Source organism: Archocentrus centrarchus, chromosome 16, assembly GCF_007364275.1.
Source record: "Archocentrus centrarchus isolate MPI-CPG fArcCen1 chromosome 16, fArcCen1, whole genome shotgun sequence".
Lineage (NCBI taxonomy): Eukaryota > Metazoa > Chordata > Actinopteri > Cichliformes > Cichlidae > Archocentrus > Archocentrus centrarchus.
In genome coordinates this window covers 34,355,731-34,461,683 of record NC_044361.1, presented here as the reverse complement: position 1 = coordinate 34,461,683, position 105,953 = coordinate 34,355,731, and the positions used below count along the sequence as shown (strand labels likewise).

The following is a 105,953-nucleotide window of genomic DNA, read 5'->3' as shown; positions in this document are numbered from 1 at the left end:
CAGCTCTGGGCCCAAACCCTGAATCTGACCCCTAAAGCCAGACTCTGTCTCTCTGTGTAGTGGAGGATTCTCCATCGCCTCTTCCAGCCTCGGAGACTCCACCCCCCAGGACTCCCCCAGCTACCACACCTGCTCCAACAGGTATCTGTGTGTGTGTGTGTGTGTGTGCGTGTGTGCATGCGTGTGTGTGTGTGTGTCAGAGCCTCTGCCCTGTTTGAAGTGACTGATGTTTCTTTCTGAAGTCTGGGGCTCCTGTTGGGGTCATCGGGTCCTTGAAGGCCTGAATTCAGTTTGGATGGTCTGAATTGTTTCCCGCTCACAGAGGCTGTCAGAGCGTCAACATTCAGCAGCTTTGGAGGATTTATCGATGGGTTTGATACTGAAGAACCAAACGTGTCAAAATCTGAGGCTCGTGTTAAACCCAGAGCTGATTTCAGACATCCGACAAACCCTAAAACAGGTCAGATCCAGGAGAAGGCCTCATGACGCAGCCTGCTCGTTAGTCTGCGTGAAGCTCAAATGACTTGAGGATAACGATTCCTGCTGTGCAGGTGTGAAGGTGTTTCCAACTTGGGATGCTGGGATATTGAGGAAAAAGCACAAATTGGAAATAAATGTTTCCCTTCTGACCCGACGTCTGTGTTTCCCACCAGAAATTGTTTGCATTTCTTTAAAGTGGTTTAACTGTTAACAGTTTGTTTCTTCATCTTCAGCTTCATCACCTGTCCAGGTCGTCTCCTCCTCCGTGATGCCTCCGCCTCTTCCCTCTATCATCACCACCTCCTCCTCAGCCCCGCGTCTTCCCGTCGTCTCCTCGGCCAAGCCCCTGATGGCTCAGGCTCCGCCCCTCATCCTCACTCAGACAGCAGGTGGAACGTTTCTCCTTCCGGCGGCCACCGGCACTGGCAACACCCAGCCCATTCTTCTCACCACTACACAGGTATGTAAATCAAATGCACCCTCTGCTGCAGCAGATCAGTGCAAATGCACCCCACGAACTAAACAACTCGTATCTCTAAAATCACGCAATGTCGTGTAACATAACCAAGGGTAATGTAGTGTTTTCAGTGTTCTCAGGTGAGCACTAAAAATTCATAAGCCTAACTTTTCACAAACTTTAAGAAGCCTGAATTAATATTATTTATAAAGATTTTTTTGGCCATAATAACTGACACAGTGATAGCTTCCTGGGATGAAGTCAAACTCGTGGCCTGAATTTGGTTTCAGTCCAGCCCACAGCTGATGAACATCTGAAAAATGAGCCCCCCCCCCGTCTCAGGAGGGTAAATGGCCGGCCCCCGCTGGCCCACCTCCACCACAGATTGTCCAGTAGCGTGGGACTCACTCACCTGGGGAGGCCGGCGTGGTAGCCACAGGATGATCAACAGAAAGCCAAAGCTGACAACCAGCCGACACACGCTCACTATGAGAAAATGAGTGTAATGCTCAGCTGATCTCTGAGCTCAGGAAACTGTCCTGATGAGCTGATGGTCTGACTGAATATTTTAGGGATTTTAGTCGTCTCAGAGGAGCAGGAAGCAGGGGAGGATTTAGGGCGGGGCTTCCTCTCATTGATGGATTGCTACTTGATTAGCATTTCTCAGTGGCTTCCACGTGATGTCATGTGTTTGCATGTACAGGGTTTCCCGGTGCAGACGGTGATGAACCCCGGCGCTCCTCTGGTTTTGAACCTGCAGCCGGGTCAGACGGTCCATCCGCTCACACTCATCCAGTGTAGGTCGACTCGATCGATCACAAATGTCCAATTATTGATCCCAGCTGATCACTAATCAGCTGTATCCTGTTCACAGCCCCGTCACTGGGTCAGCTGGTTCGGCCCAGTGTGGGGGTGTCTCCAGTCCTCCCCCAGGGTCAGGCCAGACCAGGCCCCGTTGCCTCAGGACGCCCCGTCCAGCCCGGCTCCACCTTCACCGCCATGCAGCTTCCTGCCACACTGACCATCCGCACCAGCACGCCAGGACCCGGTGAGTGCGGCAGCCACAATGGGAGGAGCTTCTGCTCAGAGCGGACCAGACTGACCATTTTGATGTTTTTCAGTTAACCTCCAAGTGACGCAAGTGGGTGGAGCCAATGCTCTGAAGCTGGCTGGTTCGCCTGCCCTCCCCTTGGGTTCAGCCAATGGCGTCACTAGACCAATTCCAGTCAGCAGCGGTACGAGCGGGACAGTCACCAATAATCTATCAAAACTCTGTGCGGGATGTGTGCTCAGATTTATTTCCTCTTACCTGTTTATGTTTCACCTGCTCCACAGCTCCTCCTTCCACCACCTCTGCTGTCAGCACGACCTCAGCGCCGACCTCTGACTCCACCCGCGTGGTGATGAGTGTGGAGGAGTTTTATTACGGCACATTCGAAGGTGACCTGAGTCTGAGGAAGCCCCTCCCTCTGGGAATCAAAACCTCCACCTTCACCTGTCAGATCTGTGCTCACCTGGCAGAGAATAACCTGAGGTGAGACAGCTAAGCACCTGAGCACATCTGGACCATCTGTATACAGTGCAGTGCTTTGGGTTTTTCACCCCTGTGTGTGTGTGTGTGTGTGTGTGTGTGTGTGTGTGTGTGTACGTACACGCAGGTTGATGCAGCACATGCTCCAGCACTCGGAGCTGATTAACGGCGGCGGCGATGACGACAGGAAGTGCTGCAGGTTCTGTTACCGACAGTTCTCCTCTGCTGCTCAGTTGCAGACTCACCAGGACCAAGTGCACGGCGCCACCCTGTCCTCCTGTGAGACCAACACCTCCTTTGAACTTTATTGTACCTGTCTTATTTGGACTGCTTACGTGTGTGTGTGTGTGTGTGTGTGTGTTGGGTTTTGTTTTTTTTTTTTGACTTGGACTAGCCTGTCTGTATTTGAAACTAGCTGCGCTGATTTAGATGCTACCTGTCTTGATTTGGTAAAACCTGTCTCTCTTTCTCTCACAGCTATGTGTCGTATCTGTGAGTGGGCATTTGAGAACGAGCCGGTCTTCTTAAATCACATGAAGTCCAACCACAAACCGGGTGAGATGCCTTACATTTGCCAGGTGAGTCTGACCCCACACACACACACACACACACACACACACGTACAGCCTATCCTCAGTCAGGTCTCAGTCTTACCTCAGATGTTACGACCTTACAGGTGTGTTCGTATCGCTCGTCCTTCTACTCGGACGTCCTGCAGCACTTCGCCAGCTTCCACAGAGACTCTCGCTTCCTGCTCTGCGTCTTCTGTCTGAAAGTGACCAGAAATCCTGTCAGCTACCAGCAGCACCTGCTCAGACACCAGGTAAACACACACACACACACACACACACACACACACACACACACACCAGGTGAAGACAAACAAACACCAGCTAAATACTTCCTGTAGATGTGTCTGGCTGAGTTGTTGGGTCTTTTAATTTGAAATTCCTCCTTTTGTGTCTTCCTGTGCCAGATAAACCAGGCCTTCCACTGTAACAGGTGTCGCCTGCAGTTTGTCTTCCTCAAAGACAAAATGCAGCACAAACTGGAAAACCACCGCAGCTTCCGGCGCCCGCCTCAGCTGGAAGGACTGCCACCGGGGTCAAAGGTCAGCTTTAACCGAATCGCCAGGAGCCAGTGACAGATTTAAATGTGTTAATGTACATAGGTAGCATTAGTGGTCCATGTGTCTCCAGGTGACCATCAGGACCTATGGGAAGATGAGGCCCTCGATAATATCAGCAGCAAGCCGCCTTCTCCAGAACCCCGCCTCCCTCATCCAACCAATCATCATCAAGACAGAGCCGCAGAAGTCTCTGATTCAGAAGAGCCCGATGGCGTCAAAATCACCACGATCCCCAACCAAGAAGCTGGGCGGCCGCCGAGTTCATGGCAACAGGTGAGGCTGGCAGTGATTTAACAGGTGAAGCTGGTAAAACTGATGTTTGTGCTGATGTTGGTGCCTTCTGATTTGTTGCTGATGTCACATGATTCAGGTGTGTTTGTTTGTGTGCGTGTGTGTGTGTGCGTGCATGCGCTCCTTCTGCAGAAGGTCATGTGATGACGACAGGTTGGTGTGTTTGGAGTGCGGTACCGACGCCTCTGACTTTGCCGCTCACTACCCGACTCACGTCCAGTGCCTGCTGTGTCCCTACAGCAGCTGCTGCTCCAGGGCTTATGCTGCCCACATGATCCAGTAAGTAATCTGAGTATTGCAGGAGTACTCTTTAGTAGTACTTCCTGCAGTATTTTGGATTCATGAATGATTATCTGAACATTATGACTGACTGGTATTGAAAATCACCGATCGTATTATATCTGCAGCCACCACGTGCCGCGCTCCAAAGACAAAGTAGTCCCTCTGCACAGGCTGCCTCCTCCGTGGTGAGAATCTTATTAATCACTCACTGATTCTGTCATTGATCTGATAAGGTTTGTCTTCGCTCTGCTGATTAAGCTCCTCCTCATTTTCTTCTTCTCTTCTTCCACTAGTCCGTTCCTCTTGCAGTGCTTCAAGTGCAACTTCAGACCTCAGATAGCTGATCAGATGGCCGATCACCTGCTGATGAATCCAGAGCACCGCAGCGTTATCTGCAGGATCAGGAGTAAGACTGCACCTGCTGCACCACCAACACTACAGCCACAACCACAATAACAACTAAATCTACCGCAATAATCAGTGCTACACCTAAAAACAAGCTGTTGTGAGCTGCTCACTTGCCATAAGGGGGCGCCACAGCAGGCAGCTCTGTTTGATTTGGCAGTTTTATGCTGGATGCTCCTCCTGATGCAGCCCCATAGGGGATTAGTGTCTCCAGCTGGAGACACTACACCCAAAAACAACAACCATAAATATGTCAACATTAAATTATGGCAGCAAAAACAATAGCCAGACACTTTATTTACTAAAGTTGTTGATACCAGAGTTGAATTATTTCAGCGCTTGTGATAGTGGGATGCCTTTTGTTTGTAACATGCTGAGGATAAAATACATGAAACAACTGCAGGCCACCTGATTAACCTGAAATGATCATCAGAGGGGGACATTAGCTGATCACAGCCACAGACGGGACATCTCTGATCCTAAAAGCTGGACGGCTTCCTGACGTTCACTCCTGTCTCTCCACAAACAGTCAGTGTGTTTTCCTCTTAAATAAAACTTTTCCTGGTGGGGAGTCTGGACCTGCTCCACAGCTCTGACGGCATCCGGCTGTGCAGCTAATAAATAAAACTGACCCGAGTGAATGTTTAGCGTGTCTGCTGCTGTGAGTGACCAAAGGAGGCGGAGAAGTTTCCTCAACCCGATGCTTTCTGAAGTTTGGAGATTCTTCTCTGTAACATATTCCAGCCTTAAGCACTCGTCCGGTCTTACAGGACTGTTGGGTAAAAAAAATGCCCTCTGTGTTTCTAAAACCCTTCTCAGACTGTTTGAAGAAGCACTCTGCTCACTTTTCTGTAAAAATCAAGACGGTCATGTTACTCATTCAGATTCAGGAACGTGTAGTTATAACATGAGCTGAACACATGCAGTCCCATTTTAAACTGCAGTCACAGGAGGAGAGAAGTTTTTTGGTATGGTGCCTGCTTTCTGTCCCGATCTCCCTCTGAACAAACGAAGCTCACTGAAGCCTCAGAGCTTCTCCTGCATGATAAACATTGTTACATAAGATTTTATGCTGCATTTTGCAGAAAGCCAGAAGATCTTATTTTTCTGTCTTTCAGGGATTCATGAGTGGATTCAGCTGGAAAATATGGCTAAATATTTTAAAGACTTTGGGCTTATTCCTGTCAATGTTTCTCCTCCAGTAAATGCTTAAATGTTATTCCCACCCTGTTCCTGGGCAGCTTTCATTAAATCCCGATGCATTAATTAATGCATGCTTCCTTGATCCAAATTTATTGTTTCATTTAAAAAAAAAAATTTTTATTCCAATAAAATTTCATTTAATTTATTCTGAACTGATTGAGAAAGGATCTATATTTATCCAGGAAAAAGTCTCTTTCAATAGTGACCAGCCAAGAGCGCAGCAGAACAGCAGAGATTAGATTATACTGACATCAGGACGGAGATCGAGATAGACACTGAATTTGTTACTGATGGCAGCGTTTCAGCCAACCTGCTAACACAAACAGTACGACAGTATAAAGACGTAACTTTAATATGATGAAAACATAATTTGTGTTTTGTTCAGCCTGTAATCGACTTCACTTTTCATCTACAACAGAGGAAATCTCTGAACTTATATCAGGTCAGCTGTGACTGACTTACAGTTGGGATTAGGCAGTGTTTAAGCCACATGCAAAATTAAATCAAATCTGGTACTCACTTTTTTGGAGTTACATTTCATATGTAATAATATTGCATTTGACCTAAACCTGACCGCGTTGTTGGGGACCTGGTAGATGTTTAGAGGTTTATTCCAATGAGTCAGATTGACCCAAATTGACCAACATTGACCAAAGTTGATCCAGCCTTTTTTTTTTTTTTTCTTTCTTTTCCTTCCAGGCTATGTTGAACATGACATCCCATTCTGCCACAGTGAAGAGCAGCAATCTTCAGAGGAAAGGGTACCAGAGCAGAACAAGGACTTTCCTGACCCCTCCTGGAGGTCAGCAGATTGTTGGAAACAGGCAGCAGAGGTTGTTGACGCCAAGTCTTCCGTCCTTCCCTTTATGCAGAGCAGCGGCCCTCACCACTTCCTGTCCAAGAACAGTGATGCCATTGACTACTTCAACCTGCTCTTCCCAGCTGCACTCATCGAGCTGATTACAACCGAGACCAACGCCCCCGCCAAAACTTGCTGTTTCCTCAGCTCCACCCACACAGACTGGATCCCCGTCACCACCCATGAGATCAAAGGTTTCATCGGCTTGGTGATTCTGATGGGGATTCAGAATCTGCCCGATCAGTCGCACTACTGGTCCTGGAGTCACTATGACAACAGCTACACTTTCTATCGAGCAATGAGCTTCAAACGCTTCAAGCAGATCGCTGCTAACATCCGCATGGGCAGCTTCGCCACAGACGAGTACCGTGGCACTAGCAACCCCAACGACTCACTGCACATCTTTAGGCCAATGCTGGAAATCCTGAGCAAAGCCATGTGGAACGCCTACCAGCCAAACTGCTGCCTGACGATTGACAGGACACTGCTGCCCAGTCTGGAAGAGGGTAGCAGCCACACCAAAGGGAACCCGAAGACCCAGCCTCAGGTGTGGCTGCTCTGTGACTCCAAGTCTGGTTACTGCCACCGCTTCTTCATCCAAGTGGGGGAGAAGGCGGGTCAGGATCCAGGTTTCACCGTAGTGCCGGAGCTGGTGAAGGGTCTGGAGGGTAAACACCACCAGCTCTACCTGGCCAATTCACTTACATCTGTCCCACTTATGCAGAAACTTCTGGATCAGGGCATTTATGCCTCCAGCTCCTTCCCTCCACCCAACCCCATCTTACCCAGAGAGCTGTGGGAGGAGGGCGAGCTCATAAAACCAGGGGACTTCCTACAGAGACAGTTTGGCCCCCTGCTGGCCACTCGTTGGAAGGACACCAAAGAAATGGGCTGTCTATCAACAAATGCAGCTCCAGGTGAACCAGATACTGTTTGGAGGAGGTCTCAGACCAAAGTAGGTGGGCTGGATCCCATCAACCGGCCCTTGGCCTTCTGTCTGCTGCAGGAGAACATGCGAGGCGTTGACATCTGCAAGCAGCTACTGGCTTGCAACCCCCTGGGAGGTATCCCTCAGGACCGACACTGGCGCAACCTCTTCTGGTTTCTGATCAACTTGAGCATCGTCAACGCCTTCATAGTACTGCGTGAGAGCCGCAAAGAGAACCCTCCCGCCTGGGTGCAAGATGGTCTTTTTTCTCAGGTCAACTTCCGCAAGCGTTTGGGCAATCAGCTCGCCAAGTGTGCTCAGAAATACTTTGAGACCATGGAGATTGCCACTTCACGCATGACGAGGACCACGGTTCCAGATGAGCCAGTCAAACAAAGACACAGGATGACAAAGATCAGCAATATCTCCAAGAGGTGCAAGAACTGCAACTTGAAGAACATCCGTCACGAGAGTGTATATGGCTGCATCATCTGCAAAGCTAACCTGTGCAAACAGCCTACCTGCTTCTGGGAGTATCACGGACTGTCGCCTCTAAACAAAGGTCAGTATTTTATTCAATAATGCCAAAAGAAGTTTCCTAATTGCTGTGAACTTTAATTAAAAAAGGTGTTTCTAATGTTTTTAACAGGATCAATAAAAGTTGGGTTTCTCAAGGACAGAATAAGGTAAGTTTGATACACATGGTTCAATATCTGATTATTTGATGTGAATTGTTAACAAAGGTTTGTCTTTACTGCAGCGGAGCAATCGAGGTGGATGAGGTTGTGGACAATGTGGACGAGACGATGGGCCCTGTGGAGGACCTGGAGTTTTCTGATGATGATAGACTGGATGAGCTGGATGACACTGAAGAAACTGAAGATGTTAAGGAAGAATTTATCAAAGAAGTTAAAGATCCAGAGTCTCATGTACCATCAACAACAAATGGCCACACCCAACCACCAACCATTTCATCAGCTTCTAAAGAGCGTGAAGATTTCCTGACTGCTCGTCAGCTGAGGATTGCCCTGTTTGCTTTGTGCGATGGATTTCGCCAGGCCTCTCGTGTCTTTTCAACTGAGCCACAGCTCATCCGGTCCTGGCTAAAGGAGGCCAGGAAGTGGCTGAAGGAAACTGAGCAAGAACAGAAGGTTCAAACCGATGGTGGGGACCGCATGGTGGCCTGGGTGCTGTCCATGCGTGAACAGCAGCTTCCAATCACAGAGAGCAACCTCTTCCACAAAGCCTCCACACTCAAGAAGAAGGGAGGTTTTAGTGACTCCTTCCGCATCTCTTACGACTGGGCAGTGAACTTCATGCTGCAGCACCGGCTTGGCGTGCGGAGTGCGGGCAGGGCTGCAACACTGGATCGCGTCCTGCCACCTTTTCTGGAAGCCAAGGTGAAGTCCTTCAGGGAGTTTACCCAGAAGGTCATCCAAACCCACAAGCTTACAGGGAACACTGTTGCTGCGATAGACGAGTTGTGCATCTTTGTGGATTTGAGATTGGTTCAGGATAAGTCTCGCCGCTTAGAGGCCTTGGAATTCACAGGGTGTTTGCCTCTGCTCACTGTGTACTTGACGGTGCTGGCTGATGGCACCATGCTTCCCGCTCTGGTGCTAGCAAACAGACAGCTTGATGAAAGAAACCTGCCAGGGTTCATCCAGCTGGAGGCCAGTCCAGACGGTCTGTCAGTCGAGGAAGCTTTGGACATCTGGACTAAAAAGGTTTGGCTGCAGCACGTACCCATCACACCACAGCCCAGTAAGTCGATGCTGGTCTTGGACCGGCACCGGGAACACATGGGAGATCAGTTCCTCACTTCCATCAGTGGCTCGGGGACTCTGCCAGCGGTGATCCCTGGGGGGTGCTCCTTCTGTCTTCAGCCGCTGGAGATTTGCGTGAAGCCGGTACTGCAGCGCTTCCTGCTGTCACGCTGGTCAAAGTTTATTGCCAGAAATCCAAAGGAGATGGAGGACCCATTACCCCAGTCACTACAAGCAAAAGTGGGCCAGGTGTTATTTGACTGGGTGGTCGAGGCCCTAACACACCTGAATAAAATCCCACATCTTTGGAAGAAGTCATTTGACTTGACTGGTCTCCTGGTGGCGCCCAAAGAGGAGAACATGGAGGTGGACAATGAGGAGGACAAAACAACATCTGAAAAACCAGAAGGTATTCAGTCAGATCTGCTGAAGACCCTGACTGAGATCCTGCTTGGTGCTGAAGCTTCAGAGGGAGATTCTCCAGATCTGCTGGAACTGGAGGATGAAGAGGACACAGAGGAGGAACAACTAAGAATGGAAGAACAGGAGATATCTGAGAAAAATCAGGAGAAAAAAGATGAAGACACAGAGAAGGAGTCAGAAGAAAGAGAGGAGATGGAAGAGGAAGGAATCAAAGCTAGGGAGCAAGGTGGGCCAGAGGATACAGAAAAGGAGGTAAAGGAGACGGTGAAAGAAAAGGAAGAAGACGGGAAGAACAGCGAGGAGAATGAGGAGAACAGGAAAGAGGTTAAAACAATAGAGGATGATAGTGAGGAGGAGGGTAAGGAGACAGAGGAAGACAAGAAGGAGGTGAGCAAGGAAAGACGAGAGACCAGGATAGTGATTGGAGAGGAAGTCGGGGATGAGTGGAAGATAACGGTAAAGAGCCGGACTGACGGTGTCGAGGCTGATGGAGAGGAAGGCAACAGGATGGAGGAAAGCTGAATGTGGATCACGACATGGTGGAGGTCCAAAGACTGTTGTGGTTTCCCGTTAAGACGTGCCATCATCTCTAACACTACAGGAGGACAGTTTCGGGTGGAGATCCCTGTCTGTTAGGGTGGGCACACCTGTCCAGGTGTGGACTGGAAGCTGGTGCGGCTGTATTGCAAGCTTCCAGTGCAGGTTTAAAGGGGGGGGAGTGAATCCTGAGTAAAGCAGTCGAACAGTGACAGCTGAAAAGCTCATTGATCATTTTGTATTTTTAAAGGGTTTTCTGTTTGTTTGGTCTCATGGACAGCGGTGGAGTTGCAGCTCATTAGTTTGGATCAGGAGTCACATTGCAGAAACCAGCAGGGCTGAGTTGTTGCTGTACAGACAGAGACAAGAGGATTTTTATGTTTGGGTTATTTTTGGGAATCAAGTCAGTGAGAATGAACTTTGAAGGTGCTTTTCTGACAGATATGTTTGCTTTTTACACAGGAAGTGATCATGGAGTGTTTACTGAAAGCAAAACACCCACGTAACACTTCAGATTATTTTGTATTTTAGGTTAGAAGTTTTGTCTCCAGATCAGCCAATCAGGATCCAGCTACATCTGCGCTCTGAGTCTCGTGTGTTTGTGAAGCTGTCCGCCTCAGAAATGGTTAAGAAATCTTATCCGCCAGTAGCATCTACACGGAATTCTGTCCTGAGCTTTTGGAATAACTGCTAACAAACTGAAACAGTCCAGTTTAACATCATGTGGAGGTCCAGATTTATCAGTGGGTGAGGACAGTCGTGAGAGTGTGTGCTAACACTTATTTTAATGGTTTACTCGTTAAAATGTCCAAAAGTACAAGCTCACTCAGAGTGCAGACCTCCTCCATCTCGATGGTTCGCTCTTCTGTGAGCATAACCAAAGTGCTCCACCTCCCCATTAAAATTCATGGAATTTGGCCTGTTTTTTTACAGTCCTGTAGCTCAAATGTTTGATTGTAGTAATCCCACTGAGATGGATTAATACGCCAGAGGAGGAGAGGAGGCCACTTTAAACCTTAAAGCAGGAAAACGAGGTGAACATGTGAGATAAAAACAAACCATTACCGACCGCTGGTTCTCTGCATGATGGAGTCCTGGAGGCTGATTGGCTGGTCTGGATCACAGGAAGAAGATTTTGTTGTAGCAGACCAGACGCAGGAAGTGTCCGTCTGATTGGATCATGACTCCTTGTGAAGAGCTGATGATGTTTCGGTGCTGCTGTATAGACTTTAGATGATGTTCCTCATTAATAAAATGGGAATATTCACTTTTGGATCCTTTTGTTTAATTTACCTGAAAACATCCGATATGAAAACCTTTTACGTTTTGTTTGTCGTGAACTTTGATTCAACAGAAATCAGTGCAGCTTCATGGTCGCATGCATCAGGTTAGGCACTCTGTTCAGGCTGTTTTCAGTACAGATTCAGCAGCAGTCGTGAAGACTTGGTTCTGCCCGACCTTCATCAGAACAAAGCAGCCTCATACTGCCACACGCTGGCAAATCTGAAAACATCACCTTAAGGCCCTGTTTACACAAGAGCGTTTTCAGTGGCTCTTTTCATTTCAGTGTTCACATGGAAATGTTTCAGAAATGATCTCTGTTTACATGGAAATACAAGACGCTCAAAATGCTGCAGTTCCTGCTGCCAGGCCACAAGTTGGCGGTGTGGATGTAAGAGCTGCAAATATAGTGATCATGTGTGAGTTCCCCTGTTTTCAGACAGCAGCGTTTTCGTCTGTTGACACGGAGACCAGAGCGTTTAGAAAACGCTCCGCTCTGGAGCCCGTTTTCAAAAAGTATTGTTTTCACTCCTAAACTGGAGGTCGAGTTGCATCAATCAGATAAAAAAAAAGTCTTTTTCAGGGAATACTGTTAAGTCTTCAGTTTCTATGCTATATGTCAGGACAAGATCCATAGTGTGATTAAAGTGGTGGGTGGGCTTCTTTCGAGGCTGTCGTTTTCAGCATCTACATGGACGTTAAAATCACCCACTATAATTATTTTATCTGAACTGAGCATGAAATCAGATAAAAAGTCTGAGAAATCAGACAGAAACTCTGAGTAATAACAAATAGTCGGGCAGACTCTGACAATAACTACCCAAAAACAATACAAACTAAACTGAGAAGAACAAATAAAAAATAACTAATGATAAATTAGAACCTGTAATAAGTGAGTGTGGTGTGCAGCTGTGGGCCATACAGCTCTGGATTTATTAACGTCTGAATAACAGCTGCAAAATGATTCCACGCGTCCAATCAGAGCCCAAAAAAAAGCCGTGATGTTTCAAAATCAGACAGTGGTACTGTGTCATGTGAGAACACAGGAAATGAGTGCAAATGTTTTTTTTGCTTGTGCACGGTTACCTCCAAAAGTTTATTTGCAGCTGGACTTTAGTCAAAACGAAACCCAAACTCTTTTTTTAAAGCTGTTTGCTGCTCTGTGGTTTTTGAACTAAGAGTCATTTTAATCTGAGTGATCTGCACAAACACAGCAGGACTCCGAGTGGCTGCAGAGCTTTCTGTTCGCTCTGCTTCACACTGTTCTGTATGCTGCAAATACAAATAATAAAAGACAATTTATTTTAACAAAAATCTGTTATCATTGTAATATGAATGCAAATGTCCATGTGGTCAAAGGCTTGACTCATTCACACCGCTGTGTGTCCATCATCAGTCTCAGGTATCCTTTTGGGTTCCCGACAGGTTTTTGGGGGGGGTAAAATGACCTTAAAATGTTTTTTGGCAGTAAAAAGGTTGTGAGCCCAGGTTAATCTGAGCTTCCTGTTGGATTAGTGCAGCGGTGGGTGGGTTTCTGCATCAGTGGTGTCATCAGAGCCTCACTAAAAGCATCATCTGGACCCTGGACAGCTTTGACAGCATGTTGCAGGCCCAACACAAACACAAAGGCAACCACTCGCACTCACATTCACACCTATGCACAATTTAGAATTACAATTAACTTAATTTTTCTGCTATTCCTTTGAACCCATCGCAGGCGAAGTTTACAAATCCTCGTTGATTGTGAAATATGTGTTGAGCATGTCACAAATATATTTCGAAAGGTGCTACTGACATGAAACTCTCACCAGATGTTGATAACATCAAGTCCACACAGGAAAAGAAATCAAACCATAGATGTCCATAAAGTAAGTTATGGTGACGTGAAAATTTGTGACATGTTCAATGCTTATTTTACTTGCTGTATCTTTAATTTATCTAATCTTCATTTTTGTTAATTGTAGCCCACCGAAAAGAATAAAGATTCAAATCCAGCAGGTATCTGATTATGGGCTGTGTAGGGACACCTGCGGCATCAATGTGTACATGTGAGTGGAGTGAAACTTAGCTGTGCCATCTTGCCCTTCACTAAATTCTAGAGCTGTGGATATGTGATCTTCTCCTTGTTGACCTTTTACCTATTTTAACTTTTCCCACTGCAGAATTGTTGTCTGTGGTTGGATTGTTGCTGCTGTGTTGTTGGTGGCATGCTGTTTGCTTTCATGTATTTCATGGCATATTACAGGGAAGATAATAAATCTTAATAGAAACAAGAAACTGATTGTACGCCTGAGACTACTAAATCCTGGCCACATGAGCGGGTGCTATTGTTGTGGCCAACCCATAATAAATTCACATACATTATGAGTCTGACTACTGAAATGACTAACGCTAGAATAGATACTATTATAACCAGTTGGAATTTTTTTTTTGTTCTGTTTCACGCTGTTCAATTAAGGCCTTCTCCTCTGTTTCACAGATTGGGGTGTTATTATCTAACATGAAAGGCTTTATTTCACAAGACTTTATTCAAGTTCTTTTTTTTTCTTTTTTTAAGACAACACCCCCCCCCCCCCCTTCCCTGGTGGCAAGTGCAAGAAGACAGGACAAACTGGTGAGGAAAGGTGGCTCTTTAACTGGAGCCTCTGGACCTGCTGGGAGAGGTGGTGGGCCATCCTGAACACCCACTGTATAACATCTTTATGGAACAGAAGTACTGGACGACACCTCTGTCCCCGCTGTGAAACAGATACAGGAAATGTTGAAAATCATTTGTACTCACAGCCATCAGGTTTTTTTCAATTCTCATCCAGATAGCAGATGAGCTATGACAGATATGTGTCCTGATGGAGGTTTCTTCCTGTTTAAACGGGAGTTTTTCCTTCCCACTGTCACCAAGTGCTGCTCATAGGGGGTCGTTTTGTCTGTTGGGTATTCTCTGTATTATTGTAGGGTCTTAAATTTATAATATAAAGCACCTTGAGGCGACTGTTTGTTGTGATTTGGTGCTGTATAAATAACGTTGAATTGAGCTGAAGTATGTTTCTAATAGCTGGTACAGTGCAACTGTGTTGGTTTCATAAAATCTGCTGCAGGGATCACAAATGAGTGTTTTTTTTTTTAGTCAGAGGATGTGTAACTGAGGATGGTCCTGTATCTACCACATCCAAGCTGTACCAGTAATGTGGTGCATCCACATCCTGTGAGCCACACCACAGGTTTACTCACACTGTGCTATACTCCACCATCACATGATACCACAGCTGTATTTAGGTCTGCCAGTAAATCCCTTCTTAAAAGGTTGACTGGACAGAGCTAGTTTTGCCTGAGTTTGTCTGTTTCTGGATCAATAATTGGTGTAACCTGTGATAGGCTTTCCTTATAAATTTTCTAATTTGCTGATTTTACATTGATGACGTCTGACGTCTGGTACGTCATCGCGGGGTACAGCGGAACATCCGGCTCTGGTTGCGTCCTCTTCCCATCTCTGCCGTCCCGAGCCCAGTGCCCTCGCTTACCGCATACGCAACAGGCGTGCCCGTCACAGTGTAGCCACGCCCCCTGTCCCTCTCTGCTTGGAAATGCACGAAAATGTTTCCTTCTGCTCCTTCTTCCTGTTTTTAAAGTGGTCCTCAGCATGTCTGCTGTGCTCTAACACACTGCTTAAACGTCCGCTTCGATAATCAATCATGTGTTCGATAATGAAGCCACTGATTGGAGAATGCGCTCCCCTGAGGACAGCGTTTTTAGGCTGTTGATTACATGGATAATTATTATTCATGTTTTCGGGTGGAGTAACTGCGTGTGTCAAAGGTTTCTTTTAGCCTGGAGTGTCTTATTTCTACCCTCTGCATTCTCGGTGGAGAGAGTGTGGGTGCAGCCGGGCGTGTCGGCTCTGGAGGAGCCGCAGTTTGTTCAGTGTTTTCCCGTCAGGGTGGAGGACCAACTGCGTGTGTGTCCTGCAGCATTATCGTGTGCTGTGTCAGTCAGTCTTTGTTTCAGCTTCCTTTCTCTCCTCTCATTTTTGCTGCCAGCCTTTTTCTCGCCTGTCTGACCTCCTTTTTCACTTCCTTTTGGCTTCCCTTTAGTTCTCCTCTATTTTCTTCACTCTCCTGCCAGTCCGTAGTCACATTCCCATAAATCCATATTTTGTTTCCCATCTTTTTCAGTGTTTGGTGTTATTTGAATCCCTTTTAATCTTTAACTTTAGCATTTTTGTTCCCATCTGTAGTTTGTATGGAGTTCAGTTTGGTCCTGTGGATGATGGTTTTTAAACTTGTTTTTTAATTCTAATTTTTAAGTAGATTTTTTTGGTTTTGTTTCGTTTTTTGTTTTATTTTGTTGCAGTTTTATTTGTATTACTTATTGTGGTTCCCAGAACTACCTGCTTTCAACGTGCTGCACGCAGTTGTTTATTCCTGTGGCCTCAGGCTGTGATCTACCATCCACCGCACCTCTTTTTCCCTTTCTGCGTGACTCGTCACTTTCTCCTGCAGCTTCTTTCTTACACGATTCCTTTCATGGACAATGAGGTTAAACTCAACAAACGCAAAGTATAAAATCATCACATTTTTCTACCATTCAATAAAAAATAATGGCACATTATTGTTATTGTTCGGCCGTTTGGACCTTTTCAAAATGCTGTGAAAAGGTTTTGAAGCAGGAATAATGTGAGCTGTTTAAAGACTCTGCGCTGCTCTCAGCTCATCACCGCGTTTTACCTGCGAAACAGCCGGAAGTTCAGTGTGTCTCTCTCGGCTTTTCAGCGTTAATGTGTGTTAGAAGCCCCCCCACCCCTGCTCTCTGTTTGGCTGTTTCCTAACATACAAGCATGGAGACTCCGCCCACTTCTGTTTTCACACTCGAGCTGGTCAGAAGGACTTCAGACTAGCTGGATCACATCGGACCAGGAGCTCAGACATGGGTGAGTCCAGTTTTCTTTACTCCGTCCTGCAGCATGAATCAGAAGCTTTCCTCCTGCAGGCTGATCAGACCGAGAGGCTCATACTCCCCCCATGCGTGCAGGAGGCACAAATAAAGGTGCAGTGTGTGGTTTTTTTCAGGCTGAGCTTTATGCTCTGCTGCAGCCGCAGATAAGAATGGGGAGTGAATGGACGACTTGACCTGGATTTATACAGTGCTGTGCTGGAAGCTGCAGGTTGAATCTCTGATAAGTAAATCTGCATAACTTTATTTAAAAGGAACAATGCACAATAATCAGCATGAGCACTACAGCTGATTACAGAAAAAAATCTTTGGCGTGTTTCCTTTAAAATGATGCAGATGGTGCCTGATTATTAGTGTCACTCATTATTGCTAGTATAAAACAAACTGATGGTTTAATAATGATCAGCAGGAAAACAGCAGCCTGCTCCTTTAAACTGCAGGCTGTGTGTGTGTGTGTGTGTGTGTGTGTGTTTGTTTGCACAATGCTGCTGTCTGGGGTCACATTAGTTCACTTGGATCCTTGTTAGGCTGCAGCAGCTCTGCTTTTTATTGCAGCTTTTCTCTTTTTTGTCCTTTCTTGTATCCGTAGATTTAAACATGCAGCTTTTATGAGCTTTTTTAAAGCTGTTACTCAGTTACACCTGTGGCTGTGACTACGGTGGCCCCAGAGGAAAAAAGCAGGAAGGAGGCACAATGCAGAATATCTCAAGTTTATTGATATCACGTTCAAAGTCCATCAGCAGGACATGTTCAGAGACAGGTCATACAAACAAGCAAAACTTTATTTACACAACACAGTGAGAGGCCAAACAGAATGATCCCGATAACCTGACGAGGTGAACTGATCAAATATTACCCGAAGGAACACATACTTCCTGCTTTATTTTGGTAAGTGGCTTTCATTGCTCTGCTTCCTGCCTCTTTGTTTTCCCTGCTGTAAGCTGGTGTGTGGGCTGGGAGCCTGACTCATGTGGGGCTTAATCTGGACCACTTCTGGCACTTCTGGGGCTCAGCTCTGTGGGCCTGAGGTGGTCCAGCATCAGATGTTTGATGAGGCTGCATCGCTCCACTGCTCTGTTTTCTGGCATTGTGGAAAAACACATGGGCAGTTTTTCATCAAACTACACTCTAGAGCAGGGGTCTCAAACTCCAGGCCTCGAGGTCCGGTGTCCTGAAGGTTTTAGATGTGTCCCTGATCCAACACACCTGAATCAAATGGCTGAATTACCTCCTCAGTATGCAGTCAAGTTCTCCAGAGTCCTGCTAATGACTTCTATATTTGACTCGGGTGTGTTGAAGCAGAGACACATCTAAAACCTGCAGGACACCGGACCTCGAGGCCTGGAGTTTGAGACCCCTGCTCTAGAGCCTCTTCTGAAAGTTGTGGCTCTTCTTTCCTCTCAAACAGCTGAACGCCAGTGGTTTCCAGGAAATCTTCTGAATTCACAAACTTTGAGTTTTCCAGGACAAACTTTGTGTGCTTAAAGCAGCGGGGTCAAAGCAGCGGAGGTTTAGGTTTGGTTGATCTGCTGATAGAACATAAGTTACAGGGTCATCTGCACAGTTCAAACAAAGCATAGGAGCTCATGCAGAGCCTTGTGTGATGTATGGAGCAGAGACGAGTGAGTGGTTTTCCTTTTCATGCTCCTGGTCTGAAAGATCTCAGAGCTTCTCTCACTGCTGGTCCCACCTGATAACAGTGGCTGTGTGGAGCCCCGTGAAGCTCCTGCTGCAGCAGACTGAAGGTGACGCGAGGCTGCAGATTTACTGATGTGCCAACAGTAAAATCTTCCATCTGAGATTCTTGGTGTGCAGCTGCCTGGAATAGACCGGACAGGAAACGACGATTTACTGCGTCCACACCATGTCACGCAAACATCCGACAGGGATTTAATGACCTTTGAACTCTGGTATTTTTCAGCAAGCTGCTCTGGATGTGGACCGGGATACCGCAGCCCACTGGACGCCATGAAGGGTGAGCTGATCAGCTGTGTGTGTGTGTGTGTGTGTGTGTGTGTGTGTGTGTGTGTGTGTGTGTGTGTGTGTGTGTGTGTGAGAGAGAGACATGACCACTGCTGCAGGTTAACCTGTGCTGTAGTGCTGTGCTGTGCTGTAGTAGTATTATAGTTTATAGTATTGTAGTTTATGTCTCCCCTGGTGAGCCCCGCTGGGGTCTGCTGCGGCGTAGTGGGCGGGTCTAAGAGGCCTACTGGGTCCTACTATTTCAAAAACGTGCTGATCCTGACGGCTCGAGAGAAGCATTTTCTTAGGTTTCATTTTCAGTTAATTCAAAATACATATTTAAATAAAAGACTGAATGTGTTCTGCTTTCTAAAAAAGTAAAAGGCAGCATTTATTAAGTTATCCCAGGTGAATTCTGACCAATCACAGCAGCCCATTTGCCTCTGAGCAGCAAGTCATAGTTCAGCGGTCGCTCAGAGGAGGAAGAAGAAACTTTCCTGAGCGTATTTTCTGTTGTTTCCTGATGTGACACGAGCGTGATGTTTGACCCAGTCTGAGTCTGAACCTGCTCGACTTCCTCCTGTTTATGACAGAAACATGAACGTCTGTCATTTACAGCCCAGATCGCTCCAACCCGTCCATCAGACTCCCGGCGCTGTGCCTGGGTGGGCTCAGCTCCAAGCTCATAGAGCTCCTTCCATGAACACCTGCTGCTGTTTCTGGGCTGGTTTGGAATCAGTTCAAGCTGTGGAACCTTCTAAGAACCGGTGTGTTCTCCGCAGGTCGGAGATTCGGTTCTTCGGCTGCATTAAGCATTAAGATCTGCTTCCAGGTTAGATGCTGCAGTGACCGCAGGTGGAGTCTGGACTGAGGCTCAACATTTCCTGCTCATGAAGGAGTCACAGTTCCTTCATGGTCTTTGCAGTTTAGTTGAATATAAAGGTCACTTCTATTAGAGTAACATGAAAAGGTAAAGTTAACATTTTGGCCAGTGTTGGTAGAACATCTCAGCAGGTTCTCCTTAAAGCTCTCGTTTTGCTGTTTCCTGCTTGAAGGTCCCCGGGAGGAGATTATCTACCTGCCCTGCATCTACCGCAACACCGATACCCTGAAACCCGACTACCTGGCCACTGTCGATGTCAACCCCAAATCCCCCACCTACTGCCAGGTAGCCTGGAACCACCTGCTGGATGCTGAAGACTTCTTCATCCTTCTTTCTTTAGTTTGAGAACTAATATCAAAGCTTTTGTCTTTTTTTTTTGTTCTCCTGTCAGTTTTCTCCTGCATCACTGCTCCTCTCAGACGTTTTGCCAGCATTTCTTCCTCCTCCTCTTTCAGGTTTTTCTTTCTGTCTTTAACCTCCAGGAATCCTTTTAATATCTGTCTCATTCAAACAGAAGTTACCCAACCTTACTCATTTCCAAAGCCACAAATAAGCCTTGAGAACATGCTAACATATCTACTTTGCTGTGTCACGACCTTTGACCCGTGCCCTCACAGGTGATCCACCGACTGCCGATGCCGAACCTTCGTGACGAACTGCATCACTCCGGCTGGAACGCCTGCAGCAGTTGCTTCGATGACCCAACCAAGAAGAGAAACTACCTGATTCTGCCGTCGCTGATCTCCTCCAGAGTCTACGTGGTCGACGTCGGGACGGATCCCAGAGCACCCAAAATCCACAAGGTACGGATGGCTGGCGGCGCTGCTCCAGCAGCCACTCAACGTTTGGCTGGCTTTGGAGGTGGTTTATGATTGGATCTGAAATGAGCATTTCCTGTGTTCAGTGAGGTAAAATGACTGACAGCAAAGTCTGGTAGCCTCAGATCCTCTTCACAAAGGTTAGCGTCCATACTGATCGTACACTGACTATAGGCACGTAACTCCTGCCAATCGACTTTTAAAAATCCCAAACTAAGCCTGAGACAGCAGCATATTTACTGTGTTGTAGATGTTTAAGGGTGATGTTTTGTTCCACTCACTGACCATTTGACATGCTGGGATATTTTTCTCACACGGCCTTTGCACTGGGAGCTGGCAGCTTTCGGTGTCTGATGAGGCTGGGCTCACAGTCACCGTCGTGTCACGCTTCAGGGCCGCAGGACGTGTTAAAACAGCTTAAAGTAAAGCTGTATCACGGGCTGGGGCACCTTTTGTTTGCATCACTAAAGACCGGTATGTAAGGGTCAGGAGGCCCATCCAGTCCTTTACAGAGAAGGGGCCCACACTGACCAAACCCTGAGACCCCACAGCAGCTCAAAAACACCTCAGATCAGCAATCCAGCAGCAGGGTCCTCCACAGAAGTTTTCAGTGTGCTCTGATGCTTCACGTGTTTAATGGTAGATTTGGGAAAACGTTTTCCTCACTGTTTTTGCAGCAGCTGTTCTCTTTAAATTCAGAGATGACTCCTTTGGGTTTCCTGTCAGAGCGAGGAGGAGGAAGAGTTCATCCTGAGTTTAGACGGGATGATAAACTCTTCCACAGCTGTTCTTTTTAAAAGAAAAACATTTGCAAGACATTTGACCTGCAGCTGCAGTGGGAGATGATCAGCCCATTGCCGTCAGTGAATCCAGTAAATAATCTGAACACACATCTCGTGAGAGACCTGTGGGGTCATCGCCCCGGTTCTCCTCAGAGACTCTGACAGGCCGCTGCAGCTTTAAAACTGCAAAATAATGAAGTTTGGTTCTGCTGGACCCGACCACGTCCGAAGGTGAAATGTGAAACGAAAGCGGCCGAGCTACAGTTATATTGTTGCTGTGTCTTCAGATGGTGGAGCCTATCGAGCTGTACTGGAAGTGTGGGCTGGCGAACCCTCACACCAGCCACTGTCTGGCCAGCGGTCAGATTATGATCAGCTGCATGGGAGACCCGTCAGGTAACGCCAAAGGTAAGACTGCAGCATAAATCCTAACCACCTCCTAACAGCAGAAAGGCCGCAGAGAGAGAGAGAGAGACTCCTAAAGAAAGTGCAACATTTGAGAACAAGAACGAGCAGTTCAAACCCCGTTCATTTTGCTACAGTGGCCTCTAGTGGTTAGTTTTACTGTTACACCCAAGGGTCAGCCGCCAGGGCTGAAATGGGAAACTGCAGTTCCTCTGCTGTCCTGCAGAGGCGCCACAGCGAGTCAGTGCCCATAGACTCCCATGTTAAAACTTTATAGCAGACATAAACGTGTTTACAGCTGATACAGAAACTGCTTTGTTCTCTGGAGCTAATTTCCCCTTTTATAACAGCTGTACAGTTTGCGGGGAGGGGTCCTATATCTTGTTTAAATTGTACTTAAAGTTTGCATTATCAGGGGTGTGGTCTCTTTGACAGGTGGATGGCAACACAGGAGGCTGTAGCTATCTGCTAGGCTTCAAAGCTAAAATCAAGACTTCAAAAAGGACTTCAGGAGCCAGTGGGTGAAGTCATGGAGGTGACATCAGTCTTTTTATATTTTATTTGAGTTTACCTGCTCATGTCCTCTCAGGTGGTTTTGTTCTTCTGGACGGTGAGACGTTTGAGGTGATTGGTAACTGGGAGCACCAAGGTGAGGCGGCGCCTTTCGGCTATGACTTCTGGTACCAGCCTCGGCACAACGTGATGATCAGCACCGAATGGGGAGCGCCCAAAGCTCTGGTTAACGGTTTTAACCCAGCTCATGTCAAAGAAGGTGAGTCAGAGTTTTAAGTGGCTCACAGTTTTATGTCTATAGTCTAACTTTGCACTTCAGTGGGTACCACAAAGTTCTTGATTCCAGTAAAGTAAATTTTATTTATATAGCACATTTCAAGGTAAATATAAGATAAGCGCTAAAGCGAAAGACAAAAGGTGAGTTTTAGAAAGAGACCACTGAGTCCACAGCTCTCGGGCTCAGAGGGAGAGAGCCCCAGAGTCTGGAGGCCACTGCTGTAGAAGCTCTGTCTCCTTTAGTTCTCCGCCTCGTATGATGCACAGCCCGCAGACCCTGATCACATCACCTCACCTCAGGTACCTGACGCATGTATGGTGGTGCTCGCCCATACAGAGCTCTCAAAGTCAAAACCAGAATCTTAAAGTGGTCTCTGAAGTTTATGAGCAGCTGGTGCAGCTGAATTATCAACAGTGTGACGTGAGAATACTTAGACTCAGTCAGAAGCCTCGCAGCAGCATCCTGAGGAACCTGCAGACGTGTCAGGGATGAAACAATGAATTACAACTGGACGGGCACTCGGTAGAGTACATAACTCGCCGACCCCAAATTTTCCATGTGCCGATACTATGCAGCAATAGATACCACCCAGTGCTGTTATACCCAATCATAGTTTTCAGCATTCTGCATCATTAGATCCAGAATCGTCCTTCGATCATGAAAAATCTTTGCTTTGTGTGACAGAACTGATGGTCATGCTGCACCATAATTCTTTTAAGAGGATTCTGACTCATCCTCATGAGGTTAGATGCAAATATGTGAATACTGTCCCTATCTCACAGTGACAGAGAATCCTTTCACAAAATCCTGGATCCAGATCATGATCCGGATCACCTCCTTCCGCCTATCGGTGGGTGAGGCAATAATGCAAATATGATGAAATAAACATGAACAATAATCTTCATTTCAGAGTGAGACACAGTGGAACTCAACTTGGCAATGTTTCTTAAGTGATAAAACCAAGAGCGAACCACAGATTTGCTGTGAACATCGAAAATGTAGGCTGAGTCAAAACGTACTCCAAGGTTCCTCATAGGAGTTAGTAAATGTGGAGACCAAGAGTTTCCATTCCCATAGACACAAACCTGTCAGAGGCACAAACAGGGACTTCTGTTTTCATTAAGCTGGAAAGAAAGAAGAACCACTCCAAAGCAGACCCAGCCAGTATCTCAGCCTGTCGAGCGTAGTGTGATGGTCAGCAGTATGAAAGGTCGGGTAAAGAAACAGGTATAATTCCCAGCAGGACTGACAGGAGTTCCTGATGCCTGCCTTCCAGGGTGGCTTCAGTAGATGCCACAAAGTTTTCCAGCTGGTACCCAGGCTTTTATTTAGTCTTCTGATAAATTAATGAATTCAGGCCAATCGGTTCAGCTGAGCTTTAGAGGAGCTCATTAGTACCGCAGAGTTCTTGGATTCAATCCCAGTAATCCCAGCATCCATCAGCTTAGACGCTTCCTGTTCTCATTCTTGCCACTGTTGATCTGTTGCAGGCCATTATGGCAGCGCCCTGAATATCTGGGACTGGACCACCCACAGGAAGCTGCAGAGGCTGGATCTGGGTGAAGAGGGCGCTATTCCTCTGGAGGTCCGATTCCTCCATGACCCGAGCGCCACTGAGGGCTATGTGGGATGTGCTCTGAATTCAGCCATCTTCAGATTCTACAAAACAGCAGTCAGTACCGCCGGGTTCACGATGGCTCTGCTCAGTTGTGGTTAATCAGTGATCAGCTGGACATCTGCAGGCTAACTGAGATAAAAGAGTTATAAAACAAAACTACTGCGACCTTTAGACCGTTTTCAGCAGGTTTGAAGTTTATAAGTTTATTTATAAAGCACTTCATGGTTCAAGGCAAAGACTAACGTTGGTCAGTAAAGTTCCAGAAGCAGCTGATGAAACCCTCCATCCTCAGATGTTCTCCTAAAGCCTGGCTGAGAACCGGCAGCTGCGTCCTTAGATTAGCTGATGTTAGCATGCTAACTGTGAACACGCTGATGCTGACATGCTCTCTGTGTCTCAGAAGGGGGACTGGGCTGCAGAGAAGGTCATCAGTGTTCCCAGTAAGAAGGTGGAGGGATGGATGCTACCTGAGATGCCAGGTGAGTCTGACGTTCAAACCTTTCACCTCTCTGTCTGTCACCTGTCTGCCCTCTCACCTGTCTGTCTGTGCAGGTCTCATCACAGACATCCTGATCTCACTGGACGACCGTTATCTCTACTTCAGTAACTGGCTGCACGGTGACATCAGACAGTATGACATCACAGACCGGAGAAACCCACGACTGGTCGGCCAGGTCTGGTTTCATGACACCTTTCAAATGATGTCACTGAACAGAGTGAGAAAGTTCACCTGTCGGTCTCTTCCAGGTGTTCTTGGGAGGAAGTATCGTCAGTGACGGGCCTGTCAGGGTCCTGGAGGACCCGGAGAACCAGCAGCAGCCCCGCCCCTGCATCATAAAGGTGCCACAAACAGGAAGCAGTTCACCTGCCTCCAAGATTAGGGAAAATCCGAAGGTGTTAAAAAAAAATATTAGGAATATATGAGTAGCTTCTTAACCCTGATATCAGAGTACCCTGAGTAGAGACAGAAAAGGACTTTAACTCTAGGCCATGTTTTTGAGAGCATAGATCCATCTTACCTGTCTCCCTTTCACCTGCGGCCCCCTCACCTGTGTGTCTCTCAGGGGAAGCATATCCCTGGAAGTCCTCAGATGCTGCAGCTCAGTCTGGACGGGCGGAGGCTTTATGTGACGACTTCTCTGTACAGCGGCTGGGACAAACAGTTTTACCCCGACATGATCAGGTGAGATCCGTGACCCTGCAGGGCTTCCACCTGGGCTCACGACAGTCCAGGTGGGCAGATTTCATTGTTTAGACTCTCAGGATTCATTCATGAGCAGAACTGTTTAATCAAAAGTTTGGACAGTCATACTGCTTATGCGAGGCTCTTGTGTCCACACACTTCTTACTACATCCCTATCTGTGCTCAGAGAGGGGTCAGCGATGATGCAGATCGATGTGGACACTGTGATTGGCGGCCTTACCCTGAACGAGGATTTCCTGGTGGATTTTGGCAAAGAGCCCGACGGTCCGGTTCTGGCTCATGAGCTGAGGTACCCAGGCGGAGACTGCACCTCCGACATCTGGCTGTGAAATCCTGCGTCCGTCAGCTGAACCGTGATCGTCCTCAGCTTTAGAGTCCAAACCCCGTTTCAGGACATATCAGGCAGGACTCCGAGTATTTGAAATGTAGCTTCTGGCGTCAGCATCACACATTAAAAGAATTTTATTGTTCATCACAGACAACAACAGAAAGGGGGGGAAAAAAAACAAAAAAAAGCAAATGGAAAATCTGCTGCAGAGATCACCTTTAGGAGTAAAATTTCCAGCACACACACACAGATAAATGAATTTAATTAATAAATAGCAGTGATGCGATGACAGGCCTATAGTTTGAGTGTTGACTTAAAGTTAAAAGAACTCACGATTAAGAAGAACATCTAAAACTGAGACAATCAGTGAGGAAAGAAAACAGTTTTTCTGAGTCCATTTAGAAAATCAAACATTTAACACTTTAAGGAGGAATTTAACCTTCATCTTCATGTCCTAAGCACTTGTTAAAGTCTTTTCATTCAGAAGCAGATGTGTCCAGATGTTCTGTTCATTATTCCACTCATACATTCATGAGGAACATAAACCCTCAGTGTCTGAATCCTGCCTTTTAAAACAGCTGAAGAAGCAGCTAAAGGGCCGTTCCACTTTATTTCAGCCTGCTGTGAGTCTCTGAGGGTCCGGCCAACTTTCAGCTTCTAAATTCAGGTAAAACAATGCTGATCAGGACGAAGTGTGGCTCCCTGCAGCTTCTAAAAAAAAATTCATGCCTGAATCATTGGATTGTGAAAGAGAAATTAGAAATCTTGACCTGAGATTTAGGAGTCTGTTCAGTGTCGGGCTGCAGAGCTCATAACACCCAGAGCATAAAAACACTTTTTCCCACTGTGCCGCAGCTTTTTCAGACTGCACGGAGGGCTGAGCATTGGACAGATGAAACCCCATCATCAGGACAAGCTGCAGGTTTGTTGGTTTTAGCTCCACAGAGCAGAGATCCTAAACCTCTGTCAGCCTTAAATATAACCCAGTTTTTTTTGTTGTTTTAGAATAAACTGTGTAGCTCAGCTACAGGTACAGAGCAGTTTTTATAGGGAGAGGTTCTGTTCATCCATCAGGTTTTAACAAAGCAGAATGGCCCTTTAAAACTTTCCATCCAGATCAACTCAGTGGAAACGTTCAGAGTGTGAGACTAAAAGAAACTTCAGTGGAACCGGTTTTTAGTGTCAGGAAGCCTTCATCTTCAAAACGTCCTCCTCTCTCCGCTCGCTCTTTTTCTACCTCTCACATCACTTTTTTCTTCTTCCATCCTTCCTCCTGTTTGTTTTTGGGTTTTTTGCTGCAGAAAAACACCAGCATCACCTGTTGAAGAAGATGTGGATAAAAGCAGGAAACTGTTTTGTAATGCTCTACAGGCTCTACTGCCCTCATGCTTAACTCCCTGTTTTACACACGAAAGGAAAAAAAAAAGTACCTGGACAGACTTTCACTTGTTCTTTATCAGGCTGGGAGATCTGTAAGAGCAGCAACAACTCCTGAATGTAATAATCAGAGTGAAAATGCAGAAAATATAAACTCCATCCATTCATTTTCTTCCGCTTACCCAGTTCAGGGTCACAAAATATCTGATAAGTTTTTTTCTTGTTGCTCTTGATTTTAAAAAAAAGTTTGTAAAATGTCCTTTAATGTTCACGCAAAGCTGCAATAAAAACATTATTCATCACAAATAAAGATGCTGCTGATTGTTTCTGTCCTCGCCTCTGCAGATTATTAGTCTGACAGATCGTCTCATCAAACTCCAAGTTTCTCCTTTTTGAGGAGCTGCTGCTAAATGTGAGAGCTGCACAGGAAAAAGTCACAGAGATGGTTTTGTAGACCCACAGAAAACTGTCCCACACACTCCCAGACTCACACACACGTGGACTGTGCTTCTGTATGGACCCGCACCTGAAGATGGTTTCTGTTTTACTTTGCTCTTTTACTTTTCTCATAACGTTTCTTTGGCACACAGGAAAAACAAATGTGACGCTACTGAGCCAATCAGGTCACTTCTTCAGAGCAACTTTGCATGTATGAATGTGTGAGTGGAGCCGAGACTCTGTCTCAAAAACATTTTTCTATTTTGAATGCAATAGAACATTTATTGTTATATTTTATTGATCGAACCCTCCACTTCATACTGAAACTAAATAATTTTGAATTGTGCGTTTTCTTTTAATTCACCACCACCTTCTTTTACTTTACAGCGCCCCCTGTAGACAGTAGGGGGCGCTTCTGCATCGGGAAAAAGCCGAAAGCCACCTGGACCTCAGGAACATCGGGGCTTTGAAAAGGTTCTTCCTGTAGCTGTAGATTAGGCTGAGAGAAGAAGACCGTCCATATGGTCAAACTTCATCTGAGGCTCTGTAGGTGAAACTGATGAGTGAGGACAGGTGAAACAGGAAGTGAGTGGAAGCTGAATTTTCTCAACAGGAGAAGATGATACAGGGATTATGAAACACGAGTCTCACCTTTTACCTGCGGGAATAATTCAAAGCTTCGTGTGAGCTGAGGGGAAACAGATTTCCGTCTGCTGCTTGATCTCTACGAAAACACCTAAAACTCTAATTCCTGTTGCACAGGTGTTTTTAACAGCATGAGAAGGTGGGGCGTGTTTGACGTCAGTCAACCTCTCGAGGGGAAAGCGCTGCAGGGACCGCTGGCCGCCACAGGAGGTGCTGCTCAGACACAGTGAGCTGCAGCGCATCAGGTACCGCAGAAGAAGAATGAGCAGCAGCAGCAGTAGGCAGCAGCAGAAGCAGCAGCGGCGATAGCCGGACACAATCAATGGACTTAAAACCGGATTTCACGCACTGAGCCGTCAGCAGGTAAGAACGGCTCACCTGGGAACACCCAGACACGTCAACACATCGGGTGGGTTTACCTGTGACCGCGCTGCTGCTAATGTTAACTTAGCAAGGAGCTTTAACAGCGGGTGCGCGCAGTCAGCAACAGTTGGCCTGCTAATGCTGAGCTATGCATGAAGCTAACGGGCCGCTGCACGGTCACGTGACTAATGGCTCCGTGAGGGTCAGGTGACTAACGGTTCCGTGACAGCAGATGACTAACGATTAAAGCAGGTGACGGTCAGGTGACTAATAACTCTGTGATGGTTAGAGTAATTGAAGCTGCGAGTGAGGACCCAAAAAAAAAAAGGTGGACAGAAACGTCACAATGCTAGACTAACAGTTGGCTTCTGGTCATGATGACCTCTGATCCCCTGGCGGTCTGACAGTGATAGGTGAAGGTGGCGCTCCAAAATTGTGTTGGTGTGTGTGGGGGAGTGTGATGATTTACCTGCTGGATCACCATGGTAACTGATGCTGATCACCTAACCTGAGACCTTGCCTGCACATCCAGGTATCCTCTCTATCAGGCTCCTCCTACCATGATGTCATCACTCATATCAGGTGGTTATCAAACCGATCAGGCAGAGCTCATCAATCACACACACTCATACACTCTTTGACACACACACACTGTTGTGTGAGTTTAATCTCTTGACATTTTTCTGTTCTTATAGTTTTATCTTCTCTGTAAAATCAGCTGCTCTGCTAACCGTACACCTGTCCATGTTTCTGATTGATCACATGGTGCAGACTCTGGCTCTCATGTGAACGGCTCATTGCTGTATTGACAAATCCTGGTTAGAGGTGATGCAAGGATACAAGAGATGACTAAAAGATGTCCTGGAGTCATAGTTTAGATTCCACATATTTGGAGGAGCCACCAGATCCCCCCCCCCCCCCCCCCCTTTAGTTGGACAGAGTGGAACCCTCCTCAAATTTAATCCAGATTAAAGCTTCACACCTGCTGTGAGGTGTGAGATTGTGGGCAGTCTCTCTGATCAATAACTGATTTATTACTCTGGCTAAACTTAAGAGAGGTTTATAGAAGGAAAAGAGAGACCTGCTCTGGTGGCCTCTACCCTGCCTCTGCTACAGTCAGATTTAATCAGTACGTCTGAGAAAGTGCCAGCTGATTTCATCAATCCACCAGTAAACAGCTGATGAGTAATCAGTGTCTGTGTCTGCAGGAAAATCTCCTTTGTTCCAAGCCACACCCATCAGGATCTCACTGTGACGTCAGCGTGACAGGAAACATGCTGATGGCGTTCTCTCTCCTCAGCTGCCATGTGAACGAGCTGCACGCTTCCTTTGGCAGGCGGATGTAGATGTAGAGAGAAAATAGTTCCTCCAGGATACTGCTCGCAGACAGGTTTGTAGTGTTTTTTGTTTTTTCTTATTGATAAGTAGAGCTGGGGCTGATGGATTAAATTTCTGATCAAAATTCCTTAAGTATAAAAAAGTTGAGAATATTTAATTTATGTACTCACAGACTTTTGGAGAAAAAATTAAAAACAGATCCCCACATGCTGTCTGACAGGTGAAAACATCTAATCTGTGATCTTCTCAGAGGAACTGGAGGTCAGGTCACCTGTCAGAGCTCAGTATCAACCTGACCCCTGACCTCTCTCTCGCTCTCTTTCAGTGGAGGAGGGCGGAGCTTCCCGGCAGCCATGATGGAGGATGCCGAGCCGGATCTTTCCCCCGCCCCCTCGAATCAGAACAGCCCCTCCCCCTCCATCTCCATCTCCTCCTCCCCCTCACTGTCTCTTCCCTCCACACCATCCTCCTGCGGCCCCCCCCAGGCCACCACCCCTCCCCTATGCGTTATCAACGAGGGCGTGGCCGAGCTCAGCCTGGTGATCGACGCAGAGGTGGCCCAGCGGGCGTGTCAGGAGGTGCTGCAGAAGGTGAAGCTGCGACAGGTGGAGGCCGACAGTGGCCCTCCGCAGAACGAGGCGGCGCCAGACGCGCAGCCCTCTGACCCTGAGGGCCCAGCGTCTAGCTCAGTGAAGAGCGCACGGCGGCGGCAGAGACACAATCCCTCCAAACAGTCGTGGCTGCTGCGCCTGTTCGAGTCGAAGCTCTTTGACGTCTCCATGGCGATCTCCTACTTGCACAACTCGAAGGAGCCCGGCGTGCAGGCGTACATCGGAAACCGCCTGTTCAGCTTCCCGCACGAGGAGGTGGACTTCTACCTGCCGCAGTTGCTCAACATGTACATCCACATGGACGAGGACGTCGGCGACGCCATCAAACCCTATGTGGTGAGTGTGGCCCCGAGGGCGCCAGGCGTTACAGGGTCGTCTACTGGTAGATGGTAAAAGTGTCGTCTGGTTTTTGAGGTTCTATCAGAGCATTTCCTGCTGAATCAGATGACCTCTCAGAATAGTCCTCCTTTATAATAAACTGGGCCTCAGATCATCCTCTATCTGAAACAAGCTGTTTAGCTAAATGGACTAGTTCTGCTTGCAAGATCTGCCAGACATGACAGGCTTTAAAAAAATAAAAGGACTAGTTCTTATATAGCGCTTTTCTACTCTGTCTGAGCACTCAAAGCACTTATACAACATGTTTACATTTACCCATTCATACAAGCACTTCCATGTGCAACTAAGCTAAGTGCTTACTGTCTAACATTCACACACATTCACACTCCGCTTGCGTTGGAGAGCAACTTGGGGTTCAGTATCTTGCGCAAGGATACTTTGGCACGCAGCCCGAAGCAGCCAGGAGTCGAACTGCCGACCTTCCAATCAGTAGGTGCTCTACCGCCTGAGCTACAGCCACCCCAATTCAAGCCAACGTTCTTCTAATTGGCTGCCTGTCACAAACAGCAGGTGGGTGGGGCTTCCCGTGAGCCTGGGAAATCCAATTTCATTAAAAATAAATTTAGAAATTAAAATTTCTTAAATTTTTACTTCAGAAAGTTTTTTCCTATTTTTTCAAGTCAGTCTAAGTGACTATACTTTATTACTTTAAGAAAAGTATGTCTGTGGCCTGATAAATTCAGCATTTTAATATTCATATCATATCAGTGAGCCACATTCTAGTAAAATAAATACACATTTACTGTTTACTGTTGTTTAGGAAGTTTGAATTTGCAAGATAAATCAGCCTGGATTTCTCATCTCCTGTCAGCCCAGATTTCCAGCTGCTTTGTAAACATGTCCTGAGCAGCTCTGTGGATCTACCTGCAGACCGATGAAGTGTGCATGCCCACCGATCGATAAACGCAGACAGCTGGGTAGAGGTTACTGACCCTTGGTGAGAATGGGGCTGATGCCACGACGGCACATCCCCTTGTCCCGGCTTGACATTTTTTTCATAGTGAAAATGTTATTTTTAACGTCAGAATAAGTATTCTGCATTTCCGTCCTACATCAAAAAACTTGAGCACAAAGTATTTTTGGGGGAATTTCATAATTCTTACATCTGTATTTTTAGGTTAATGGGAACCCTGAACAAAAAAGGAGAGTCAGTCAGAGAAGCTCTTAAATCTGTTTATATTTGAAATGAGTGGTGGTTTGTGAAATGGTCCATAAAGACTCAGGTGACTGTGATCGTGTGACGAATCTGAGGTGAAACTTTGTGTTTGGTCTGAACACATTGTCACAGCTTCAGAGTCTGAGCAGGAAATGAAGCTGCAGCTGTCTCAGGGTTTAAAGGTCAATTAACTGACTGACTCTCCGGTTTCCTGCCTGTCACCTGCAGGTGCACCGCTGCAGGCAGAGCATCTCCTTCAGCCTGCAGTGTGCCTGGCTGCTCGGCGCCTACTCCTCTGACATGCACATCTCCACCCAGCGCCACTCTCGAGGAACCAAACTGAGGAAACTCATCCTGTCCGATGAACTGAAACCTGCCGGGCCGCGAGTCCGCAGGGATCCCCTCGCTCTGACGCCGTTCTGTCCCGTGGCGTCCTCCACGGCCGGCCCCGGGCCCTTGGGAGGAGATCACGGTCTGTCACCATCAAAGAGGACGCATCAGCGCTCCAAGTCAGATGCTACGGTCAGCATCAGCCTGAGCAGCAACCTGAAGAGGACGGCAAGCAACCCGAAAGTGGAAAGCAGCCAAGACGAGGTAAGAGCCTACCCTTAGAGGGCGCTGTTTAATCGCCGAGGATGTTTAACGGGTATTTTTATCAGGTTTTGAAGTAAAGTGAACACTGGTGGACAGGAGCATCAGGTGATCACGCTCTGCTCAAGAATGAGAGTATCTGCAGGTCAGTGCTGATCCTTAAATCTCTGCAGCTGAAGGTGAGACGAGGTTCGTTCGTCCAAACACAGATTTCTGCCTTTAAAGGCATCGTTTCATCAGCTCGTGACTGCAGCAGCATTACAGTGATCGGAGCCTCCACTGAAACAGGAAGTGCTCACAGAGGGTCATTTTTTATTTTTTTTTGAAAAAGGCCCCTTTGTTTCAGTCATCGTGTACGCAGCGAATCAGTCAGTGAATTAACAACCAGGGTCTGAACGCAGCTGAGGACGAACATCCATCCATCCAAACATATCAGTAAACGATGAGAATGACGTTCTCGTGAACAGTCAGTGGAAATGTGGCGGCTTTTTGACTCAAATTAATCCAGGCTCCAGATGGGCATACACAGAGCAGCAGTCTGTTCTTACAGCCTTCTTATCAGGCCAGTGTTTACTCCTGGTTCAGAAAAAGCTGCAGATGCAAAGAAATCACATTAACATTCAAGGACGAGTCTCTGACCCGGATTTAAACCACAGCAGCTGAGTACAGCTCTGAATAAAACCAGCGAGCAGCAAATGGCTCATTAAAACCACTTAAAATCTGAAATGAAAATCAAACAAGGGCCTAAAATGTCTGAGATTTCACATCAGAATGCTTTGGGTATTAAATCTGCAGATGATGTGTGTTTAAAACTCGAGGGAAATGAAGGCCAACAGACCAACCTGGTAGCGTAAAAGCACGGGTCTGTATAGGTGTTGATTTGAGTCTCCTCCCACTTTGTTTTACCAGAACTTCAGGGCTCATCACACCAGGTTACCCGGTGTGATCCAGGTAGCCCCAGACGTTTAATGTCCATCAGCTGAGGTTAATATGGAACACAGGCTGGTTCTAAAAGCTGGAATTTAATGCATCATCTCCACTCTGAGTCATAATTTGTATTTTTTGAGGAAGTCTTAAAGAGCTTCGATGCTGATGGTTAAAATGGTGCAGGAACCTGCAGGACAGGTGAGGTTAGAGCAAGCACACCTGTAGGTGAGTGAGTGTCTCAGCCTGCCTCTGACTCACCGTCCTCTGACCCTCAGGACTGCAGCTCCAGCTCTGACAGTCTGGAGTTTGATTCTCGTCCCGTAAGTTCGGCCACTTCCTGTTCTGACCTCCGGGGTGCATTGTGGGAAATGAATTGTGTGGTCTCCTGGTTGTGGTTGTGGTTCAGGTTCAGTCTCAGTCCACAGACGTGTGCTCAGAGGGGATGGAACGCACGAGCTTCACGTCTGTGGACCCCTCCTCCTGTAATTCAATCAGGATCTGATCGCCCTCGTGATTCCTCTCAGTCTGTGTGTCAGGTTTGATCCACACACACAATTAATACTCTGATATCTGCTCATTGGAGATTGTATGTAGGTGTATGCTGATGATGAATTTCTGTATTTTCTGGAAAACTTCAGCACCAAACTTCATTCAGATCTCTGTGACTTGCTGCTCAAACAGTTTTAGAATAGATGAAAGCAGCAGAGGAACGTTAAGAAGAACCTCTGATACTAAAGCCTCAAACCTTACACTGCAAAATGGCTGTTAAATATCAGCCATTTTAGCTCCAAAACCTGACACACAAACATCAAACCTTGCCTTGTCTCTCTCTCTCGCTCTGTCTGAACTCACCTGATGTGACCAGCAGGGCCCTAAGCTCCGCCTCCTCCACCGTCTGACTGTGCATCTCTGTCTCGCCTCCAGCCGGTGCGTCTGGCTCCTCAGAGAGAGTTCATCAAGTCTCTGATGGGCATCGGGAAGCGTCTGGCCACGCTGCCTACCAAAGAGCAGAAGACCCAACGTCTCATCTCCGAGCTGTCGCTGCTCAACCACAAGCTGCCGGCCCGCGTGTGGCTGCCTACCGCCGCCTTCGACCACCATGTGGTCCGAGTACCGCACTCTCAGGCCGTGGTGCTTAACTCCAAAGACAAGGTGAGAGTTTACGGCTCGTTGTAAGCCTCGACCTGATGGGAGGCTGAACGCAGTCAGAAAGTTTACTGAGGAGGTTTGTAGCCTCCTGCAGTGAGAAAGAATGTCTGTCCAATAATGTCCTAGTGTTATCGATGACCTCAGCAGTCATGTGACCTGTGTCCACCCCTCAGGCTCCATACCTGATCTACGTGGAGGTTCTGGAGTGTGAGAACTTTGAGACGTCCAGCGTTCCAATCCGGATCCCGGAGAACCGGATCAGGAGCACGCGCTCTGTGGAGAACCTTCCGGACTGCGGCATGACGCCGGAGCAGCGAGCCGGCAGCTTCTCAGTCGTCCCGAACTACGACAATGATGATGAAGCGTGGTCCGTGGACGACATCGGAGAGCTGCAGGTGGAGGTGAGGACACGCATACGGGATGTGATGTCATTAAGCAGTAATAAAGTGGTTAAAAACGTGAAGTCTTTTGAATAAATTAAGATGTTTGAAGAACAGGCTAGAGGCTGGAGAAGCTCCTCTGATGAAGTCACTGTAAGAGTTCACATTTTGGAGGGAAGTGGAGCTGAAAGAACAGGAAGCTGTGAAGGGCTCCTCTTCCGTTTACACCTCATCTGCCGCTGTCTGGTTCAGTAAAACGTTTGAACCCTCCGGCGTGTCTGTAACCGGCGAGGTCTCACACATTGAATATTAAAATGAAAGGTTTATTTATTTTCCATGCGGATATTCTCAGTCCTGAGAGGTTAGAGTCCTGAGAGTTAAAGTGGGTGTGAAACATTACATGTATTCAGTTCAGTTTTATTTACATATAACAACAAGTCGCCTCAAGGTGCTTTACATTATAAGGTAAAGACCGTCCAATAATTACAGAGAAAACCCACCACTCAGACTGCCTCAGCAATCACTTGGGCACAGCGGGAAGGAAAAACTCCCTTTTAACAGGAAGAAACCTCCAGGCTCAGGGAGGGGCAGCCGTCTGCCTTTATCGGTTGGGGGTGAGGAAAGGGAGACGGGACAAAAGACATGCTGTGGAAGAAAGCCGGAGCTTAATAATGCAGAGTTAACAAAGTTAAAAGAGGTGAGTGAAGAAGAAACACCCAGCAGTCCAGGCCTATTGCAGCATAACTGAGGGAGGGTTCAGGGTCAAAAAGCAGCCTGAGGGGTCACTTTGTGCTGCCCATGGCTGCGGCAGTAAGTTAATGTTAAACCAAGGATATACTGTCTACTTTGTTGGCTAGCTACACTGAAACAGGAGAATCCACCTGTTAGCCGTAATGTTTGCAGAGCACTTTATGAATGAGAACTGTAGGGTTTCATGTGTGAGGCTGCAGCAGCTCAGAGTCTCTTTAGATGTCACAAAGCTGCTGATTCACTGAAGAGGCTCAGCAACAGTTTGGGACTGAAAGCTGTGGACAGGTCGAACTGTGGCAGCTGTGTTTGTAAGAGTTTCACTTTCAGGAGGAGGATATTTAAATGAGTCACACAAACGTGAATTACAAAGTCTGCAGCACACTGTTCACTGCAAACTGCCTGAAATCCAACGCTGAAAAATCCTGTCATGTGCCTGTCGTTGCTGTGAGCGCTGCTCCTAGGAAAGTTTACATTTAGGAGGGGGAGGGGTTATCAGGTGTTATAAGAACAAATGTGTAACTGGCTCGAGCACGGAGCTTAAACTCTGTCCTGAATCTCTTCACCCAGGCTGAGTGTTACTTCCTGCTCGTCAGTAATGCTGATTTTATTGAGATGGCAGAAATGAGCTGAGCTGCTTTTCCTCAGCAGTGCACAGAGAGCAGCTTCTCTGCTGAATCTGAGCAAATCACAGTGAAAATGCAGCTGTTCCTGAATCCCTGTTAGCGGCTCATTGCTGTAGTGTGCTGTGAAAAATAAAAAAGCAACCGTGTGCAGTACCACAGGAACTGGGACGGCTCATGATGGTGGTAAATAATGTTCATCGTACTGTCAGCACACAGAGTGCAGTTTGAAATCATGCAGCTTTGGATAAATCCTGAGCTCCACTGTGAGTTTAACCTGCTGCAGGATTCAGGGGGATGGTCCTTCACTATGAATAATGGTACTGCGTTTTTTCCTCTCCTTTCATAAAGGGTGGTCCCAGTGTCTCCTCTGCTAAAGGAGGCAGTAAAGGAAGCACTGAAGCTCCTTTTCTTAGTGTTTGGAGACCTGGAACAGCTGATTATGGAGCCATTCAGATGCTTCCAGGTCTGCTCTGAGTGAGGACCCTTCCTCAGAGAAACAGGACACGGCTGTAGTAAAGGAAGGCAAAGTCCTACTTCATAAAGCAGACAGAATAATAATTTGTCCCTTCAGCGTTGACCTCCACAAAAGCTTCATCATCCACAGCTGGAAACGCTCTGACTGTCCCTCCTCTTCCTCCAGCTTCCAGAGACTCACACCAACAGCTGTGACAACATCAGCCAGTTCTCAGTGGACAGCATCACCAGCCTGGAGAGCAAGGAGCCCGTGTTCATCGCCGCCGGAGACATCAGGTCAGAGTACACGCAGAGTACAGTATCAGTACTGCTAGAGGTACCTGGGCAGAAGCTGTGTGGAAGCTCAGGGGCTCCTGCAGACCCATGGTTCCTCCACGGCTGATTTAAGGCCAGGGTTTAGTAGATCAGGAGTGCCATCACTTATTTCTGCAGGTAGATCTCAGTGTTGTTTGGCAGTGATCTGGCCAAGGTTGTGTCTTGGCTGTCTCCGCCTACACACAGGAACATCACCTCTGCAAGTTTATACAAGAAATATTTGAAGAGTTCAGATGCAAAACCCTCTAGATCTGCCTCACCACTTTTCTTTTAAAAAAGCATTTTTATCAGCCTCCGATGTTAAAGTTCTGTAATTTCATTTTACAGGCAATGATGAGGTTATTATTTACAGAACAAACTGGATTTACACTTTTGGAAAAAAAAGCCAGTCATTTCTCTACTTTTTAACAAATACATTTTTGTTTCTCTAAAGCCGTCTGAATCCACTCCGGAGTTAGAGTCAAAATCACCTTTGATGGAACTGGAAACACTGAAAGTGGTGAAAGGACAGAGAATAAATGAGAAATTCTCTGTTTCTGAGGATCATTCTCTTCAGGCTGTTCTCTGCTCAGTGTGAATAAAGGCCAAAGGCCCAAATATCAGACTATGATAAGAAGATTTCTACATAGGTTCACACAGTACAACCACAGTGGCACAAAATGGCAGCTTATTTACTTCAACAGTAACAGAATAACAGATGGGACGCCGCAGGGGGTCATGATGATGAAGGGATGCTGCGGGGGGGCTGCAACCGATGCAAACAGCCCTCCCGTTTCCCCCCTGTGAGTGGACCGAGCGACAGACCCTCAGCTGCCAGTAACAATCCGTCTGCAGGTTCATCTACAGAAACCTTTAACTTCCTCTCGATGGTGGCGTTTGAGCCGTGAACTCTACACAGAGCTTTTGCTGGCAGAGGGAAGTGGTGCTTAGAGGCTTTTGACAACACACTGATATTTCAGACAGAGACGTATTTAATGCGATGTGTGGAAAGGATTCCATAAATATTGTTATCTAATTTCTGATGGTGGTCGCATTCAACAGCTTTTGCACCTGAACTCTTCATTTGTTCCCCTTGTTTTTACCTGCATCATTAATGCAGGTTAAAAACTGCCAGAAGGGGGCGGTATTGATGAAGCTCCGGGTACCTGTCTCTAGATGAAAAACGCGTTAAGGACCAGACGGTGGATTGATGAAAGGTGTGTGTGTGTGTGTGTGTGTGTGTGTGTGTGTGTGTGTGTGTGTGTGTGTGTGTGTGTGTGTTTTTCAGGCGGCGTCTGTCTGAGCAGCTCGCTCAAGCCCCCACCACCTTCAAACGGGACCCCGAGGACCCGTCTGCCGTGGCCCTGAAGGAGCCGTGGGAGGAGAAAGTCAGGTAGGTGTCTCCTCAGGTTTTACCGAGATCATATGGTGGCATCACTGAGCGTGTGCAGCATGCTCTGATGATGATGATGATGATGACTGTTGCTGTGCGTCTCCTGCAGGAGGATCAGGGAGGGCTCTCCTTATGGCCACCTCCCCAACTGGAGGCTCCTGTCTGTCATTGTGAAGTGTGGAGATGACTTGCGGCAGGAGCTACTCGCCTTTCAGGTGCTGCAGCAGCTCCAGGTAACGCCACAACATCACACGTCACAGCATCCAGGAAAAGCGGCTCTTCCTGTGACCTCACATCTGCTCTGTCTTCTTCTTCTCTGTCGTCCTTTCTTGTCGTCTCCTCTCTTTGCCGCGTTGTGCCGATGATCTAAAATGGCCACCTGGCGTGTGCAGTCGATCTGGGAGCAGGAGCGCGTGCCGCTCTGGATCAAGCCGTACAAGATCCTGGTGCTGTCGGCAGACAGCGGGATGATCGAGCCCGTGGTAAACGCCGTGTCGCTGCACCAGGTGAAGAAGCAGAGTCAGCTGTCTCTGCTTGACTACTTCCTGCAGGAGCACGGCACGCCCACCACCGAGGCCTTCCTGACGGCGCAGAGGAACTTTGTGCAGAGCTGTGCCGGCTACAGCCTCATCTGCTACCTGCTGCAGGTCAAAGACAGGTGAGTGCTATTGTTGCGCCTGCAGATGGCATCTGACCAGCACACTAAATATGCTCCTCCCTCCTCGCAGGCACAACGGGAACATCCTGCTCGACGCCGAGGGCCACATCATCCACATCGACTTCGGCTTCATCCTGTCCAGCTCGCCCAGAAATCTCGGCTTTGAGACATCCGCCTTCAAGCTCACTGCCGAGTTTGTGGATGTGAGTTCAGCTTAGGGCGGGGTCTCCTGTCAGAGGAGGCGCAGCTCTCTTACAGTGTGATGACTCTGTGTGGTCTGTCAGGTGATGTGGCATGCGTTTAACTTAGTCTTGTCTGACAGGTGATGGGCGGGCCAGATGGCGACATGTTTAACTACTACAAGATGCTGATGCTTCAGGGTCTGATCGCAGCCAGGAAGCACATGGACCGCGTGCTGCAGATCGTGGAGATCATGCAGCAAGGTGAGTCACCACAGCTGCTCCTGGTGGTCGTTTCCCATCCTGCAGCACTAACTGCCCCACCTCTGTGCCCCCTCCCAGGCTCCCAGCTGCCCTGCTTCCACGGCTCGAGCACCATGCGCAGCCTAAAGGAACGTTTCCACATGAGCCTGACGGAAGAGCAGCTGCAGCTGCTCATCGATCAGCTGGTGGACGGATCCATGAGGTCGCTCACCACCAAACTATACGACGGCTTCCAGTACCTCACCAACGGCATCATGTGACCCAACCCACAGACTGAGGAGCTTTTATGACTCCACCCACTCCTCCTTTATTTTATTCCAGTTTTTTTTTGTTGTCTCGTCTTTTCTTTAAAAGAGTTCTCAGTTTTCTCTTCATCTCACTAAGTTTCTCCTCTTCCTCTTTAATTTTCTTTTTTGTTCTTCCATATGTGGGCAGAAATCCCTGATTGGCTGCTCCCCCGAACTCTAAGCCAGTGAGAGAGCAGCCCACTTTTAGTTTTGACCTGTGAACTGTGAGCAGAGAGTTTAATGGACCAGACGCCATTTCCTGTTTTACCTGTGAAGCAGTTTCTTTGAGCCAATTAAAACCAGCTGGTGTTCACCTGCAGCTCTGCCTCCTCTAATCTGATCACATGGTTTTCAGCACCTGATTATTTATTTGGTTTCTGGATGACATCATCCCATCATACATTTCCTTATATGGCCATCTGCCTCAGACAGGATGGAGGTTTTAAGATCAAAGCAGGAAGTTCTCCAGATTTTAAAAATAAAAGCTTCAGATTTTATTTGAGAATGTTTTCTTTTCTGACTGAGTAAAAGTAAAAGGTGGTTTGAGAACACATATTTCCAGAGCATCACTCACAGGTTTTTTTTTTTTTTGTTTGTTTTTTTTTTTAAACTTTATTATTTATTTTGATGTAGAAAAATAACATACAACCAAACAAACAAGAGGGCTAGGGCAGGTACCAGGCGATCACATTATTCATCATATTTTACAGGCACATTACTATTCTATATATACACTAGGAACAGGTTACAAATCAACCAGAGGGGCAAAATACTCCCAATTCACACCAGTTAACTATTCCAAGCCTTTGCACGTGTAACAGTGCCATTTTTCCCAGAGTCTCTCTCCTTTCTCCCTTTGAAGACGTATTGAAAAAGTCAGCATCTCCATGTTATGAATCAGGTTTACAATATTCATGAAGAGGTTCAGGGTAGGAGGGCTTAGCTGGAGCCAACATTTAGTAATTGCCTTCTTGCTTGCAATCATAAATATCCTCAGCAAGTATATATCGCTTACACTAAGACCTTCAGGAGATTCTCCAAGGTACATAGTAGTAAAAGAAAAAGCTAAAGTTATACCCAGAGTTTCATAGATTACTTGCTTTATGGCGTTCCAGAACATCTTCAACTTCGGACAGGCCCAAAAGACATGAAAGCAGTCCGCACAGACCTCCCCACACTCCCTCCAGCACGCAGCTTGTGAGCCACCTATTCTTGATTTCTGTTTTGGTGTAATAAAAAATCTGATTAAATTCTTCCAGCAAAAATCACGCCATGTTAAAGAGTTTGTGGTGGATAGTGCATTCTTCCAGATTTGTCCCCAGACTTCCTGTAAAATTGTTATGTTTGCTTCTTTTTCCCACCGTTGCCTAATATAATCTGTTGAGTTCCTATTCATAGATGAGAAATTTCTGTAAAGTTTACCAATGATGCCTTTTGTACTCTTGGCAGCATACTCACAGGTTTGATGGGTAGCTGACTCACTCAAACGTTCCTGTGGGGAGGTGATGGTTAACAGGTTCATGAGCTCAAAGGAAACAGATGGTGACCTGAAGGGTCCGAGGTCCAGGTGTAAAGACACGTCCATTCAAACATTCGCAGACTGAAGCTGGAGTTTAAATTAAGAGTCCCACAGAGTCTGTGCAGCCTATCAGACCTTTCCAGTCTGATTAAGACTGATTCAGACATTTAAAAAAAATCACTTTTTTGTCAGCACCGTGACCCCGTCCTCCCTCAGGGAGGTGGGTCTCCACGCAGACTCCAGATAAAACTGAAGAGTAGACTTTGGGGGAAAAGAAACTAAAGTAAAACTTTAGAGGAAACATCCTGAATTTTGGTGATGAGTGGAGTGGTTGTGAGTTCTGATAAAGGGCTGCCGAACACGTCCGAGTGCAGCCGCCACATTCATTTAAATGTTTGCAGTTTGTGGCCTACAAACTAAATGAGGTGCACTCAGAAAAAAAAGATATCTGTAATAATGTGGTTCAAGAGTAAAACTGAGCGCATAATGATGAATCAGGCCTGCAGGTTTCTAACCGAGCAGTGAGCTGCATGAATGAAGGCTGAGCACCGAAGCCATGTTTGAATAATGCAGCTTTAGACTTTATCAAAGGTAGAAATGAAAAGATTGATTTTTAATAACATTTATGGCACGACTGCAGAGTGAAAATCGGGTCACTACTACTTAACATGGAGGTCGCATCTAATGAGGCTGACCCCCAGAGATGCACGGGCTGAGGCTGCCACTCCCAGAACACCGCCGTAACGACCCTTCACTCGCTGCAGCATCAGGATTGGCCACAATCTGGGAGCAGAATCTCACTTCTGTATCACAGTGAAACGGGAAAAGAGAGCCTGAGTGAGCACACACTAGTCCACGCTGACCTGGAGAGCCGCTCTATCCATCCTTTGGGACAGACTCACTGCAGTTCTTTGGCCCAGTGATGCTGCGAGCCGAGCGCGTCCCCACAGTGAAGATCTGGGATGAGTTTTAGTCCTCCATGAGCAGCCATTCATCATGCTGTTTACAGGTTAAAGCACTGCTGCAACACATACACAGCCTTTAGAGATGCACAAAAGCAAACAGCAGCAGCAGCACAGTTTAAATTCATCCTCGATTGTGAAGGTGGGGTTGGTGGGGCTGCAGCTTCTTACCTGTGTCCACACAGGTAAGAAGCCTTTATCCTCAGCTGCTGTCAGGTTACAGCCTGATCTGAACTGTGACATTTGTAGGGTTTTTTTGTTCTCTCTGAGGAGAACAAGGAAATGACTCCTCTGCTGTTTCTGGGATAAACTTGATGCTCCGCACTGACACACATTCATCTTTCATTTTCACACATATAGGTTTAAGTTAGGCTTAGACTCGTTTGTGCTGTGACTGCATCTCTGCACGCCTCCATTTATGGTAGCTTCACTTCAGCAGCTTCAAGGAGCAAACCTGCACACAGCCTGCACACAGCCAGTTCACAGCCTTCACACAACCAGCACACAGCCAGCACACAGCCTGCACACAGCCTGCACACAGCCAGCACACAACCAGCACACAGCCTGCACACAACCTGCACACAACCTGCTGAATGACATTTGCAGACTCAACAGCTGCATGTTTAGTTTCAAACTCCAGTTTCATCATCGTTTTCAGAGGTGGCAGAAGTACTGACATTCTGTACTTCAGTAGAAGTACACATACTTGTGTTAAAAAATACTCTAGTAAAAGTTGAAGTACTGATTCATCTTCTTTACTCAAGTACAGTGAAAAAGTACATGTTTGAAATGTACTCACAGTAAGAAAGTAAACGTAGCTCCTTGGAGGACGTTTGTGCCAGCTATTTTTGTACAAAGTAAACTGACGCTTGTGCTATAATAATGTAATAATAAACTTAGTACATGGTAATAAAAACTTTATTTCAATCTAAATTCTGATGAATGTGCTCAGCTTGAACACAGGTGTGTGGAACATGAGCAGAGAAAATTAAAAAGCTCTCGTGGCTGTTACCCACAGTGTAGAGGGTGACCTCATCAGCTCAACAGGAAACCAGCGCAGTCAGGGGTCACAGAGGGTTCAGCAGGTGGAGGAACCCTAAGATCGGCTGTAGTAGTAGTAGTAGTAGTAGTAGTAGTAGTATAGTACTGTTGTAGATTCTTTGTGTATAGGCTTTACTGTAACTTCACCACAGTACAGCAAGCTTTTTTGTCCTGCACTAAACTGCCTTTGTGTAACCTTGGAATAACACAAAGTTTCACAATATGAAAAACGTAACTTCACATTGTACAGAGATCTAATGTCTTTATCTTTAAATAGCTTCAGCATTGAATACTGGGAATTTAAATAGCTTTACAAAAAATGACGGTCATTATCTTTAAATCTGTTTCCTCTTTCTCCATCTCTGAGTGAACGTCTCACACACAGTGTGTGACAAACTGCACACAAACACTTTGTGTGTTTGCTGATAATTTGTTGAGCTGATAGAAACTTTGCATTTGAAACTAGCTGCCAAACGTTATTTCCTTTTGCTCGCTCCTCTCCTGTAGCTTCTAGCTAGATGCTGAAGTACCGCAACACACCTGCACCAAACACGTAGCTCCGGATCGTTTCGGCCCACCTTGACCTCTGAGTATAGGACTATAAATGACACGTTTTGGCCTCTTTCATCTCTTTGTATGCGGTGAGACAATTCCTATATAAATCTAAGTTATTGTTATTATTATTAATATTATTAAGACTGTCTTTGATGTGGTAGCTGGGAGAGGCTTGGATAAGCAGAATAGGCTGGATGGATGGAAAAAAATGAATTGACACAATTAAAAAAATACAATAATCACAAAATAATATAAATACACAAATGCCAACTATAGAAATATGAATTAGTTAATAGTATTATGAATATTACAGCAAATTAAAAATATTATAAAATATTAATCACAGTTTTTAAAAAAATCACTGAAAATTACAAAGCAGCAACATGAATAAATAAAAAAGTAAAAATGTGTAAATTATGTTTCCTGCTTGACATCGTCTTCATGTAGTTCTGCTTCTGGCCACTGGGGGCAGCAGAGCCCTGGGGCGCTTTCTTCACACTGCATTACCCAGAGTTCCAGAGGCGGAGCCTACCTGCCCACACCTGCAGAGAGTTGAGACTCTGAAGACTGAAGGAAGAAAAAAACAGACGAAGAGAAAAATGCTGTTTAAAGCAGCAGAACCGAAGTGAAGCGATTTAAGCCGGACTGAGGACGTCTGACCCAGACTCACCTGACCCAGGACCAGTCTGAGCTCAACTGGATCCACCTGAGACTAAAGGTTTCTCAACTTTTCTCTGAAGCAGGAAGTGAAGCAGCAGCAGACATGGTGAGTTCACAGACTTCATTACAAAAAAAACACAAAATCAGCCCAGGTTCTGGACCAGGGCCTGAAACTGGTCCTGGACCTGGTTCTAGTTCTGGTTCTGGTCCTTCAGGTTTGACTGTGATGGACAAACTTCTGATCAAATCTCTGCAGCTCACTGCTGAAAGAACAAAACTTCCTGATCACAAAATGTGATTTTTAAATAAAGTGAAAATAAATAAAAACAGTAATTATTATTATTATAAAACTCAGAAAAAAATTAGAAAAAAGAATACAAATAAAATTTTTTAAATAAAGATTAAAAATAAGAGAATTCAACCACTATAAATGAAATACAGAAAAATCACAAATAATAGCAGGATTGAATACATTTGAATAAAATATAAAATAAATACAGAAATAACAGAAATAAATATGCTTGCATCAAATAACATTTAAAATGTAAAAATAAATAAGAATAAACTGAAAATAATAAAATGATAATGGGGGCTGAACTTCAGTTAAATGATGACCCAAACAAGTTAAAAATTAAAACACGAATAACAAAAAAAACACATTTTTGAAATGAAACTGTTCAATTCTCAGCTGAGCATTTTTGGTCATTTTGTTTACCTTCCTGTTACCACTCAAACAGCTGCTTGCACAGGTGTAGCTGATGAATAAAGTTTATTCAGACTCTCCCAGCATGACCTCCTGACCGGAGAGGAGCCAATCAGGGGGTAGCAGGAAGGCAGGTGATGCTGTGGGGCTGAATTCAAAAACCTCTGAGGCCCCGCCCCCTCGGGGGTCAGGCGGTAGCTCAGGAGCTCAAATGAGTTGATTTATTTTTAATCTGAGCTAATTTTTCTTTCTGCTGTAGTTTTTTTTTTTTTTCTTGTTTTAAATGTTTTTCTGACTTTACTGATCACGACTCTGAATTATAGTCAGACTTAAGCTCAAATTTAAAATCTGTGAATGGAAACGTCTGTCAGTGACTGTGGCTACACACACACACACACACACACACGCCCTGCTGCATGCAGCGTCCTGCAGCTCAGCGTGTCGGGACGCCGCCGCTCACCCCGCCTCAACACGACAAGATCCTGCAGGACTGAGGAATGCTGGGAATTTAGGCGGGCGAGACAGACCTGTTAAAGATCTGCAGCCATGAAGCTTGAGGTCAAAGGGCAAACTGTAAGAAACGATCACCTGGAAACAGACAAACCAGAGAAGAAACCGCTCCAGCAAGACTCTAAGTCAGTTACCGTGGTAACAGACTCTGTGAGTCACCTGCAGTTTCTCCGTGACTCCTCCCCTCCTGCTGCTGCACCTGAACCAGCTGACTGACACTCAGTTTCATTTCCTCATTCATGAAGTCGCTATCAGAGCGGATTCATCTGCATGTCCACAGACATGAAATCCCAGTAAGACGTTAGCACTTTTATAACCAATCAGCGATCAGCGACAGCGCCTGCATCACCGTTTTCTCCTGATCTCAGATGTTATTCTCAGGTCTCCATATTTCTATGAGGACACACTGATCGCTTCTGCAGGTGTCACTGTTTGAATCACACTCACCTAGGTCCCCGGGTCCCTGGGGTCGGGGTCCTGGAGACACTTTTTCCCTGATTTACAGCAACATTTGCAAATCTAAATGCATCAAAGTGATCAATGATTTGCCGTATCTGCATCTGAGTGAAGACGAGTTTGAGATGACTCTTAAAGCTCTAAACGTGCACCCTCACTGATTCATGCTCAGGTAAGTCCAAACGTTCAGGTACAATGCAGCACGGCGGCACCTTTAAAGGTCCAGCAGAGTCTGAAAAGTCTGACCTTCTGTGAATCACCTGAAACTGTCTCAGTGGGTGTGGCCTCAAGGTGGGCCAGTCTGATCTGTTTTGTCTTCTTTCACCTGCACGGATAACAGGTGAACAATCAGATTCACTGATTTAAATGTCTCTGTTTTGTCCCACCCCCAGGGCAGTAAGGAGCGTTACCATTGGCAGGCTCAGAACGTGAAGGTGAGCGGTGTGGACGACATGGTGCTGCTGTCCAAGATCAACGAGGATGCCATCACGGACAACCTGAAGAAGAGATACATGGACGACTACATCTTTGTATCCTTGACACACACACTCTGTTGTGTTTGGTTGATTGACTGATGACCTCACCTGTAGTTGTCTCACCGCTGCTTTGTTATTGCATGTGTTTGACTCCATCGTGTTCTCACTGGGTAAGAAAAAAAGTTTCTATGGTTCCTATTTTCCTTCAGAAAGCTGTGGAGCATCTCACCTGTGACCTGAGGGTGAATTTCTCCTCCAGTTTTGTATGAAACTTTATTAACAGGATCGATAAACCACAGTAGCCTTTTGAAATGATTGCAGAGCTCAGTGATGCCATACCTCAGTATTCACCAGCATCACAGTGTGGACACACGGTAGGAGGTCCAGCACATCCCAGATGTAGAAACGGTCCAGAGGTGCATGTGTAGATGATCCTGAAGGGCAGATCACGCAAACTCAGATCAGGTTTGCTTCCTAGTTTAAGGTACAGTAAAGACCCCAATGATCACACGACCCCCTCTGAGCAGCAGAAAACCGGTGCCAAACGAGGTGAGTCCTGCTGGGTCCTGATCACTGCTGCTCGTGTTCCTTGACCCGATTTTGTTCTCAGACCTACATCGGCCCGGTGCTCATCTCTGTGAACCCGTTCAAACAGCTGCCATATTTCACCGGGAAGGAAGTGGAGCTTTACCAGGGAGCGGTGAGATACACACACACACACACACACAATCACACACACACACACAAACGGATGCACAGACAGCTAACTGATTAATCCCCCCCTCCTCCCATCAGGCTCAGTACGAGAACCCCCCCCACATCTATGCGCTGGCTGACAACGTGTACAGAAACATGATGATTGACAGCGAGAACCAGTGTGTCATCATCAGGTAGGTGTGGCTTTAAGCGCTCTTTTAACAGGCATGCGATTGCATACGTGTAACATGACGCTTGTCTTTGACAGTGGTGAGAGCGGCGCGGGAAAAACTGTAGCTGCCAAGTACATCATGAGCTACGTGTCCAAAGTGTCCGGAGGAGGCGACAAAGTTCAGGTCAGAGTCAAAGGCGACTGATTGGGTGATCGGTTTATTTAGCAGGAAAGAGGCTTTTAAAGTAACATGCAAAGGCGTGTATGGAGGACCTCAGCTGTGGCTGATGTGCAGATCCAGGAACCAGCTTCAACAAACTGAGCTTCCTGTTCCAGAACAGCTGATCACAGTTCAGTCATAGAACCAGCAAACATGTCTCACTGAGCTCCTGTTAGAGGTCAGAGGTCAGAAATGAATGAAAGTTTGATGAGTGAAGCAAATATGTCAGCAGAAACGTGTTACAGAGCCGTCTCCATCCTGCTCACACAAATACGACACATTTCAGGATCATTTTGGTGAGACATTTGAAATCATTAACGCAGACTGAGATGGGACAGGATGAGCTACTCTGAATGGATCCAAGATGGATCTGGACAGGATGAGCTGGAAATGACCGGAGCTGAACTGATTCTTTCTTTCTTTCAAATGTCTCTTTATTGATTACTGGAAATATATTGACAGATACAATACAAAGCCATGTGTAGTAATCAAATTTTTACAGATTTTAACCCACAAACAAAACCCCACACAGCAGACACACCCACACAAAACTAAACTGAGGTACAATATAGATATAACATTTGCTCAGAGACAATAGTAGTAGATTTCTCATAAACTGTCAAGAAGGGGTGCCAAACTTTATAAAATCTATTTTCATGACCTCGGACAGTAAATCTTATCTTTTCTAAGTCCATACACAACATAATATCCCTTATCCAGTGTGAATGAGAAGGAGGAGCTGGATCCTTCCACCTTAATAAGATAGCTCTCCTGGCAATTAAAGATGAAAATGAGAGCATTCTTTGTTTGAAACGTGGTAAATCCAGTTCTGGGGCAACTCCAAAGATGGCAGACACGGGGTTCGGCTCAATCTTACAGAGCAAAACGTCAGATATAGTATGGAAAACTGATTTCCAGAAATTAGCCAGGGAGGGACAAGACCAAAACATGTGGATTAATGTCGCAGGTGCACTCCTACATCTGTCACATGTTGGGTCCACACCTGGGTAGATGCGCGCCAGTTTAGCTTTAGAGAAATGTACCTGATGGACAACTTTAAATTGCAAAAGTGCGTGGCGAGCACACATTGAAGACGAATGCACCTGATCCTGGAGCTGAACTGATTCTGATCTGAATCCGTTTTGGATCCGTCCTGTGGTGCAGGCGGACTTTGACGCGGTTTTCTGATCCGTTACAGAGTCTGAGTTCTTCAGGTGGATCCGGCTCTGGGTCGACCCACTGACACCAGTTCAGGTGATTTTCAGTGAAAATATGTTGAGGCTCAGACTCTGAATTTCATCATTTAATGAATGAATTTCGGTCTGTGAACACGAAATGTAATCAGATTACAGACGGTCTGCAGCTGCTTTAAAACATCTCTTTAAATCTGTTTAGTTCAGTTTGAGAGTTGGAAAGTCATTTCAGCCCCATCTTCACTCAGATACTCAATTCATCTCCAAGATCCAGCTGACACACGTGTAGCCATCAGTGTGCCAGATGATCGATCACTGATCAGTGTGTTATACAGATCAGTGTGATGTAAATAATGATTCTACAGTTGATGTAACTGGATTACAGTCAGCTGCATTACTGTCCAGAGTCTCAGAGTTACAAAGATGGAGACTAGACATCTGATTCTGAGCTGATAATCAATGACTGATTGATTATGAAGCGCTCATGTTAAGTCCAGGACATAGCAAACCCACGTCTAACTGGGACTTCAGTGTTTGTAACAATGCCTCAGGTGCAGCAGGAGGGGAAAAGTCAGACAGAAACTCAGTTTGTTGAAGAAAACCTGCCAGTGAGCAGGATAAGTCTGTTACCATGGTAAGTCAGAAAACTTGGACTTTGATTTCAGGGTCAACGAGCTCAGAGTTTTAGCTCAGCGAGCTTCCTCTAACTGGGTCCTACAGGAACACCCACAATAAAATAAAAACAGAGAAACATCTGAGAACATGGAAAAATAAAGAGAAAATGTTTTCCTTAAAAATATTTTGTGATTAGTCTCTGCAGAGCATTAACCACCAGGGGGCAGTGTTTCACCAGGTGTTTTCTGATGTGTGCTGCTGTTCCTCCAACTTCTAAAATGTATTTCCTCATGAAGCTTTGGCTGCTTCCAGGCAGCTGTTGTAACAAAAGTACATTCTTTGTGACTTCCTGGTTTAAGGATTAGAATGACCCACTGCTCCACTGTGTGGCCCATCAGTGAGTGCGGACCATCGTACCTGAGAGTGCAGAACCGCTGTGTTAATTTACCTACACACACTCATCACAGCTCTGGTGCCCCCCTCACCTGTCCTTATGTAAGTGTTGTGATATTTTATGTTCCTGATCTGTGTCATCACCTGCAGCGTGTCAAAGACATCATCCTGCAGTCCAACCCTCTGCTCGAGGCTTTCGGAAATGCCAAAACCGTCCGCAACAACAATTCCAGCAGATTTGTGAGTATAAACGCGCACACATACCTCACGCCACCGCGCAGATTTAGACACGCACACAGACATGCTTCCATCCTCTCGGCAGGGGAAATACTTTGAGATCCAGTTCAGTCGAGGAGGAGCTCCTGATGGAGGCAAAATCTCCAACTTCCTTCTAGAGAAAAGTCGAGTTGTCTCTCAGAATCAAGGCGAGAGAAACTTCCACATCTACTATCAGGTACTGCAACATGTACTGCAACAAGTACTACCATATGTACTACAGCTGAAAACTACAATTAATGCTGGCCTGTGTGACCTGTGTCCTCAGCTGCTGGCAGGAGCCAGTGCGGAGCAGAGGGAGAACCTTGGGGTCACGACCCCTGACTACTACAACTACCTCAACCAATCAGGAACCTACACGGTGGAGGACGTTAACGACAAGAAGGAGTTCTCAGATACAATGGTCTGCACCTGTCTGCCTGCACCCGTCTGTCTGCACCAGTCTGCATGTTAAAGTGTCTGCACCTGTCTGTCTCTTAGGAGGCCATGTCAGTTGTGGGTCTGTCACTGGAAGATCAGGATTCGGTTCTTCAGCTAGTCGGGGGAATTCTTCATTTGGGAAACATCAGCTTCAGAGAGGAGAACAACTACGCTGTGGTTGAGAGCCAGGACTGTAAGAAAGCACGCAAACTGCACTGCATTATACTACAGTACACTACAGTTTCACCACAGAAAAACGTGTCATCTGGCTTCATGGATAGATAAAGCTGGGTATCATCTGCATAACAATGAAAATTGATGCAATGCTTTCTAATAATACTGCCTAAGGGAAGCATGTATAATGTAAATAGAATTGGTCCAAGCACAGAACCCTGTGGAACTCCATAATTAACCTTAGTGTGTGAAGAAGACTCCCCATTTACATGAACAAACTGGAGTCTGTTAGATAAATATGATTCAAACCACTGCAGTGCAGTACCTTTAATACCTATAGTATGCTCTAATCTCTGTAATAAAATGTTATGGTCAACAGTATCAAAGCTGCACTGAGGTCCAACAGGACAAGTACAGAGAGGAGTCCACTGTCAGAGGCTGTAAGAAGATCATTTGTAACCTTCACTAATGCTGTTTCTGTACTGTGATGAATTCTGAAACCTGACTGAAACTCTTCAAATAAACCGTTCCTCTGCAGAGGATCAGTTAGCTGTTTTACAACTACTCTTTCAAGAATCTTTGAGAGAAAAGGAAGGTTGGAGATTGGCCTATAATTAGCTAAGACAGCTGGGTCAGTGATGGCTTTTTAAGTAGCGGTTTAATTACAGCCACCTTGAAGGCCTGAGGTACATAGCCAACTAATAAAGACAGATTGATCATTTTTAAGATTGAAGCATCAGTTAATGGAAGGAGTTTGTTGAGCGGTTGGACAGAGTCTAACACAAATACCAGCAGTACTGAAAGCAGCTGAACATAACCATCTACTAACTGCATTGATTATTAAGAAAATAAATAGTGCTGAATGTCTGGGCTTAGTTCAGTTTTGGCTGTGCAGACTGTGCATTTCTAGTTAGAGGAGTAACCAATGTGAAACCAGAGAGCTGTCTGTGGATGAAGAACAAGCAACTGTGAAGCTGGATGGAAAATCAATCAGAGCCACTGCACAAACATTGGCCACAGCCAGTATAACCGTTTGGATCATCATGAAGAAGAAAATTGTCACTGATGTCTAAGTAACAGATGTTGAACTAGTAGACCAAGGAAAACAACAGCAGCTGATGTAAAGAAAGATCCTAAAACAACTGTTAGTAACATTGGCAACATCCTCCAGAGGGCAGGAGTGAAGGTATCACAATCTACTGTTCACAGAAGACTTCATGAACAGACGTACAGAGGCTTCACCAGAAGATTCAAACCACTAATTAGCCAGAAGAAGAAGACGAAGGCTGGGCTGGAATTTGCCAAGAAGTGCAGAGACAAGCCTCAGAAATTCTGGGATAAAGTTTTATGGAGTGATGAGACAAAGATGAACCTTTTATCAAGGTGATGGAAAGACAGAATTTTAGAGAAAGAGAGGATCTGCTCATAATCACAAACATACGAGCTGTGAAATGCAGTTGAGGTGATGTCATGGCTTCTTCTGGGACGGGCTCATTAGCCTTCATCAATGATGTGACACATGCTGTCAGCAGTACGATGAACTCAGAGTCTACAGAAACATTTTGATTTTCAATTTAAAGAAAGATGCAACCAAACTGATTAGGAGGATCCTTCATCACGCCACAAGATAATGACCAAATACTTTTAGACTGGCCTAGTCAATCTCCAGACTTAAACCCTAAAGAGCAGACTGAAGGGAGTACACCCCCCCCCCCCCCCCCCCCAACCCCCAAGTATCACACCCAGATGGAAATGCCTGGAAAAAAAAAAGCTGAGATGTTGATCTTTTGTCTCATATTGATATATTTCTTCTTTTGTTAATTTTATTTCAAATTCAAATGTTTTCATCTTTAGCAAAAATAAAGTGACTGGCATCAATGTTCCAGTACTTTTGAAGGGGCGGTGTACTTTTTTAGAATCAACAGCAGTAAAATCTTCTGTCTCCCTTTCAGTTCTGGCCTTTCCAGCCTACCTTCTGGGAATCTCTCAGGATGGTCTCTGTAAGAAGCTGACCAGCAGGGTTATGGACAGTAAGTGGGGCGGGAAGACTGAATCCATCTCGGTCACCCTGAACACCGAGCAGGCCTGTTTCTCCAGAGATGCCCTGTCCAAAGCGCTGTACGCCCGACTCTTCGACTTCCTCGTTGATGTTAGTGCCCTGCACACTTTGCTTTATTTTTATTCTTTATTTCCTGCTTATTGACATTTCTCTGTGCGTCAGTGTATTAATAAAGCCATGCAGAAGGACCGGGAGGAGTTCAACATCGGAGTCCTCGACATTTACGGCTTCGAGATCTTCCAGGTGCAAATTCACTTTACTTCCTGGTTTAAACTGTAGTCCGCCCTGAATGTGGAAACCACATCCTTAACTTCAGACAAAGTGAAGACTTCACACAAACAGTTTCCTCTTCCAAAGAAGTCCCCATTATCAATAAACAGTCCCCGGTGATTAATTATGCTCAGATTATTGATTACCTTCTTCACATTTTTTCTTTTTCTTTTTAAGCAAAATGGTTTCGAGCAGTTCTGCATCAACTTTGTCAACGAGAAGCTGCAGCAGATTTTTATTGAGCTCACTCTGAAAGCCGAACAGGTGACAATCTTTTTTTTTTTTTTTTTTTTTTTTAATTGAAAAATAAACTTTAATGGATAACTGGTTTAAGAAAATGGCTTAAATCTTTTTAAATAACTTTGGGACTAACTGTTGGGTTATTATCATGTTTAAGTGATTCAAACTGATTTCCAGACTCAATAAAAAAATATCACTCAGTGCTTGATTTTGACCTGCACTGATAAAATAAATGGATTAAATGTGAAGCAGGGGTCACATAATAAAGAAATGTTGTCATGTCTTTGCAGGAAGAATATGTTCAGGAGGGAATCAAATGGACCCCCATTGACTATTTTAACAACAAGGTGGTCTGTGACCTCATTGAGTCCAAACTGGTGAGTCAGCCAATCAGTGAACACAACTCAGATTAAATTAAATGGGGCTCATCTTATCTGTGTTTTTATTCTTGGATTTTATTGAGTAGTTGCAAATGAATCCTTCTTTATCTCACACTGGGTCTTCTGAGCACTGCTTTGACATGAATCCTTTTTACATCAGTGAGACCTGCAGCAGACTGGTCCTCCGGCAGTCCTTATTGATATAAAAATGATTTGCATCAAAGCAGTGCTTGGAAAGGCTGTTAGCCCTCTGAAGTCTTTAATATTTCTGCATAAACGGAACCCAAAACATCAGAGAATCTAATGAAACAGACAAAATAAAAATATTACACTCAGTTGTATTTCTGATGAAATGAAAGGCGTTTTTAATCAGGTGTGCATGGGCATCGAGTTTTTATTTAAAGAACAGGGATCTGTACAAGCCTAAAAATCAGTGCGCCTCATTTGGCCTTTTGATCCAGCCATGATATTACCTGAGTACAGGTGAGATTTCTGCTGCTTTGAGTATAGATAAGCGAACATCCTCTGATTTGCAGAATCCTCCTGGGATCATGAGCATCCTGGATGACGTGTGCGCCACGATGCACGCTAAAGGAGAGGGGGCGGATCAGACCCTGCTCCAGAAACTGCAGGGGCAGATTGGATCTCATGAACACTTCAGCAGCTGGAACAAAGGATTCATTGTCCACCATTATGCTGGCAAGGTCCTCACCATACCTGTACACCTGTCTGCTTAATGGCCATGTGTGTCTGTGTTCACTGTTTGTACCTGTGTGTCTGTGATCAGGTGTCATATAATGTCAGCGGGTTCTGTGAGAGGAACAGAGACGTGTTGTTCAGTGACATCATTGAGCTGATGCAGAGCAGTGAATTGTAAGTACTCTGTGTGTGTGTGTGTGTGTGTGTGTGTGTGTGTGTGTGTGTGTGTGTGTGTGTACTGTTTATATATCATTATGAGGGCCATGGTGTACCAAGACGCCTACAATGTGAGGACATTTTGGTCAGAAATACTACTTCAGAGGTCTGTTGGAGGCTGCAGGCTGGCTCAGATTGATCTTGGGTTTCAAAGAGCCAGAGTTATCAATGAGACAGAGATGAGCCCAGCTCAGAAATGGATATATATATATATATATATTAGGGGTGGGACTTTAACGCGTTAATTTCGATTAATTAATTACTTATGGGGAAATTAACGCGTTAAAAATTTTAACGCATTTTAATGGCACTTTGCACCATGGAACGTTTCTCAGTGCGCGAGTTCCCGGCATACAGATTATATCGACGCACAATGTCCAAATTAGGGGCCGCATCCTGCAAAGGACCCGGCCCACGTCTTTCGCAGCCCACGAACACCACAAAGACCGGAAGTGAGCGGCTAGCCTTCATATCAGCTGCCGTCACCTCTGCGTAGCTCATGTCGCCTAGCAACCGTGAGTGCGAAGCACAGCTGTGTAACAGCAGCTGTTAAACGGAGAACGAACTTTTTCTCCTTTTTGTGGTTTAATTTTAAGTCTTTAATTCAAAATAAGCTGTTAAAACAAGCATAACACATTTCAACATCAAGGAATACAGCTGAGAGAATGATTAATTTCCAACTATAACAAGTGAGACATTAATGTTGAATAAAACTATCCAGTTATGATGCTTAACTTTAATTTCAGGTGTTTGCTTATCACAGGAGCACTTCCACCCTTCATTGGTCTGTGTAGCAGACTGGTGGGAAAATAAACAAAATTATGAAGTTTAAGCTTATGTATATTGATTCATTCATCAACTGAACTTAAATTAATATTTCTCATGTCAAATATTGAAATGCGATTAAAATGCAATTGCATTTACTGCAATATCAGTTTTATTCATATAGCAGATTTCATTGCACATAAACTCTGATTACCATGAAAGATTAAAAACACAAGAAGTATGACTTCAGCTCAATTCAGTTTTATTTATATAGCACAAATCACAACAAAGAGTTGCCTCAAGGCGCTTTGTATTGTAAGATAGAAACCCAACAGTCAAAATGACCCCCTATGAGCAACACTTGGTGACAGTGGGACAGAAAAACACCTTTTTAACAGGAAGAAACCTGTAGGTTTTCAAACCAGGCTCAGGGAGGGGCAGTCATCTGCTGTGACCTGCTGGGGGTGAGGGGAGGGAGACAGGACAAAGGGCACACTGTGGAGGGGAGCCAGAGATTAATCATTACAGACATTTCTCTCAGCCCTCCAGCAGAATATTTTTGCTGTATTTACCGTTTCACAGTTTCTCCAGGGTGCTTTAGGTGGAGCACGTACAGTAATAGTTTTGACAGGAGCATTATGATCAATGATTTGAAAAACTGCATCAGAGAAATTGCCCATGATTTCATCACAACAGTACTGATGATGTGTACTTGGAAAAACCGGTTGGTCTCTGTTTTGACAGATAAAATACTTCTGAAAATATGTAACAATGATCAGAGACAGCAACATCCCGAGCATCCGTGACTGTGACATCGAGGCCTCTGAGAAAAGTCCGATCATGCGTGTGACTTTTCACATGGGTCCAGTCATATGCTTTTTAAAATCACTAACAAACTGCTGAACTGGTTGGTGTCGGAGTGCCATTAATGTTTTTTAATAAAACTGCAGGGAGTGATGGAGGTATCAGTGGATGGACACAGGGTGTGTTTAATGTGGATCAGAGCAGAGGGTCTCTGAGGTCTGCTTCCTGTTGGTGGCTGCTCTGCAGTTACTTATTACTTTAATATGAGAAAGTGGTTTGAGAAAGTTATAAAGTGTATTTGCAACTGTAAACTTAGGAGTTCAAAAATAGCTGGTTCCTTTATAATAAAAGGAAGAACTCAGAATGTGTGAATTGATCGTGTTCATAGAGGGTCCTATCTCTACGAGAGGCTGATGGAATCAGTCAAAAGTAGCGGCTGTGATCAGCTTTATGAAATCAAAAACAAAATAAGTGCAATCTGGGATTTCATTCTTTACTTTCCATCATGTGCTAGGAGTCTGTTAACTCTGGTACTCACCACCTCCTGTTATCTTCTCCTTCCTCCTGTCCAACTTATTAAAAGGATGAAGTTACTTTACACAAAATTAATCTAACTAAATCTCATGAAGAAATTATGACTACATAATGTAAGTAAATAATAAACTCAGAAATGAATAGTGGCCTTTTTCAATGCATCTGCCTCAGAATATATCCTACTAAGCTGCGTATAAAGCTGTAAAGCGGAGCACTGGGAATGTGTGTGCATTCCTTACTTTCCTCTGGACCCGTCTGCAACATCCTGTTTTCTTTATCTTCTCTGGTCTCCCTTTCTAAAGAAGAACTGCTGCACGAATGACACAGACCTTTAAATAACAATATCATAATATCAGTGCAGGAATTGGAGACCAGTGTTTTCTGTTTTTCTGGGGCTATTAAAAAAACATTTGGAGCTACAACCCTGAAAGCCCAGAACCAACGTTCCTATGAACTCAGCACAGTAAAGACCTTAAAACCAGCCCAGCACATGTTGCAGCAGTTAAGCTTCAGAAATGTGTTACAGTACTGCTGTCAGTGTAACATTTATAGAATAATTATGAACTTCACCCACAGTTCAGATTGTAAACATAAAATCACAATGAGAATAATATTCATATGCATTTTGTGTTGTTGTTAAATAACAATATATTATGGTCAATTTCTCAGTCTTGTTTTTTTTTTTCTCTTCAGACACAGGTTATCCAATAAAAACAGTTTAACATGCCAAAAATAAATCTATGTTCCTTCCATCCATCCATGGATGGCAGAGAAACCGCTTATCCTGTTCAAAGTCGTGGGGGGCTGGAGCCGGAGCCCGTCCCCGCTGACATGGAGCGAGAAAATCTATGATCCACTGAGAATTATTTGACCAGCTGTGCCACTTAACTTCAGTATTTAATATGGCATGGTAAATGGTAAATGGACTAGTTCTTATATAGCGCTTTTCTACTCAATCAGAGCACTCATAATCTCAAATTTCAACAGCACAAAAAATAAACCAATAAATATTGGTTTCCAGTAGAAATCTGCTTTGATGAACGCAGTACATCGTACCTCTTTTACTCACATCTGCAAATCTCTGTACAGGGGAGGAGAAAACTTACGTTTACTGAGATCAACAGGTGACTTTTGAGTTTGAGGGTTAATAAATATTTCAAAAAGACTCGGCTCTGTAACGTGTTCTGCAGCAGCTTGGACTGCAGGTTCTAACTTTTGAATGATTAACTGCAATTTAATAAGAGGCTGCACAAGTCACCTTTTGTAAGGAATTCTGATGTCAACAATCAGGAAAGTGTTGGACACAGTAGGAATATTTCTAGGATTTTTAGTCTCCTGACACAATAGTTTTTAATTTGAATCAGCGGTGCTTGAAACGACTTTGTCGTCTGTCTCTGCAAGAGAAAATTTCAGATTTTATTGCTGTTTGCGCTGCAGGCCATTTTGAGATGTGACGCTAAACATGTGTGTGTATGTTTGTGTGATGACCTCATGATGACTTCCACCCTGTGGTGTGTTTCTGAGCAGTCCGTTCATCAGAGCTCTGTTCCCTGAGAACCTGGAGGCGGAGAAGAAAGGGCGACCGACCACCGCCAGCAATAAGATCAAGGTGAGAATGTTGGAGGTCTGACCTCCATTAAGAAATACAGAGATTTAAAATGACAGTAAAATAAGCAGTTATTACCAGCTGTGGTTCTCAGGTGTATTTCCTGACACCCCCCCCCCCCTTTTTTTTTATTTATTTTTTTTTATAGAAACAAGCTAACAGTCTGGTGCAGACCCTGATGAAGTGCACTCCCCACTACATACGCTGCATCAAACCCAATGAAACCAAACGCCCCCGAGACTGGGAGGAGAACCGGGTTAGACACCAGGTGGAGTACCTGGGGCTCCGAGAGAACATCAGAGTTCGTCGAGCTGGATATGCTTACAGACGAGTCTTTAACAAGTTTCTGCAGAGGTCAGAGGTCAAAAGTGTTAATAACCTCAACACCATCCCACTTCCTTAAACATGCTAACTTAGACTCCTGTGCTACAGGTACGCCATCCTGACCAAGGAGTCCTGGCCTCGATGGACAGGCGATGAGCGTAAGGGAGTGCTGCACCTCCTTAACTCAGTCAATATGGACCAGGATCAGTTCCAGTTGGGGAAAACCAAAGTCTTCATCAAAGCTCCAGAGTCGGTACGAAAAGTTCAGCAAGTGGATTAACTGCAATCAGGAACACTGAGACTCGGAGTGCCTGAGAGAACCTGTACCAGGGTCTGGGTGCTGTGGTTCCCTGTGACCCACAGTCCAGTCAGCCTGTCAGGGTCTGGCTCTTTAGTCCTTAATCTTTCATAACGGTGGTGTTTCCTCTCTCCAGCTCTTTCTGTTGGAGGAGATGAGGGAGAGGAAATTTAACTGGTATGCTCGCGTCATCCAGAAGGCATGGCGCAAACACATCGCTGTTCGCAAGTATGTCAAGATGAGGGAGGAAGGTAAGACTGCTTTCCATAGGTTGGTCAAATAAGTCTGAATTTGAGTTTGTGCTTTGAGTGACTTTTCATTTCTGCTTCTTCTAGCCTCGGACGTCGTGTTGAACAGAAAGGAGCGCCGCAGAAACAGCATCAACAGGAACTTTGTGGGCGACTACATCGGGACCGATAACCATCCTGAGATCAGACAGTTTGTCGGCCGCAGAGAAAGAATCGACTTTACTGATGTTGTGGTGAAATATGACCGAAGATTCAAGGTATGAAGCCAACCCAAAAGAAAGGCCGAAGAACTACAGCAGATATGATGGCTCTGTTGCCCTGTTTGAATAGTTGTCTTCACATCATGTTTACCATGATGTCCAATACAGAGTACCTGAGACACTCTTTGTGAAATACAGCCTGTAAATCCGCTGCCTCACTAAAATGCCCCTTTTTCTGTTGTTCCACAGTCTGCGAAGCGGGACCTCATCCTGACACCAAATTTCCTTTACATGATTGGTCGAGAGAAGGTGAAGCACGGTCCAGATAAAGGTCAGATCCAGGAAGTTCTTAAGAGGAAGATGGAGATCAACAACATCCAGTCTGTTTCTCTGAGGTACACTGTTAGTGCTGGGAAAAACTACAATTAGAACCAAAGAAAATGGAATCAGGGCCCAGATTAGTACTGCGTATAGGTCTGTTAGGCCAAAAAGTAGAACTGGAAATAGAACTTAAATCAGAACTTGTCACAACTAGCTGTCTGAATTACTAAGTGGACCCAAGAGCAGAGGCGGACGAGGTGGCGTGAGTGCTTTACAAATGATTTATTGGAAACAGCGTCAGAGATATGTTTAGCACTGGGGGCTTGCAGATGAATCCGGCGTGGTGACAGGTGGCTGGCGGCTTTCACAGGACACCAGGGGAAAAGGGAATTCTCTCTAGGCAGAGGAGACAACTGGGTGTGAATTCTTTGAAAACGGGAAGTGAATTGAAAGTTCCGAACAAAAGAGACTGTCTTACTTGATTCCGGGATTTGAGAAACCCTGCCGGGGTGGCACGTAAGGGCAGCAGGGGTTTGGATGGTCCGTGGGGAGGGCAGGCAATTAGGAGTGTGTGTGGAAGGTGGCCGGTATGTGGTGGCTGACGAGCGGATCCAGGAGGGCAGGCAGGCTGACGTAAATCGAAGCTTCCTAGAGACACACAGAGATATGAACACCTGACGGGCAGTAAACACTATGAACCTTGTGATTTGGCTGGAGGTCGTTACCACTGTGGTAGAATGACACTCTGGCGGAGACCGAGGGTAACACCTGGACCTTAAATACAGGGCTAATCACTGCACAACAGGTGTGCAGGATTACCCAGCTCCGACCTCAGGCTCCGCCTCAACATAGCAAAACACAGCCAGACCTGCCCCCTGGAAAGGAAGAGAGAGAGAGAGAACAAACCACCACAACAAAACCCCTGCATCCTGACAGAACTAGAACATGGTGCTATTAGAAGATAACATTGTCATATGAGACAAAGTTCTAAATATTCACTTTGTAATTCAGCAGCACCCGTCTTTCTCTGACCAACCTGTCTGTCTGTCTGTCTGTCTAGCACTCTGCAAGATGATTTCTTCATCATCCATGAGGAGCAGTATGACAGTGTACTTCAGAGTGTCTTTAAAACGGAGTTTCTGAGTCTGCTGGTGAAACGTTATGAGGAGAAAACTCAGAAGAAGCTGCCACTAAAATTCAATAACCTGTGAGTATTAAACAGTCTGTCTACCTGCAGCGTACCTCACTGCAGTACCAACCAACTGTTTAGAAAAAATCGTGGTGTGGTCATAGACTAGATAAAAAATGGACCTGGTGACCATGGTGTCATCCATGATTTGAAGCCTGTAAATGATCATTTTCACTGTTGCCATTTTGGTGTTTTGAAACCAGATGCAAAAAGCAAAGGGTTGACTATGAAACTCCACAATCGGAATATTGACGTATCCCAGACAATCCTCCTTTGTGACACTTAAAATGACCAAAATTTACAAAACTGACTTAAATTTTTATTCCATATGACCCAAAATGAGTTGGTTTGATAAACTTATAAAGACTGTGTTCACAGAGGCCAGAACTGAGGCCTTTTTTCTCAGAGGTCTCTATAGGACTGAAAGTCCCCCTGTTGGCCATTAGCAAAAATGCAGGTTTAAGGCATTTCAGTGTTGGCTTCACTTTCCAGGCCTCGAAGCTACGTCCATCATTTACACTGTGTGACTAGAATGTTTAGCTGTGTTTAAGCTATTGTTGCTAACATGTCAGTGTCAAATACTGCAGGTTAAATCTTTACTGTTTGCTGATGTGTAATATTTAGAGCTATATGCTAACCTGTTTGCTGAGAAGCACCTGGCTGCAGAACTGGAGCAGGCTAAGTATAAAACATTTGATCTAATCCTCCCTGATTTGATTGGTTTAATTGTTGGATACTAGCTGTAAATGCTTGTTATATTCTGGTTGTAATGTCTTGTTAGAATTAAATCCCTAACCCATGTAGAGTTTAGGGTTATGGTTAATATGATTTTAACTGCAACACTGCATCCATCAACATTTTCATCAGATTATAGCAACTTAATTAAGCTTCTGGGATATTGAGCTCATCAGTTAAGTAGCAGAAGGGGTTGTCCTGAGTTGCAGCCACCCCATTTCTCGTACTCTCATTATGCTCTCATAAATTAATGTCACGTATTTCAGAATTATTAGACCTGACAGGTACTAACTGAACCCTCCTTCTCTGCCCTTCTTTCTCCATCCAGTCTGGAGTTTAAGGTGAAGAAGGGTAGCTGGGGTCCGTTCAGCTCTTCGGGATCCAGACAGATCCAGTTCCAGGTGGGTCAGGGTGACGAAGCAGTCCTGAAGCCCGGTGGAAAGGTCCTCCAGGTTTCCATTGGACCGGGTCTGCCTAAAAACTCCCGTAAGTTGTGAAGCAACTTGGTCACCAACACAACTTCCTGTCTACTCTACCTCACTTCCTGTTTATCTGACATGTAGGGCCTACACGGAAGGACAACCGCAAGAGTCGCTACATGGGAAAACAGGCTCCATCCACTAACCAGCACAGCTCAGGTATCAGTTAAAACCACCTTTAGGTGTCAGTACTTCTGACAGGACTTCTGGTTTATAAAGTCTCTTTTTTCCCATCAGCTCCTCGCTCCAGAGGGGACAGAACCCTGAAGGAGGGCAGCGCCTACTCCAGAGGCTCATTACTGAGACATCAGACCAGCATGGAGCAGCCCACCCTGCCCCGCCTCCAGAACCAGCGTAGCCGTAACAGTCGTCCCCCTCAAAACCAGGACATGGGCTTTATGGATGTTCCCGAACAGGGCGCTGCAGGGTGAGATTGCTGAGTGAGATTGCTGAGATTGTAGTGTTACCAACATAACTGTTGTCAACAGTAAGACCAGTAAATGGAACATCCAGTTTGGTTTGCTGTCCCTCGGTCCCTTTGTCTGTTTTCAGTAATCCTTGCTTCTTGCCTGTAGGGTGCATCGGCGCCTTTCAAAGGAGGTGAAACCTCTTCCTGGAACAGGTCGACCCAAACCGAAGCCCCGCACTCCTCAGTGCAGAGCTCTGTACGCCTATGACGCCCAGGACACTGACGAGCTTAGCTTCAATGCTGATGACGTCATCGAGATACTCACTGAAGGTAGCACTGATACCCTAGCTATCTGTCACGCACTGTGAAGTAAGGTTGAATGTAGTTACACTATAATGTTAAAACGAACAGGGATTCTTTATCATTCAGTGGTAGAGCTGTATTTACCTAGAGAACCTGCAGAGCTGTAGTCCCCATGGGCCCCATGCTTACCTGAAGACTCGTGCTCAGTAGTATCTCTGTGTTTCTGCAGATCCGTCTGGTTGGTGGTTCGGTCGCTTGCGGGGCAGAGAGGGGATGTTCCCTGGAAACTATGTGGAGAAGATCTAGACCTCATGTCCAGGGGTCAGAGGTACCAACCTGCTGCCTCAGCTGGGGTCAGAGGTCAAAGGAACTTTCAATACATGAGCTGAGAGCAAACAGAAGGCTTACTGCTGAAGATGGCGTGTTAACAAACACATGTATGATTCAGTCTCAAAGGCAGCAACAGCTGCACTGTCCCTAGAGGTGAAAGGTCAGGGTCTGGTGTGCCTACCTGCTGATTCCTGGACTCTAAATGTCCTATTAACACTGCACACAGGTTGCACATCCTCATAAAGCTTTGTTTTCACTGTCCTTATGTGACGTCAGTCTCTGATCATCTCAGGTGTTTTTTTTTTTTAATTATCCAAACAGTGAAAGAGTTGTAGTGCTGTGTGTTTCACAATTTGTCTCTTCACACACCCAGATTTTCATTTTCCAGTTCAAAGACTTTACAACTTTTTGGCTTACAAGAGATAGAAAGAGGAAGGCTGCAGCTTCAGCTCGTGGCAGGAGGCTGCATTACATTATAGAGCTGATGGTTAACCAGCGTTGTACAAAAATGTGAATAATTAGTTTAGCCAACTAGTATTTCTAGGACTGGAGAAACTTCAGATTTCGTGAGTCCTCACGAAATTTGAAGTTTCTCCTGCACCCCCCTGTGTTTTTCTTTCAGGGCTGCTACAGACGGAGCATAGTGGGAGATTGAAAGCCATCTGCAGTGTTTGACCTTAACAGAGGAGATGAACAGACACTGAACGTCACACAGAAGCTTTGACATAAATAAATGTATTTTATCCTTCTCATCATGTAGAACTGAAAGATTTTTTTTATCTGAAAGATGAAATAAACTGATGTAAACGATTAAAGAGCTTCCGCTCGGGTCACATGCTCGGCTGTGGTTTCTGTTTGGATGAATCAACATGAATATTTCAGCTCCAGCAAACCCTGAATTAGCCAGAAACTCAGATTTCAGTACACACCTGAGATTACCTGAATGAATGCTTCAATCATCACACCTGGAACACCTCTTTTCTTTCATTTTAACTTTTCATGCTTTTAATTAAATTTTTTCATTTTTCTTTGATCCATTTAAAACAATGGTCCAGTTTATATTTTAATACATTTCTACCTCTTTTTTTTTTTTAATGTTTAATAATCAGATCTATCCTAATCACGCTAAAACTTCAAGACACTACATTACCCAGAGTTCTTTTGTCCAGGAATGTTGTGCTGCCAACACGTTTCCATTTTGTGTTTGATAACAAAGCAAAATCCGAATAATCTGAGAGAAATGTCTTGTGTAACTCTGAGACTAGAAAGTCGCACAGTATGATGGGTTGTAATAACTAAATCTAATTGCACGTGCACATCGGTGTTACTGCTTTGCATGCTTATTAAAAAATATATAAAATTTTGATCATCAAAATGTTTTAATTCAATATTTTATGCCTTTTATATGAACTCTCTTTTCTCACAAATATGAGAACTTTGTTTTCCTACATTACACCCTTCTTATTAAGTTCATAAATAAAAGTACTGATTGAGGCGAGACTATGCTGTAGTAACGCGAGACTTCAACGCGAATCCCGGCAGTATCGAGCAAGGCGGCGAGTCAATGATTGTTAGACATTTTAGTGATTAATTTTCTTAGCCAGCTTAGTTATAGACAACTTTAAAGGCTATAAAATTTATATTAGCTAGATAGTGACTAACTGAAGCGCACTGGAGGACGGCGAAGAGGACCTGGACAGTCTGCAGATTTATATTGACGAGTGTTTCGAGCGAGTTGTCATGGGTAAACCAGACAAGACGCCGACTCCCTCCGGCAACAAAGGAGCTCCATCCACCAAGAGGAGTCGCCCTGAAGATTCCCCCGAGGCTACTTCTTCACATTCCAGCGAAGTGGTGGATATTTTGGAGTCCATAGACAAGAAACTGTCCAGCTTCGACGCTCGCCTTTCCATTGTGGAAATTCTCCATAAGGAGTTTCAGGCTCTCTGTGAGTCTGTAGAGTTCAGCCGGCAGCAGGTGGAAACGCTTGCTGCGGAAAACGCCGTCAATGACCTCCGAGGAAAATAAGAAGATAAAAGAAACCGTCATCGAGCTCCACGCCCGCACAACGAGGGACAACCTCGTGTTTTCGGGAATACCGGAGAAGGCTGAAGAAGACCCGGAGACAACAGTGAAGGAATTTATTCAAACCTACCTGAAGCTCCCGGAGGACACAGTGAAGACCATCACCGTCGATCGTGTTCACCGCATAGGAGCAAAGCGACCCGGAGGACACAGACCGAGACCGATCGTGGCCAAATTTGAGCGTTTCAAGCAAAAAGAGCTGGGGAAGAGCCGCGGCCGGGAGCTGAAAGGAACGGACTTTAGCCTTAACGACCAGTTTCCCAAGGAGATCCTGGAGCGACGCAGGGTCCTGTTCCCAATCCGGAAAAAACACATCCAAGGAGGCTCCCGAGCTGTCATCGCGGTGGATAAACTTTCCGTGAACCGACAGCTGTACCGCGACCAGGAAACTACGCCATGGCTGTACTGATCTAACAGGTGATCTGTGTTCACAACAACGCCTTTTTCTGTAACTCTTCATTACTTCTTTTTTTTCAGGTTCATTAGACGTGTCCGTATATGACAATTAATGCCGGTTCAGTCAGCATAGTGCACTGTTTTGTTATCATGTTGAGGTTTTTATGCTTGTTTGTCACTTTGAGCGGCTCTTTGGTATTTGCACCGTTACACTCCTTTTCTCTTCTCTCTCTGCACCCAGCATTCTTACTAGTGGTGGGCGGATCGATATTATCGATACAATGCTGGTATTGGTATCGAACAATATTAGCGTGATAGGATCGATACTTTAGTTTGTTTGTCTCCTGTAAGTTCAGTGTGTTGCTCCTGTTCATCAGAGAGCAAGATATGTCTGTGCAAACACAGCTCCTCTCATGCAGGGACTCTTTGCTCCGCTTCCTCCTCTCTGCACCGCTGTGATTAGTTGTCTGCGGTCACGTGACTCAGCGGCACTGAGCAATTATGGGCTGCAGTGAGTGAGAAAGCCAAGCGTCGTGCAGCTGTACTTTACAGCTGGAAATGAAAACAATGTTAACAGTGATGCGTTTTGGGAGGAAATTTTCTACTGTGGCAACACCATGGACTTATTTAAAGACATGAAAGTGCAGGAAAAAGAAAAGGCTTGGTTCCCAAGGAGCAGAAGGAAGGGTATCCCTCAGACAGACTCAGACCCCGACCCGGAGACAGAGCCCACTGTCACAGTCCTTTCAGAGGCTAAGAATAACCAGGTAGCTCATATAGTGGTGAAAGGGATGTTTCAGTCATCACTCATGTCGGTTCTTCAGCATTAGTTAATGTTAAAAAGTAACTTATCATCTTAGCGGTTACTTCAGCAGACTGATATCCTATAGATAATGTTCAGGCAGTCAAATATATATTCAGCCCATTAAACTATGTTAAATTACTTTATTGAAACTAACCCTTTGTGCGGACTCATCAACTCTGTAACAGACTAAGCCTATGATTTAATTGTTTTAACATTTTATCTTTACTCTCGATCGAGTCTGCATTAAGAGAATAAAAACTCAAACTGTTGGGAGCAGGTTATCTTCAGAGTTTCACTTTCTAATCAGCTGGAAGCACCATGATTTGCATAAAACGCCCTTTCACATTGGTTAGATGCTGCCAACACCACCCTTTCATGTTAACCTGTAGGACAACCCTGCTATTAACTAACTTAACCTAGCCAGTTAACTTAAGTTGATATCCTAACACTGGGGATCAGGATAAACAATGGTTAAGTTAATCCTGATAACCGAAAGATACCCTGAGTATGTTGAACTCCCTTCATAGTGCAGGTCCCTGGTTTCCAAAGAAAATCCAGTTTCAAAATACATGAAAAGCTGAAAGGTGTGTTTTATTGTGTTAACTAATTATTGTGGAAAGTAAAAATCAGAGTGATTTAGTGGTCATTAAAATGTGTTCAGATCTGGCAAAGTGATGATGATTCATGTGATGATTCATAATCAGGCACCATCTTCTCTCAAAGACCTCATAGTCCCATATCACCCCAACAGAGCACTTCACTCTCAGACTGCTGGCTTACTTGTGGTTCCTAGGATACTTAAGAGTAGAATGGGAGGCAGAGCCTTCAGTTTTCAGGCGCCTCTTCTGTGGAACCAGCTTCCAGCTTGGATTCGGGAGACAGACACCCTCTCTATTTTTAAGATTAGGCTTAAAACTTTCCTTTTTGATCAAGCTTATAGTTAGGGCTGGATCAGGTGACCCTGAACCATCCCTTAATTATGCTGCTATAGGCCTAGTCTGCTGGGGGGTTCACATAATGCACTGTTTCTTTTCATTCACTTTATTTACTTTGTTTATACTCCACTCTGCATTTAATCATTAATTGATATTAATCTCTGGCTCTCTTCCACAGCATGTCTTTTGTTCTCTCTTCCCTCAGCCCAACCGGTCACGGCAGATGACTGCCCCTCCCTGAGCCTGGTTCTGCTGGAGTTTTCTTCCTGTTAAAAGGGAGTTTTTCGGTATCGGTATTGGTATCGTCAATACTGGCCCTGTATTTACTTGTATTGGATCGATACCAAAATTTGCAGTATCGCACACCACTAATTCTTACCACACGGACATACAGCACACACACCGTCATACAGGATACACAGTCATGCAGGACGCACACACAGACGAGGTCAAACAGAATGCATGCGAGAGCGTGCACACACACACACCACACACATCTTTAGTGAACACACAACACCTCCCCAGTTAATTCAAACATGAGCACACTGAGGTTTGTTTCATGGAATGTATGCGGAGTTGGTTCGAGGCAGGGTTATTATAGTTAACGAAAACGAACGAAATAACGAAAACTGAAATTGAAAAAACATTGTCGTTAACTGAAATAAATAAAAACTAAAATTAAAAGGAAGAAACGACAACTAACTAAAACTGAAATGTGAGTTTACAAAACTAACTAAAACTAACTGAAATTATAGATATTATTTTTTCAAAAGTCTTGTGGATTGATATGAAATCATTTTTTTCTCTCTCCGAGTTTAAGCTCGGAACGCCGTCGGGCAAATGGGTGCGCATGTGCGTGCGTGCGCACACCGCGCTGCTCCTCAGAGTCCCATGTGGTGTTTTTTTTTTTTTACTATGATAGCACAGATAGCAGCGAGTGTCTTGTTGTGGATGATGTTGTGGATGATGTACGGAACACTTCTTAGTCAGGAAAAAAAACACCAACATCAAAGTAGACCTGAGAAGCGCACACAAGGCAGCTACGGAAACCGCTCTCATCCTACAAGGCAACCTGGCCTGCACCTCCAGAGAAACATGACTACTCGTTGGGTCAACGCAGCCCACAACGTTGTGTTTAGTCCTTGTGCGTTTCCGGCTACTTTATCAGTCAGATAATAACAATCAGGACTAATAATCAAAGCATCAATATAAGGACTCACAAATGTCAGCAAATTCCTGGAGGGAGCTGCTGAAACTATGGGAATGGACGTGAAGGAATGAAGAAAGTGAAAAAACAGGGACAAATATGTTTGCACCCTAAAAACTGAGCACAAAGAGCAAGGACCAAAAAACCCCCAGCACACAACCACAAGGTAATTAACACACGCAATCCAGCTATACATGCATAAATGCGGACATGAGGTCGGACACTTCCGTAGGCTACATAGGCCGCAAAGACCCTGCAAGTCTAATCAGCGAGCATCTAACCAAGTAGCTCCAAAACAGAAGCAGCATCAGGTGGAGAGAACATCAGGATGCAGCTGGATTTGAGCTTTGACTCCTTCAAGGAGTTTGTTTTTGTCAAACACCACATGTAGCTGTTGTTAATCTGCTGCACTGAGGCTGAACTTTATTGGGAGTTTATTGTAGAATTTATCGAGTTTTGGAGTTCATATTGTTAGCAGTTTCTCCCTGTTGATGTTCATGTGTGTCCTTAATATTACACACATTTAGCATGTAGTTCTGCTGTCTGTGAACAGTTGGTTGCTGAATTTATTTCTTTAAAGGGTATCTTTAAAGCGTACCTGATTAAGTATGAAAATACTAAAACTAATACTGAAACTAACTAAAACTAAGCATAAAACCAAAAATAAAAACTAATAAAAACGAGCAAAACCACTCTGAAAACTAATAAAAACTAACTGAATTAGAGAAAAAAAAGTAAAAACTAACTAAAACTAAACTATAATGTAAAATCCAAAACGATTATAACCCTGGTTCGAGGGAAAAGAGAGTGAAAATTATTAATCGGTTAAATGATTTACAGGCTGATGTTGTGTTTCTACAGGAGACACATGTGTCCAGAACATCTGCACACACACTCTCCTCTCCACAGTTCCCTCCCACGTACTCAGCCTGCTATAACTCCAAACAAAGAGGTGTAGCCATACTGATTAACAATAAGATAAATTTCACTATTAGAAATACTACATCAGACCCTGAAGGTAGATTTATAATACTTATCTATTCAGAATACAGATTTATGTATCGCTAGCATATATGGACCAAATGTTGATGACCCCTCCTTCTTTCATACCTTCTTCACTTCACTCTCTGATCACTCTGACACCACACTTATAATAGGAGGAGACTTCAACCTGGTACTTAATGCAGACATTGACAGGCTCAGTACAGCAGTGAGTCAGAGGAACTGGCAGTCTGCAGGTAACAGTACATGAAGGATTTTGGTCTTTGTGATGCTTGGCGTTCACATCAACCCACTCTGAGGGATTATAGTTTTTTCTCACCAGTACACAAGTCTCACTCCCGCTTAGATTAGTTTTTAGTTAGCAGCTCCATGATGATGGATATCACAGACACTCAGATTCATCCTATCACTGTCAGTGATCATGCACCAGTGTCTATGGCTCTGACACAGAAAAGAGTCACACCACCAATCAGGAACTGGAGATTTAATACATCATTACTTAAATTATTATTATTATTTCAAAAAGGACAAACAAACTAATGATCTACCTGGAATATCACCATGTGTTCTTTGGGAAGCAGGAAAGGCAGTAATGCGGGGCAAAATAATATCTTATTGCTCGCATAAGAAAAAGAAAAAACACTTGTGTTAGAATTAGAGCAGAAAATTAAATCTTTAGAAACTGCCTATGCTGCTTCACCACAAGAACATATAATTAACCTGAGGAAACTTAAACTGGAGTTAAATGAAATAATTGATAAGAAGACGCAATTTATGTTACAGAGGCTGCGTTTGGAAAACTTTGAACATGGAAATAAATCTGGAAAATTCCTGGCCAACCGGTTAAAATTAAATAAAGAAAAAACAGCAATTTATTTTATTAAAGACTTGACTGGTAATATTACTCACGACCCACAACAAATAAATAACTCTTTTAAAGACTTTTATGAAGCCTTATACTCATCACAGATTAATCCATCTGATGCTGAAATTGAAGATTATCTTAATAACATAAATCTACCAAAACTAAATGATGAACAGGCTGCAGCTCTTGATTCCACCTTTCTCACCATCTGAATTTTATGAAGCAGTACAACATCTCCCAAATAATAAAGCCCCAGGCCCAGATGGTTTTCCAGCAGAGTTTTATAAAGAATTTTGGTCTGTGCTAAAACCCTCTTTTCTCAGAATAGTGGCTCAGAGCAATCACATGGTCTCTCCAAACATGAACTCTGCTAACATTAGCCTACTTCTTAAACCAGGCAAAGACCCCACACTCCCGTCCAGCTACAGGCCAATCTCTCTGATTAATGTAGACCTTAAAATAATTTGCAAAGTCCTTGCCAGAAGGTTAGAAAAAATCACTCCATCTATTATACATCCATACCAAACAGGTTTTATCAAGGGTCGGCACTCAGCCAATAATACACGCCGACTAATAAATGTAATAGATTACTGTTCCATTAACAAAATAGAAACCACAATCGTCTCTTTAGATGCAGAGAAAGCATTCAACCGGGTTAACTGGAAATTTTTATTAGCAGTTCTACACAAATTTGGATTTGGTTCATCCTTCATAAACTGGATCAGAACACTATATAGTTCTCCAAATGCACGTGTTAGGACAAACGATCTTATTTCCCAAAGCTTCAGTCTGCAGAGAGGCACCAGGCAGAGCTGCCCACTTTCTCCTTCACTTTTTGTCATTTTCATTGAACCGCTAGCAGCAACGATCCGACAAAATGTAGATATTAAAGGAATTCAAACAGAAAACACAGACCATAAGATAAGCCTTTATGCTGATGATGTATTACTTTTCTTTGGGAACTCACAAACGACTCTTCTGAAGACAATCACACTTATAGATAAGTTCTCATCTATATCAGACTACTCCAAGAATTGGAGTAAATCAACAGTTTTACCTCTGAATTGTAACTTTCAGAACACCACCACTACCTCACTACAGTCTGGCAACATTAGATATTTAGGTATAAATTTTTCCTCCAGGCTGTCAGACCTGGTACGGTTAAATCATATTCCTCTACTAAAAACAATAGAGGATGACCTCACACGTTGGAACTCTCTACCTATATCGATCATGGGGAGAGTTGCCACATTAAAAATGATGATTTTGTCTAAAATCAATTATCTGTTTTAATTGATTCCTAATAAACCTTCTGTTGCTTGGTTTAAGTCACTAGACTCATACACATCAAAATTTTTATGGAGAAATAAGACCTCAAGAATAAGTTTGAAGACTTTACAAAAGCTAAAATGCAGTGGTGGTCTAGAACTTCCAAACTTTTATCACTATTTCTTAGCCAATAGATTGCAGTATGTTTCAAGTTGGATCAAATCAAGCCCTTTAGACAACCCATGGCTGGATTTAGAACAAACACACTGTGGAAAAGTGAAAATCTCTGACTTACCTTTCATTAGCTCCAGTATCATAGCTGCTTTAAAAGTCTTAACATAAACACCTCTCTGACAGCCTGGTGGGAATTTTTAAAGATAACTAAGTCTTCACTTATCCCATGTAAACTGACACCCATTTGGAACAATCCAGATATATGTCAGAAAAAGACAGTACTGAATTTTTCAGCATGGCAAGAAGAAGGGAATAAAGAATCTAGAACATGTCATTCAAGATGGAACCTTTATTTCATTTGAAGAACTTGTTACAAATTATGGAATTGGCAACAACAAATTTCTTGAATATCAGCAATTGAGGTCCATCATACAGGCAAGGTTTAATTTCAATGATCTGAAATTAGAAGTCCCTGTATTGGTAACAGAATTTCTAAATCTTTATACCCCTAAATTGTTATCAAAAATATCTAAGTTATTATTAAAAATTAATGATTCAATTTCCCTCCCAACTGCAAAATGGGAGCGACATCTTTCCATCAACCCAGATGAAAACTTCTGGACACAGATATGTTTAAACACTTTCAAAATTACTAAAAGTCCAAATTTACAACTCATACAATACAAAACACTTCACAGAATACACTATACAGGACACAGGATGTTCCAAATGGGCCTCAGAGACACAAATATATGCACCCACTGTTCAGGCAATCATGCTGAGAACTATATGCATGCTATGTGGTCTTGTACACCTGTTCAGAGGTTCTGGCAGAGGATATGTGAGGACTTATTCACATGCATCACCAAAACTGTGCGTTTTTTTTAGGAGATGTGGGTGAATTAAACATGGAAGCCAATATATTGCACATAGTTCTTACTGCCTTATGCATCGCTAAGAAAACTATCCTCATGAATTGGAAATCCAAAAATGATTTATGTATTACTCACTATAGGAATTTACTTTTAGAGCACATTAGTCTGGAAAGAATGTCTGCCACCTCTAAAAACCAGTTGGACAAATTTGAATCTCTCTGGTCTCCACTGAACAGCTCCATCACTTAGTGGAGGTGATCGGCTGGGGGTGGGCAGGGGGATTCGGGTGTCTGATGGTTCTTGGACTGGAGACTGGAGACGGTGACTGCCGTTTTGTAGTTTCTGTGTGCGGGCCCTGGATGTTGGCGGTGGGGGCTTGGACGGGTGCTCTTATGGTCTTGGGGTGTGGGGCTGGGGTGCCCGTGGTGGCGGGTGCTGGCCCCGGGCAGGGTGGCCGGTTTTCTCCGCGGGGGGTCGGGGTCTGGGGCCCTGGTGCCCGGGGTCGCCCGTTTCCCGGTTGGGCCCCTCCCTGCGTTGGGGGGGTCTGTGCCCCCTTGGGCGCACTGCTGAGTGGGGTGGGTTGGCCCGTGTCGAGATGTCTAGCCATCATTCTGGGATTCTGGGGTGCCCGCACATCCTATGGGGTGGTGGGACACTCAGGTCAGGGAGCAGTAGTTTCCCACAGGAGGCTGGTTGGTCCCGGACTCAGGACTACCGTGTGTGTGTGTGTGTGTGTGTGTGTGTGTGTGTGTGTGTGTGTGTGTGAGTGAGATTTGTTTGTGTGTGGGTGTGATGTTTGTTGTACGTGTGTGTGAGAGAGATTTGTATGTGTGTGGTGGGTGTGGGTGTATAAATGCGTGTGATATTTGTTGTCTTTTGTATGTGTGTGTGTGTGTGTGTGTGTGTGTGTGTGTGTGTGTGTGTGTGTGTGTGTGTGGGGGTGTTTTTGTGTTGTGCTTGTCTCTGGTGTGGACTGGGGGTGCTGGCCTTGGGCACAGTGGTGCCCTGGGGGTGTGGCCACTTCAGGCCCTGGACCTGCCTTCCCTGCACTGTGGTTGGGTGTAGGGAACTGGGGTGTTTAGTGAGCCAGTAGTTTGCTGGCTCTCTTCTTCCGGGGGTAGTTCTCTACCTCTTGGTCATACATATCCTGGCCCTTCCCCTCCTCCCACTCAGTCAAACATTACATCACACACACCTAGGGTCTTGGGGGAGGGGAGCTGCTGAGGTGGCCCCACTTCTGTTCACTGCTGCCTGCTCCTCAATTTTATTTACATCTTAGACATTGAGGGCCTTGGGGGGTGGTGTGGATGGGCGCTGTTGCTTAGTGCTCATTACATCTGTCCCTCCAATTTTAATTGCACTGTAGCTTTCACACAGTCATACATATTCTTCCCACTACATACACTCACATACACCCAACACATCACTCCAAACACATTGAGTGGAAGGAGGGGGAGGGCGGGTCTTCCACACCCCAGTTTCATGCACCCTGCCTGGGATAGGGACTGGCTAGTGGTTTGGGGCCAGGTTGGCTGCTTCCCTGGGGTGCCGCTGCTCTGTGTTGGTACCTGCTCACCCACACTTGGTGTCCATGTGAGTTCTGTGTGTGTGTGCGCATGAATGTGTGATGGTCATATGTGTGAGTATGAGTATATGACGTGTGTGTGTGTGTGTGTGTGTGGGTGGACAGCAGGGCCTGGGTTTGTGGCTTGCTGAGCCTTGGCACCTGTGGGACATGGTTGAGGAGGGTGGGAGTCACCCCCCCCCCCCCCCCCCCCCAATCGCTCCCTACCGCTTACTGCTGCTTTCCGCTGATTGCCACTGCTGTCCCTGGGGTGTCGGGTGCCTGTGGGTCCCAGGGTTCATGGGCTGATGTCTTGGGGTGGCTCTTGGCCTGCTCGCTTGGCGGTTGTAGCCTGGGGGTGGCTCGGGCCTCTTTGGCGTGGGGGGGGGGGGGCTCTGCTGGGTGTCGGGCGGTTCTCGGGCGCCTGGGGCCTTGGGGCCACATTCTCAGCTCATGCTGGGGGGATGTGTTTTTAATACTTCGTATTACCAAAGAACCAGGTGAAATTAAATGAAGGTTAGTGGGATAAAATGAGGAGACTGAACTTCAGCTTTCATCGATGATCGCTGTCCCACACAAACAGAGTGATGGACCTGTCCATCTGATCTCCAGCTGAGCCTGTAGCTGCTTGTCATTACCCAACAGAGGAGGCCGTTTCAGCATCAATCCCCCTCTTACTACACAGCAGCAGAGTCCCAGCTAATCCAGCACTTAGCTGAGCTCCTGTTAAAGGTCGGAGGTCAGAAATGAATGACAGTTTGATGAGTGAAGCAAACATGTCAGCAGAATAGTGTCAGCTGTTACAGAGCTGTCTCCATGCTGCTCACCCACATATGACACATTTCAGGATCATTTTGGGATGATGAGATGTTTGAAATCAGGATCGCAGATCAAGGCGGGACAGGATGAGCCCCTCTTAACGGATCCAAAACAGATCCGGACAGGGTGAACTGGAAATGACCGGAGCTAAGCTGGATCTGGCCCTGATCTAGTCTGAATCTGTGATATTTGCCTGTATATGAAGGTATCATAGGAGTCTATGATACCTTCGGGTGGATCCAGTTCCAGGTCAACCCACTGAGATTGATTCAGGTGATTTTCAGTGAAAATATGTTCAGGCTCACACTGTGAATTTCAGATTCAGAAAGTCTTTATTGTCATCAAACACAGATGCTTGATGAAACTGTGCCAGCTGCTGCTGGTCAGTGTGTTTCAAACATATAGAAAGATAAATCAGAATAAAGTATAATAAAATAATAAATAAATACAATTTCATCATTTAATGGCTGAATCTCAGTCTGTTAAAATGAAAGGTAATCAGATTACAATCAGCTGCATTACTACCCAGAGTCTCAGGGTCAGAAAGATGGAGACGATGGATTTTATAAATCCTTGATTAAATCGGTCCTTATGAATCAATGAGTGAATGACGGGAAAGAAGTAACATCTGTTACTTCAGTGCCTGCAAACCGTGTGCAGGTGAATCCTCTCTGCTCTGAGCCACTTTATGACTCGGAAGGTCAGTCAGTTGGTTCAGGTGCAGAAGGGAAGGGAGGGGAGGAGTCAGAGAGAGCACCTGGCAATGAACAGGTTAAATTAAGCAACAGACTGTGAACTTCACCTGCTCATTTTCTGTGTTTACTGTAGAACCGTTTACATGGAAAGAGCTGTAGTCATGTGCGTAATTTGCGGGGGGGATAGGGGGGTTATGACCCCCCCCAATAATCTGATCTAATCACTATAAACCCCCCCCCCCAATAAAGTCACATCATTTTGATTTACAAAAAAACATCTTACATGAATTTTCTTTTTTCATTATCAATTAGGGGTAAAATACTAGCATGTTTAATCATTTGGTAATGTAACCCCCCCCTCTCCCCACAAAAACTTGGTATCACCCAACCCGCTTTCTCTACCAAGGGGCAGTGTTTACCTTGCTGTTTGTGGAAGCAGCTGCTGGGAGGGGGTTGTAGTTCGAAAAAATGAAAAGAGCGACAAAAAGTGGACAACCAACAATTTTTCATTGTTGGGCGACAACACCCCCCTTGTAAAAAGCAGAAAAACCAAAATGAGGTAAATGTATATGTATTGTTAGCTGATGATTTAATAACTGTGTGTATCAGACACACTATGAATACCGGTTCAGGTATTTTAGCTAGCTCCATTACACCTGCTACTCCCTGCTCCTCCTAATCTGACAAGGAGTCAAAGAAAAAGAAGATAAAAGTGGTTATTTGCGCACATGCGGCACATCCCTCCCCACCCTAGTGCTTCCATGCTATATGTTTCTGCTCTGTCGCAGAGGTTTTTCAACCTCATACTGTGCCCCCATTATGGGGCAAATTATGGGATGATTTTTTTTCCTCACCTGCCCTGTTGTTTCGCTTTGTTTCCCTCTTATCCCTTAAATGGCAGCACCTGTGTCGGCAGCATGGCCACAGAACACTTATCTCTTATGTTTGTCGATTGTCTTTGGATGGGTGGTCCAAACGCTAGCGCCTTTTGATGGCAGCAAAGCCGCGGATCACTTATCTTTAGCTTGTCTCTGTCTTTGGATGGGTGTTCTGAAATTTTTGAAATGCTGTTATGTTTTGACATGTAACAACAATAATTTGGTTCTTTTGTTTCTAAATTTATGTACAGCACTTTGGTCAACTGTTGTTGTGTTAAAGGTGCTATATAAATAAACTTGACTTGACTTGACAGTACAATACCTGTAATATGTAATAAACTAAACTCAGTAAACAAGTATATAGTTTTACTCAAGTAAACACACGTAACATTTTATGTATTTAGTTAATAATAACTAATATTAGTACTGATAACAGGACTGGAGATGAGAGTCCCAGAGAGGTCCAGGATGAGACTCATATTTTAAACACATCAAGTTCAAACCTTTTTCTCTACAGAACGTGTTTAATAGTAAAGATTGCATTAAGCTCTCACATGCTCAGTGGAGAACAGACTGCTCAAAATATTGTATTTATTATATTTGGCAGGCCAAATTAAAACAGTTTCTTTAAAGTGGAATGAGGATACTTGTTACTGTTGGAAGAAATGTGAAAAATGTCAACCTTTTCTTAATTGTTGAAGGTGCAGAGTAAATACAAAGAAAGTTAAATAAATACACAGTAAAAGCATTACAATGTATTTCTAATTTGGTTAACCCAAAATCCTGAATCCTTTTAGAAAAGTAAATGATTTAATAAATAAATAAATAGGCAGAGATTCAGTCATTTTCCCATTTTAGGCTGATGAATGAAATTCTTGTATTTTTGCCAGTTATATTATGAAGCCATGTGACTACCAGGGGACCCCCAAGAGTGTGTGACATAATAAATCTGGCATTTAAATGGTTAATATCCTGAAAATGATTGATTGTTTGGTATTTTTGAGTAGGTCTGAAGTTGATTAAGTGATTTAGGAAAAAAAAATATTGATGTATGATGATTTCATAGCAGTTTTTAGGTGCGTGTACATTTTTGCCACGAAGGTGTCCAGAATGCAAAATGCACCACAAGAGTATGAATGACATGTAAGAGTAAAAGACATTAGATTTCAAAAATTTAATGAAAAAGATTTCCTGCACAAAATCATGCCACTAGCTGCTACACAGTCAAAATGATTACCAAATGAAAAAACGTTGAAAAAAATGTACAGAAATGGCCGAGGAGGGCATAAGGGTTAATCCCCCCAATGTTGGACCCAAAGTTACGCCCTTGGCTGTAGCTGCTGCCTGGTGGGGCGTCCTGAAGACGCCAAGAAAATTAAAAGAAATAAAATAATGATGTCACGTGGTCCCTCACAAACGGAACTCGAACGCCAGGTGTTTTGCTCCGAACGGCGATCCGTACACGGGTCGGCGGGTCCTGACAAATCACGCCCACCGCACGTTTCTGTCTCGCGCACATTGGTGAGCTGAAAGCGTCACGGACGGACTGACCTGTTTGGCCCTGTTAGCAGCTAACAGCTAACTGAGCAGATGGAGGAGTTCCTGAGGAGCTGCCAGCAGGCCGTGAAGGTAACACACGCACACACACACACACAGACACACACACACACACACACACAGGGGCACACACAGGGGCACACGCGCGGTTAGCCTGTTAGCTCGCGCTGGTGCAGGCTGCAAGATGACGAATACTGTTTACGTCATGTGATCGGATCACTGATCGATAGTTTGCACGAGTCGGTAGAGCTGCACACGTGACGCCTACATGTGACCCAGGAAGCAATCAGACTGAAACATCTGCAGAGATGTTGCCGGGAGTCACGCGGCCAGCCGGAGGTCAGGTGAGAGACAGGTGAAGTCAGAACAAACCAGCAGCCTTCATGGCTGTAGTCCCTCTGGAGGCCAGCAGAGGCGCCACAGTGAGTCACTCCCCGTAGACTCCCATGTTAAAACTTTACAGCAGAAATAAACATATTTGCAGTGGGCTCGACACACGGGGAGCGAATCGCGCTCTCATGTCACTCATCTCCAAGAAATGTGATTGGTTAGACATTTTCAAAGCAGTCCGTGTCAGACACGGCAATAAAGATGAGTCCGAAGATTTTATTGGAACTGACAGAAATCTTGCTGTGAAGTCTCTTCTGCAAAAGAAAAAGACAACCTTGGGTTCATCCTATATTAGCGCAAAAGTCCTCTCTATCCGTCTGTTTAACGTTGGTCATGTGCCAACACGTTCCCATACGGCTGCCTTTTGTGTGCAAGTCGATAATCACTGTGTGAAGTATCATATAACATAGGAAAGTCAAACACAGATAAAACGATGCTTTCCTTCGTGCTCAAAGTAGTTGCAGACTGCAGCGTGTAGCATACTCTCGGCTCATTGGTCAGTCAATGAAACCCTCGCTGATTGGTTTAGTGCCACGCGACAGCGACAAAAGTAGAACATTTTTCAACATTGTTGTGTCGCGTCGCGTGTGCACGTCTACGAGCTCGAAATTTCACATGCACGAATGTCGCCGGTCGCTTAGCTGGAGGAGGGCAAGCGATTGTCGCCTCATCGCACAAGCTCCATAGGAAAAATGAATGAAGAGCGAGCGACGTTGCTCCCCGTGCGTCGAGCCCCTTATTCAGAAACTTTGTTCTCCATAGCTCCTTATCCCTCCTTATCTCTGATGTGGCGGCACATGGCCAAATTATCATACACATACATCAGTTAGAACAGAGTTGAGAACATCTGCACAGCATTTCTTTGACACATCAGTGTCCTATGACATCTTGGAGACAGTGTAATGAATATGATGAGACCATGATAAAAAGTTAACACCCAGTAATTTCATTTTTCAAACCTCCTGAACTCAGAGCCTATCTCTAGATGGGTACAGTGCTCCACATTAGTATTAACAGCACAGGCTAAATCATTGGAGAAAAAAAAAGTAGACCTAAATACCTTCCCTGTGGAACACCACAAGATATTCTTGCAGAGAAGCTGCCATTAAAAACACCTGCTGTGGTCATCAAAGTAAGAGTTTAATCAGAGAAACCCCAACATCTGATTGGTTCTGTCTAATCTATCTAATGCCCTGGTCTTTAGATATTGATGTTGAAATAGTTTAAAATGTTGAAATATTTAAAATCTGACTGAATAATATCTTCTTGGTTAACTTGCTCTGCACAGTGAGTGCAATTTCAACCAGTAATGCAAGTTTTTATTTTTAGTTAAGTCTATGATTTTTAGAGTGCTTCCAGAGCTCAAGAAAAGTCCATCTCTGTTTTATTTATTTAGGGTCAAATCGTAACAACAGTCACCTCAAGGTGCTTTATATTGTAGGGTAAAGAGCCTACAACAATACAGGGAAAATCCAACAATCAAATATATCCCGTATGAGCAAGCACTTTGTGACAGTTGGAAGGAAAAACTTCCTTTTAACAGGAAGAAACCGTCAGCAGAACCAGGGTCAGGGAGGGACAGTCATCTGCTGTGACTGGTTGGGGGTGGGGTGAAAATTGTTAGGAATTTGGATAAAAGCAGCCCAGCTGTTTGATTTGGTTCAAGTATTCTTGTAGTATCATGGCGTATGTGGCTGAACCTAAATGGATGTGTAGGAAAATGGCTCAGCCTTACAGAGATGTTATTTATAGATAGTTTCAGGGGATTTTACGCAATTTCATGTCATTTCTCCTAATGAGCAGAATTGCACCAGAAAGTTTCCCAGTTATCTGTAAAGTCAACATCATTTTTTGGACACCACTCAGGCAGCCAGGAATTTAAGGAGAGCACGCAGCTTAACATGCCACTCCTGGTTAGACTGGGGAGGGGTCCAAAGAAAACTGGACTTTGTTTTGGGAAAGTTAAACAGTGATTCAACATTAACTGCACACTGTTAGTAGGTTGCATAAAGGAGATTGGATAGATAAGGAGGGGTGAGGTTGTGGATGGCCTTGAATGTGTGCAGGAGGAGTTTGGAATGAATTTTGAATTTGACCGGAAGCCAGAGGAGTTTCTCTTGGCCTGGGGTGATGTGGTGAAGTGAGGTGATTTTTATTTTTTTTGTGTGTGTGTAATTGGCTGAATTTTGGACCATTTTGGGTTTTTGATGGGATTTGTAAGGTGTGGCAAACAGAAGAGAATTACAGTAAACAATATGGGAGGTGAAGGATGGAGGTGGTGTGCGGGGAGAGCGAGGGGTGGAGATGATTATTTCAGAGATGGAAATATGCAGACCGGGTAATAATGACGTGAGAGTGAAATCATAAAATGCTGTCAAGGATGACACCCAGACTCTTAACCTGAGGGGAGGGGGAAACTGTAGAGGTGATGAAGAGAAGGGGCCTCAGGACAGAGCCCTAAAGGGTGACAGAGGTTTCTGGATGGGGGGGTTGCCAGGTTTCTGTCAAACAGGTAGCTCCAGGTGGTTTCAGGTTGTACCAAGTATAAAGAGTCCCAGTTTTTGTCTCCCCAGGCGAGCTCGGATCAGGCCGGACCAGGATTCCATGTTGTTCTAGGGAACGAGGCCTGCGATATTGACTCCATAGTGTCTGCCCTGGCCTATGCCTACTTCCTGTCCAAGGTAAGCCACTGTACAATCAGCTGCCAGTACAGGTTATCAGCTTCATTACCTGAAGCCTCTCTCTCTTACCAGACCGCACGCAGCGAGATGCTCGCTGTGCCGCTGCTGAATATCCGTCAGTCGGAGCTGCCGCTGCGGTCGGATGGCATCTTCCTGCTGCGTCAGACCGGCCTGTCTATGGACCTCCTCCTGTTCAGGGACCAGCTGGACCTGCGAGCACTGCAGCGAGCCGGCCGCCTGCAGCTCACGCTGGTCGACCACAACGTGCTGCCCAGGTAACACCTGACAGCTGACTTCACACACGTCAGCAAGGTGACCACAAACACACACGCCAGAGTCATGTTCACACCTGTCTTATCAGCCTGTGTCTGCTGCAGTTCAGACAATGACCTGGAGGAGGCGGTCGTAGAGGTGATCGACCACCACCTGCAGGAAAGAGAGCCCTCTCCCACCTGTTCTTTTACTGTGGAGACAGTGGGGTCCTGTGCTACCTTGGTGACGGAACGCATCGTCCAGAAAGCTCCTGAGATCCTGGACCTGCAGCTCGCCCACCTGCTTTATGGTACACACCTGGTCAGACACACCTGGTTTTCTGATGTTACTGCGACTCAACGGGTTATTGATGAGGCTCCTTAGTCTGAAACGTGTTGTTGACTGATTGGTGTGTCATCCATGTTGGTCTGCAGCTGCCATCGTGTTGGACTGTGTCGACATGGCACCTGCTGCAGGTAAAGTGACTCCTAAAGACAGTCAGTACGCTGCGGCATTGGAAACCCAATTCCCCGCTTTGCCACCAAGAGGCGCTCTTTTCCAGGAGCTGCATAATGCCAAGTTTGATGTCTCAGGTGAGTTTCTGAGGACACACTTGTACCTGAGAACAAACCAGCACAGGGGCCTATTCCAGGAAGCATGTTCATTTCAACTTTTTTTAATTGAATTTTAACAGCTTAACACACAATATTAATCAGTAGAACACTGAAAAAGCAGTAGTCACAAAGGGAAAAAACAGTTAGAAAATGTAAGCTAGTTTCTCCCTAACCCCCTCACTCCCACCCCCCACCCTGAACACTCCCACTCTAGGTCCAAACACAAGACTGACATCTAGCAGAGATCCAGTCTCTGTAACTATACAAAGGAACGCTACATGAACTCGCACATCCATACATCCACACACATTACACAAAAAAAAAAAAGGAAAGAAGAAATAAGTAAATAGATAAACAAGAAAAAAGCCTAGTTTTCCTCTGTATCCGGGAGCAGAATCGTGGTACTTACTAAAGACTGGAAAGGCCTCCAAGTCTTCATAAATGTGCTGGTACACCCCTTAAGAGAAAATCTTAGTTTTTCCAGCTTGAAGTTATAGAGAACCTCCCTCACCCAGTGGTCATAAGAGGGAGGAATGCATAATTTCCACTTCAATAAAATAAGTCTGTGGGCCAAAAGGGTGGTGAAAGCTAAGGCGTGCTTCAAAGAACGCGAGAGGTCCGGGTCTGGAGAGATGCCAAATATAGCTGACAGGATTGGGGAAGATTGTCTGATCATATGCTTGATCCAGGGAGTGGGTTCAACAAACTCTGAGTTTATAAACCTACTCTGAGTTGATCAACTCTGTGATCGGCAACTCTGAGTTTCCCGTTCCAGAACAGCTGATCAGGGTTAGTTCAATGAGCTCTGAGTATGATCACCCTGATTTAGCGCGTGCGTGAGTAAGGAAAGAAAGCCATCATCAATGGAGCTCTGATACCAGGATTCACCATGGCAACGGGTAAATAAAGAGCAGAGCCTCCATTTTAATCCGATGGATGGAGGATCGCACGTGTCAGTGTGGAGCATCACGAGTCACTTTAATCAGCCTGACCCACTCTGACATCATCATAGACAGAATAAAAGTTTGTTATAAAATATATCATTTCTTTTATATCTGCTGTCATCATTCACACAACTTGAATCTCCATCAGATGAAGCTGAATCTAAATTTTACATTTAATTTATAAAATCTAATTATTCAGTCTGAAGGACAAACTGCAGGAGACAGAAAGTGAAGATAAAACTGTGGAGAAACAGCTCAGACTGAGTTTACTGACCGACCTGTGTGTGAGAGACTGAGACAGCAGCAGACCCCGGAGGAGCTGACCTCAGGTCAGTTTATTTAATAAAAACTGTTTTTGCTGCAGTTCATGACAGTTCACTTTATGACAGTTCATGTTATGGTTGTTTAAATATTGTACAGTAAAAATAGAATCTATTGATGGAATAGCACCCTCACATTTATTCATTTATTTAATTGAGGATTTCATTATTTCTGCCGTTACTGGATAAAAATGAGACTGCAGAAAAACTTCTTTAATGTTTCCAGTTTAACCATTTTAATCTGATCTAAGATCAGCTTCACTGATAGATGATGGCTCTCTAACAGCCACAGTGAAGTTGTTTCACTGAGTTACTGTTAAAGGTCAGAGTTCAGTTATAGTTTCATATTTAGCTGAAAACATTCAGAGCATCCAAGTCTGTGATGAATGTAAAGTTTTACCAGTAAAGGCAAACATGTTATGATAAATGTCTCAGCTTTATACGTTTTAAAATTCAGTACAGTTTGGGAGGATGAGGCATTTTAATTAAATAATTCAGATTGTGTCGGGAAGATGAATCCATTATGAACAGATCCAGACTGGATGAGCTGCAAAATCACTGGAGCTTGAACTGGATCTGGGCCTTATCGCGTCTGAATCTGGGATTCTGATCCGTTTGGATCCTCCTGTTGTGCAGGTGGACTCGGACACAGTTTGCAGATTCGTTATAGAGTCTATGATCACTGATTTTGGTGATTTTTAGTGGAAAATATGTTGAGATTCATACCTTCGAAATGACATCATTTAAGTCACTTTAAATCCATTTAGTTCAGTTTTCAAGTCTTCACATCATTTCAGCCTCATCTTCACTCAAACATTCACATCATCTTCTGATCCGGACATTTTTCCATCCACAGTGTGTTCTGTGTCTGCAGCTTCATCCAGATCAGTGTGATGTAACAGTGATGCTACAGTAACTACAGTAAATGTTTCAGAGGAACTGACTGACAGTCTGACAGCTGCAGCTGCCTCATTATAGATCCGTGACACCATCGCTGTCTCCGTCCTTACAGCCTGTTGATGAGTGAACGACTGTAAAAGCTTCATGTTACGGACAAAAATAACAACCTAATGTCTAACTGGGATTTCAGTGCTTGTAGAAACATGAACGTCTGCAGATGAATTCGCTCCTCTGATCGCTTTGCAGCGTCTTCATGAATGAGGAAATGAATGGGGGTGTCAGACAGGTGGTTCAGGTGCAGCAGGAGGGGAGGAGTCAGAGAGACACTCAGAGTTTGTTGGATAAAACCTGCCAGCGAGCAGGTTCGGTTCACAGGGTCTGTTACCTCGGTAACTGACTCAGAGTTGGAGTTAGCTCTCTGTCTGGAACTGAAAACCCGAGTTTCCCTCATTTTAGGGTTACCAAACCCAGAGTTATTAGCAAAACCTGCTTCCTGGAATAGGCCCCAGGTAAAACAGAGTCTGTACTCATCTGTGTTTGGTACAGTAATTATTTCCCAGGTCTGGACATGCAGTAGATGCTACTTAATGCTAATTTTTCTACAGAATTACAGTTTTAATGAACTATTTTGCAGTATTTAATGCGATATTTTTTTTAGTTTTTTTAAAAATTGTTTTTATTGGGGTGTCTTTATACTCCAATAAAGTATTTACTACACTTTTATATGAGTATTTAATTCAGTGTTTTTACTAGGGCTGCAACGATTCTTCGAGTAACTCGAATAATTCGATCATAAAAAAATCTTTGACACAAATTTGTTGCTTCAGTGCTTCGTTTAAACTCTGCAGCTCAGGTGTCTCCGTGTAATCGGAGTATTTCACCCACATTAGCAGCATTAAAGTTCTCCGTCACTGTCACAGAGTTCCATCATTTGAAAAAACAACCATTTAACACTGATGGATCATTGCTGACATGTTTTTCCACACCTCTACTGGTCAAAGGTCAAAGAAATCTTTATTATTCCCAGGGGGCAAATAGTTTTGCAGCTAGCAGTGGCATTAAAATAACAATAGAACACAACTGCAATCACACATATATGAGAATAAAAAAAAAAAAAAAAATCACCTTCTGTTATTAAATAAACTTATTGCCACAGTAACAAAAGAGATTTTGAACCTATTGGTTCTTGACCGTGGCATCACATATCTGCAGACTGAGGGAAGTAACGGCCATGAAGAGGGTGGCTGGAATCAGCCAGGACAGAGCGGGCTTTTCTTAAGATCCTGACTTCGTACACATCCCCCAGGTTGTTCAGGGAAACCCCCAAAATCTTGCTGCAGAAATGGTTTCCAGAGAATTGTTCTCTGAAAACGATTTCTGTTCCTCATATTTAAAGCCCAAACCAACACATAAAAGAAAAAGTTAAAACAGATTCTATAAAACAAAGATAAAACATTCTCATAAAAGTGTGGTCTACATTAAAATTCTGGAGCTTATGATAAAAATATAATCTCTGATTTGTTTTCATGCACTGCTCTCTATACCCGTGCGTGCGTGTGTTGTGCTGAGAGTTTCAGCTGTTAGCTACCAGAACAGATCGCTATCAGCACAGTTTGCCACCATTAACACTAGCGACTGTTCAGTACCGACAGGAAACCCCACCCCACGGTCACCTGTTCAGTACAGAGAAGCTCCGTCAAGAGTTGTTTTTATGCTTTAATCTTAGGACCAATTTTATTTACATTATACATGCTTCCCTTAAACAGTATTATTAGAAAGCGTTGCATCAATTTTCATTGTTATGCAGATGATACTCAGCTTTACCTATCAATGAAGCCAGATGACGCTCAATTAGTTAAACTGCAGGAATGTCATAAAGACATTAAGGCCTGGATGACCTCTAATTTCCTGCTTCTAAATTCAGATAAAACTGAAGTTCTTGTACTTGGCCCCACAAATCTTCAATGCACATATTAAACAAATATGTAGGACCGCTTTTTTGCATTTGCGCAATATTTCTAAAATTAGAAACATCCTTTCTCAGAGTGATGCTGAAAAGCTAATTCATGCATTTATTACTTCTAGGCTGGACTATTGTAATTCATTATTATCAGGCTGTCCTAAAAGCTCCCTGAAAAGCCTTCAGCTGATCCAAAATGCTGCAGCTAGAGTACTGACAGGGACTAGAAAGAGAGAGCAGATTTCTCCCATATTAGCTTCTCTTCATTGGCTCCCTGTTAAATCTAGAATAGAATTTAAAATCCTTCTCCTCACATACAAGGTCTTGAATAATCAGGCACCATCTTATCTCAAAGACCTTATAGTCCCATATCACCCCAACAGAGCACTTTGCTCTCAGACTGCTGGCTTACTTGTGGTTCCTCGGATACTTAAGAGTAGAATGGGAGGCAGAGCCTTCAGCTTTCAGGCCCCTCTTCTGTGGAACCAGCTCCCAGTTTGGATTCAGGAGACAGACACCCTCTCTATTTTTAAGATTAGGCCTAAAACTTTCCTTTTAGTTATAGTTAGGGTGTTGGGGAATTAATCTTACACCGTCTTTCCCCCTTCCGGGTTCGTGATGAAAGAGCAGAGATCGGACTTTCAGTTTCATTTTTAACAATTTATTAATCACCACACATATTACATAAGGTCAAAAATAATGCAGATTTTAACACAAGCATGCTTGGAGATTGCAGATTAATCTTCCCTTACCGCATTCATGCTGTTGTCTCCCCCTAAGCGCCCTGCAATCTGACTGTCTGTGCGCGCCCCCGTTCGTTATGGTTCGGGGCCATAAAACCCATATAAGGATATATGTTTACCTCTCAGGCCAGCTCTGCTCGCTCAGTTATGCGACCCCCACTCTACTCCTTGCTGCACCTCTCCAACTTCTTAAGATAAACACAGTGTGCTCCCCAATAAGCCTTACATTCCTTAAATCTGCAATAATTAATTCCCTCAAGGGCTGGATCAGGTGACCCTGAACCCTCTCTTAGTTATGCTGCTATAGGCCTAGGCTGCTGGGGGGGTTTCCATGATGCACTGAGTGTTTCTTTTCATTCACCTCTTTTAATAAAACAGAGATCGACTTTTCTTTTTACACTGTTTATGGTCTCAGCAGATGACTGCCCCTCCCTGAGCCTGGTTCTGTTAAAAGGGAGTTTTTCCTTTCCACTGTCACCAAATGTTTGCTCATAAAATATTACAACATTAAGGTCATGCAGTCCCCTGTTTTTCAACAAAAACACTAATAACACAACAACAGTAGTTGTTTTAGTGCAGTCTGTAGTCTGTGCAGACCTGGGCGAAGAGGCGGAGCCGTTACTGAGACGGTGAGCTCAGGTGGAGTAAAGGAACTGTTTTTCTACCGTCCAAAGCAGCAGTGCTTGTTCCTGTAACCACCTTAAAACCTTTACTGGGAAACAGCTGGAGGTCCTTCATCATAAACCTGATCAACAAGTGAATGTCACTGCCAATTTTATGCATATAGTACAATTAAAAGCAACAGACTTTGACCAAAGCGCTTCACAAGTTGACTGCAAAATAAGCAAGATGGAATCTATAAGACAATTAAATAAATAGAGCAAAACACAAGACATAAAAACAAACAAATATAATAAATACGATACAATAAATATGATTAATGACAAGCTAAAAACAAGAGACACCACAACATAAAACCTGATTGGACTCAAACTGAACTTGAATTAAAAGCCAAGGTAAAAAGGTGAGTTTTTAGAGAGGATTTAAATAACTGGACTCTGCACTACGACTGTGCAATGGCAGATTATTCCACAGTCTAGGGGCTGCGACTGCAAAAGCCCGATCCCCTCTATGTTTAAAAAGGAGACCTCGGCTGCACTAAAATCTCAGTGCGCTTTTAGGGTTATATAGATTGAGCATCTTAGCTAGGTAGCTGGGTGCCATTCCATTTAAAACTTTAAAAGTCAGTAAAAGAATCTTAAAATCAATACAAAACTGGACGGGGAGCCAGTGTAAACCTGCTACAACTGGAGTGATGTGTTCATGATTTCTAGTACCTGTTAAAAGACGTGCAGCAGCATTTTGGACTACCTGCAAATGATGAAGAGATGATCATTCAAGACCTGAATAGAGAGAATTACAGTAGTCCAATCTACAGGTGGTGAAAGCATGAATAAGTTTTTCAAGGTCCTTTGGAGGAAGGTAGGATTTTGCTTTGGCAATTAGCCATAACTGATTAAAAACTGCTCTTTACAACTGTGTCCACTTGCTTCTCAAGTTTAAAGGAACTATCAGAAAACATGCAGTAAGAAGCAAGAGGACCAAGTGAAGAAAAGAGAACTTTGTAGCTGCTCCATCCACCGCAGCAAAAAACTGCAGTACGGAAGTTAAAATATGCAGATGAACTTTTAATAAGACAAAAGTATTTCTTATCCGATTAATCGATGGATTTATCGATAGAATTCTCGATTACTAAAATAATCAATAGGTGCAGCCCTACTTTTTTACCATTAATAACAGTATTCTCTGGACTGTTTTTCAGTATTTAATGCAGTATTTTGTTCCCAGGTCTGAACACAGAGCAGATGTTGTTGAAGGACATGAAAGCCATTTCAGGAAGTTTGAATCTCTCTGTTTCTGTTCTCTACATCTCCCTGGAGGTCAGTGAGTACTACTCATTATACTACATTACACACTGTACTGCACACTGTAGTGCAGTTGTAGTAACTAGTCCGTCAGCAGGTTGCAGCAGAAAGCAGCAGTATACCTTAGGAGGACTTCCTGCTGAGTTTGGTGTGTGTGTGTGTGTGTGTGTGTGTGTGTGTGTGTGTGTGTGTGTGTGTGTGTGTGTGTGTGTGTGTCAGGAATTCCTGCAGAGAGAGGACTTGGAGGCAGAGCTTTCAGGTTTCTGTCAGAAGTATGGATATGATTTGCTGCTGCTGATGACAATCTTCTTCACTGATAGCAAAGAGCCAATCAGAGAGCTCGCTGTGTTTAGCCACAGCATCACCTGTAGGGAACAGGTAAGCTTGTCATCTTCTTCTTCTTCTTCTTCTTCTTCAGTCTCTGCTGCAGTTCTGCTTGACAGTGTCCTCTGTCCTCAGGTGAGCCAGTACCTGGAACAAGCCCAAAACCCCGCCCTCAATCTCAGTCCACTCAGCAACCCCCACCCTCACATTTCAGCCTATCACCAAGGTAACACTCTTGTAAACAAACAGGCACATGTTACAGGTAGCAGAACAGGTGATTTTTGATATTCTCCTGCCTCACCGTATACTGCAACGTTTATCATAACCATGACAGCATGGAAGGAAGAGGCCAGTGAGTGAGGCAGGGGAGGGTTAACCAGAGGTAAGCAGGGGCGTGGCCTCAGGTCAATGACTCTATCGTCTTGTGTCTCTCAGGAAACTCACTGGCATCCCGGAAGAAGGTCCTCCCCATCGTGAAAGACTTCCTGAGGACGTGGGATGGGTACGGTTGCACTGGAGATGGGCAGAATGAGCCGTCTCAGGTACCGCCCACCCCAATGAACAGCCTGGTGGAGGGCTCGCCTCTGGACAACGGACTGCCTCGCATCACCTCCCAGGCCCTGGAGGAGAAGTTCAGCCAGATAGTCAACAGAACTGACCTCTGACCTGCTGGCCCTCTGGAAAAGATGGTGATGAAGCAGCACAGTGATGCCAAGGAGAAAAAAATAATGAAGTTTTATGTCAGTTGAAGTTTTTAACCTGTGGTGTTGAACTTGGACACGAGCAGGTCCTTCAGAACATGAATCAGGTTGTTTGTTTCATTAATAAAATCCAAAATGATTCAAAGCATCAGTGAATCAGAGTCTGGAAAACCAGCAGCTGATGAAGGTCCGCTCCCGCTGCATGCCTCAGCACAGAGAAAACAGCCGTGAACCCAGCGCAGTGTCTGAGTTACTGCCGTCTCCAAGGGCAGCAACACGAAGCTGGATATCTCCAACCAGCAGGTGGTGCTGTGTGATAAGCCTGACAAAGAAAAAAAAAAATCTGCTTTGGATCCTCACAAAATTTGCTCTCAGCTGTGTGTAGATCACTGTTGGCCTTCCCGGAGCATGCTGGTCCTATTCTTGCAAAAAGATGTTATCCACTCAGGCTTTCACTGCAGATACAGTACTGTGCAAAAGTCTCAAGCCACCCATCATTTCTTTATCTTTGTTATGAAAATGGTAAATGGGTGCAGCAGTTTATTGAAACATGCAAACATACATGGAAATGCAGCATGCAAGGCAAAAAAAAATGAAGCTACTGCCAGTCAAAGCTTTACAGATGATGCATGGTGAATCAAAATCTCATGGTCCTCGGTTGCTCCGCCTCCCTTGCTTTCACCTCGCCCTTGAGCTGTTTTTGGATGTATCAGCCTGGTCCCCTTGCCGTGGTTTCTGCCCCTCTGAGGATCCTTGGGCAGGTCCTCTGGGCCTGCCTTTGCCTCTGCTGGTTTGTGGGGAGCTGGGGCTTCCCCTGGTGCCCGGTCTAGGGGGAGGGATTGGGGTGCTGTTGGCTCTGCCTTTGTCCCCTGCTCTCCCGCCAGGTTGGATTGGCTTCACTTGTCATGCTTCTTTTAATGCACAGCCCTAGCTTAGCACACACACAAAAGATTCATAATAATTGAATTTATGTAGAGCACTATAGGTCTTGCTACAGGTGTTACCCCACCTCCCTTCCATTTTAATGCATCTCACTAATCATTTTACACAGGTAGGTGGGGATCACACTTTAAAAAAAAAAAAAAAATCAAATTCCAATCAGGTAATTGGGAAATGCATTGTTTTAGTTGTAATAATTTACAGATGTTCCCAAATTGGGGAACGCACTTGAATAATAAATGCAGAGATGCCATATATTACAAAAATAAATCAAATTATTAAAAAAAGGAAAGGCGTTTGAGTGATTATCACAATGGAAAGGGTTGAGTGGCTGGTAGACTGGTTCCGGGGGTGGGGATCAGAGGGTTTGGGGCTGTGCCTTCCGGGGGTGGTGGGGCAGTGGGTGTGGGGGGACTCGCGGGCATCGATGGGTGCGTCCTGTGCCACTGGGGCTGTGCCCGGGTACCCTGGTTGTGCTGGCTGGTGTCCTTCCTGGGCTTTGGGTCTGTTCACCGACCAGCAGCTCGTGCGGTGCTGTGGGCCCCTCTTTCTGGGGCCCCATCGTGACTGGGTGGGACCAGGTTGGGCTCTCTGGCCTCTGTTGGGTCTTGGCGAGACCCTGAGATGCAGCCCAAACGTGACACTGTGCTGTTGGACCTCTCCTAACCTACTTCGTAAATACTGATGAGGATTTAATTCATGGGGTGGCTGTAGCTCAGTAGGTAGAGCAGGTCACCTACTGATCGGAAGGTCAGTGGTTCGAATCCTGGCTACTCCAGGCTACATGCCAATGTATCCTTGGGCAAGATACTTAACCCTAAGTTGCTCTCCGACCGTTCTGTCGGAGTATGAATGTGTGTGAATGCTAGTTAATTAAAAAAAAAGCACTTAGCTTAATTAATGATGGAAGTGCTTGTATGAATGGGAGTGCATGGGTGAATGCAAAACAGGTTGTATAAGCGCTTTGAGTGCTCTGATTGAGTAGAAAAGCGCTATATAAGAACTAGTCCATTTACCATTTTACCATCGCTCGATCAGATCTGTTTTTGTGTAGTGTGGCATACCTCAGCTTTTCCTCGCTGTTTCCCTTCCTGACAGCCACCTTTCCACTGAGACCATTTCTGATGAGGCTTCAGTGAAGTGGATCAGCTGAAGGTCCAGATACATCTCTCAGGTTCTGTGTCAGGTCTTTGCTGGATTTGTTCCTGTTTCTCGAGGACATGACTTTCAGATTCTGTTCATCTGCTGAGGAGTTTTTTAAGGGCTCATATGTCTTTTTCTGTCCTCCTTGTGTCCAGTTTCCTCCGATTTTTAAGCACTCACTGCACATCATGTTGAGATATGCCAAGTTTTCATCTAAAAGCTCTTTGAGAATCACCTTGTTGGTGCAAAAATCCTACTTTATTTTGACATTTATCATAGATTGAAAGAACAGGCATGCCTCTGAAAATGGTCAGGTATAAAGACTGGACTGAAAATGAGGGAAAAAACAGCCAATGTCCAAGAAGAACTTTGAAGACATTCAGAAGTCTGATAACTTGCTCAAGAGCACTCCAAAAAAAATACAAGTCTGGCTGCTTGGAAGCAGAATATAAAGAAATGAGAAGGGGGGGGGGGGGGGGGGGGGGGTTCGAGACTTTTGCACAGTACGCTAGCTTTAGTTAAAATGTTGTTTCGTGTTGTTGCATCCATGTGAGAAATTCCACTCAGGTCCGGCTGAAAAACACTGGAGAAGCGTGCAGTCGCAGCGGGCCTCACAGCACTCCATGTGCAAATGTATCTTCATGCTGAGCTGAAACAGTTTGACCTTCTCTGAGGGCAACCACTCGATGTCCATCAGAGATGAAGAACAGCAAAGGTCTCCCTGTCACTAACCACAGATTTTTATTTGTGCTGCGTCACAGGAGTTTCTGTCAGGGTATTTGTTCATCACGAGGTGCAGACAGTCCATGGACGGATTACAGGCAGTAAAGGTACAGTGAGCAGAGGGTTTGCAGTGGTTCAGGTTTCAGCACCGAGATCAGACCGGAACCTACAGAAGAGCTTCTGTTTGTGTGTCTGTACTCTGCAGCACTCACACACAAAAATCAGCTTTAATGTGGAATTCTGTTCTTCTCTCATCTTAAATCTATTAATTATCAGGTTGAAATGTTAAAATAAAGCTTTTGAGGAGACTCTGGTGGGTCAGGGTGTGTTAATGTTCTCATTCATCACTGGATGTGGTTCAGCCCTCAGCGGGCTGAGAGTCCACTTCTTTCCTGCAGCGCGTTTACTCGTGTGCTACAGCTGCAGCAGAGGTGGTTCATCATCTGACCAGGAGGCCTCCTGGATCCTCCTACATGATGTGTTTCAGGACCTGTGGGAGAAGACCTGGGGCAGATCCAGGACACTTCAGAGAGATTATATCTCTCAGCTGTTCCGGGACCCTCTGCTGTGCTGCCCCGAGTCCCAGATCAGAGGAAGAAGATGGACAAATGGAACAGCTGCTGTAACTTTATTAACAAAGATCTGTTGGTAAGTAACTGTAACTGTGCTACACACACATTTCAGTTTATACGTGCAGGTCGTTTGTAATAAGGCAGTTACTCTCTGGACTGATTCTGAGCACCACCTGAGCCCGCAGACTCGTGCAGACAACCTTTGAGACAGCCCAAAGGTTCAGTTCTCTGACATGAAGGAATAAATGAGATCAGGACTGCGGTTCCAAGATGAAAACATCATCATCTTGCTCATTTATTTAAAAAATGCCTGATTTTGGCTTTTGGGGCCTCCGTAGGGCCGCTGCCGAGCGTGGGTTTCAAAGATGAACTGATCTTTTTGATCTTTGTAGGCCTGTTTTTTCTGCTTTTTTGATGTTCAGAGCAGTGAAATTCCTCACATCTCTCAAACTTTGTATCCTCAGCTCCAAATTTTTCTCTGATCACAGAGCTGCTGATCAGGTTTCCTGATATTGGGATCTGGCTCTGATGCTTACTTGACTTTGATTGTTGGTTTTGTATCTTTTAATACAGACAAAAAGGAGTGACTGGTTTGCAGCTGATTGTCAGGAAACCAGATGTAAATAAATCCTGTTTCACAATAAGTGCACTGGGAAGGGCTTTTATTGTGAAACAGACGGAGGAAGTTTATAGCAACAGGAAGCTGACAGCAGAAATGTTATGAAAGTTTGGATGTTTCAGTTTGATGCCATCTTGAGAGTTTATTTGAAGTAAATGTTATTCAGTGAGGCTCATCAGACTGAAGTTTGTTCAGACTTTCACGACTTTGAATTTAGACTCTGAATTTTTGCTTTGCTCACATTAAGTGAAACTCAAACGTGTGACTCAACGTGAAACGATTATGACTTTAAACATTTCAACTCACCAGTCATCTCTGGATGTCTTTTTTTTTTTTTTTTTTTTTCCCCTCCCAAACATTCACATTTTGTCCTTCCCATCTCTGAATTTTACAATAAAGCTCATTTTAAAGCTCTCTCTGGAACAGGCAGGCACTAAGACCCTGAGGATGCCTGGCATTTCCTCCTGCTTAGCTTCTTTTTTTTTTTTTTTTTTTTTTTTTTTAAGCTACTCAGCAGCTGATTGGTGGATTTTCAATGAAGCAGGCTGAAGCTGATCCGCCACCTCACCTGTGTACAGGGAGCAGGTGAGCATGGCCAATCAGACGGCTCTGGGGTGAAATGCAGACAAACCTGTCGGGCAGACAGAGAGCGAGCGAGGGTGAGTGAGCCCCTTAGAGTCAGAGTGGGAACTCCCTCAGAGAGAGAGAGCGAGAGAGAGGAAGGAGGACAACACACACTCAGACATCCGGCGGGTCCTACATGCTGGTCAGAACACGCCGTGACATCAGAGTGACATCATGAGCTCCCCCACTGAGCACACAGACAGGTACTCCAAGGACAGGTAAATATTTATAGATGAAACAGTGCACTGTGTGTGTGTTTGTGTTTTTGCGTGCGTTTCCTGTCTCGTCATAAAGAGGAACTTCACTTCAAACTGTTTCTGCTGCTGGCGCTCGTTCTTCCTGACAGTCACTGAAGGGGTCCCTGTGATGTGTTCACTGTCTGATGTTTCCGGGGCTGTTTTGATCGGCCGACAGTGATGTCAGCTGACTTCCTGTTTGCTGTGGGATGTCATGGTTCAGTTTCTCATCTCTGATCACTTTCTTATTGATGAGTTTTGAAGTTCTGCAGCTCCTGATCAGGTTCTGGTCCTCAGACAGGAAGCTGATGCCTGTTTCTGGATCTGAGATCAGATTCAAAGACCAGAGAAGTCTCTCCTTTTAAAGCTTTTGATCCTCCTGAGTCCCTGAATACACTCTGAAAAATCTGAACGCACATGCAGAGACTCCTCTCACAGCCCCTGACTCATTCTCACCCGGTGGGTATGGCTTCCTCTCATAACTGAAGACAGCGTGTCAGAGGTCTCCGTTTGTAAAATTGAGGATACCGAGGATCTTTCAGCATCACTGTTTGATGAAGATGATTTCCCAGCATGCAGCTGCAAACACCTGATCTATGGAGCAGAATCAGCAGAAGAAAAAGAGAAGAGGCTTCAGAGTGTGGACACGATGCTGACGTAACTTCACCAAACAAACTTCCAATAATCTAAAACTTGTTTGACTTGATGCAGAAACAAACCGATCACCTCTCACCAAACTCCATCAGCTTTCTTCAGAACCTGCAGCTTCATCTCTGCTCTCAGGTGAGGGGCTGGGTAGAAGCTACTGCTTATCTGCTGATGTTTTACAGCACGCGGAGCTGAGGATCGGGGCTGGAAAGCTCGGAGTGACGGCGAGGACGAGGAGAACAATCACAACAAGAGGAGCTGAATCAGCAGCTCTCGGCCCAAGAGCACCATCTGCTGGAACGAGCTCAGAGCCAAGAATCCTGTCTGAGAGTGCCTGACCTGAGCCTCCTGCCTGACTCTGTGGGAAGATGGAGGTGAGGTGTGTGACACTGACAGGTGAGGAGGAACCGGACTTTAACCTGCAGCATGTACATTCACACACTGGGAGGTGTGGGTCAGTCTGTGTCCAGGTAAATGTCTGTCCTAGAGGAAATGATTGGCCCTGTTCTGTGCAGCCCGCCTGCAGTACCTCCACACTCCACTAGGCAGCCACCACCCACACTTTGAGAATCTCTGCGGGTGAAGAAGAATTAAGCAGACTGTATGATCTGCAGACTTCATTCTCTTAAACTCCTCCTCCTCACAGGTTCTCACCTCAGCAGCTCTCTGATTGGCTGAGAAGCTTTGTGAAGAGCTTTTATCTTCACAGAATTTTGAGAGCAGATTCATCGAAAGTTTTGGAATTTTCTTTGGTTCTCATTTTCTCAGGAGTGACTCTTAGTCCGAGGAACCTTTACAGACTTCCGATCCCTTCTCTTCTGCCTTTGGAACCCTCTGATCCTGACCTGTGGAGCATCATCAGAGTTCTGTTTTTACCCAGCCAGATCCTGAAGGTACCGCAGTGAAAATATGAACCCTCACCTGCAGAGGACCGCCCTCTTTCTGCTCCACACCTGGGCTCTGTTCCAGGAAGCAGGTTTAGCTACAACTCTGGGTTTGTTAACCCTAAAATGAGGAAACTTGGGTTTTCAGTTCCAGGAAGAGAGCTAACTCCTCTGAGTCAGTTACCATGGCAACAGACTCTGTGACCCTAACCTGGCAGGTTTTATCCAACAAACTGTCTCTGACTCCGCCCCTCCTGCTGCACCTGAACCACCTGTCTGACACTCCGATTCATTTCCTCCTTCATAAAGTGGCTGTCAGAGCGTCAGAGGAGCGAATTCATCGTTTATGTTTCTACAAACACTGAAATCCCAGTTAGACGTTAGTTTGTTATTTTTATTTGTAACATGAAGCTTTTACAGTCAGAGCGGGTCAGGCTGATTAAAGTGAGGATCGCACGTGTCATTCTCCACACTGACACGTGCGATCCTCCATCCATCGGATTAAAATGGAGGCTCCGCCCTTTATTTACCCATTGCCATGGTGAATCCTGGTATTGGTGCTCCATTGATGGATTTCTTTCCTTACTCGCGCATGCGCTAACTCAGGGTGATCATACTCAGAGCTGATTGAACTGACTCTGATCAGCTGTTCTAGAACAGGAAACTCAGAGTTGATCAACCCTGATTTCCAGCTACAGTAACATGAAGGTGTGGCAGCCTCACAACAAACAGAGGAACAAAGGAGCCCCGCCCCTACTCACATGTTCAGGTGTGTCTGAGATAGTTGGAGCTGTTGGTCAGGTTTGTTTAGTTTGATGTGATTTTTAATGATGAGCTGCTTGCCAAACTGAAGAGGTTTACCTGCTGACAGGTAACATCTTTGTTTGGCAGGAAGAAGCTAAAATTAGACTGTGTGTACTGTGTGTGTACTGTGTGTGTGTGTGTGTGTGTGTGTACTGTGTACCAGTGAATCATAAATCTCTGATGAGACATTTTTATTTAATGATCTTTAACTTTTAATAAACAACAACAAAAAACCATCCAAACACACACCTGAAGAAGAATACTCAGAAAATAAAGGTGGAGATTCTGAATCATGTGACAGTTTCAGTTTTTGTTTGCACTGCCAGGTCAGCTCCAGGGGCCTCGGGTCCCCCCAACATCCAGGACATGGAGCTGAATGAGGAGTGGCAGGATGACGGCTTCCCCAGGTCAGAGTTCACCTGTAACCTGACACTCAGATTAAAATCACAACAAACGTTATATTGTAGGTAAAGACCCTACAGTAATTATAGAAAAAAACCCAACAGTCAAAACAACCCATATGAGCAGCACTTGGTGACAGTGGGAAGGAAAAACCTCCTTTTAACAGGAAGAACCCTCCAGCAGAACCAGGCTCGGGGGGGGGGGACAGTCATCTGCTGTGACCATCTGCAGAGTGGGGTATAAACAGTGTAAAAAGAGGTGAATGAAAAGAAACAGTGCATTATGGGAACCCCCCAGCAGACTAGGCCTATTGTAGCGTAACTAAGGGAGGGTTCAGGGTCACCTGATCCAGTTCTAACTATAAACTTGATCATAAAGGAAAGTTTTAAGCCTAATCTTAAAAATAGAGAGGGTGTCTGTCTCCTGAATCCAAACTGGGAGCTGGTTCCACAGAAGAGGCGCCTGAAAGCTGAAGGCTCTGCCTCCCATTCTACTCTTAAGTATCCGAGGAACCACAAGTAAGCCAGCAGTCTGTTGGGGTGATATGGGACTATGAGGTCTTTGAGATAAGATGGGGCCTGATTTTTAAATTCTATTCTAGATTTAACGGGGAGCCAATGAAAAGAAGCCAATATGGGAGTATCCAAAGTCGTGCGCAGTGAGGATGTAAAACTATTGACAAGATAATCGACCTCACTGGGAGCAGAGTTTAGGTAGCCATATGTGAGGACAAGATCCAGAGTATGATTAAAGTGGTGGGTGGGCTCCTTTACGTTTTGAGAGAAACCAATTGAATCTAATATTAGCTTAAATGCAGTGTTGAGGCTGCCATTTTCAGCATCTACAGCATCAGATAAAAAGTCTGAGAAATCAGAAACTCTGAGTAAGGACCAGGTGGATGAACTCTCTAATTTGGGTGGACAAGGCTAAGGGTCAGGTTTTCTCTGGGTCTTTGTTTAGGTAATTTTTTCAGATTTTGGTGGTCTGCTAGCAGACAGTCTCTGTGGGGATGTGATTTTTGGGAGAATTAATAGATGTTAGCCATGCTATAATCAAAGCTAATGTGCGTGAGGAGACCCTGATTGATGCAGATAAAGGAATGCTAAGGTATGCTAACAGGCCTTTGTGTTATCTGTTTACCTGTTTTTACCTGGTTGGTGTTGCTGGGCTCACTGCTTCAGACCACTTCCAGAGGACGACACTGAAAATCCAGCAGAAGGCGCCAGAGACTTCGGTGAAAACCTGTTTTTGTAATCTAAAGCTTTATTTGTATATAAATCTACAAATGGCCAGAATTGATCAGAACAATCAGAAATCAATACCTGTTCACTCCTTTTCCAGCCTCACCCACCTTCCTCGCCCAATCAGTTAACAATGGAGGCGGAGCTAAGAAGCGTCTGGTTGCGCCAACTCTGAGCCTGACTCTGAACCGCCGCGACTCGAACGATCGAAACAGTTTCTCTGCGGCTGCGCTGTCAGGGACGCCAGATGACACACCATCACTTGACATCAACCTGGAAGCTCTGGAGACGCCGTCGGACAGCGAAACGGGAACCCTGCCGGACAGCGTGCATGACCTCGAGTGGGATGGTGAGTCACATGCACTCACAGGAAGTGACGTAAGAGAAAAACAGCTGACCTCAGACCTCTGTCTCCTAGATGACCTCCCTCGGATGGGGAAAGGTGGTGCTGTGGGTGTGGCCAGAAGTCCGGTGGAGCAGTCTGAGGGTCTGATGGAGCTGGATCAGCTGGACAGCAGGGGGCGTCGTTGGAGAAGGTTCTGCATCTCGGGACATGAATATCAGGTCAACATGAGCGTCCTGGAGCCTTACCTGCAGGTCCTGTCCCATGGAGGTCAGAGGTCACACACTCACCTGAAACACACCTAAAACACAGCTATAACTCAGCTGTAGCACACCAGCAAGAGGTCAGAGGTTACTATCTCACCTGAAATACAACTAGAATATTACCAGAGGAGGTCAGAGGTCACTAGCTCACATGAAACACACCTGTAGGTGACATGAAGACAGTAGTGTGTTGTATTTGAAATCACACCATGACAGCTCTGCTTGTGATTGGTTGACAGGTTACTATGGAGATGGGATGAATGCCATCATCCTGTTCACTTCCTGTTACCTGCCGGAGAACACGGTGGAGGACTACGAGTACGTCATGGACAACCTGTTTAGGTGAGCTTGGACCTAGACATTTTGGTCACATGTTAGCAGGTGTGAGCCACGCCCCCTTTAGCATCTGTGTTCACCCGCAGGTACATCGTGGGGACGCTGGACCTGATGGTCTCAGAAAACTACCTGCTGATCTACCTGTGCGCCATGGCTCCCAGAAACAAGCTGCCCTCCATCAAATGGCTCCACCAGTGCTACACGTCCATCGACAGGAGGTATGACGGCCTCACCTATCAACCCTGAGGGGCGGAGGCTTTACTTTCTCTTCCTTTTTAAAGGAACAGAGACTCTGAAGACGTGTAGCGCTTCTTATAACCACTCACTGTTCACGTCCCCACCTGTGTGTATGGAGACGAACGCGATGGCTGTCTGACCTTCTGAACGTCAACGTAACTGAGGAGGAAAACGTAGAGGCTGTTAGTGCAGCTGTACGTCAACACGAAGGCGGTCGCAGGAGCAGAGAGCGTCTGAGCTTCACAGTGGGTCACGTCCGTCACAGGAGGGTTAGAGATAGTTCTTGTTAAGCTCTGTTTAAATGTGCATAAGAGTTTTGTACTTTAAAACGATGGAGGAGGCGTGTGTGGTCACCTGTTTTAGTAATCAAATAATGATCAGTTAAAAAAACCAAGATGCATTTAATGCCTTCACTGCATTAATCTGATCAAACGTTCACACTTTGTAAGAGATGCTTTGATTGGACCCCTGCTCCATCTAGACACGACATCAACATCCACCCGTCTGTGTTTCCGCTTTTGCTGTCATGCTGCAACCAGTTTTGACCTGCGAGATGACCTCAGGAATTCAGCCATGTTTGCTGGGAATGCATCGGAGAGCTGAGAAGAGAACCACGGCTCTTTGGAGGTCACCTTCTCCCCACCTGCTGTGTCTCCTCATCCTCAGCAGAGCTCTGCAGACGAACATCACTTTCTTTACAACCAAAGCAGCGCCGTGCAGCTTTTTTAATCGTCCATAAACTCCGGTCTGTCAGAAGTAACAGCCATCACTGTGGAGTACAACCAGCTGTTAGTCACTGACCCAGAATGCACCGCACACGCAGAGTCACGATGACCTTTGAAGGTCACAATACGTATGAAACATTTAAGCAGTGAAAACCTCTCAGGTGTTTTTTAACAGTGGATTTAGCAGGAAGGGACATAATGGAGGTCCAAACAGTTCCAACAGGGCTGCAGCGTTCACTGTCCTCATGTCTCTGCAGGCTGAAGAAGGACCTGAAGGGGCTGCTGGTCGTCCATCCCGCCTGGTACATCAAAGCTCTCATCACTTTGGTCAAACCCTTCATCAGGTAAGCAGACACACGCACAGCAGTCCTCAGTACAGGATCATTTCAGTTTTCTTGTAGCCACCTCATGTGGCTGTTTCTGCTCTTAAACTGTACATTTAGTTTTTACTGGTCCCTGGTTGGATGTAGTGTCTTCCTACCAGCAGAAGGTGGCAGTGAAACACCAAAAAGAAGAAGAAGAAGCTGAACCAAAGCAGAGGCACCTTCAGTGAACCAGTTCATTTTAAACCCCTGATGTGTGCAACATGAAAAATCCATAATTTTTCCCCACTGAGACTCTCTGAGCACCGGCCCTCAAAATGTGCCTCATTAGCATAAAGAACAGTAGTTCAGAAGTTTCTGGAGCTTTCTGGAGAAACCGGAGCCCCCAAATTTAACAAGAACATCAAACACAAAAAGCCCTGCCTCTCTTCCCATGACAGCTTGGATAGGCTCCAGCCCCCCCATGACCCTGAACAGATAAGCGGAAGAGGATGGATGGATGGATTGATGGATCAAACTGACCTGTTTAACACTCAGCCTGAAAAAAACCTCTTTGAGCTCACTGCTTCACAGTGACTGTTTTTGCTGAATGTTGTAAAGATTGTTTGTTATGCAGATGTTGGATGTTGCAGTAGGAACGTTTCTTTTACAAATCCTGTCTCCAGTTTTCCTGCATTTAGTCGTCTTCTAAAGCTCAGACCCAAACCCAGCAGGACCTGAAGCTTTTCCTCCCTGTAGAGTTTAGATGGACCTTCTGTGGTCATTTCTACACTGCTCAGATTAAAAACTCCACGAGCGCGATTCCCTTAGAGCTTAAATTAGGGGTGCCCAAACTCAGGCCGTGGGCTGCTTCTGGCCCCGCCCCCTGCTTCCGGTCCACGAATTGATGTAAAAAAAAAAACCAAACATACAATTTGGCCCTTTAAGTTACTTTTTTTAACATTTCGCTTTCCCCTCCGATTAAGAGGGTTAAGTGAAATGTCAAAGTTATTTTTGACATCAATTTGCGGACCAGAAGCAGGGGGCGGGGCCGGAAGCGGCCCGTGGGCCACAAGTTTGGGCACCCCTGGCTTAAATGATCTCAGGTCCTGATGAAAGTCGTGCGTTATGTTCCCAGGAGTTCAAAATGCTGCCTTGTGCTTCCTCTGAGTGACATTAGAGACACAGTCTGTCTGGTTTCTTACTGCCTCTGCTTCACTTCTTCATGTTTTCTGTGGGGTTTGTTCACCTTTGACCTTTGCCCTGTTCTGCACAGTGATAAGTTCAGCAGGAAGATCCGATTTGTTCAGAGTCTCGAGCAGCTCTCCGAACTCATCCCCACAGACCAGCTGCAGATCCCAGACGCCATCTGCCAGTAAGACCCTCTGACTCTACTCTGATTCTGCTGCAACGCAGACTCTACTCTGACTCTACTCTGACTTTTCTGTAATTCAGACTCCTCTCTGACTCTGCTGTGACTCTAATTATTATAGTAATTTAACTGTAACTGACTCTGCTGTGTGTCTCAGGTCATTGGACCTGCTGTTTGTGACACTGTAGATGAACTTGTTTCTCCCGTTTTCCTGCAGGTTTGATCGGAAGTTGAACAGATGACATTCTGAGACTGTGGTCAGACTGGAGGGATCCTGGAGGTTGACAGGAGGCCTGCTGACCTTTGACCTGTAGCGTGTACATATGAAGAGACTACTGTATATTTGTGTTGGTGGGGGCCGAACGCGGAGAGGATGAACATGTTAACGGAAGAACTCTGCTGCTTCTTTTCTCTAAAGTTGAACAAGCTTTGACTTCCTGTTTATTTATTGACGTATTTAAGCTGCAGGTCAGAGTGAGGTGCTGGCACGCTGCAGCGTCACGTTTCTGTCTGAACCTCAGAACTATAGGATGTGTGGGGGCGGGCCTAATCAGGCGCTGTATATGCAGGTGATTGAACTGGTTTAGGGTTTCATGTCCAAATGAACCACATGGGCGGCACTTCAGTGCAGGAAGCTGCTCATTGTTCCGCTGATTGTGTTTCACCTACTGCACTTCCTGTAATAAAAGCATGGATCAAACAGCCCGACTCGTCCCGTTTGTAGCGTTTTACTGCAGCGCTGGAGCTTCATGAGGGTTGTTTCTACTTGATTAATATCTACGTGTAGCAGAATAGCAACAGCGAGCTTCTCAAATTGTTTCAGTGCCAGATTTAACCAGGTGTTTGTGTGCTGTGGGCTCTGAGCTACGTTTGGTCTCTATATCTATACAAACCCTTCCACCATATTGAAAAGGCAGAACAGACAGTGGTCCAATGTTTCAATGACATAACAGGAAGTTTAACCTAGTGCCGACTCAGCCTAAAAAACATTTTGCTTCATTTCTCAGGCCTGAAGTCAGCCCCACTCAGTTAATTGTTTGTAATTAAGGATTTAAAAATCTTTGTGTGGGTAAAAAAGGAAGATGCGATACGCCAGACCCAACAATTCAGAAGAGCTGAAGGCCACTATCAGAGCAACCTGGGCTCTCATAACACTCGAGCAGTGCCACAGACTGACTGACTCCACGCCACGCCGCATTGCTGCAGTAATCCAGGCAAAAGGAGCCCCAACTAAGTATTGAGTGCTGTACATGCTCATACTTTACTTTTTTTTATTTTTTATTTTAAAGCCTGTCATGTCTGGCAGATCTTGCAAACAGAACTGTGATCTGAATGCATGGTTGTGCAAAACATATTTGCTATTTCAAGATGAGCTCTATAGGTTCTCTATAGGCTCCTCTTGTTACTGTGACCCTTTATTTGAAAAAAAAGAGAGAAAAAAGAAGCAGGAAAGAGTGCAAGTAAGTAAAAAAAATAGTTCATCACTTCCACAAATAAAGACATTGTTTAAAGAGACAACACACAGAGTACTGGATGCAATGGTGGATGAACTTGGTCAGCAGGCTGTGGAGGTGATCGGGGAGGTTTTAACAGACATGAGCAGAACTGATCTGGTGCAGAGGCTGTCAGAGAGCAGCTCAGGATCCAAAGGTAAGTTGGTCTGCAGAGCGTGGTCTGTTAGATTTTATGGTTATAGCTGCCATGAAATTCATTCAGACATTGATGGCCCCCACAGGATGAATCTCTGTGACTTTAGTTAGTCTGGACTTTTCCTCTCGTACCACCAACAGGTTGACGTTTTCATTTCTAGTCAAATATTTCAGACTGTTGACTGATTGCCATGACCTTTGGTGCTCAGAGGATTTAACCATTTGGTGAGTCTCTGACTTTTCAGTCAAGGCAGCCATGACATCAGTAGCTAATCTTTCGATTGTCTTCTGCAGTAATAATAAAAACAGTAGTACTAACAGTATCCAGGTCTCGCACCCAGTTCTGTTCTCCAAGTTTAAATTAATCTCCACAACTGATCTTCTTGATATTGTTTTACACATGCACACTTCTTCCAGCCCAAAGGACAGTATCCCTCCTAAATTAATTAGAGGCTCTACCTGTCATCTCCCCCTGGCTTCTCTCTATTATAAATCAGTCCCTTTCATCAGTCTGCATTTCATCCACTGTCTTTCCTCTGCTTAAAAAACCCTCCTTAGACCCAACTGTTTGAGATAATTACAGGCTAATTTCCAAACTGTCATTTAGTTCTAAAATCCTTGAGAAAGTTGTTGTTCATCAGCTTCTTCAGTTACTTGAAGGAAACAATATCTCTGATAAATTCCAATCTGGTTACTGACAAAACCATAGAACTGAAACAGCTCTATTAAAAATTACTGACGATTTTCTTATGGGATCAGATAAAGGTGAATGACAGAAGATGCTCACCATCACTCCATCTACTTTCACTGACCAGGATTTTTGATTTTATTGTGAAATCAAGTTTATTTGGTGATCAGGTGCAGTGAGTTATTGAATAAACTGCTGACAAATTTAACCTGATGAGAGAAATTACAGTCAATACTTGTAATGACTAACAGTTACGTCCCGCGGGCCTTTAGGGGACAAGGGAGCAACATACGATCAGGAAATGAACCACAAAAAGAACAGAATCGTTCGCAGCACGCAGCCGTAACACTAACCTTTTAGGAAATTAATTAAAATTATTAAATTATTGCTTAATTATAACAAAACAAATTATTGTGTATTTAGAAATGCAAACAAAAATACATTTCAATTTATGAGGAACAAAGTTGAAATACAAGTGCATGAACATAAACTGAGACCTAACTATACTGAAAAGTTCATATAAACACTGGAAAAACAAAAATGTCTAAATGATTGCAGTATTATCTCAAACTGAATGGAGAATCATTTCTACATTAACTGTATTGTTCCATAACCATACACGGTCACTCTGTGGAGGTATGGGGAAATGTACAAAGCACACAACACTAATACTGTCACGGCTGGTGCAGGCAAGGCAGGGAGGACCCCAGTGCAGGACACGACGAGAGCTGGTTTGGCGTGCAGGTTTATTTAAAACAGGCTTCAAACAAGATACAGGCAGATGGGGAGCCCGCAACAAAAAGACACATGCAACTCGAAACTTGAAACACTCGAAAACTTGGAAAACAAAACACACAGCAGTTGTCACACACACGAGGACAAGACGAGGACCCGAACAAGGAACAGAGGGAAAACTAAGGGCTTAAATACACACAAGGGGATTAGAGCAAGTGGAAACAGGGGACGACAGGTGAACCAAATGAACCTAATGACAAAGGGGAAGCAGAACTAAACACAAAGCACAGGTAACACGAGACTGTCAAAATAAAACTGGAACTGACTAAACATAACAGACACAGACCTAACACTGAAAACTTAACAAAGGGAACATACACAAAAAACAACAAGGGAAACTAAACATCATATTCAAACAATATAACTAAGAAACACTGAGAAACATAACCTAAAAAGCATAACAAAGAAAACAACACAAAAGAAACTCAAAACGCTCGGCCAGCGGTCCAGGACCATGACAAATAGAGTTTATG

The 105,953-nt window shown here is 44.9% G+C and overlaps 5 protein-coding genes across 14 annotated transcripts; all 5 read left to right on the top strand.

Moving 5' to 3' along the window:
* The first annotated feature begins 16,232 nt into the window (after positions 1–16,232).
* selenbp1 (selenium binding protein 1) lies at positions 16,233–26,996 on the top strand. The gene is made up of 12 exons (XM_030750291.1): positions 16,233–16,496; positions 18,441–18,494; positions 19,537–19,649; positions 19,982–20,167; positions 21,252–21,372; positions 21,959–22,141; positions 23,650–23,831; positions 24,178–24,256; positions 24,330–24,451; positions 24,525–24,617; positions 24,842–24,960; positions 25,148–26,996. Exons 1-12 carry the CDS (start codon positions 16,493–16,495, stop codon positions 25,308–25,310), a joined length of 1,419 nt encoding a protein of 472 aa, XP_030606151.1. The 5' UTR covers positions 16,233–16,492; the 3' UTR covers positions 25,311–26,996.
* Positions 26,997–27,995: 999 nt separating this feature from the next.
* Positions 27,996–39,924, top strand: pi4kb (phosphatidylinositol 4-kinase, catalytic, beta). 6 transcript variants are annotated; one of them, XM_030749866.1, is made up of 14 exons: positions 27,997–28,132; positions 29,341–29,522; positions 29,796–30,417; positions 31,865–32,230; positions 33,430–33,474; positions 34,079–34,306; positions 34,477–34,704; positions 36,697–36,806; positions 38,113–38,217; positions 38,327–38,450; positions 38,610–38,875; positions 38,946–39,078; positions 39,198–39,318; positions 39,397–39,924. In XM_030749866.1, the coding sequence occupies exons 3-14, from the start codon at positions 29,824–29,826 to the stop codon at positions 39,576–39,578; spliced, it is 2,502 nt and encodes an 833-aa protein (XP_030605726.1). In that variant the 5' UTR covers positions 27,997–28,132; positions 29,341–29,522; positions 29,796–29,823; the 3' UTR covers positions 39,579–39,924. The 6 variants fall into 6 exon arrangements, with proteins under 6 accessions (XP_030605721.1, XP_030605726.1, XP_030605725.1 ...); XM_030749861.1 differs by having other exon boundaries at positions 27,996–28,132; positions 39,198–39,924; XM_030749867.1 differs by lacking the exon at positions 33,430–33,474 and having other exon boundaries at positions 27,998–28,132.
* A 4,298-nt stretch (positions 39,925–44,222) lies between these two features.
* myo1eb (myosin IEb) lies at positions 44,223–63,888 on the top strand. The gene is made up of 27 exons (XM_030749921.1): positions 44,223–44,448; positions 46,404–46,541; positions 47,098–47,187; positions 47,283–47,377; positions 47,452–47,539; positions 49,927–50,016; positions 50,099–50,230; positions 50,321–50,455; positions 50,533–50,665; positions 52,599–52,795; positions 52,868–52,948; positions 53,153–53,239; positions 53,506–53,592; positions 54,132–54,299; positions 54,383–54,468; positions 58,141–58,222; positions 58,368–58,573; positions 58,652–58,796; positions 58,978–59,092; positions 59,177–59,346; positions 59,539–59,684; positions 60,671–60,817; positions 61,863–62,020; positions 62,098–62,172; positions 62,251–62,440; positions 62,589–62,752; positions 62,955–63,888. The coding sequence occupies exons 1-27, from the start codon at positions 44,446–44,448 to the stop codon at positions 63,029–63,031; spliced, it is 3,285 nt and encodes a 1,094-aa protein (XP_030605781.1). The 5' UTR covers positions 44,223–44,445; the 3' UTR covers positions 63,032–63,888.
* Positions 63,889–77,999: 14,111 nt separating this feature from the next.
* prune (prune exopolyphosphatase) lies at positions 78,000–93,287 on the top strand. 3 transcript variants are annotated; one of them, XR_004021165.1, is made up of 11 exons: positions 78,000–78,253; positions 81,145–81,252; positions 81,325–81,527; positions 81,630–81,814; positions 81,939–82,097; positions 88,834–88,925; positions 89,130–89,288; positions 89,370–89,460; positions 89,670–89,923; positions 92,779–92,847; positions 93,228–93,287. XR_004021165.1 is itself a non-coding variant. In XM_030749511.1 (10 exons), the coding sequence occupies exons 1-9, from the start codon at positions 78,215–78,217 to the stop codon at positions 89,897–89,899; spliced, it is 1,266 nt and encodes a 421-aa protein (XP_030605371.1). In that variant the 5' UTR covers positions 78,000–78,214; the 3' UTR covers positions 89,900–89,923; positions 93,139–93,215. The 3 variants fall into 3 exon arrangements, 2 of the variants coding, with proteins under 2 accessions (XP_030605371.1, XP_030605372.1); XM_030749511.1 differs by lacking the exons at positions 92,779–92,847; positions 93,228–93,287 and adding an exon at positions 93,139–93,215; XM_030749512.1 differs by lacking the exon at positions 93,228–93,287 and having other exon boundaries at positions 92,779–93,048.
* A 1,340-nt stretch (positions 93,288–94,627) lies between these two features.
* On the top strand, positions 94,628–103,045 carry bnipl (BCL2 interacting protein like). Of its 3 annotated transcripts, none has more exons than XM_030749514.1 (10): positions 94,628–94,758; positions 97,454–97,534; positions 98,711–98,763; positions 98,871–99,119; positions 99,189–99,383; positions 99,616–99,718; positions 99,799–99,930; positions 100,932–101,018; positions 102,253–102,351; positions 102,566–103,045. In XM_030749514.1, exons 1-10 carry the CDS (start codon positions 94,730–94,732, stop codon positions 102,588–102,590), a joined length of 1,053 nt encoding a protein of 350 aa, XP_030605374.1. In that variant the 5' UTR covers positions 94,628–94,729; the 3' UTR covers positions 102,591–103,045. The 3 variants fall into 3 exon arrangements, with proteins under 3 accessions (XP_030605374.1, XP_030605373.1, XP_030605375.1); XM_030749513.1 differs by having other exon boundaries at positions 94,638–94,773; XM_030749515.1 differs by lacking the exon at positions 94,628–94,758 and adding an exon at positions 96,846–97,092.
* Positions 103,046–105,953: the final 2,908 nt, after the last annotated feature.

What these genes read in the sequence shown, in the direction of transcription:
- selenbp1 (XM_030750291.1), top strand. An exon ending in CCCGTCAGGTAACGCCAAAG is followed by an intron (nt 21,373 to 21,958) that starts GTAAGACTGCAG and finishes ATGTCCTCTCAG; the next exon opens with GTGGTTTTGTTCTTCTGGAC. An exon ending in TTTTACCCCGACATGATCAG is followed by an intron (nt 24,961 to 25,147) that starts GTGAGATCCGTG and finishes ATCTGTGCTCAG; the next exon opens with AGAGGGGTCAGCGATGATGC.
- pi4kb (XM_030749861.1), top strand. Translation starts at nt 29,824, where the DNA reads ATGATGGAGGATGCCGAGCCGGATCTTTCCCCCGCCCCCTCGAATCAG. An exon ending in TCGGAGAGCTGCAGGTGGAG is followed by an intron (nt 34,705 to 36,696) that starts GTGAGGACACGC and finishes CTCTTCCTCCAG; the next exon opens with CTTCCAGAGACTCACACCAA. An exon ending in CTGCTGCAGGTCAAAGACAG is followed by an intron (nt 38,876 to 38,945) that starts GTGAGTGCTATT and finishes CCCTCCTCGCAG; the next exon opens with GCACAACGGGAACATCCTGC.
- myo1eb (XM_030749921.1), top strand. An exon ending in TGGAGCTTTACCAGGGAGCG is followed by an intron (nt 47,188 to 47,282) that starts GTGAGATACACA and finishes TCCTCCCATCAG; the next exon opens with GCTCAGTACGAGAACCCCCC. An exon ending in AATATGACCGAAGATTCAAG is followed by an intron (nt 59,347 to 59,538) that starts GTATGAAGCCAA and finishes GTTGTTCCACAG; the next exon opens with TCTGCGAAGCGGGACCTCAT.
- prune (XM_030749511.1), top strand. Translation starts at nt 78,215, where the DNA reads ATGGAGGAGTTCCTGAGGAGCTGCCAGCAGGCCGTGAAG. An exon ending in ATGCCTACTTCCTGTCCAAG is followed by an intron (nt 81,253 to 81,324) that starts GTAAGCCACTGT and finishes CTCTCTTACCAG; the next exon opens with ACCGCACGCAGCGAGATGCT. An exon ending in GACCACAACGTGCTGCCCAG is followed by an intron (nt 81,528 to 81,629) that starts GTAACACCTGAC and finishes TGTCTGCTGCAG; the next exon opens with TTCAGACAATGACCTGGAGG.
- bnipl (XM_030749513.1), top strand. Translation starts at nt 94,730, where the DNA reads ATGAGCTCCCCCACTGAGCACACAGACAGGTACTCCAAGGACAG. An exon ending in GACAGGTACTCCAAGGACAG is followed by an intron (nt 94,774 to 97,453) that starts GTAAATATTTAT and finishes TTGCACTGCCAG; the next exon opens with GTCAGCTCCAGGGGCCTCGG. An exon ending in ATCCCAGACGCCATCTGCCA is followed by an intron (nt 102,352 to 102,565) that starts GTAAGACCCTCT and finishes GTTTTCCTGCAG; the next exon opens with GTTTGATCGGAAGTTGAACA.